Genomic DNA, 144,179 nt, shown 5'->3' with positions numbered 1-144,179 from the left:
TCCACACCTTTAGTATTGCCCGTACTTTTAACTGTAGTCTATCTGGTGTGTAGGAAGTGGTATGTTATTGTTTTTTTTAAACTAGCTCATTGAGATATAACATATATATATAATAAACCGCATATATTTAAAGTATACAAATTGATTTTTTTTTTTTTTTTTTTTTGAGACGGAGTCTCACACTCTAGCCCAGCCTGGAGTGCAGTGGCACTTGGCTCACTGCAAGCTCTGCCTCCCGGGTTTACGCCGTCCTCCTGCCTCAGCCTCCTGAGTAGCTGGGACTACAGGTGCCCGCCACCACGGCTGGCTAATTTTTTGTACTTTTAATAGAGATGGGGTTTCACCGTGTTAGCCAGGATGGTCTCGATCTCCTGACCTTGTGATTGCCCGCCTCGGCCTCCCAAAGTGCTGGGATTACAAGCATGAGCCACCACGCCCGGCCACAAATTGATGTTTTAAAATATGTATACACACCTGAAATGATTACCACCAAAACAATGAACATACCCATTATCTCCAAAAGTTTTCTGTGCCCCTTTGTAATTCCTCCCTTTCTTTAGCCTCACTCCCCCATTTCCAAGCAGCCACTGATATGCTTTCCATGATGATAGTTTGCATTTTCTAGTTTTAAATAAACAGAATCACATAGTATCTACTCTTTGTTGTCTAGCTTAACTCTGCATAATTATTTTAAGATTCACCCATGTCATCGCATGTATCAAAAGTCCATTTTTTTGCTGAGTACTATTCCATTGTACAGCTATACTACAATTTGTTATTCCAGTCATCTGTTGATGGACATTTGGTTTGTTTCCATTTTGGGGCTATTACAAATAAAGCTGTTACAAACATTCATGTCTCAAGTCTTTGTAGGGACATCTATTTTCTTTCTCTTGGGTAAATACCTAGGAGTAGAATGTCTGGATCACATAGTAGGTATATGTTTAACTTTTTAAGAAACTGTTAAACTGTTTCCCAAAGGTTTTACCATTTTATAATCATATGTGTCTCATATGTAAAACTAGCATATGAGAGTTCAGGTTCCACCATATCCTTGCCAACACATGATATGGTCAGTCTTTTTAATTTAGTCATTCTAACAGGTATGCAATAGTATCTCATTTTGCTTTTAATTTGCATTTCACCAATGACTAATGATGTTGAACATTTTTTTCATGGGCTCATTTGCCATCTATATATGTTACTTGGTAAAATGTTTGTTGAAATATTTTGCCCATAAAAAACATTGTTTTCTTATGACTGAGTTTTAAGAGTTCTTTGTATATTCTAGATACAAATTCTTTTTTTTTCTCTCTTTTTTTGAGACAGTCTCGCTCTGTCTCCCAGGCTGGAGTGCAGTGGCACAATCTCGACTCACTACAACCTCCGCCTCCCCAGTTCAAGCAATTCTCCTGCCTCAGCCTCCCCAGTAGCTGGGATTACAGGTGCCCACCACCACGCCCAGCTAATTTTTGTATTTTTAGTAGAGACAGGGTTTCACCATGTTGGCCAGGCTGTTCTTGAACTCCTGACCTCAGGTGATCCACCCACCTCAGCCTCCCAAAGTGCTGGGGTTACAGGCGTAAGCCACCACGCCCAGACTAAATACAAATTCTTTATCAAATATTTGCTTTGTAAATATTTTCTCATAGTCTGTGACCTGTGGGTTGTCTTTCAGTCTCTTAACATTGTCTTTTGAAGAATAGCAGTTTTCAATTTTGATGAAGACCAATTTATTGATTTGTTTTTATGGGTTGTGCTTTTGGTGCTGTATCTAAGAAATTTTTGCCCAACCCAAGGTCCAAAGATTTTCTACTATGTTTGTTTTAAGAAGTTTTATAGATTTATGTTTCACATTTAGGTTTATGATCCATTTTGAGTTAATTTTTATGTATGGTGAAATGGTGCAATGTCTAGATCCAAGTTCTTTTTTTTTTTGCATATGGATATATACACACACACACATATATATGCATACATGCAAACACACAATTTACATTTAGTAAATAAAACTGTAATCTCAAAAAAAAAATTTCTTTCTTGATGGTGATCTCCATTAAAGACCATCTCCAGATCCATTTCCTCTTCTGTGTCAGGCTATTGGCATGGAACTAAGTCTATCTGATGTGTAGTTGAGCTGTGTTTGACTGTGTTGTGGATTTAGTTAGTTTCTGTTCACCACTGACTTCAAGTGTTGTGGAGTGGAATGAGGGCCTCTCTTCAGCAGAGCCTGGGATCTGAGAACTAACAACATCCTAGAGATCCACCTGTGCTTCCCAGCCATGTCACCTGGGGGAATCTCTTCCTGCTTTACAGCCAAGCTGTCAGGTTACGGGTTACTGGGAGTTTTCTTTGTTCTTCAGTCTAGTCTCCTGTTTGTGTGTGTAGAGGTCTCTTGAAGCCTTGCTGCTCACCCTCTGGCCTTTGGAGGACAACTTCTCTGCTCTCCATGAAGGTCCAGAATGTTTCAGAGGAGTTTCTTAGGTTGCCTACTGAGTCTTTAGGCTTTGGTAGTTGAAAGTCTGCATTGCTTGTGAGGATTCCTGACCTATCTCAACTTTTACAGTTGGACATTAGAGTACCTCTGATGGATTTCTCTCCACTCATCTTCCCTGTTCCCTTGTCTCCAGAAAGAGCTATGAACTTGCAGAAGACTCCACACACCCCAACAGGGGATCTCTCTTAACTTTTCTTCTCTCCTTCTAACTTTTTACCTACTACTGTTGTATAATGACCCATGGGAAAAAGTGAATGAGTGGATGCAGACTTGCTCTGTGGCTGGGTATCCTTGGGATTTAATCTGTTTCACTAGCCCATTATTATATATTGGTGAAAAACTAGCTAATTTCTCATTATTCCCATCCATGGTGTTTTTTTTTTCCCTAACCTGTTCTTGCTCCAGTGATGAGAGCAGCTGTGGGTCTTATCTTTCCTAGATAAGGGCTACTTTCTGGAGTTTGTGTTTCTTTTCTTTCTAGATTCCTTTGTGTCTTTAGTCCCTTCTTTATTTTCTTTCTCTCTTTCTTTCTTATAGAGGTAAGAGTCTCGCTATCTTGCTCAGGCTGGTCTGGAACTCCTGGCCTCAGCTGCCCTAGTAGCCACCTGGACCTTCAGTTCTCTGAAGCATTTAAAAAAATTATGTCTGGCTTGTTTTGATTTTTAGCATGAGATTGACACCGTTTTGTGATTTTCTATAATAGAATCAGAAGCAGAACTGAGATTTGGTCTTAATAATTTGAGAATTGTACCTTTACAAATAAAACTGTTTATGGTTATATAAGTAACTAACGTTCAGAAAGAAGTGATTGGCCAAGGTATAGAAATGAGGTAGGGGCTATCTTAGTCAACTCAGGGCTGTCATATCAAAATACCACAGACTGGGTGGCTTAAACAACAGAAATTAATTTTCTTACAGTTTTAGAGGCTGGAAGTCTGAGATCGGGACTAGCATCATTAGGTTCTTGTGAGGGCTCTCTTCCTGACTTTGCAGACTGCCACCTTCTCCCTGTATTTTCCTATGGTGAAGAAAGAGTTCTGATATCTCTTCTTCTTATAAGGGTAGCAGTTCTATTAAATCAGAGCTCCACTCTTATGACCTCATTTAACCTTAATCACCTACTTAAAGACTCCATCTCGAATATAGTCTCATAGGGGGTTAAGACTTTGACATATGAATTTGGGGGTGTAGTGAAGGGGGACAAAATTCAGTCCATAGCAGGGTCCTAGATGAATTATAATCCAACACTTTTGATTTCTAGTCCCTCCAGGGTGAGGACTTAACAGGGCAAATGCGGGGTCAAGGGACTCAGTGTCGTGTTGTAATTTAAAAAGCATAGGCTGTAAAGTCCAAAAAACCCGAGCTTAAATTTTGGCTCTGCACTAAAACTGTAGGAGCTTGTGAAGGGTCTTCACTGAGCCTCAGTTTCCTAGAAGATGTGAGAGTTTGATGGGATTACATATGTAAAGTGCCTATGTGTCTTGATTGTACTTGTAGGATTTTCACTTTTGGAGATGACTGAGCGATTGCAGAGAGAGGCTAATGTCATTGAAAGAAGATTTCATTGTAATTCAGTTATCTAGAGGAGGGGACATGCCATTCCACTCAGGACCACATGTGGAAGCACCTGGGTCAGTTACAAGGCCTAGGAGCAGGAGGAAAGCATGGCTCAAAGACTTTATTGTGATTTCCATGAGAAGGAAGGAGCAAGACAGAGTAAATAGTTTAAAATTTGGTAGTTTGAATAATTTCCACAGACTCTGGACTATAGGGATGGGCTCTAGTTGTTAGGTACCTGGCCCAGGGGTGATTTAGGACAGGACAAATATTGGCTTGGTGTGTGATAGTTAGATAGATACAGCCATGACCCCCAAAGGTTTGGGGGTGTGGCTTTGGATTTGTTGTGTTGCAAATGAAAGGTGTTTTCCCAGGCAAGTTATTTACTGTGTCTAGGAATTAACTAGCCCTGGAAGGAGCAGTCCCTCCCCTGCCAGTAGGGCTCCTAAGATGTCAAACCAGACATCTTACAGAAATACAGAAAGTCATTATTAATACATTATCTCAGTTTCTGGCATATTAGTACATGCTTCATGAGTGGTGGTCTTTTCCATAATCCCTCCTGTCTTTCTCTCACCTCAGCAGCTTCTGGAAGATTTTTCTCTCAGTAGTTCTGTCTGGATAACCCAGGCCTTGGTTTTTCCCTGTCATAACTACATCTTGATGGACCATGCCTGGGTAAGGCTGAGAGCCCCATTAAGAGGGAGCCCTTCCAGATTCTGTTAGGGCAGGGGCAGGACTAGAAAATAAGAGTCATCTGGAAGGGGCCAGCTTTGTTGGGGGATTGATATCCCTATTTTCAGGCTAAAAGAGAGGGAGTCTCAGTCTGAAGCCCTATGGGTGGTTGATTTGGGGTCACCATGCATCAGCATCCTGGCAACAGAGAAGAAAACTAGAAAATCTATTCCCTCTGACTGGGCTGCCCATATTTAGCTACATGCTTTGGCAGCAACTGTGTCCAGGCTGGCGAAAGGGCAGTATTGGCCTCTCCTCAAGAAAGACTGAGGTCAGGCCAGGCATGGTGGCTCATGCCTGTAATCCCAGCACTTTGGGAGGCCTAGGTGGGCAGATCACAAGCTCAGGAGTTCGAGACCAGCCTGACCAATATGGTAAAACCCCGTCTCTACTAAAAATACAAAAATTAGCCAGGTGTGGTGGTGGGCACTTGTAGTCCTAGCTACTTGGGAGGCTGAGGCAGGAGAATCCCTTGAACCCAGGAGGCAGAAGTTGCAGTGAGCCAAGATCACGCCATTGCACTCCAGCCTGGGTGACAGAGTGAGACTCCTTCTAAAAAAAAAAAAAAAAAAAAAAGACTGAGGTTAGCAACAATTGCAACAGTTATAATGAACAGTTCATTTTTCTGAGTTGTCTGGGCTGTCCAGCTTCAGTATGCAGTAAGAGTAAACAAGATTGATACTCTGGACTGAGTAAGCACCATTGGAATCTTTGAACATCAAAGAAAAAGGTACTTGTAGAGGAAAAAACATAATTTTCTGTTAACATGGCCAAATGAGGCCTTAATTAATTAAGCACCTCTGAATGGCAAAGCGGGACACAAAGACAGGGCACCATTCAGAATACAGAATTATGAAACCCATGGAAACTGCATAAATATCTTTTCTTTCCAAAGTCATCCTACCATAAAGAGATTATCCATGGCTGAATTCGCACCATCAGAGTTCACAGTTCCTGCAAGTGATATGAACTTGGGTCCAGATGCCTCACGGATATTTGCCCAAGCAACCCCTCCAAAATAAAGGTTAAGAAGCTGCACTAATCTCTATGATTCTGGCCAGTTATTCATACACTATGAAACTCAACTTCCTCTTACAGAAGATAAGGATATTAATGTCTACTTTGTGGCTTTGTTGAAATCACACCATGATGACTATGGCACATTCACATTTAAACAATAAATGATAGCTCCTCCTCTTCCCATCCCCAGTTTGCTCTCCTTTCTAAACAAGAAACAAGTTATTATCTCAAAACCATACAGTTACATGGAAATTAAACAACCTGCTCCTGCATGACTTTGGGTAAACAATGAAATTAAGGCAGAAATCAATACATTATTTGAAACTAATGAGAACAAAGATACAACATACCAGAATCTCTAGGACACAGCTGAAACAGTGTTCAGAGGAAAGTTTATAGTACTAAACACCCATATAAAAAAGTTAAAAAGATCTCAAATTAACAATCTAACATCCCACCTAGAGGAACTAGAGAAACAAGAGCAAACCAACCCCAAAGCTAGCAGAAGACAAGAAATAACCAAAATCAGAGCTGAACTGAAAAAAAGATGAGACTCAAAAGCCGTTAAAAGGATCAACAAATCCAGGCATTTTTTTTTCTGAAAGAATCAACAAGATTGATAGACCACTAGCTAGACTAATGAAGAAAAAAAGAAAATATCCAAATAAAGAGAATCAGAATGACAAATGGGACATTACTACCAACCCCACAGAAATACAAAAAACCCTCAGAGACTGCTATGAACACCTCTATGCACACAAACTAGAAAACCTAGGAGAAATGGTTGATAAATTCCTGGAAACACACAAACTAGAAAACCCAGAAGAAAGGTTGATACATTCCTGGAAACATATAACCTCCCAAGATTTAACCAGGAAGAAGTTGAATCCCTGAACAGACCAATATTGAGTTCCAAAATTGAACCAGTAATAAAAAGCCTACCAACCAGAAAAGACCCAGGACCGGATGATTCACAGTTGAATTCTACCAGATGCATAAAGAAATGGTACCATTCCTAATGAAACTACTCCAAAAACTTGAGGAGGAGGACACATTCCTAACTCACTGTATGAAGACAGCATCATCCTGATACCAAAACTTGGCAGAGACACAACAAAAGAAGAAAACTTCATGCTAATATCCTTGATGAACACAGATGCAAAAATTCTCAACAAAATACTAGCAAACTGAATCCAGCAGCACATTAAAAAGCTAACCCACCATGATCAAGTAGGCTTTATCCCTGGGATGCAAGGTTGGTTCAACATACACAAATTAATAAATGTGATACACTATATAAACAGAACTAAAAACCACATGATCATTTCAATAGATGCAGAAAAGGCTTTTGATAAAATTCAACATTCATTCGTGTTAAAAATCCTCCACAAACTAGGCATTGAAAGAACAATATAATAAGATATTGTTCTCCAAATAATGAGCCATCTATGATACACCCATAGCCAAAATCATACTGTATAGGCAAAAGCTAGAAGCATTCCCTCTGAGAATCACAGCAAGCCAAGGATGCCCACTCTTACCACCTCTATTCACATAGTACTGAAAGTCCTAGCCGGAGCAATCAGGCAAGAGAAAGAAATAAAAGGCATCTAAATAGGAAGAGAAGAAGTCAAACTATCTCTGCAGACAATATGATCTATACCTAAAAAACCCCATAGTCTCTGCCCAAAAGCTCCTAGATCTGATAACTTCGGCAAAGTTTCAGGATACAAAATCAATGTACAAAAATCAGTAGCCTTTCTACACACCAACAACATCCAAGCAGAGAACCAAATCAAGAACATAACACCATTCACAATAGCCACAAAAAGAATAAAATACATAGGAATACAGCTAACCAGGGAGGTGAAAGAGCTTTAAAATGAGAATTACAAAACACTGCTCAAAGAAATCAGAGATGACACAAATAAATGAAAAAACATTCCATGCTCATGGATAGGAAGAATCAGTATTGTTAAGATGGTCATACTGCTCAAAGCAATTTACAGATTGAATGTTATTTGTATCAAGCTACCAATAACACTCATCACAGAGCGAGGAAAAAACATTTAAAAATTCATATGGAACCAAAAAGGGGCCTGAATAGCCAAGGCAATCCTAAGCAAAAAGAAGAAACCTAGGAGCCAGGTGTTGTGGTTCATACCTGTAATTTCAGCACTTTGGGAGGCCAAGGTAGGCAGATCATGTGAGCTCAGAAGTTTGAGACCAGCCTGGGCAAAATGGTGGAACTCCAACTCTACAAAAAATACAAAAATCAGCTGGGCATGGTGGCACACACCTGTAGTCTCAGCTACTCAAGAGGCTGAGGTGGGTGGATCACTTGAACCTGGGAGGTGGAGGTCGCAATGAGCTAAGATTGCGCTATTGCACTTTAGCTTGGGCAACAGAGTGAAACCCTATCTCAAAAAAAAAAAAAAAAAAAAAAAAGACAAAGCTGGAGGCATCATGTTACCTGACTTAAAACTAACTACAAGGTTGGCCGGGCGTGGTGGCTCACACCTGTAATCCCAGCACTTTGGGAGGCTGAGGCGGGTGGATCGCCTGAGGTCGGGAGTTTGAGACCAACCTGACCAACATGGAGAAACCCCGTCTCTACCAAAAATACAAAAATTAGCTGGGTGTGGTGGCACATGCCTGTAATCCCAGCTACTCAGGATACTGAGGCAGGAGAATTGCTTGAACCTGGGAGGCAGAGGTTGCGATGAGCTGAGATCATGCCATTGCACTCCAACCTGGGCAACAAGAGCAAAACTCCGACTTAAAAAAAAACAACAACAAAAACTATACTACAAGGCTACAGTAACCAACACAGCAACAGCATGGTACTGGTATAAAAACAGACACATAGACCAATGGAACAGAATAGAGAACCCAGAAATAATGTCACACACAACCATCTAATCTTTGACAAACTTGACAAAAACAAACAATGGGGAGAGGACTTCCTATTCAATAAATGGTGCTGAGATAACTGGACAGCCATATGCAGAATACTGAAACTGTACCCATTTCTTACACTATATACAAAAATAGACTCAAGATGGATTAACGACTTAAATTTAAAACCAAAAACTATAAAAGCCCTGGAAGATAACATAGGAAATAACATTCTGGGCACAGGACCTGACAAAGATTTCATGATGAAGACATCAAAAGCAATTGCAACAAAAACAAACATTAACAAATGGGACCTAATTAAACTAAATAGCTTCTACATAGCAAAATAAACTATCAACAAACAGACAACCTACAGCATGAGAGAAAATATTTGCAAGCTACGCATCTGACAAAAGTCTAATATCCAGAGTCTATACAATACTAAAATCTATAAGCAAAAACAACCCCATTGAAAAGTGGGCAAAGAAGGCCAGGTATGGTGGCTCATACCTGTAATCCCAGCACTTTGGAAGGCTGAGGTGGACGGATCACAAGGTCAAGAGATCGAGACCATCCTGGCCAACATGGTGAAACCCCATCTCTACTAAAAATACAAAAAATTAGCTGGGCGTGGTGGCGCACACCTGTAGTCCCAGCTACTCAGGAGGCTGAGGCAGGAGAATCACTTGAGCCCAGGAGGCAGAGGTTGCAGTGAGTTGAGATTGTGCCACTGCACTCCAGCCTGGGCAATGGAGCAAGACTCCATCTCAGACACTTTTCAAAAGAAGACATACATGCATCCAACAAGTATATGAAAAAATGTTCATCACCAGTTATTGAAGAAATGCAAATCAAAACCACAAGGAGATACTATCTCATACCAGTCAGAATGGCTGTTATTAAAAAAGAAAAAATAACAGATGCTGGTGAGATTGCAGAGAAAAGGATATACTTATACACAGCTGGTGGGAATGTAAATTAGCTCAGCCATTGTGGAAAGCAGTGCCGTAATTCCTCAAAGAACTCAAAACAAAATTACCATTCAACCTAGCAATGCAATTATTGGGTATATACCTGATGAGGTTTGGCTGTGTCCCCAGCCAAATAGCATCTTGAATTGTAGCTCCCATCATCTCCACCTGTCTTGGGAAGGACCAAGTGGGAGGCAATTAAATCATGGGGGCAGGTTTTTCCCATGCTGTTCTCATGATAGTGAATAAGTCCCATGAGATCTGATGGTTTTTATAAAGGACAGCTCCCCTGCACATGCTCTTCTGCCTGCCACCATGTAAGATGTGCCTTTGCTCCTCCTTTGCCTTCTGCCACGATTGTGAGGCCTGCCCAGCCATGTGGAACTGTGAGTCCATTAAACTTGTTTCTTTATAAATAACCCAGTCTCAGGTATGTCTTTATTAGCAGCATAATGGACTAATAAGGTAAATTGATACTGGGAGTGGGGTGCTGCTGTAAAGATACCCAAAAATGTGAAAGCAACTTTGGAACTGGGTAACAGGCAAAGGTTGGAACAGTTTGGAGTGGGAAAGTTTGGAACTTCCTAGAGACTTGGATGGCTCAGAAAACAGGAAAATGTGGGAAAGTTTGGAACTTCCTAGAGATTTGTTGAATGGCTTTGACCAAAATGCTGATAGTGATATGGACAATAAAGTTCAAGCTGAGGTGGTCTCAGATGGAGATGATGAAGTTGTTGGGAACTGGAGCAAAGGTGACTCTTGTTATGCTTTAGCAAAGAGACTGGTGACATTTTGCCCCTGCCCTACAGATGTGTGGAACTTTGACCTTGAGAGAGATGATTTAGAGTATCTGGTGGAGGAAATTCTAAGCAGCAAAGCATTCAAGAGGAAGCAGAGCATAAAAGTTTGAAAATTTGCAGCCTGATGATGCAGTACAAAAGAAAGACCTATTTTTGGGGGAAGAAATTCAAGCCTGCTGCAGAAATTTGCATAAATAACAAAGAGCTGAAAGTTAATCACCAAGACAATGGGGAAAATGTCTCCAGGGCATGTCAAAGACATTTGCGGTAGCTCCCTTCTATCACAGGCCTGGAGGCCTAGGAGGAAAAAAATGGCTTCATGGACTTGGCCAGGCCCCCCTGCTGTGTGCAGCCTAGGGACATGGTGCCCTGAGTCCCAGCTGCTTCAGCTACAGCCATGGCTAAAAAGGGCCAACATAAAACTCAGGCCATTGCTTCAGAGGGTGCAAGCTCCAAGGCTTGGTGGCTGACATGTGCTGTTGGGCCTGTGGGTGCAGAGAACGCAAGAATTGAGATTTGGGAACCTCCACCTAGATTTCAGAGGATGTATAGAAATGCCTGGGTGTCCAGGCAGAAGTGTGCTGCAGGGGTGGAACCTTCATGGAGAACCTCTGTGAGGGCAGTGCAGAAGGGAAATGTGGGGCTGGAGCCCCCACACAGCATCCCCACTGGGGCACTCCCTAGTGGAGCTGTGAGAAGAAGGCCATGGTCCCCCAGACCCCAGAATGGTAGATTCACTGGCAGCTTGCACCGTGTGCATGGAAAAGCTGCAGGCACTCAATGCCAGCCTGTGAAAGCAGCAGGGAAGGGAACTATAACTTGTAAAGCCCCAGGGGTGGAGCTGCCCAAGGCCATGGGAGCCCACCTCTTGTATCAGCGTGACCTGGATGTGAGACACAGAGTCAAAGGAGATCATTTTGGAGCTTTAAGATGTGACTGCCCCATTGGATTTCAGACTTGCATGGGGCCTATAGCCCCTTCGTTTTGGCCAATTTCTCCCCTTTGGAATGGGTGCATTTACCCAATGCCTGTACCCCCATTGTATCTAGGAAGTAACTGACTTGCCTTTGACTTTACAGGCTCATAGTTGGAAGGGACTTACCTTGTCTCAGAAAAGACTTTAGACTGTGGCTTTTGAGTTAATGCTGAAATGAATTAAGATGTTGGGGGACTGTTGGGAAGGCATGATTAGTTTTGGAATCTGAGGACATGAGATTTGGGAGGGGCCAGAGGCAGAATGATATGGTTTGGCTGTGTCCCCACCCAAATGCCATCTTGAATTGTAGCTTCCATAATCCCCACATGTCATGGGAGGGACCTGGTGGGAGGTAATTGAATCATGGGGGCAGGTCTTTCCCATGCTGTTCTCATGATAGCGAATAAGTCTCATGAGATCTGATGGTTTTATAAAGGGCAGTTCCCCTGCACATGCCCTCTTGCCTGCCGCCATGTAAGACATGCCTTTGCTCCTGCTTTACCTTCCGCCATGATTGTGAGGCCTCCCCAGCCATGTGGAACTGTGAGTCCATTAAATCTCTTTTTCTTTATTAATTACCCAGCCTCAGTAGGTCTTTATTAGCAGTGTGAGAACAGACTAATACCCAAAGGAATGGAAATCATTCTGCCATAAAGACACATATATGCATATGTTTATTGCAGCAGTATTCACAATAGCAAAGACATGGAATGAACTTATCAATGGTAGATTGGATAAAGAAAATGTGGTACATATACATCATGGAATACTGTGTAGCCACAAAAAAGAATGAGATCATATCCTTTGCAGCAACACGGATGGAGCTGAAGGCCATTATCCTAAGCAAACTAATGCAGGAACAGAAAACCAAATATTTCACATTCTCATTTGTAAGCGGGAGCTAAACAATAAGAACACATGGACACAAAAAGGGTACAATAGATACTGGGGCCTACTTGAGGGTGGAAAGTGGGAGGAGGGAGAAGATAAAAAAACTACCTACCAGGCATTATGCTTATTACTTGAATAAATAATTTGGACCCCAAATCCCTGTGACATGCAGTTTTCCTGTATAACAAACCTACACATGTATCCTTGAACCTAAAATAAAAGTTAAATATATATACATATTTGATATACAGTGTATTTTTATATACTATATTTTAGGTGATATATATTTATATATATTTATCACCTAAAAATACAGCTATTAAAAATTGATCACAGTAATCAAGAGAGTGTGATACTGAAAGAGGGAAAGACAGATCAATGGAACAGAAATACACCCACACAAATATACCCAGTTAATTTTTGATAAGGGAACAAAGGCAATTCAATGTAGGAGGGATAGCCTTTCTCAAGCAACGATGTAGGAGTAAATGGACATTCACTGGGAAAAAAAAAAAAAGAACTTTAACCTTGACCTCACATCTTAGGCAAAAATTAACTTAAAATGGATCATGATCTCAAATGTAAAATGCAAAACTATAAAATTCTATGAAAGAAAACAGCAGCAAATCCTTGAGACCTAGGACTAAGTAAAGAGTTCCTAGATTTGAGACCAAAATTACAATTCACAAGAGGAAAAATAGATAAATTTTACCTCATTAAAATAAAAAACTTCTGCTCTGCAAAAAATTTTTTTTTAAATCCCTGTTGAAAGGATGAAAAGACAAATTACAGACTGACAGAAAATATTTGCAAATCACTTATCAGACAAAAGGCCTCTTACCTAGAATGTATAAACAACTCTGAAAATTCAACATAAAAAATAAACAATCCCACTAGAAAATTGGACACTGACACAGAAAGACATTCACAAACATTTCACCAAGAGGATATACAAGTGGCAAATAAACATGTGAAAAGATGCTCAACATCATTAGCCATTAGAGAAATGCAACTTAAAACTACAATGAAATATTACAGCCACTCTGAATAATATCCCAACATATTATTTTCAGGCTGCTATAACAAAACAGCATAGACTGAGTAAATTATAAACAATGGAAAATTTTTTTTTACAGTTTTGTAGACTGGGAAGTCCAATATCAAGGCACCAGCAGATCTGGTGTCTGGTGAGTTCATAGAGAGTTCATAGATGGTTGCCTTTTCACTGTGTCCTCACATGGCAGAAGGGGCAAATTAGCTCTCTGGGGTCTCTTTTATAAGGGCACTAATCCCATTCATAAAGGCTTTGCCATCATGATCTATCTAATCACCTCCCAAAGGTCCCACCTCCTAATACCATCACCTTGGGAGTAAGGATTTCAGCATATGAATTTGCAGGGGACACAGTTAGACCATACCACCTGGCAACTCCTGTCATATCTCTGGGATACATGTCATAGATAAGTCATATCTTAAACATATGGAAAAAATGGATTTACCAAACAATCCAGCAGTACATTCTTGGTTGTATATCCCAGAGATATGTAATTTCTGCACAAGAACTTTTACACACATGTTCATAACAGCTTTATTTCTAATGGCCCCAAACTATAAACTATCCAAATGTCCTTTAATGAATAAATGATTAAACAAACTGTGGTATGTCCATGTGATGGAATACTACTCAGCAAGATAAAATGAACAAACCATTGATTTCATTGAATTGTCTACTTGTATCTTTTTGCATCTCATCGAGTTTCCTTATAATCATTACTTTGAATTCCTTTCCTGGAAATTTATTGATTTCCTATTCATCGGGGTCTGTTAGTAGAAAGTTATTATGTTCCTTTGGTAGTGTGCCATTTCCTTGTTGTTTCATGCTTCTTTGTTGATGTCGGCGCACCTGGCAGAACAATCACCTCTTCCAAAATTTCTAGAGTGGCTTTCACAGAGAAAGACTTTTACCTGCATTAGGTTTTAGTGTGCCAGTTGGGAAGGGTGTGGTAACTCCGTTTCCAGATAGGTGCAGTGGTATAATCGCCAATCAGCTTCTTCAGCTGCATTCAATGTCAGCAATAACTGTGAATGTCACAGTGGCCTAGGCTATAGAAGTTGGTCGTTATGGTAGTGGCAGTGGCAGTGGCAGTGGTGTAGGTTGTTAATGTCCTTGCTGTCAAGGGCTTTTGGGGTCCTCCTATTCTCATTTTTGCCACAATGGAGACTTAGCCAAGGGGATCCCTCTTGGTGTCAGGACTGATGGCCCCGCAAGCAGCTTCAGTGGCACTGGATTTCAGATGCAGTAGGTCTTGGGCTAGGGTCGTAGGCTCAGGTTCTTGCAAACCTATTATGGCACCTGAATCTTGTGGTGCAGGTTTGCTGTCTGTGACAGGGTTGAATGTAGGTTGCCCACAGTGCTAGGATCTGTGACTCTGAGACACCCCCTAGCAGCTTGGGGCCAGGGGGTTGGGTTGTAGCTGTGATTCTACCCTTGAGGGGCAGGGCACAGCCCTGGCCTGACTCCAAAGAAGGAGTACTCTGGAGTTTGAGCCTAGGCTGTAGGGTCAGCTATAATTCGGGAGCCAGAGTCAATAGGACTCAATAGCAACTTGGGTTCCTGGGGATAAGGCACTATGTAGTGGTGACTGTAGGCCCTGAGATGGTGAGGCTAGGCAGTATCCCAGACTCTGTGACATCAGGTGCAGTGGCAGCAAGTACTTCTGAATGGCTGATTATGGTTGTCATTTGGGCTCTGGGGGGCAGGGAACAGCACATCAATGACTCCACCTCCCCAGGGATAGTAATATCTCAGCAGCTCAGACTCTAGGGGGCTAGTCCAGCTCCAGGAAAGCAGGGTACCAGAGCTGCCTAGCCTGTAGAACTGTAGCGTGGAGTGTCTTAGTTCAGCCACACTGCTTTGCTTCCCTGGGATTCAGGGTACTATATCAGCCCAGTCTTGAGATGCTCTACTGCTCAGCTTGTCCAAGGCTCCAATTCTCCAGCAGAGCACGGTGCCATTCCAGCTGGGGTGGAGCGGGGTTGTGACTATCCCTGGGATGCAGGGCTCCACAGCACTGTTCCCGTAGGAAGCAGTGCACAGTTTCAGCTCAGGCCACATGAGGCAGGGGCAGCCACAACTGAAAGAGGTAGACGGCGTTCTGCCAAAGCATTTCCCCAGGAGGGACTGCAAAACTTTAGCTCTGGCCCAAAGGTTGAGAGGGAAGGGTAAGTGGGGTGATTCCACCTTGACCCCACTGGAGAGTGAGTGCTACGGGCTTCTAATTGGCCATCTTACTGACATCACTCATCTCTGTATCAAAAAAGAAACAAAATTCTGATATATACACCTTGGAAGAACCTCAAAAAAATTATGCTGAGTAAAAACAGCCAAACTCAAAGGGTATATATTGGATGATTCCATTTACTAACCATTCATGAAATAACATAATAATAGAGATGGAGAACAGAATAGTGGTTGCCAGGGGTTAGAATGAGAGAGAGGAGATGGATGTGGCTATAAAGTGGTGACATGCTAGAGTCTTGTGGGGATGGGACAGTTGAATACCTTGATTGTGGTGGTGGTTTTACAAGTTTCTACATGTACTAAAATTGCATAGAGCTACACACACACACACGAGTACATGTATAACTGGTGAAATTTAAATAAGCTCTATAGGGCTGGGTGCAGTGGTTCACGCCTATAATCCCAGCACTTTGGGAGGCTGGGGCAGGATGATCACTTGAGCCCAGAAATGGCATATGTAATCCAACTATATCAATAAGAACACTAAATGTGAATGAATAAAAAAATTAGTAACAATTCTTCACAAACTCTTCCAAAGTACAGAAGACAAGGAAATAGTTCCCAACAGGTCTTATAAGGCCAATATTACCCTGATACCAAAACCAGACAAAGACATTACAAGAAAAGAAATGTACAGACGAATAATTCTTACAAAGATGGATGCAAAAACCTTCAAAAAATACAAGCAAACTGAATGCAGCAACATATAAAAAGAACTATAGACCATGACCTGGTAGGATTCATCCCAGGAAGGCAAGGTTCGTTTAACACCTGAACGTCAATTGATGTAATATAACACATCAATAGAATAAAAAGTAAAAATCACATGATTATCTGAACAGATGCAGCAAAAACATCTGAGAAAACATCCAGCCTCCTTTCATGATGAAAATACTCAACAAACTAGAAATTGAAGAGAACATCTTCAACCTGATAAATGACATCCATAAAAACCCACAGATAACATCATACTTAATCATAAAAAACTAGATGCTTTTCTCCTAAGATTAGGAACAAAACGAGGATGTCCACTCTCGCCGTTTCTATCCAACACTGTATTGGAGGTCCTAACCAGGCCAATTAGGCAAGAGAAAAAAACAAGAGGCTTCCAGATTAGAAAGAAAGTTAAACTATCTCTATTCACAGATGACATGATTTTGTATGTAGAGAATCCTAGGGAATCCACTAAAACCTCTTATAAACTATGAAGCAAGTACAGCAAGGTTGCAGAATACAATATCAATATATAACTTTCAATTCTATTTCTAGATACTTGCAATAAACAACTCAAAAGTGAATATAAGAAAACAATTCCTTTTACAATAGCATAAGAAAGAATAAAATACTTAGGAATAAATGTAACAAACACTGCAAAACTTATACTCTGAAAACTATAAACCACTGTTGAAAGAAGTTGAAGATCTAAATAACGGTAAAAACATCACATGTTCATGGATCAAAAGACTTACCATTGTTAAGACAGCAACACTCTCCAAACTGATCTACAGATTCAATCAAATCTCCATCAGCATCCCAGTTAACTTCTTTGCAAAACTGACAAGCTGATTTTAAAATTGATAAGGAATTGCAAGGTGCCCAGAATAGCAAAAACAATCTTGAAAAAGAACAAAGTAGGAAGACCTACATTCCCTGATTTCAAAATTTACATAAAGCAACAGTATTCAAGACAGTGTGGTACTGGCCAGGATGGCTAGAATTAAAAAGAGGATAAATAAGGAACACTGGCAAGGGTGTGGAAAAACTGGAACCCTCATACACACCTGGTCGAGATAGAATGGTGCAGTTATTTTGAAAAATAGTCTGGCAGTTTCTTACGAAGTTAAACATAGAGTTACCCTATGATCCAGAAATTCTACTCCTAGGTTTCAATTCAAGAGAGAAATGAAAACACACATCATGCAAAAACTCATATACAAATGTTCACAGCAGCATTATTCATAATCGCTAAAAAATCAACTCAAATGTTCATTATCTGATGAATGCATTTAAACAATATTTCTTAAACCTTTTTAAAAAGTAAGCTGGACACAGTGGTGTGTGCCCATAATCCTAACTCCTCAGGAGGCTGAGGTTGGAGGATTGCCTGAGCCCAGACGTTCAAAACCAGCCTGGGGAATGTAGCAAGACTCTCTACCTCAGAAAAATGGTCTCACTTGTTCTTTCAAAATTATTTTCATTTCTGTGATGGTTTTCCTTCTTTTATTTCCTCCTTCAGTCTGTCATTTAGTATTTTATTTCCTTCGATTATCTGACCATCTATATTGTATTCTTGCATTGTGTTCTTTCACAAAAGCAACAATTGCTTCATTGTCTATTGATTTCAATTCATGGTAAAACGTTTGGCAGCCCCAAACATTTGCAGGGCCTGGGGCAAGAGTAAGACAGAAACCCCCAGCCATTTGTCTAAATTTAAAAGGTATAAGTCAAGTTTTGAAACTATTGAATAAAATACATTCTGCTCTCTTATTTTGACCAAAATACCTTTAAAACAACATAAAAATATGCAGATGATCTTTATATGATTGAAATGCAGTCAGTATAAAAGAGAACTAAATTTAATTATTACTGCACGTCTAGGTGTTCTGTTCATGGATAAGCAATAAAAGAAACAAATAAATAAAAGAAACAAATATATTTTATAAATTATATTTATTCCATGAATTTTATGTCTTCATTTTAGCACAATCACAATATCAACAAATGTCATACTGTTTTCACTTAATTTCTGTTCCATTGAAGGTAATAATCTAAAGGATTACAAAAGAAACATTTTATTCAAAGTGTCCCAAATTTCCACAAAGGGGTACACTTTGAACACAAAGAGAAGCAATAAAATCAGTGAGGCACTTAGTGGAAAACAATACTTTATTATGCAAAAATTTTTTGCTTTCATGTTGAGAGGAAAAATATGACAGGTTAATTAGTCATTTCTGTTTCCTGAAACTTCTGACACTCCAATCCTCGCTGATCTGTGCAGCAGTGTCAGTAGCAGTCAACCCATAAATCTGAATAATAGTTGGGCACAGTTACCTATTGTTTTAAAGATATTGGGCAAAGGATTTGGAGAAGCATTTCCCTGGCATTATTCACAAAAAGTTTAGATTAGTTGTGCTGTGCTGACACTGAGCATCAAATCCAAAAGTGACAGAGCTGCCTATGTGTTCTTTAATAAATGTGTGTGCTTGTGATATATGGGTCCCTCTGAAGTGTGGAACCCAGAGCAGAGGCCTCTTTTTTCTGAGTCAATGAGTGATACTAGTATTTGGTACTTTTCATCTTCTCTATACCATGTTTTTCTGGTTAATTTTGTCTCATGCCATGTTTGACTGCTCTTTCTCACATCTTTTTTCTCTAGTATCCTTATCTACCACTGCAATGGCAAATACTTCAGATCATATATCCTCATTGGCTCTTTCCAGGAGCTGCTATGATCCATCCCCAGCCCACTATGCCAACAGTCTATTCACACCACCTGTTGTCAACACTACTTAACTATTTTTACATTTGAGGATCTTCATCTGGTATCCCGTTTTGCTTGGTGTTGTGGGTTGAATCGTGTCCCCGTGTAAGTAAAAAATATGTTGAAGTCCTAACTCCTAGTACTTCAGAATGTGACCTCATCTGGAATTAGGGTCATTGCAGATGTAACTGGTTAATATGAGGTCATACTGGAGTAGAGTAGGCTCCTGATCCAATCTTAATGGTATCCTTATAAGAAGACAGGCATAGGAGGTCAGAGACACACATGAAGAATGCCATGTTATGACTAAGGCAGAGACTGGACTTATGCAACTGCAAACCAAGGCACACCAAAAATTGCCAGTAAACCACCAACAGCTGGGAAGAGGCAAGGAAGGACATCTCTGCAGTTTCAAGAGGAAGCATAGCCCTGCTTACACCTTGATTTTGAACTTCTAGGTCCCAGAACTGAAGAGACAATGAGTATCTATTGTTTTGTTGTACTTTGTTATGACAGCACTAGGAAACTAATACACAGTGTGTTTTACCCATTTCTTGTTGCTCTGGTTCATTTCTAAAAGAGATGAAACTTTGGATCTAAGATGTCATCAAGTTCATAGTGTCAACGATTCTCCACATTTGCAGTAGAGTTATGAGGTTAGAATTATGTACATGATTGCCCTAAAAGCAATGGGTTTCTATTCCATCTACTAACCCACAAAAGATCCTTAATAAATAAATATACATGAGAAGAATTTTCATATATGGAGGCAACTAAACTTCTCCATAGCATAAGTGTGACTGCAATTTGGAAGACGTTTGAAATATTATGAAATCATTTGTTCCTTGCAAAGTTTTTGCCTTCTTAGAAACAGAGGCTCCCTGTAAGTAAACATAACCAACTTGTGCTAAAAGTCCATGATGTCCTCCTAGTCCCATATGGGGACATAGGCTTATGATGTCAGAAAAACATGAAATTCTGTTTTCCACTGAGGACTCTGGAGGCCTCAACATAGTCACTATTCCATACGTTTCTACACTCCCACTACTCTCCACAAACAGTAGCTCATTGGAGGGTGAATATTTTGTAAAAATGTGTAGTTCTTGGGGTTTCAACTTTCTTTTGTTTTTGAGACAGAGTCTTGCTCTGTCGCCCAGGCTGGAGTGTAGTGGCGTGATCTTGGCTCACTGCAAGCTCCACCTCCCAGGTTCACACCATTCTCCTGCCTCAGCCTCCCAAGTAGCTGGGACCACAGGTGCCCGCCGCCACACCTGGCTAATTTTTTGCATTTTTTAGTAGAGATGGGGTTTCACCATGTTAGCCAGGATGGTCTCAATCTCCTGACCTCGTGATCCACCCACCTCGGCCTCCCAAAGTGCTGGGATTACAGGCGCGAGCCAATGCGCCCAGCCAGGGTTTCAACTTTCCACCAGGAAAGGTAAGAAGTGGAAGATGGCCTTTCAAGTGTGGTTTGACCATTCTGAATCTATCATCATGACACTTGGCTTGTGCAAATCCCAAACATCCATTGATTAATAATAACATTCTCTGACAGCTACTTTCCCATTTCTCTCCTCTTCTTTACCTGTTTATTATTTTTAAAAAATTAGATAGAGTCTTGCTATATTGCCCAGGCAGGACTTGAACTCCTAGGCTCAAGCAATCCTTCTGCCTCAGCTTCCTGAGTAGCATGGATTACAGGTGCATGCCACCATGCCCAGCTTCTCTGCTCTTCCTTAGAACAATACTCTTATTACTATTATTATTGTGGTTAAAAAAACACACACTGTTGTATTTACCATTTTTGCACTGGGCCATTCTTTCATTACTATGAAGAAATACCGGGCCGGGCACAGTGGCTCACGCCTGTAATCCCAGCACTTTGGGAGGCCAAGGTGGGTGGATCACGAGGTCAGGAGATCGAGACCATCCTGGCTAACACAATGAAACCCCGTCTCTACTAAGAATACCAAAAAAATTAGCCGGGCATGGTGGCGGGCTCCTGTGGTCCCAGTTACTTCGGGAGGCTGAGGCAGGAGAATGGCGTGAACCCAGGAGGCGGAACTTGCAGTGAGCTGAGATCGTGCCACCGCACTCCAGCCTGGGTGACAGTGCAAGTCTCCATCTCAAAAAAAAAAAAAGAAATACCTGAGACTGGGTAATTTATAAAGAAAAGAGTTTTAATTGGCTCACAGTTTGCAGGCTGTATAAGCATGGTGCTGACATCATCTGGCTTCTGGGGAGGCCTCAGGGAACTTTTATTCATGGTAGAAGGCAAAGTGGGAGCTTGCATGTCATGCAGTGAAAGCAGGGGCAAGATTGTGGGAAGAGGTGACACACACTTTTAAATGACCAGATCTTGTACGAACTCAGATCAAGAGCTCACTTATCACCAAGGGGATGGCCTAAGTCATTCATGAGGGATCTGCCCCCATGACCCAAACACATCCCACCAAGGCCACCTTGAAGATTGGGGATTATATTTCAACATGAGATTTGCGTGGGGATAAATGTCCAAACTATATCATTCCATCTCTGCATCCCCCTTCTCATGTCCTCCTAATATTGCAAAATACGATTATGCTTTCCCAATAGTCTCTTAAAGTCTTAACTGGTTCCAGCATTAGCTCAAAAGTCCAAAATCTCAAATGAGACAAGCCAAGTCTTGTCCACCTATGAGCCAGCCTGTAAAATCAAACAAGTTATTTAGTTTCAAGATACAATGGGAATACCAGCATTGGGTAATCATTTCCACCTCAAAAGGGAGAAATTGGCCAAAAGAAAGGGGCCACAGGCCCCATGGAAGTTAGAAACCCTGCATTAATTCTTAAAGCTTCCAAATAATCTCCTTTGACTCCATGTCCCACATCCAGGGCACACTGATATGAGGGTTGGGCTCCCAAAGCCTTGAGCAGCTCTGCCCCTGTGACTTTGTGGGTTCTGCCCCACAGCTGATCTCACAGGCTGTTGAGTGCATGTAGCTTTTCCAGGCACAGGGTGCAAGCTGCCAGTGGATCTACCACTCTGGGTTCTTGAGGACAGTGGTCCCCCCCACTAGGCAGTGCCCCAGTGAGGACTCTGTGTGTGGGCTCCAACTCCACATTTCCCCTCAGCACTGCCCTAGCAGAGGTTCTTTTTGAGGGCTCTGCCCCTGTAGCAGGCTTCTGCCTGGGCACCCAGGCTTTTTCATATATCCTCTGAAATACAGATGAAGGCTGGCACACCTCATTCACTCTTTCTCCCTACAGGCTTAACACGATGTGGAAGGCACCAAGGCTTACAGTGGCTTTCACTCTCCAGAATGGTGGCATGAGCAGTATCTGGGGTCTTTTGAGCCAAGGCTTGAGCCAGAGTGGCCAGAATGTAGGGAACAGTGTCCTGAGGCTGTGCAGGGCAACGGGGCCCTGGGCCTGGCCCATGAAACCATTCTTCCCTCCTAGGCCTCTGGGCCTGTAATGGGGTGCTACCATGAAGGTCTCTGAAATGGCTTTGAGTTCTTTTTCCCACTCTCTTTGATATCAGCACTTGGCTCCCTTTTAGTTATGCAAATATCTCTAGCAAGATATTGCTCCACAGCCTGCTTCAATTTCTCTCTCGAAAAACCTTTTACTCTCTTTGCCACATGGCTAGGCTGCAAAATTTCCAAATATTCTCTCATCTTCCTGTCTTCTTCTCCGCCCTCCAAACTCTTCCATCCTCTGCCTGTTACCCAGCTCCAAAGTCAATTCCACATCTTCAGGCATCTTTATAGCAATGTTCCACTCCTCAGCACCAATTTTCTGTATTAGGCCATTCTTGCATTGCTATAAAGAAATATCAAAGACTGGGTAATTTATAAAGAGGTTTCACTGGCCCATGGTTGTGCAGGCCATACAAGCATGGCATCAACATTGCTCAGCTTCTGGGGAGGCCTCAGGGAGCTTTTACTTGTGGTAGAAGGTGAAGTGGGAGCTTGCACATCACATGGTGAAAGCAAGAGCAAGAGAGAAAGAGAGAGGTGGGAGAGGTGCCACATACTTTTAAATGGCCAGATCTCATGCAAACTCAGAGCAAGAGCTCACTTATCACCAGGGGGATGGCCCGAGTCATTCATAGGGGATCCACCTGATAATCCAAACACCTCCCACCGGGCCCCACCTCCAACATTTCAACATGAGATTTGGTTAGAGACAAATAACCAAACTATAGGCCAGGTGCAGTGGGTCATGCCTGCAATCCCAGCACTTTGGGAAGCCAAGGCGGGTGGATCATGAGGTCAAGAGATCGAGACCATCCTGGACAACATGGTGAAACCCTGTCTCTACTAAAAATACAAAAATTAGCTGGGCATGGTGGTGCACACCTGTAGTCCCAGCTACTTGGGAGGCTGAGGCAGAAGAATCACTTGAACCTGGGAGGCAGAGGTTGCAGTGAGCTGAGATCGTGCCCTTGCCAGCCTGGTGACAGAGTGAGACTCCATCTCAAATAAAATAAAATAAAATAACCAAGCTACAGCAATCTTAATCATTTTTAACTTAAAAATGATTACATTTCAGTAGTGTTAAATATATTCACATTATTGTGCAACAGATATCTAGGATGCTTTCATCTTGCAAAACTGAAACTTTATACCCCCAAACACTAATTCCTCTTCCCCCGACCTCCAGCCCTTAAAAACTACCTTTCTGCACTCTGTTTCTATAATTTCTGACTACTCTAAATACACCATATGAGTGTAATCACATAGTACTTGTCCTTTTATGAATGGTTTATTTCACTCAACATCATGTCCTTGAGGATCATTCATGTTGTAGCATACGACAGAATTCCTTAAGGCTGCATAGTATTCCATTGTATAAATATACCACACTTTCCTTATCCATTCATCTGTTGATGGACATTTGGGTTGCTTCCACCTCTTGGCTATTATGAATAATGCCACAATAAACATAAGTGTGCAAATATCATTTAGAGACCTTGCTTTCAATTATTCTGCATATACACCCAGAAATGAGATTGCTAGATCACATGGTTTTTCTATATTTAATTTTTTGAGGAACCGCCATATGGTCTTCCACAGTGGCTGTGCCATTTTACATGACCACCACCAATGGAAAAGTGTTCCAACTTCTCCATATCCTCTCCAACATGTGTTATTTTCTGTTTTTTTTTTTTTGATAGTGGCCATACTGGTAGGTGTGAGATAATATCTCATTGTGGTCTTGATTTCCATTTCTTTAATGATTGGTCATGCTGGGCATCGTCCTGTGCATTTATTGGCCATTCACATATCTCTGGAAAAATGTCTATTTGGATCCTTTGCCCATTTTTAACTTGAGTTTTTGTTGTTGAGTTGTAGAAGTTCCTTATATGTTCTGGATATTAACCCCTTATCAGGTACATAATTTGCAATTATTTTCTCCCATTCTATAGGTTTTCTTTTCACTGTTTCCTTTAGTGTGCTAAAGCACTTAAGTTTAATGTAGTCCCATTATCAATTACTGCTTTTCTTGCCTAGTGTTTTTGGTGTCATATCCAAAATATCATCGCCAAATCCAATGTCCTGAAGCCTTCCTCCCATATTTTCTCCAGGAGTTTTATAGTTTTAAGGCTTAGAGTTAGGTCTTTGATCCATCCTTTTTAACTTAATTTTTGTGGGGTAGGGTAAGGATTCAATGTCATGCTTTTGCATCCAGTTATCCCAACACCATTTACTGAAGAGACACCTTTCCCTATTGTGTGGTCTAGGCATACTGCCAAAGTTTATTTGACTATACATACAAAAGCTTATTTCTGGGCTCTCCATTCTGTTCCATTGGTCTATATATCTACTTTTATGCCATTATCACATCATCTTAATTGCAGTTTTTTTGTGGTATGTTTTAAAATCAGTAAGTGTGAGGCCTCCTACTCTGTCCTTTTTTAAGATTGTTTTGACTATTTGGCATCCCTGGAGCTTCCACATACAATTTAGAATTTTTTTTCTCTTTTCTGCAAAGAATGCATTGGGATTTTCATAGATATTGCATAGAATCTGTAGATTACTTTGGGTAGTATGAATATTTTAACAATATTTAGGCTTCCAAGTCATGAACATGTGATGTCTTACATTTATCTGTGTCTTCTTTGATTTCTTTTAGCAATGCTTTGTAGTTTTCAGTGTATAAGTCTTTCATGTCCTAAGTGTTTTACCCTTTCTTATGTTATAGTATATAGTATGTGTTTTTGTAATTTCCTTTTCTGGTCAATGTTAGTGCATAAAAACACAAATGATTTTTATGTGTTGACTTTGTATCCTACAAATTTTTTGAAAGTGTTTATTGTAATTGTTGTGGAATCTGTAGAATTTTCTAAATATGAGATCATATTGTTAGCAAATAGAGATAATTTTACTTCTTTTCCAGTTTGGATGTCTTATATTTCTTTTTCTTGCCAAGTAGCTCTTGCCAGACTTCCCGTGTTAAATATTAGTGGTGAGAGTGCAAATCCTTGCTTTATTCTTAATCTTAGAGGAAAAGCTTTCAGTCTTTCTTCATTGAATGTGATGCTAGTATGGGCTTGTCTTATATGACCTTTATTATATTGAGGTAAGTTCCTTATATACCTATTTTGTTGCATCTATATTCATCAGCAATATCAGTCCATTATTGGTCCATAGTTTTTTCTTTTTCTTTTCTTTTTTTTTTTTGTGTGTGTGTGTGTGTTTTGTTTTGTTTTTGAGAGAGTATCTCATTCCTGTTGCTCAGGCTGCAGTGCAGTGGCACAATCTCAGCTCAGCACACTGCAGCCTCGACTTCTCGGGCTCAGGTGATTCTCCCACCTCAACCTCCTGAGTAGCTCCAAATGCACATCACACCTGGCTGATTTTTTTTTGTTTTAGTAGAGATGGAGTTTCACCATGTTGCCCAGTCTAGTCTTAAACTCCTGGGCTGAAGAGACCCACCTGCTTTGGTCTCCCAAAGTGCTAGAATTATAGATGTGAGCCACCATGCCCAGTCTCTTGTGTTTTATTCTGGTTTTGTTATCAGGTTACTGCTGCCCTCAAAGACTCAGTTTGGGATTGTTCCCTCCTCTTCAATTCTCTGGAAGAGTTTGAAAAGAATTGGTATTAGTTCTTTAAATGTTTGGTGGATTTTTTTTGTGAAACCATCAGGTCCTGGGCTTTTCTTCATTGGGAAGGTTTTGATTATTGCTTCAATTTATTTACTCACATTATGTTTATTCATATTCTTTATTTCTTCATGATTCAGTCTTTGTAGGTGGTATTCCTCTAGGAATTTATCCATTTCTTTTACATGATCCAATTTGTTGGCATAGTTGTTCACAACAGTCTCATAATCCTTATTTCTGTGACAATGGTTATAACGTCCTCTCATTTCTTTTTTTTCTTTTTATTTTTTATTATACTTTAAGTTCTAGGGTACATGTGCACAACATGCAGGTTTGTTACATATGTATACATGCGCCATGTTGGTGTGCTGCACCCATTAACTTGTCATTTACATTATGTATATCTCCTAATGCTATCCCTCCCCGCTCCTCCCACCCCACAACAGGCCCCAGTGTGTGATGTTCCCCTTCCTGTGTCCAAGTGTTCTCATTGTTCAATTCCCACCTATGAGTGAGAACATGCAGTATTTGGTTTTTTGCCCTTGCGATAGTTTGCCGAGAATGATGGTTTCCAGCTTCTCATTCGTTTATAACATTTTTTATTTTACTTCATTTTTAGAGATAGGGTTTCGCTGTGTTGCCCAGGCTGGTCTTGAACTCCTAGGCTCAAGCAATCCTCCCACCTTGGCCTCCCAAAGTGCTGGGATTACTGGTATGAGCCACTGCACCCGGCTTTCTAATTTTACTTATTTCAGTCTTCTCTCTTATTTTCTCAGTTGGTCTAGCTAAGCGTTAGACAATTTCATTGATCTTTTCAACAAAAGCAACTCTTGGTTTCCTTGATGTTTTTCTATGGTATTTCTATTCTCTAATGCATTTACCTATGCTCTAATCCTTCTGATAACTTAGGGTTTAGTTTGTTGTTCTTTTCTAGTTCTTTGAGGTATGAGATTAGGTTGTTGATTTGAGATCTTTCTTCTTTTTTAATGTAGGTGTTTACCACTATAAACCTCTCCCTCACTTCTACTTTCACTGCATTCCATAAGTGTGATATGTTGCATTTTTGCTTTCATTAGTTTCCAGATATTCTCTAAACTCACTTGTGTTTTCTTCTCTGACCCATTCATTAAGAGGGCACTGCTTAGTTCCCACAAATTCGTGGACTTTCTTGTTTTCCTTCTGCTATTGATTTCTTGTTTTATTTCATTGTGATTGGAGAAGATACTTTGTATGATTTCAATCTCCTTAAACTTGTCAAGATTTGTTTTATGGCCTAACATGTGGTCTATCTTGGAGAAGCCTCCATGAGTACTTAAGAATGTGTATTCTGCTGTTGTTGAGTGGACATCAGTTACAGCCAACTGATCTATACTGTGTTCATGTCTTCTGTTTCCTTGTCGATCTTCTGTATGGTTGTTCTGGCCATAAATGAAAGAGAAGTATTATGTCTCCTGCTATTATTGTATTGCTGTTAATTTCTTCTTTCAGTCCTGTCAATGCTTCACCTATTTGGGAGTTCTAACATTAGATGTGCATATATTTATAGTTGTTATATGTTCCTGATGAATGGACCCTTTATCATTACATAACATCCTTTCTTGTCCTCCTGACAGTTTCTACTTAAAGACTATCTTGTCTAGTATTACATATGGCCACCCCTGCTCTCTTGTAGGTTCCCATTTACATGGAATCTTTTTCTGTCCCTTTACTTTTAGACTATGTGTGCCTTAAGTGTAAAGTAAGTCTCTTGTAGAAAGCATATAGCTAGATCTTGTTTTTTAAAATACGTTCAGCCAATCTACGTCTTTTAATTGGTGGGTTTAATGCATTCACATTTAAAGTAATTGCTGATAGGAAAGAACTCACTATTGCCAGTTTGTTAATTGTTTTCTGTTTGTTGTGTAGCTTTTTGTCCCTCCTTTCTTCCCTTGCTGTCTCCTTTTGTTGATTTTTTTGTAGTGACGTATTTTGACTCCCTTCTCATTTCCCTTTGTGTATATTCTGTAGATATTTTCTCTGTGGTTACCATTGCAATTACATAAAACATCTTAACATTGTAACATTCTATTTTATGCTGCTAACAACTTACCTTCTTTCATGTGTAAAACTCTGCTCCTTTACATCCTGCCCCTCTTCATGTTATGTTATTAATAACACAAATTTTCTCTTTTTATAATGAGTATCCAGTAATATACATACATAATTACTTATAATTTTTTTAAATTCAATTTTATTTTATTTCAAGACAGGGTCTCATTGTATCACTCAGGCTGGAGTGCAGTGATGTGATCATGGCTCACCGCGGCCTCAACCTCCTGGGCTCAAGCAATCCTTTTGCCTCACCTACCCAAGTAGCTAGGACTACAGGCATGCACCACCATGCCTGGCTCCTTTTGTTTTTGGAGAGAGATGAGGTCTTGCTATGTTGCCCAGGATGGAAGAGCAAATATAAATTGATTAGAAAAAAAAACCAACAACCCTATGAAAAAAATGAGTAACAAACAGACAACTGACTCAAAAAAGGAAATACATATGGATTTTAAGCATATAAAAAGTTGCTAGGCCTGCCCAGCACTGCCCGCCCCATGTCAGAGTCCCAGCCCCCTTCGCCTGTGTCCAACATTCCATGCAGAAGCACCACCAGCATGTCTGACAAACTGCCCCACACAGTCACTGACATCAGCCTGGACGCTTGGGGACACAAGGCCCTAGACATTGTGGAGGCTGACATGGTGGGCCTGATGTACATGAGGTAGTTGTTCCTGGCTCCAAGCCACTGAAAGGCACTCACTCACATTACTAGCTGCCTGCAAATGACAGCGGAGACCACTGTCCTCATTGAGACCCTCATTACCTCAAGTGCTGAGATGCAATGGTCCAGCTGCAACATCTCCACCTAGAACCATGTGGCAGCTGCCATTGCCGAGGCTGGCATTCCAGTGTGTGCCTGGAAGGGTGAAAGAGATGACAAGTACCTGTGGTGCATCGAGCAGATACTGTATTTCAAAGATAGGCCCCTCAACGTGATTCTGGATGATGCTGGTGACCTCAACCAACCTCATTTACACCAGGTACCCACAGCTTCTGTCAGTCAGCTGAGGCATCTTTGAGGAGACCATGACTGGGTCCACAAGATGATGGCCAATGGGATCATGAGGGCACCTACCATCAATGTCAATGACTCCATCACCAAGAGCAAGTTTAACAACCTCTATGTCTGCCAGGAGTCCCACATAGATAACATCAAGTGGGCCACACACGTGATGATTGCTGGCAAGGTAGCAGTGGTGGTGGGCTGTGGCGATGTGGGCAATGGTTGTGTCCAGGCCCTGAAGGGTTTTGGGGCTTGCATAATCATCACCAAAATCCACCCACTCAACACACTGCAGGCTGCTATTGATGGCTATGAGGTGACTACCATGGAGGAGACCTGCCAGGATGGCAACATCTTTGACACCACCACAGACTTTTTCAATATCATCCTTGGCCGACACATTGAGCAGATGAAGGATGTTGCCATTGTGTATAACACTGGACCCTTTGACACGGAGATCAATGTCAAGTGCCTCAACGAGAATGCTGTGGAGAAGGTGAACATCAAGCCCCAGCTGGATGAGGCAGTGGCTGAAGCACGCCGGGGCAAGCTGAACATGAAGCTGACCAAGCTGACCGCGAAGCAGGCCCAGTACTTGGGCATGACCCATGATGGCCCTTCAAGCCTGATCACTACTCCTACTTAAAGGCAGGCCTGCCCTTCACCTTCCAGTTGCTGTCCTTGCCCAGGCGCCAGCTTTCCTCCCCAAGAGCAAATGATACCAATCCCATTGACTCCCTAAGGCTGATTCCTCAGTTTTTGACCTCTACTGCATCCCTCATATGGTTCCAAGTGTCACAGGGGAAGCTGAGAGGCACCTCCTCAAACCTTGGTCATGAAGGGGGTATGAAGGAGACATGCACTGGGAACCAGCTCAGTGGTCTCGGAACTGCTAAGTCAGTCAGTCCTTCCTTAGCCTGAAGTTGGCAGTGGGGTCACAAAGCCCATGTACTTTACCATCCAGTCTTCATGTGGCCTACAGACTTATGCCCATGGTGCTTGGTTTACAGGTTCACTGGTTCCTCAGCCCATGACAGATGAGAGGGAGCTATATATATTGAAGGGCAAGGGAGAACTGAAGGGCAAGGAAGAACTGTTCCTGAGAGCCTGGCTTAGTGCTGGGCCTTCTCTTAAACCTCCTAACAATGAGGTTGGCACTTTTAGTCCCTATTTTACAGGGGTTAGAATAGTTAAGTGACAACCACGAAAGGACAGAGAAGTGACAGCTTGAGGTTGAGAGAGGCCAGAAAAACATAAAAGCAGGCATAGACCTGCCACCATTTTGTAACAAGAATGGTTCTTATCACAACTCTCAGTCAAAAAGAGAGTAATTTGGTTTATAATGTCTATATAGTGTTTGTAATGTTAAAATAAAGCAGGAGTTTGGTAAATAAAAATTTGGGTGCCTAAAGGAAAAAAAGGTGCTTAATGACCTTCATAATACAAGAAATGTGAATTAAAACTATAATCTGATGCTACTTTTGGCCTATTACATTGGCAAAAATCAAAAGGCTTGACAAAATCCTATGTTCGCAAGGATATAGAGAAACAGACACCTTCATACATTGCTGGGGGAAGAATGTTCAATCTCCTCAAGATCATGTTGGCAATGTTGTTATCTGTCAAAACTACAAATTTACTCAGCCAATTCATTTCTAGGATTTTGTCCACTAGTTTCACATGTGTAAAATGACATGCATAAGGTTTCGCTTCAGCATTATTTATTATTGCAAAACATTGGAAAAAACCTACATGCACTGAAGAGGAAACTGATTATATAAATTATGTCACACATATACACAATGAGATAATATGTAGTCATAAACAAGATTAAGGAAGTTAATTATATACAGATATAGTATGTTTGCAAGATATATTTAAACATTAAAAAGCAACGTACAGGGCTGGGTACAGTGATTCATGCATGTAATCCTAGCACTTTGGGAGGTCAAGGTGGGTGAATCACTTGAGCCCAGGAGTTTGAAACCTGCCTGGGCAACATGGTGAAACCCCATCTGTACAAAAAAATACAAAAATGAGCCGGTCGTAGTGCCTCGTGCCTGTGGTCCCAGTTACTTGAGGCTGAGGCTGGGGGATCACTTGAGCTGGGAAGCGGAGGTTGCAGTGAACCAAGATCGTACCACTGCACTCCAGCCTGGACGACAGAGTGAGGCCCTGTGTCAAAAACAAAAACAAACAACAACAACAACAACAAAACCCAAAAAAAACCCCACCAAAATTACTAAATTCTGATATATGTACTCATCAGTACAAGTACTGATACAGGCTACCACAAGTATAAACCTTGAAAAAAGTATGCTAAGTGAAAGAAGCTAGTCACAGGAGACCATATATTGTATGAGTCCATTCTTGTAAAATGTGCAAAATAGGGAAATTATTATAGAGACAGAAGGTAGATTAGTGGTTGTCTAGGTCTGGGTGGGAGGAGTGTTAGAGGATAGGTGGGTAATAGCTAAAGAGTAAATGGTTTTTTTTCTTTTTCTTTTTTTCCTTTTTTATTGTGGTAAAATATACAAAACATAAAATTTACCATCTTAACAAATTGTAAGTGTACAATACCGTGGCATTAAATACATTCATAATATTGTGCATCCATCACCACCATCTATCTCCAGAACTCTTTATTTTGTAAAACTGAAACTCTACCCACTAAACAGCAACTTTCAATTCTTCCCCAGCCCCACCATTCTACTTCCTATGATTTCGACTACTCTAGGTACCTCACCTCATATAAATGGAATCATAGTTATTCGTCTTTTTGAGATTGACATTTCACTAAGCAGAATGTCCTCAAGATTCTTCCATGTTGTAACACATGTCAGAGTTTCCTTCCTTTTTAAGGCTGGACAGTATTACATTTGCATGTAGATGCTTTACCACATTTTGTGAACCCTTCAACCCTGGATGGATGCTTGGGTTGCTTCCACATTTTGGCTATTGTGCCTAATGCTCTGAATATGAATGTACAAATATAAACATTCTTATTCACTCTATTGATATTCATGGATTTTTAAAAATGTGACAGATTCATCTATGATCAAACCCTTTTGAAAATCTGTGGCAGGATAAGTATACCAATGGTTCACTATGTTGAATCTCGGTTTACCACTTCACTAATTTCTGCTGTTATCTCTACGACTGTCTTTCTTCAATTTTTTAAAAATTTGCTATTCTTTTGATATCTTATTGCAGGAAATGCTTAAATCAGGGGATCAACAAACTTTTTTTGTAAAGGGCCAGATGGTAAATGTTTTAGGCTTTGTGGTGGTAAATATTTTAGGTTACTTACTCTGCTGTCAGAGTACAAAAACACTCATAGAGAATAAACCTTTATTTACAAAAACTAGCAGTGGGCTGGATTTGGCTCATGGGCCACAGTCTGCTGATCCCTGGCTTACATCATTAGATCCCTCATAGACCTGTTTCCATTGTTCATTGTTTCTCTTGGCTTTTATCCATGTTTTGTCTTCTGGTAAATCCAATAATTTTTTATTGAGTGTCAGAATAGCATTTGAAGAACTGTAGGTAGTTTGAAACTGCATGATGTTAACCTTCTCCAGATAACTTACTTTTGCTTTTGGTAGCAGGTAGACCAATGTCACTAGCAGTTCCTCTTAATTCCCATAAACCAACAGGGATTGAGACAATCTGAAACTAAATGAGTCTTTTGGGGTTCCAAATGAAAACTTTTGAGGTGTACACCTTCTCTTAGCAGCCTTCATCTTCAATTTTGTTCCTTCAGCACCGTGCATCTGTTGAAACCCCTATTGAGCTTCTAGACCTCTTGGCCTCCTTCAGAATTGGCAGGAAGAGGTGGCCTCAAATACCAGACTCTTATCTTTGGGCTTCTCTCCTTTCCTAGATATTAACCCCACAATTCCTCATGCATTACTTGCTTTCTGAAGCTTCAGGCAGATATATTTTCTCCAGCTTTTCTGGTTGTCTTCTGTGAGAGAGGAAGCCTAAACCATCTATTTTACCATTGCTTGAAACAGAGCTTTCTTTGTGGCAACCATTCTGGGTCAATATTTCCTATTACAGTGTGCCTTTTCAATGTACACACTTGAGCCTTCAGTTTGCAAAATTACATTTGGGTTTTCTACTAAGAATTTCAATTGTGACTGTTAGATTTCCTTTGCCTACCTTCTTGTATTTCTGTAACTCAGTGGTGCTCAGCTTACTTTTTAAAAAAGGTTTAAGAACTATTGCTTTTTAAAAAGGGATTTAGGACGCTGAGGCGGGAGGATTACATTAGGCCAGAAAATGGAAACCAGCCTGGGGAATGTAGTAAGACTCTCCACCTCAAAAACAAAAAATTGACTCACTTGTTCTTTCAATACTGATTTTAGGCCAGCCATGGTGGTTAACACCTGTAATCTAAGCACTTTGGGAGGCTGAGATGGGCAGATCACTTGAGGCCAGGAGTTTGAGACCACCCAGGCTAACATGGCAAAACCCCATCTCTACTAAAAATAGAAAAAAAATTAGCCAGGCATGGTGGCACACACCTGTAGTTCCAGCCACTTGGGAGGCTGAGGCAGGAGAATCACTTGAACCCAGGAGGTGGAGGTGCAGTGACCCGAGATGGCTCCACTGCGCTCCAGCCTGGGTGACAGAGTGAGACTCTGTCTCAAAAAAAAAAAAATTATTTTCATTTCTACGATGGTTTCCTTTTTTCTTTTATTTCCTCCCTCAGTCTGTCATTTCTTATTTCATCTCCTTCAATTATCAGACCATCTATGTTGTATTTTTGCATTGTGTTCTTTTACAACAGCAATAAGCACCTCATTGTCTACCAATTTCAATTCATAGTAAAAATGTTTGGCAGCCCCACTCTTTACATTTGCAGGGCCTGGGGCAAGAGTAAAAACCCCCAGCCACATGTCTAAATGTAAAGGTTATAAATCAAGCTTTGCAGCTATTAAATAAACCACATCCTGCTCTCTTAATTGGACCAATATACCTTTATGAGATTAAAATATGCAGAGAGATGGTTTTTATATGATTAAATGCAGTCAATATAAAAGAGAACTAAATTTAATTACTACTGCACATGTCTAGGTGTTCTATTCATGCATAAGCAATGTTTGTATAAAAAATAAACACATGTATTTCATAAATTATATTTATTGTTTTTTTTGCCTTCATTTTAGCACAATCACAATATATCACAACAAATGTTATACTGTTTTCACATAATTTCTGTTCCATTCACAGAAATGATCTAAATGATTACAAAAGAAACATTTTATTCAAAGTGTACCAAATTTCCACAAAGGGGTATCAAATGTTTACACTTTGAACACAAATAAAATCAGTAGGGCACTTAGTGAAAAATAATACTGCATTATGCAAAAATCTTTTGCATTTATGTTGAGGAAAAATATGACAGGTTGTCATTTCTGCTTCCTGAAACTTCTGACACTCCAATCCTCGCTGAGGTTGACTGCCAGTAGCAGTCAACCCATAAACCTGAATAATAGTTGGGCAGAGTTACCCATTATTTTAAAGATACTGGGCAAAGGATTTGGAGAAGCATTTCTCTGGGGACTGAATGGCGTTGTTCACAAAAAGTTTAGAACTATTAGTCATGCTATGCTGACTCCGAGCATCGAATCCAAAAGTGACAGAGCTGCCTATGTGTTCTTTAATAAACATCTGTGCTTGTGATATATGGGTCCCTCTGAAGTGTGGAACCCAGAGCAGGGGCTCCGTTTTTCTGGGTTGATGGGTGATACTGGCATTTGGTACTTCCCATCTTCTCTGTACCATGTTTTTCTGGTTAATTTTCTTCGTCTGATGCCATGTTTGACTGCTCTTTTTCACATTTTTTTCTCTAGTATCCTTATGTACCAGTGCAATGGCAGTACCTCAGATCATCTATCCTCATTGGTTCTTTATAGGAGCTGCTACGATCCCTCCCCAGCCCACTATGCCAACAGTCCATTCACACCACCTGTTGTCAACACTACTTAACTATTTTTACATTTGAGGATCTTCATCTGGTATCCAGTTTTGCCTAGTGTTATGGGTTGAATCGTGTCCTCATGTAAGTAAAAGATATGTTGAAGTCTTAACCCTTAGTACTTCAGAATGTGACCTCATCTGGAATTAGGGTCATTGCAGATGTAACTGGTTAATATGAGGTCATACTGGAGTAGAGTAGGCTCCTGATCCAATCTCAATGGTATCCTTATAAGAAGACAGGTACGGGAGGTCAGAGACACACATGGAGAATGCCATGTTATGACTAAGGCAGAGACTGGACTTATGCAACTGCAAACCAAGGCACACCAAAAATTGCCAGTAAACCACCAAAAGCTGGGAAGAGGCAAGGAAGGACATCTCTGCCGTTTCAAGAGGAAGCATAGCCCTGCTTACACCTTGATTTTGAACTTCTAGGTCCCAGAACTGAAGAGATAATGAGTATCTATTGTTTTGTGGTACTTTGTTATGACAGCACTAGGAAACTAATACATGGTGTGTTTTACCTGTCTCTTGTTGCTCTGGTTCATTTCTAAAAGAAGATGAAACTTTGGATCTAAGATGTCATCAAGTTCATGGTGTCAACGATTCTCCACATTTGCAGTAGAGTTATGAGATTAGAATTGTCTACATGATTGCCCTAAAAGGAATGGATTTCTATTCCATCTATTAACCCACAAAAATCCTGAATAAATATATATGAGAAGAATTTTCATATATGGAGGCAACTAAACTTCTCCATAGTGTGTGACTGCAATTTGGAAGGTGTTTGAATTATTGTGAGATCATTTGTGTCCTTGCAAAGTTTTTGCCTTCTTAGAAACAGAGGCTCCCTGTAAGTAAATATAACCAAGTTGTGCTAAAAGTCCATGATGCCCTCTCAGTCTCATATGGGGACATAGACTTATGATGTTAGAGAAACGTGGAATTCTGTTTTCCATTGAAGACTGTGGAGGCCTCAATGTATTCACTGTTCCGTACCTTTCTTACACTCCCACTACTTCCCACAAGGAGTAGCTCATTGGAGGGTGAATATTTTATAAAATTGTGTAGTTCTTGAGGCTTCAACTTTACATAAAGAAAGGCAAGAAGTGGAAGGTGGCCTTTCAAATGTGGCTTGACTGTTCTGAATCATCATGACACTTGGCTTGTGCAAATCCCAAACATTCATTGCTTAATAATAACATTCCCTTCTAGTTACTTTCCCATTTCTCTTCTCAATTTTTAAAAACTAGAGGTGGACATTTGTGTTGCTTCCACCTCTTGGCTATTGTGAATAATGCCACATAAACGTGGGTGTGCAAGTATCATTTAGAGACCTTGCTTTCAATTATTTTGCATGTATACCCAGAGGTGGAATTGCTAGATCATATGGTTTTTCTAATTTTTTGAGAAACCTCCATACTGTTTCCCACAGTGGCTGTACATTACCACCATCAATGCACAAGGGTTACAACTTCTCCACATCCTCTCCAACATATATTATTCCTGTTCTTTTGATAGTGGCCATAATGATATGTATGAGGTAATACCTCGTTGTGGTTTTGATTTCCATTTCTTTAATGATTTGTGATATTGAGCATCATTCTGTGCATTTATTGGCTATTTGCATATCACCTCTGGAGAAATGTCTGTTCAGGTCCTTTATCCAGTTTTAGCTTTATTTATTTTTTTTGTCGCTGAGTTGTAAGTTCTTTATATATTCTGGATACCAACCCCTTATCGGGTACATGATTTGCAATTATTTTCTCCCAATGCACAGGTTGCCTTTCACTGTTTCCTTTAATGTGCTAATAAAGCATTTAAGTTTGATGTAGTTCCATTTATCAATTACTGCTTTTGTTGCCTGTTTTTGGTGTTGTATTCAATAAATACTTGCCAAATCCAATATCCTGAAGGCTTCCTCGCATAATTTTCTTGTTTTTTAGTTTCTAGGAGTTTTATAGTTGTAAGTCTTAGAGTTCAGTCTTCGATCCATCCTTTTTAATTTTTGTGTGTGGTATAGGGTAAGGATCCAACATTATGCTTTTGCAACCAGTTTCCCCAGCGTCATTTAGTGGAGATACTCCTTTCCCTATTGTGGAAAAGTGTGGTCTAGATACACTGTCAAAGTTCATGTGGCCATATGTACAAAAACTTATCTCCGGGCTCTCTAATTTGTTCCATTGGTTTATATATCTATCTTTATGACATCATCACATCATCTTAATTGCAGTTTTTGTGATATGTTTTGAAATCATTTAAGTGTAGGCCTTCCACTCAGTCCTTTTTCAAGATTGTTTTGCCTATTTGAGGTCCCTTGAGGATCCACATACAATTTAGAACTTTTTTTATTTTCTGTAAAAAATGCATTGGGATACTGATAGACATTGCATTGAATCTGTAGATTGCTTTAGGTAGTATGGATATTTTAACAATATTAAGTCTTCCAAGTCATGAGCATGGGCTCTTAATACATTTATCTGTAGCTTCTTTGATTTCTTTACAATGTTTTGTAGTTTTCAGTGTACAAGTCTTTCATGTCCTAAGTATTTTATCCTTTTTCATGTTATAGTATATGGTATGTAATTTCCTTTTGATTGGTCACTGTTAGTGCATAAAAACTCAAATGACTTTTATGTGTTGACTTTTTGTCTTGCAATTTTGCTGAAATTATTAGTTGTAATTTTGTGGTGTCTTTAGAATTTTTCAAATATGAGAGCACACTGTCAGCAAATAGAGGTAATTTTACCTCTTTTCCAATTTGGATGTCTTATATTTCTTTTTCTTGCCTAATAGCTCTTGCCAGAATTCCCACATTAAATATTAGTGGTATTAGTGGTAAGGGCGGACAATCTTGCTTTATTCCTAATCTTAAGAGAAAAAGCTTTCAATCTTTCTCCACTGAGTGTCATATATGACCTAAATATACATATATATAAAGAGACAGGGTCTCGCTATGTTGCCCAGGCTGGAGTACAGTGGCCATTCACAGGCGTGATTCCACTACTGATCAGCACAGGAGTTTTGACCTGCTCCTTTTCCGATCTGGGCCAGTTCACCCCTCCTTAGGCAACCTGGTCGTCCCCCCCTCTGGAAGGTCACCATACTGATGTCCAACTTAGTACAGACACCTGATCAGCATAGCGCACTACAGCCCAGAACTTCTGGCCTCAAGTGATCCTCCTGCTTCAGCCTCCCGAGCAGCCAGGAATACAGGCATGTGCCACCATGCCCAGGGGACCTTTATTATATTGAGGTAAATTCCTTATCTACCTATTTTGTTGCTACTGTATTAATCCAAAATGTTGGTCCATAGTTTTCTTGTTGTGTTTTTGTCTGTTTTCGGTATCAGGGTACTGCTATAAACCTCTCTCTCACTTCTACTTTCACTGCATTCCGTTAAGTGTGATATGTTGCCTTTTTGTTTTGTTTCCAGACAGTTTTTAAATTCACTGGTGTTTTCTTCTCTGACCCATTCATTAAGAGGGCACTGCTTAGTTTCCACAAACTCATGGACTTTCTTTCTGCTATTGAGTTCTTGTTTTACTTCATTGTGATTGGAGAAGATACTTTGTATGATTTTCAATCTCTTTAAATTTGTCAAGATTTGTTTTATGGCCTAACATGTGGTCTATCTTGGAGAAGCCTCCACGAGTACTTAAGAATGTGTATTCTGCTGTTGATGAGTGGACATCAGTTACAGCCAACTGATCTATACTGTGTTCATGTCTTCTGTTTCCTTCGATCTTCTGTATGGTTGTTCTGGCCATAAATGAAAGAGAAGTATTATGTCTCCTGCTATTATTGTGTTGCTGTTAATTTCTTCTTTCAGTCCTGTCAATACTCCACCTATTTGGGAGTTCTAACATTAGATGTGCATATATTTATAGTTATTATATGTTCCTGATGAATGGACCCCTTATCATTACATAACATCCTTTTTTGTCCTCCTGAGTTTCTACTTAACGACTATCTTGGCTAATATTACATATGGCCACCCCTGCTCTCTTTTAGCTTCCCATTTACATGCAACTGTTTTCTATCCCTTCACATTTAGACTTTGTGTGTCCCTAAGTCTAAGGTAAGTCTCTTGTAAAAAGCATATAGTTGGATCTTTTTTTTTTTTTTTTTTTAAATCCACTCAGCCAATCTATGTCTTTTAATTAGTGTTCATCACATCTACCTTTAAAGTAATTGCTGATAGGAAAGAACTATTGTCATTTTGTTGTTTTCTGTATGTCATGTAGCTTTCTTGTCCGTACTTTCTTCCATTGCTGTCTTTTTTGTTTTGTTGTGTTTTTTGTTTTTTGTTTCTTTTTTTTTTTTTTGTAGTGGCATGCTTTGATTCCCTTCTCATTTCCCTTTGTGTATATTTTGTAGCTATTTTCTCTGTGGTTACCACTGCAATTACATAAAACACCTAAACATTGTAACATCCTATTTGAAACAGCTAACAACTTCATTCATGTATAAAAACTCTACTCCTTTACATCTCTGCCCCCCTCCACTTTGTAATTAATAACACAATTTTCTCTTTTTATAATGAGTATCCATTACTCAGATATATAATTACTTTTTACACTTTTGTTTTTTGTATTCAAAACTGGTACCTGGGCATGGTGGTGCACACCTGTAGCCCCAACTACTCAGAGGGTAAGGCAGGAGGATTACTTGAGCCCAAAAGTTCAAGACCAGCTTGGACAACAAAGCTAGACCCCAACTTTAAAAATAATAAATTCTATGCTAGAATTAAATGTAATTTACACACCTACATTACAATATTATAGGACTGTATATATTTCTATGCATTTACCTTATCAGGAACTTCTATACTTTGAATATATCATCCCATTCCCTTCTAGTCTGCAAGGTTTCTGCTGAGAAACCTGCTAATAATTGATCAGGAGCCCTCTTGTACATGATGAGTGCTTTTCTCTTGCTGCTTTCATGATTCTGTTTTTGATAGTTTATTATGATGTGTCTTGGTGTGGTCTCTTGAGATTTATCTTTGCTGGCATTTTCTTAGTTTCTTTTATATGTCAATTTCTCTCATATCTAGGAAATTTTTTGCTGTTATTTCTTCTAATAGGTCTGTGCCTTTTTCTCTATTTTTCTTCTGAAACTCCCATAATGTTGTTCTATTTGATGGTGTCCCATAAACCCCCTAGGCTCTCTTCATATTTTTTCATTCTCCTGTGCCTCGGCAATTTTGAAAGTCCTGTCTTTGAGTTCACTATTTCTTCTGTTCAATCCCTCTAGAGATTTTTTTTTTTTCAATTCAGTTATTATATTCTTCAGTTGCAGAATTTGTTTGGTATTTCTTTACAGTTTCTCTTTGATGATATTCTCCATCAGTTTATGCATGATATTCTTGGTTTTGTTTAGCTATCTATGCTCTATTTTAATTAAGCATTCTTATAATGGTATTTCTTAATTCTCTGGCACCTCATTTACCTCCATTTATTTCAAATTGGTTTCTGGAAATTTAATTGGTTTCTTAAATGTGCCATGTTTCCATTTCTTTGTTATGCCTCATTAATTTTTGTTGGGATTTTAGTACTGAAGAATCAGCCATCTCACCCAGATTTTCTGATCTCGTTTTCTATATCAAAGACTTTCTCCATTCAGCCTGGCTAGAGATTCTGGAGGCTTCTTAAGCCTTTTCTGGGAATGCATCCTCTTTAGGCTTGTGTGTGAATTCTACTTGAAGAGGTTTGCGGGGTTTCTAATCAGAAGTTCCCCTGCAATACTGTGGCGTCTTGGGTGCTATAGCAAGTCATGGTACTGGAGCTTCGCCTAGTGTCTGTCTGTGGTACTGCAGACTCCGGAGTAGTGTGTTCCCACAGCTTACAGCTGGTGCCCCCTTGCTGTGCTCAGATTCAGGCAAAAATACAGAAAGCGGTCCCTCAGCCAGGTCCCTAAAACTTAGAATGTTGGATATATGTTCTAGTCCTTTTCCTCTGCAGATAGAAGTTTGAAGGTTTCCTCCCAATTGCTCCACGTTGTGCAGGGGTTGGGGGCTGGGAGGCTCTGGCAAGCGACAAGTAGTTGAATTTTCCTACCTGGCTTTGATGCCGTTGATTTTAGTCTCACTTGTGGTAAAGCAACCTGTAACCGGTTTCTGGATTTCTCACAGAGGGATTTGGTCTATCATTGTTAAATTCATTTATCCATGACAGAAGAAGGGTCTTGGGCTTCCTGTTCCATCGCCTTGCTGACATACTACAGTACTCTTCTAAAGACCATTTCTGGGATGGGCACAGTGGCTCACACCTGTAATCCTCACACTTTGGGAGGCCAAGGCAGGAGGATAACTTGAGTCCAGGAGTTCAAGACCAGCCTGGGCAACATAGTAAGGACCTCATCTCTACAAAAAATTTTTAAAAATTGCCAGGCTTGGTGGTGAATGCTTTTAGTCTCAACCACTTGGGAGGCTGAGGTGGGAGGATTGCTTGAGCCCAGGAGGTTGAGGCTGCAATGAGCCATAATCACATCACTACACTCCAGCCTCGGTGACAGGGCAAGACCCAATCTCCACAAACAAACAAAAAAACTGTTTTCACTATCTCCCCTCTTATTCCCTCCTCAGTTCACTCAAATCACCCTTTTGTCCTCACCACTCCATTCAAACCATACTGCTCAGCCACTAGTGAACCTAATTGTCAAATCAAATGGTCAATTCGGTCTTCATCTTAGTCAGTCCTTCAGTAGTATGCCAGACACTTAATGTTTCTCCCTCTTTTATGAAACTTTGCTTCAAGGCCCCCCACGCAACTTTAATTTTTTTTTTCTCTTTCTCTCTCAGCTCTCTTACCTCACAGGTTGTCCCCTCAGTCTTCTTTATTGAGTCACTCTAATTTTGTCTATCTTAAATATAGGAGAACCCCAGGGTTCAGCCTGCTGACCTTTTAACTATCATTCTCTCAGTGAGCTCATCTGGTCCCACTGCTTTAAATACTATTTATATACCCATACTTCCCACACTTTTTTTTTTTTTTTTTTTTTTTGAGATGGAGTCTTACTCTGTCGCCCAGGCTGGAGTGCAGTGGCATGATCTCGGCTCACTGCAACCTCCACCTCCTGGGTTCACGCCATTCTCCTGCCTCAGCCTCCCAAGTAGCTGGGACTGCAGGTGTCTGCCACCATGCCTGGCTTATTTTTTGTATTTTTAGTAGAGACGGGGTTTCACCATGTTAGCCAGGATGGTCTCGATCTCCTGACCTCATGATCCGCTTGCCTCGACCTCCCAAAGTGCTGGATTACAGGCTTGGGCCACCACGCCCAGCCCTACACTTCCCATAATTCTATCTCTAGCCCTGATTAAAGAACCTATACCTTTTTCTCTTACCCATATTAAAGCCTTTGCTTTAATTCCAATTGGTCCACCTGCTTCTGGAATTGTTCCCTAACAGCTTATTTTTCAAATAGTAACCAGTGATAAAATGTAGGATTATACCTTATCTGCTCATATGCTTCCAAATTTTGTCATGCCATGAAAAAACCTGAAATCTTTACCATTCCCAATAAAGCCCTACAAAATCATGTCCCCAAATATCTTCTTGAACCCATTTCTGACCATTCTTCTCTTCTCTCATTCTAGCAGCCTTTTGCTGCCTCAATTACACTTAAGGGCACTTGCACTATTACTTCTGCAAGAATGTTTTCTCTGGCTGGGCATCATGGCTCACATCTGTAATCCCAGCCCTTTGGAAGGCCAAGGTTGGTGGATCACCTGAGGTCAAGAGTTCGAGACCAGCCTGGCCAACATGATGAAACTCCATCTCTACTAAAAATACAAAAAAATTAGCCGGCATGGTGGTGGGCACCTGTAATCTCAGCTACTCAGGAGGCTGAGGCAGGAGAATCGCTTGAACCCGGCAGGTGGAGGCTGCAGTTAAGCCGAGGTCGCACCATTGCACTCCAGCCTGGGCAACAAGAGCGAAACTCCATCTTAAAAAAAGAATGGTTTTCTCCCTGATAGCCACATGACTATCACTCCCTCTCTATCTTTTCAGCTCTGTTCAAACCAAATTTCATAAGGATCTTCCTTGACAAACATATATAGTAATACCTTGCTTTATACTGGTTAATAATTTTTAACACAAACTGATATATTTGATCATTGTCTGCCTTTCCTCACTACAAATAATCTTCAAGAGATGAGAGATGTTATGTTACATTCATGGCTATATTCATTGTGGCACCTGGATATGTGACCAGAATATTTGTTAAATGAATCCTACCTGAAGAAAGATACTAACTATATCTTATCTGATTCAGATCCCATAGTGACCTCACATAAACTCTTCTTCTAAGACATAAGACATCCTGAATACTGCAGCACCACCTCTTTTTGGCTAACCCTGAAAAGTGCATATATGTGAAAGCCCAAAAAATGAAATTCCTGAGCTACGTCTTTTCTAAGTTATCTCTATAAGATTCAACAAGATCTCAGACATAGCAGATTGGGAGGCCTACAGATCGAGCAAAATTGCTGGGTACAGTGGCACACACCTGTGGTCCCAGCTACTCAGGAGTCTGAGGCAGGAGGATCACTTGATCCTAGGAGTTCAAGTCTAGCCTGGGCAACATAGTAAGACCCTGTCTCTAAAAAGATTAAAATATCTACTGTTTCATGCAAATATTAGCTAATCTTGAGGTGGAGTTTTTAGTTTGACCCTAGCACAGTGCCTGACATCTAATGGGCAACTCAGTAATTCTGAATGAATGAATACACAGAACCCAATAGTACTTAAGGTTTCTCAAATGTTGGAAGACACTATTCATCACCAAAATTCTGGCTTCCCCAACCCATCTTGGTAAGCTGTCATGTAATGGTAGTTGCTTTCAACAATGCTAAGGTTTAATCTGTCCTGGAACAACTCTGGTTCTGGTAATCTCTACCTTGGCCAGTTTCTCCAGGAAGCAAGCTCCAATTGAGGTCATCATTCTGAGATCTGAGAGCTGTTAGGACTCTGAAAAGTATTTGAAAAAATGAGATACCACACCACCATAAGGGCAGAAATGGTTTGGCACAGGTAGATTACCACCAGGTGCAAACGTGTCAGGAAGATATACAGGCTCACCAGAGTGGCCCCAAGTTGCGTGAAATTCTACAGCAGTCTGCTTCATAAGGGAGGATGACTGTTAAGTCCCCATTCAGGTACATTACTTGTACTAATCACTGTGTCCCAACCAAGACAACAAATAGAGAAACTTTTGTGTGGCATCAACTGCAACTCAATGTTTCAAACTGTTTACCTTGTTGTAGACCTAGAGATACCATAATTGGTAACTGAAGTCCTCCCAACCCCCAGTCCAGTACTTGGTACACTGGTGACCAGGCCCTTGTCTTCCTCCACCTAGTGCTGTATGAAGACTAATTTTATGGCTATCTGGAGAGGAAGTGGTGTTAAGCCTTACAATCTCCTTTGATGTTATTTGAAAGAAAATATATCAAAGCAATAATAGTTTCAGAATATGCTTTTTCAACCTACATGTTCCTCTCTTTCATGTTGAGATTCTCTGATAGAGCAGAAAACTCTTTATAACATTAACTATTTGTTACTTCCATGCCCTCATTGGACTATTATCTCCCATTTCAAGTAAAATGTACTAAAACAAAATTTCAGATAATATAAATAGAAAATTATTTTAAAGTAGTATTTGACATGTTTTTGGAAAAACACCTAAGTATTATTTTAAGTATTTATTACTATCACCTTCTAGGTATAATGGTCACTTAAACGATCTAGAATTCAGCTAGACTTATACAATAGTAAGCATATTTCTATTATTTTATTGATTATAAAATACATCATACTTGTGTATCAAAATATATACTGTCCAAAAAGTAAAAACGCTTGGATGCCAGCCATTCTGGTTCGGTATGGCACATTAGATGCCCTGTGAGACTTCCTCCTTGATTACATCCCTCTACCTTCCTGCCCCTAGAAACCTATGCTGAATTTTATTAATGGTTTCTTACGCTGCTTTTCTAATATGTCTCTAAATGTTAGAATCTCTAATATAAATGGAATACTGTGTGAATTCGTCTGTGACTTGCTTATTCCAGTAAAGATGTTAAGTTTTTTAATTTTTTTTTGAGATGGAGTTTCACTCTGTTGCCCAGGCTGGGGTGCAGTGGTGTGAGCTCGGCTGACTGCAGCCTCCGCCTCCTGGGTTCAAGCAATTCTCTGCCTCAGCCTCCCGAGTAGCTGGGATTATAGGCGCCTGCCACCATGCCCGGCTAATTTTTGTATTTTTAGTAGAGACGAGGTTTCATCATCTTGGCCAGGATGGTCTTGAACTCCTGACCTTGTGATCCATCACACCCTGCCAATGTTAAGATCTTTTTATGTTCATGTGTGTAACTAGTTCTTACATCTTCAGGCTCCATACTATTTTATTGTATGAATGTCCTACTATTTATCTATTCTATTGGTGGATATTTGAGATGTTTCCAGTTTTCTATTACAAATGATGTTGCTATAAACATTCTTGTAAATGTCTTCTAGTGTAAAGATATGAGTTTCTCCTGGGGATACATGCACATTTACTTTACCAAGTAATGTTAAACTAGATTCCAAAATCGTCATATGAATTTATACCCCTTCCAGCAGTATTTTCACTTGCACCGTATACTAGCCAATACTCAGATTACATTTTGAACATTTTTTTTGCCAATATTGTAGGTAAAAAATGGCACCTGTGATTTTAATATGCACTTTCCAGAATAAAATTAAATTTTATTTCATATATTTATAAACTTTCTTCTGTGAAATGTCAGTTCATGTCTGTTGTCCTTTTTTTTTTAATTTTCTTTGGGGCAGATCTGTTTATTACTAACATGGTGCACTGTAGTTTTAGCAAATTTAATTGTTTTAGTTTCTCAGTGACAATAATACAGATGGTCAAAAATAGGCAACAAAATCTCTTCTAGTTCCTCTACCTGGTCACCATTTTAAAAACACAAGTTCTTCATATATATAGATATATTTATATATTACTGTATGAAAACGCATTTTAACAGACTTCACAGCTCATTTAAAGCTTCAGTTTATAATCATTTATGTGAAAGATTTCTACATGGAATGTTCACTTAGAATTCCTCATGGGATTCCAGTGTTCTATGTTAGAAATGCAGAAGTCCTTCTTCAGTGCAATGCTCGACATTTTACCTTTGTTCATCATTTACTTTCATGCAAGGGTTTCCTAACCTCACTTTTGTACCTTCATTTTTGTTTGCTTGACTAATTTCCTTTAGTATATTTTCAGGTAAGGCAGGTTGATATCTGTATAAATAATCACATAGACGACGATGATAAATGAGGTATCCTAACTCATGCATAGTTGTAGAATCAACATAGTGAAAAGAAACTACAAGATCAGAACAGCAACCAGGACCCTCTACAGGAGGATAACAGTTGTAATTCCAGTGCCAAAAGGTTCTGGGTAGATAACCTTTAATTAAATGTTCTGGCATAAAGGGATGAAAAGTTTCTTTTCCAGTGGTATCTCTGGAATCTCCTGCTTCTACATTTATAATTTCCGTGCATTTCCCCAGTGCTGTCTTCAATGGAGGAACTAAATGTATGCTTGTCTGTTTTAAATGCATCAACAAATCTCTTCAAGGCTTCTTTGCTTAGCACATATTCTGCTCCTCCACTGAATGTAGCCCTGCTTTACATATAGGGTTTTAATTTTTCTCTCAAAGTAAATGGGTTCTTCAGGGTAATATTTTGAAAGAAGCCATCTCAAATTGTCTAGTATGACATACGTGTCACCATCTGCTTTCAAAAACCAATCAGCATCTTCTAAATAATGTTCATGGACATACTGAAAAGCTTTGTTTTCCAGTATAGCTGATCTCTGCCTTCTTTGGTTTTCAATCCCACAGTAGGGAAGTCTTTATTTTCCTCTGAACTCATAACACTTTGTGACAATGCTGAGCCCATGTAACTTTGACAAGTTTGGCCTTTTTCTCTAGGTTTTAAGGGCTTGTCATAACCCAGCAAAGAATTTTAACTTTCTGATAGAGGTTTTCAGCGATGTCGGTGTTCTCGTCTTTATGTTGGCTAGAATCTGCATTGAAGTTCATATGTCCTTCTAGATGATTGTGCTATTATCATCTGAATGCCTCGCATGAGGATCATTATGAAGAGTATTAGGTTGGGTGTCACCCTATTCTCCCAACAAAATACTAAATAGCTGAGAACATTAAAAAAAAAAAACAAAAAATCCTATTGCCAATCCACAGAGGAAGGCTAAAAAATTCAGCCAGGATTTAGAGGCCATTTCCCGGAAGTCTATTTCTCACATCAACCGCGGCTCCCTCTCGCTCCTCCTGGGGGCGAAGAGGAAGACGACACGGGATCGACGATCTCTGGTTCTCTGGGCAGCCGCACAAGTGGCTCGCGGCCACAAGCCGAAACCGCCCGCTGTAGCTCAAATCATTCAGCGGCAGCGGCAGCGGCAGCTGCGGCGGCCCGAGTTGACCATTTTTCTATCGGGTTTCTACTGTTCTCATATATGTATGGTTTATTACCTATTCTTGATAAAAGTCCTTTGTCAATTATCTGTGTTCTAATTTCTTCTCCCAGTCTGGGACTTTTCGTTTCACTCTTTTAATAATCAGGAGTTCTTAATTTTATTCAAATTTATCAATCTTTCCCTTTATAATTTGTCCTTTTATGTCTTAAGAACTCCTTCTCCAATCCAAGGTCATACAATTATTTCCTATAATTTATTCTTAAGAATCTGGCTTTGCCTCTTAATCCACCTAGAATTGATATTTATGTATGAGATTCCCATTCTATCATAAATCTAGTTTTCATAATATGTGGCTTCTAGTCTCTGTATATTGTTCCATGGTCTATTCCTGCATCAAGTCTGTATTATCTTACTTACAATACGGCTTAGTATCTGGTAAGGCAAGTCTCACTCCACCTCCCTCTTGGTTATCATTTGCTTTTGAGCTTCCATATAAAATTTAGAACCAGAGAGTCATATTCAGTAACAAAAACAAACTTCTCGGGATATTATTCTGATTTGCATTGATGCTATAGATTTGGGCAGAGCTGTCATATTTAATGATACTGATTCCTCCTACCCAACAACAGGAATATTGATGTCAACGATGCCAGTCTGTAGAACACACTTTCAGGAGCAAACAGATGTCCATTGATTTGGGCCTATCTTAATGTCTTTCAGTAAAGGTTTAAAACTTTCTACAAAGAGAACTTTGCACACCTTTTATTAAATTTAACACTAGCTACATTATATCTGGCTTCTAAATTGACTTTGTATTCATTGATCTTGCTAAATTTTTAAGTCTATTAACGTATCTGTAGATTCTTTCACAATATACATATCACCTCATATCTTCAAATAATGACCTCTAAGAATCAGTTCTACCGTCACATTCTCTGGGTTGGCTTTTCTGACTCCTAACGTGATCATTGCTCTGCTACTGAATCTTACAAAATACCTTACCTCACCTGTAACCAAGGAATCCCAATAGGACTGTTTTTAACACTTACATGAAATAACATATGGGAAAGCACGTATTAGTCTCTTTAGTTCCTTTCTTCTGGACAGCCAATTGTTTTTCCTTTGTATGCTCAAGGTATTTTGCACATTGCAATCACTTTGAGTTACTCACTGAATGGAAATTATTTTATTTCCTGGTTCCTAAAAAAACAGAAGTAATATTCACTGGCTTTGTATCTCCTTCCTGAATACCACACAAATAGACATTCAAATGCTATATATATATATATATATATAAATATATATTTTATATATATAAAATATATATTTATATATATATAAAATATATATTTATATATATAAAATATATTTTATATATATAAAATATATAATATATATATATAGCCTATAATAGACTTTCACCTAGCGCTAAAAACAAAAACAAAAAGCAGCATTACATAGCTAAGTAAAATTAAGACCACTTTCTTACACCTACCATGAGAATTCTATTCAGAATGTGAGGATACTATACATTTCCTAAAAAAAAAAACAAAACAAAACTTAAATGTATTCTCAGGCCAGGTGCAGTGGCTCATGCCTGCAATCCCAGCACTTTTGGGAGGCCGAGGAGGGTGGATCACTTGAGCCCAGGATCCAAGACCAGCCTGGGCAACATGGCAAAATCTGCCTCTACAAAAATACAAAAATCAGCTGGGTGTGGTGGTGCACATCTGTAGTCCCCGCTATGCAGGAGGCTTGAGCCCAAGAGGTTGAGGCTATGACGAACCATGATCATGCCACTGCACTCCAGCCTGGGTGACAGAGTGACACCCTACATAAAAATAAAAGTATTATCTAAGGATTCTCTAAGGTAACAATCTAAATACTAAATAACTTCTTTTTAAATGATTCTCATTGTGTGCACTAAGTAAACTTAGAAACATTTTCAGTATAAGAATGGAAATAAAAAGGGTTTGATTTGATTAGCTGACTCCACCATAATAGTCAGAACATACCAGGTTAATTCTGGCTTGATAGATTAGAAAAGGATCTTTCAGATCTTTCTTGGTTCCTAAATCAGATCTTCAGTTCCTGGGTCTGCCCTTTACTGGTTGTATTACTGAACTGTTTCCTCAATTACTAAAATGGAAATACCAAATCATGATTCACCGATTCATTTCTTATGTACGCCTATCTCTAGATGGAAGCACATAACTAACATTTAAATATATTTAAGCCACTCTAACAATCACGAAATAGTTAAAAATAAGATACCCATTTCCACCACTAAAATAGATTTTTTAAAGCACTAATTACTGAAAAGAATGTGGAGAAATACACATTTTCACATACAGCTGGGGTAAAAGTAAATCGGGGCAATTTAATGTGTCAAAAACTCAAATATTCATACTCTCAATCAAGCACTCCAAGAAATTCATTACTGGAAAACAGATATTTGCACTAAGATTTACCTATAAGGAAATTCATTGCAGCATCCTTTATAATATTCAAAAACCTAGTGAAATAACCTGAACACCCAGTGGCAAGAACTGGTTAAAATTATGTCACAAGTTGAAACACCAGGTAGCCATTAAAAGTAGTTTAAAGGCACAATTTGTCAATCTTTAATGTGCATACAAATTACTGGGGATCTTGCTCAAATGTAGACTTTGATTTCGCATGGTACATTCTGCACTGGTGACCAGTTCCCAGACCAGGTGATGCCAATGTTGATACCCTGTAGACCATACTTCCAGGAGCAAACTTAGAGCATTTAAGAAAATGTCAATATTCTAAAAGCCCTCAGTTGGCCCCACATAACTATACATTCTCTCTATAAAACTGACTTAGTCACACAAAATAGATCATATCCAAGAACTCATGCTACTAGTAATGTTTAGAGTCACCTGTGTTTATTTCTAAACTATGTCAATGGTAATTTTGCCTGTGAGTTCATCTCAATATTATGTAAACCAATGAAACATTGAGTGCAAAAGAGAATTGGTTCAATGAAAACTAAGTTTACTTTGTTTTTTCTTTTTGAGACAGGGTCTCACTGAGGGTCTCACTGTCGCCCAACCTGGGGTGCAGTGGGACAATCTTCACTTGCTGCAGCCTCGACCTACCAGGCTCAGGCGATCCTCCCACATCAGTCTCCTGAGTAGCTGGGCCCACAAGCCTGTGCCACCACACCCAGCTAATTTTTGTATTTTTGTACAGATGGGGTTTCACCACGTTACCCAGGCTAGAACTCCTGAGCTCAAGTGATCCACCTGCCTTGGCCTCCCAAAGCGCTGGGATTACAGACATGAGCCACTGTGCCCGGCAAGTTAAGTACTTTGTAGAGTCTCAATAAAAATGAGCTGCTTTAAAAATTGCCATTGACAATGAAATAACCACTTGTCCCCATTAGGATGATTACTATCAGATAAAAAGAAAAGCACAAGTATTGTTGAGGATGTACAGAAACTACAATCCTCATGCACTGCTGGTGAGAACGTAAAATGGTACAGTAGCTGCGGGAAAGTTTCATGATTCCCCAAAAAGTTAAACATAGAATTACCATTACCCAGCAATTTCACTCCTATATACCCAGAACTGAAAACAGGGACTTAAAGATAGTTGTACATCTATGTTCATAGTAGCATTATTCACAATATTCAAAAGGTAGAAACAAGCTGTCCACTGACAGATGGATAAACACGTGGCATATATGTATATAAAATGGGATGATATTCAGCCACATATTGACACATGCTACAACATGGATGAATCTTAAAAACACACCAAGTGAAATAGCCAGGCGCAGTGGCTCACGCCTGTAATCTCAGCACTTTGGGAGGCCGAGGCAGGCGGATCATGAGGTCAGGAGATCGAGACCATCCTGGCTAACACAGTGAAACCCTGTCTCTACTAAAAATACAAAAAATTAGCCGGGTGTGGTGGCGGACACTGTAGTCCCAGCTACTCGGGAGGCTGAGGCAGGAGAATGGCATGAACGCGGGAGGCGGAGATTGCAGTGAGCCGAGATTGCACCACTGCACTCCAGCCTGGGCGACACAGCGAGACTCCCGTCTCAAAAAACAAAAAGCATACTAAGTGAAATAAACCAGACCCAAAGCACAAATATTGTATGATTCTATTTATATGATGTACCCAGAATAGGCAAATTCAGAGACAGAAGTACAACAGAGATGATCGGGGACTGGGGCTAGGGTGGGAATGGGGAGTTACTGTTTAATGGGTAGAGTTTGTTTGGGATGATGGAAAAGTTCTGGAAATGGATAGTGGTGATGGTTGCAAAACACTGTGAATGTATTTAATGCCACTGAACTGTATGCTTAAAAATTGTTAGAATGTCAACTTCTATATGCTTTACAATTTTAAACATGCTGACGTAGCTCTTACAATAGTTGCTAACAAGACAGTGAGGCAGAACTACAATTCAAGATCGTTCATTCAAATATTAACATTTGCTTGCCACACGCTGATGTAGACACTTGGCATGTTAACAGAAACTACAATAAGATCCTTGCTTTCATGGGACTTTATATTTGAATGAACAAGCAAAATACATAGTGTTAGGTCGTAAATGCTTGGGAAGAGTAAAGAATAAAGCAGTTAAGGGAGGTAGCAGTTTCCATTCAATAGAATGGTAAAAACAAACCTCACTGAGATTCTTCTCAGGCAGCTATCTCCAGCACTCCAGGCAGGGAAAATGGCCCACACAAAGGCTCAGACACAAGACGATACCTAGCCTGTTTGAAAAACAAGGCCAGAGTGGCTAGAATGGAGTGAGCATGGGGAAAGGTATTGGCAGATCTGGTCAGAGGTAAGAGAAGCCAAATTGGTTGGGCGCAGCAGTTCACGCCAGTAATCCCAGCACTTGGGGGGCTGAGGCAGGGGAGCTTGAGTCCAGGAATTCGAGTCCAGCCTTGGCAAGATGGCAAAAAGCCCATCTCTACAAAACTGACAAAAACTAGCCAGGTGTGGTGGTGCGCACCTCCAGCTACTCAGGAGGCTGGGGTGGGAGAATTGCTTGAGATCAGGAGGTGGAGGTTGCAGTGAGCTGAGCTCATGCTACTACACTCCAACCAAGGTGAGAGTGAGACTCTATCTCAAAAAAAAAAAAAAAGAAAAAAAGGTGGGGGGAGTGGGGGAGCAAATCATGGAGAGACTTTTGTCAGGACTGCAGCTTTACTCTGATAGAAATGAAGAGCGGGCTGGGTGAGGTGGCTCAAACCTGTAATCCTAGTGCTCTGGGAGGTTGAGGTGTGAGGATCATTTGAACCCAGGAGTTCAAGGTTGCAGTGAGCTACGGTCACACCATTGCACTCAAACCTGGGTGACAGAGATCCTGTCTCTTAAGTAAAGAAATGGGGAGGCACTGCAGGATTTTTAAGAAACAATATAGATTGACAGCTATACTGACAGCAGACTGCAGTGGCAAAGGCAGAGAGCAACCCCAGCATTAGTAAGAGGTCCCAGGTATTTTCTGGTGGTAGAGACAAAGTACATCCCTGTATATGTAGGGTGTGAGGAGTCAAGAGTGATCTGTTTTGGGCCTACACAATTGAAATGATAGTATTTATATTCGCTGTTGGGTAAGACTGTGGGCTGAGCAGGCAGATAGTAGGGGAGAGGAGGGGCTGAAATATTAGCCCATCTGAATTGGAAATATAAATTTGGAAACTGGCAGCATGTAAATCCTACAGCCATGAGACTGGATAAGAGCACCAAGTGTAGAGACTAGTCCCCTGTAAGTGCCCTCAAAATTAAAAGGTTAGGGGAGAGAAACAGCAAAGGAAACTAAAAAGAATATAAATTTGACTCCCTGTTTTTACCTTTCCTATTAACCGATCAAATAACTAGTATCGGCCAAATCTAATTAGAGGGCACATTCTTGACTCCCTGTTTTTACCTTTCCTATTAACCGATCAAATAACTAGTATCGGCCAAATCTAATTAGAGGGCACATTCTGTCTGCGTGTGTAAGCAGAAGAAACAACTGTCAGAAGATAAATTACTCTAGATAACTTACTGCCCAGGTACACATAATAGAGATAAGAGGAGGTGGGCCATTCGTCTTTTAGTGTTCATTCATAGTTAGATGATTTAGTAAGTCAAGGAAAACATAAAATGGACTGCTATAGAAGTAGGCAGTCTCTCACTGTGCACAAGCATACACAGCATGTGTTTACAATGTGAAATATAAAAGGCTCAAGTTTACACACTTGGAGTAGAATGGGCTGCCAGTATCCTTGGATCAATTTCTGAGTTGTATAAAAATGACTTCATCAGAAAAGTGTTTATAATAGATAACCTAAGATATACTATTGTGAAAAGGCAACCATCACTAAAATCCTTTAATAACTTTTTTTTTTTTTTTTTTTTTTGAGACAGTCTCGCTCTGTTGCCCAGGCTGGAGTCTAGTGGCACGATCTCTGCTCACTGCAAGCTCCGCCTCCCGGGTTCACGTCATTCTCCTGCCTCAGCCTCCCAAGCAGCTGGGACTACAGGCGCCTGCCACCATGCTTGGCTTATTTTTTGTATTTTTAGTAGAGACAGGGTTTCACCGTGTTAGCCAGGATGGTCTCGATCTCCTGACCTCACGATCCGCCCGCCTAGGCCTCCCAAAATGCCGGGATTACAGGCGTGAGCCACCGCGCCCGGCCTACCTTTAATAACTATTAGCTCCAGTTTTCACGTTCCACAAATAACTTTCAACGGTATTCTTAGGTTAGATGCCTAGGTAAGATTCTTGCATTTTGTGTTAAGGTAATTTTTTCCCCTTACTTGAGGAAAGTTGAAGAGGTCATGATGTAAAATGATAACCTATTTCAGGGGGAATAAAGAGCTAAAGTGGTACACAGGACTGGTTTCTATACTTAATGGGGAGGGGTCCAATTTCTAGACTCAGTGCCTACATTTTCTATATGTTATACCCACCTACCTCATATCTGACAGCTATAGTAATTGTGTAGGTAGAACCTGTATTTACATGAAACTACAAGATACCACACTAAAATGCTATGGCCTATCTTACACAAAAGTATCTAACACAGTATCTTGCAGAGTAGGTACTCAACATTTGTGCAAATGAAAATTTTAAAGTAATATGTTCCTAAATGGTTAGAGTATCAGTAAAGCTTAAAACGTTATGGTGGTGGTGGCTCAGTATCACGACAATTCAGTAAATAACTGAAAATTCAGAATCATAAAATCATTCTAACCTCTACTCACTATATTCTGCTAGTCATAACCTTTCAGAGCCCATTACCTCCCTTTTAAAAGTAGAACACTGGCCAGGTGTGGTGGCTCACGCCTATAATCCCAACACTTTGGGAGGCCAAGGCAGGAAGATTGCTTGAGCCCAAGAGTTTGAGACCAGCCTGGACAATATGGCAAAACCCCATGCCTACCAAAAATATAAAAAAGTTAGCCAGGCATGGTGGCATGCATCTGTGATCCCAGCTACTCAGGAGGCCAAGGTAGGAGGACTGCTGGAGCCTGGGGTGGGCTGCAGTGAGCCATGATCACACCACTGCGCTGCAGCCTGAGTGACAGCAAGATCTTGTCTCAAAAAAAGAACAACAAAAAAAGAATACTAACTGTCTTATAGGATAATTAAAAAACTAGTGAAGCAATAGGTCCAAAAACAATTTTTTAAAAATGTTGATGGCTGACCAGGCACAGTGGCTCACGCCTGTAATCCTAGCACTTTGGGAGGCAAAGCCAGACTGATAGCCCAGGAGTTCAAGACCAGCTTGGCCAACATGGTGAAAAGCCGTCTCTACTAAAACTACAAAAAAAAAAAAAAAAAAAAAAAAAAAAAAAAAAAATTGGCCAGGCGTGATGGCTCACACCTATAGTCTCAGCTACTCGGGATGCTGAGGCTCAAGAATCACTTGAACCTGGAAGGCAGAGGTTGCAGTGAGCCAAGAACGCACCACTGCACTCCAGCTTGGGTGAGAGAGCAACACTGTCTCAAAAAATAAAATGTTAATAGCAATCCCCTAAAAAACAACAGGACAGCATCGGTGATTGTGTTCTTCAGCTGGGTTGACAACCGTTAAAGTGAAAACTAATGAAGACAATTACTGCCTTCTCTGTCTCATAGCTTGATCCATCTACCCTCTCCCAGGGGATGAATGTGTAACTAGATGGACTGGCACCATAAAAATGGGAGCCTTATCTTAGATAGCAAATCCTGACAACCTCACAGATAAACACTGTTACTTCTAAACTAAGCCATGCCCACACCACAATGCCCTCAATTTCTATTTCAAAGAAAACATGTCACTAAATATGACATCTTAAAATTTCTACCACACACCTACAGCCCACAAACTTCTATTTTTATCTACCCTTATCTTCTCTCCTGACAGGAAGGGGTGTTTCTCTTTTATCTATTCTTTTATCAATTTAATCTGCAGCCAAGAAGCTTTTTGAAATGCTGATTATGACACTTCACACAATTCAATGATTCCACATGACTCTTGGGACAATCTTTAACGTGACCTACAAGCTCTGGAGAGCCTAGCCTTGCCAACTGCTTGAGCTCCACACATAGGCTATGTTCCTCACTCCCTGCTTCAGCCAAACTGGCATTCTTTCAGTTCCTACTAGCATGCTCCTCTTGCCAAAAGCCCTTTTTGCAAGTCTCTGCCTAGAAGGTACTTCCCTTTCCCATTCACCAAGTCATTTTTTTCCTACAGATCTCAGTATAACATTAAAGTTAAATTTTATTTTTTTAAAGTTTTTCTATAAAATGAATATAGATTTTTGAAAGGTAAAGTATATATCATTTATCTGGAACTGACAATAGTTTATCAGAACGGATGTACCACACGAAAATCCAAGAACCGTTAATGAACTATATAAATGGGAGAAAAAGACCAACAACGGCATTGGAAATCATTTCTAATAATTACTGTTTCATGGTAATGGCTCTGAAACAAAACTAGGAAGACTGGGAAAAATCTGTCCACAAATCTTTTGTAAAAAAAAGCTTCTCTCTTTCACTAAATCAGGTCTTGAACTAAGTCATATGTAGTGTGGCATCTGGCCAAAAAATATTCCTAATGATCTTCTCTTAAAGTTAAATGCCCTCACAGGGTAGGTATGAGAGTCTCAACTAATTCAACACAAATGGGGACTAATCAATGGAAACATATAACAAAGAGTAACAGGAAATCTAACAAAAACCTGAACCACAATTTTAGCAGAGGCATGGAAAGGGATCCCAGTGATGGTAGTATTATTTCTCACGTTCATATTCACTTGTTTAGAACTGTTACCTTTAACATACTCTGAAGCTTGCAGGTAAGAAATCTGAGGCCTGACATTAATACCTGGCACAGAAGTATCTACTGAAATCACTGAAACTGAAGTCTGTTACTGTTTCAAAAGTACCCCATAATGTTTCCAAGCTAACTAGTAAAATACTTTTGCTACAAACATTTTTACTCGATTAAAGTCTAGTGAGGTTAATGATCCTCTAAAACTAGACAAATGCTTTCTGAATCTTCCATTTAAAAACAATGTAACAGCCCGGAAATCTGTCAGGCCTCTTAATCCTAATTTTAGCCCAATTATCAGTCGCTTTAAAGAGCACCAAAATGTCAACACACAAGAAAACCATCACCATCTAGGGGGCTGGCTTAAAGATAAAATACAGACAACAGTCCAATTTCTGCTATACTGCATATTGCCAATAAATATTAACTACTTAAAACCATACACAATGGTTACCAAATTACAAATTAAACAAAAAAGACAAACTGCAAAGTCTTATCAAAAGTCTGTTTTATTTTCAATACAAGATAAATACCATGCTTGTTACTAGTGCAGTTTAAGGCCGACAATGGCCATATATCAAACTGCCGAACAGTCACCTAAATGCTAAAGAAAGGAAAGACAAAGTAAACATTAAACACAAAATTGCAATTACAAACATTTTAATAAAATGGAATGAGCTTTTTAATAGAAGCTAATATGAAGTCTAATTCTCATGGACAGCGAAAAAAAAAAAAAAGTCTATTAGATCAATTATCACCTTACCTTTTTGCACAGAAATCTTATTGTGAAGTCACCATAGAGTCAATAGCTAAAATTTTAAGACTTTCTTTGGCCTTCTGATATTAAACAAATTATTTACAAACTGTGATCAGTAATTCATGGATATTGGTAAAATGATACAATTTTTTTTGTTGTTGTTAAGGGCTTTCCATTAAAAATTGTAAAACAACTTTGTAAGGCTGTACAGGGCTGTAAACTACTTTGCTAATATACCATGGGATGCAGAGGAAGGAAGAATAGACCTTTTTTTTTTAAGGCTAAAGTTATCAATATTATAGATGCATTCCTTAAAATACATTATGATTTATACCCAAAGGATCCTTTCCCATTAAATACCACCTGAGTACTACAATTTTCAAAGTAAAAAAATAAACATGAATTCACCATAGTTATTTTAAAATAATTTAACTTACAGAATGTTGAGAAGTGTTACGCAGTAACAGTGCGACAAAAAGAACACACTTTCAAAACAAAATGTTTTTGCTAAATGCAGGGTCTGTCCAATTATGAAATTAATGTAAAACATTTACACCCATGGCAGAGTTTTAGGATACTCCCACATGAAAAAAACTCTTGGTAGTATTTACTATGCAGTTACCACTTCAAGATGTGTGTGACTTCAATTAAATTCGACCTAGTATTTAAAAGACTCCATTACAATATGTTAATTAATACAGCAGGAAGTCTTTTAAGACATTAAAATCTGTCTGTATATAATCAAGTATTTATACGTCCCATACAAAAACCACAGTAGCTGCATACTCAGTGAATGCCACAACCTGAAATTCTAAAAAAAGAACATTGGTTAAGACAAACCTAAATCAATCTGAACAGTGTTGCCTGAATATTTAGAATATTCACAAAAATTCATATTGCTTCTTTCTAATGCCAAGAAAGAAGAGTATAAGAACCTCCTCCCAGAAGCCTAGACATTTTAATACATTTTCTATTTCAACTTACAATGAAACTTTAATCCTGAATCTTGATTTATCTAAATCAAAAATCTCACATTACGAACACAAGGAATGCCATATGTAAGGCCACATCTTAATAAATTTATAATTTTTGGTTGAATATTTATTGAAAAAAATCAGTCTAAGGCTTCTAAGAGTCAAGTTGCTTAAAAAAATAAAACAAATACACCAGTGTTTAAACTGAAGGTTAAAAAACGCATACGCATACACACACACACACACACACACACACACACACACACACACACACACTGTAAGAACAGAAAAATAGAATGCTTTGCTACAAAAATCCCACTTAATATATTTTAGCACAAACATGTCTAATATACACTGGATAAGCGTGCATTTACGTACATACAACTAGGGGAAACATTTACAGAAGGCTACGGGATGCAAATGAACTTAATGAGTAATAAAAACCAGTTGTTATCTGTAAAACAGAGAGAATCTCAATACTGTATTCTCAGTCAAGAATTAGAACATAAACTTCCTCTTAAGCTGAAGCTTAAAACACAAAATTGGAGCCATTTTAGAAAATACAGAAAATGCAATGATCACTCAGGTATGAAAACCAAAATGTCGAGAGCACTCCAACAGAAAAGTCTTGTAATGCATCTCATTGTATAAAACAGTATGTATTTAGATTGGCACAGTTAAATACATAAGGGAAAGAGAAAGTCTTTACCCTTTCCACAATTTTCCTTCACTATAAAATATTATACAACATTCATTAAAACCTCCATGTTTATTTTAATAACTGACCTGAAACTAGTAAAAAATAAAGCAATATTCTCCACAGGAGAATTAAATGAAAATAGTATCTTAAGCTACAAGTTATCTGTGTATTCCAAATTGTCATTAACTGCTTAAGAACATTCTAGGTAAAAGGACCACTAAATGGGCTAAACTATGATCAAAAGCCACTGCAACTTACTCCAAACCTTATGAAAATTGACAAAAAAAAATACACATCTGCAAATTTAAACTGGAATATGCTTTCCACAACATAGTTCCTTTAACCAAAAGCAGCACTTTCAATCCAAAGTGTTGCCTGAGAAGCAGTACCATTCAGGTACTGTATCACTCATCTGTTTAACTTTACTACTGGCTGAAAGGAATGTGACTATATAGCACTAATAAATGCTATGTTTTAAAATTCAACTTGTTTGTTTTCATATCCACTACAGTTATTAACTAAAGAAAAAACGAAAAGTCTCTGAGACACTGTTTTTGGTGTCTATGCAAGGATTTATCTCTTTGGATTGTTTTTACACATTAAAAAAAGGAAGAGTTTTCAAATAACATCAACCCATAAACAACTGAAGGGGGTATGAAGAACGAAACAAGGCTTGCAATTTTCACCTTTACTGCTATACATTCACGTGTTATCAGGTAGAGAAGGACTTTGCAAAATTACTTGGTCAAACCAAGAAGTTATTTCCTTCTGACAACACTTAAAATAACGGATTAGCAGCAAACAAATTAGTACACTCACACTGTCTGCAACAAGTCATGTAATGAGATCAGCCAAGCAAGGAGAAGAGTGATATAGAAGGAGCAATTAAAAGGTTCCACTGATAAAATATGAAAAGGTAAATAAAGGATTTAATTAGTATAAAATTTCCAGTTTCATTTCAAGTGCAGTTAGATTTTTGTGATTCCATTTTTAAACTGTTCAAAGAAAATTTTATTTTCATGGACATTTTACTTACCTTTTAACCCCTTACTATTAACTAATTTCTCTTGTAATATTTATATATCCATACTTCTTCGCATTAGGGCATTGTAGTCAAAATATTAAAAAGCCAAGAAATGACAAAACAATATACAGAAAACAGGAAAATTTTGATACAACTCTAAAATAATGTTAAAAAAGCAACCGCATTTTCAACAAAATGCTTTAAAAATCATTTCTGAAAGCGAACAGTTCTGATAAACATCAACGATCCCATGCACAGATACTTCAAACACAAAATATTTTAAAATAAAACTGGCAGTGATATGGTTAATTCAAAACAGCTAATTTTGTCAGAAGTGGTTTGATAGCAGACAAGATGAAAGTGAAGAACAGCAGTGGAAATTTCTGGAGGGTTTCTACAGTTGCACATAACATAGTATCTAGGGTATTTTAACACTTTAAGCATTGTCCTAGAATTTGGGTACTCTTTAACAACCAATGTGTATTAACAGAAGATCTCTCAAAGATAATCAGATCTTAAAAATATATTAACGTGCTCAAGAATTTTAACTCAAATTTCTGAAGTAGTGATTTCAAATTACATTCCCATAAAAACACCTAATCAAGTTGACACCCTGCCTCTGCCAATTTTGCAATCAAGAACACATGCTAGTCAGGTGCTTTTAAAGTGGGCCTATATGTAAGGCAGGTTTGAAAAAAATCTTTGATTAAGTAACTATAGCATGAATCAATACGCTGCATGAATATATATAGTATTCCTTAAACTGTGCAGACACGGTTTATCTGTAATTTCCCATTACAAATACTGGGGAATACAACCGAATGTTAATGAACATCACATCCTTCAAAAATTTATACCAATTGGAAAATATAAGGCTCTCTTTACTCACATTTACCTGCTGCAGGGCTGTATTTACACTGACTATGGCTTAAGAAATAAACCATAAGATCAACAAAAACAGCAAGTAATTGCAGCATCAAATCAGAATTGTCAAAATTTCTTCAATGTTAGCGGTTCACAATTAAGTGTTTTGGTACATCTGTGTTGTAATTAACCTGCATTACACATCAAATATGTACGGGTTTTTACTTATGTGTTAAAACCTCTGTTTTTTTGACCTCTTACACATTGACTGGATTGCTATGTCTGTCAAATTTCAATTTTTACAAGTTTACATACCATTCAGCAAAGTCACAAGCTAACTAGGTAAAAACAGCTAGAAAAGCAGAATATAGAAATATTAAATATCCATGTAATCACCTATTCTAATATCAAAATCAAGGGCAAAAGACACTTAATTACTATGTTTAATTCACTGAACGCAAGATTAGATTGAGGCATATCCAAAAACGCTATTGCAATGCTTTAAAGGACAGTAAAAATGTTGTCATAGTAACATTATCTTTAGATATTGCTGAACACAAGACTTTCCCTGAGGTGTAAACATCAAATAACTTGAACAGCTTTACACATCAGCCCCATTAAACAGTTTATTACAACACTACATCTATTGTAATCAAAGTGATGCTGTTTACAGACATTATCATATAAACATTTTTAACAAGAACAAACTACTACAAAAACAAGCATTTACTTGACTTTTTTTCCAATTGCTTGCACATTATAATGGCCAAATGTATATAACCAGTAATAAAGTTGCAAAAGCTATAACTTTTTAAATCACACAGGTTTCCTTCAAATAAAACAGTTAAGCAACATAAAAAATAAAAGTAGAGCTACTGGTTACCATTTATGCAGATTTGCTTTATTCAGATCTATTCCTGTTCATTTTATCCATGAATCCTTACAGGTTCAGTTCAATCACAAGAAGCAAACTGCTGGACAAGCGTCATTTTTCCCCCATGAAGACTGTTTTGTCTTGGAAGGTGATCCTCTTCCTTCAGCTGTAATGTGTCAAAATTTGTGATGTAGATTTTGCTATTCCCCAAAATACACAGAAAAACGCTGGCTTAACTATACATACACAAGTCGTGCATCTACTTCACTGTTATGTATTCTAACACAAAATAAGAATTAACTGAAACAGTAGCTGCCTTTGTGGTGGCGAAATGTTCCAATTTACCTGATGATTAAACTGAGACATTCTGATTTCATTCTTCTTAAATATTATTGCCTTATAAATTTAATGACTGAAGCAGTAATGAAAATATAGCAGCTACTGTTTCTGTGATGATGGAAACATTCATAAGTCATTTTCTAAAATACGCAAACTACAAAAATAAATGGAAAATGCTTGGATGATTTTAATGTAAATATTTTTCATTCACCCACATATCAAGTCTATAAACTCATTTAACAATTAAATGCTGAACTAAATATAAAATGCAAAATTATTTTACAAATTAATTTATTTAACAGCATACAGGAACTTCTGCAAGTATTATAAATCAAATGGTGTTCCATGTTACAAAATTTATAAATAAGATTTATAAATAGAGTATGGACATTTAAATTAATGACATCCACATACAAATCTTTAGACGTAATACAAATTTAAAACATTTACTTTACTTTTACTCTATTCCACCTATATAGAAATACCTAACGTAGTATTATAAACTAACCAAAACAAGCTAAGTGGGAATCTACAATGATAAAGTTCATTTAAAACTCACATAAAAGAAAAAAAATAGAATAAAGTTGATAAACTAAAATTTAAGGAATACATATATATGCAAACTTCAGGTAGAGGTTCACAAGAAACATTCAATTAACTTGGATATAAGTAACCACTGAAACACTAGGTAATGAAAGTATAAATGACAAGAAACCACTTCAATAATAAAGTGATTTAAGAGTCAAGAGGGCAGAAGGTTTTTAAAAATTTTTTTTTCAGTTTGAACATGTTCATAGGGCACAGTTTAGTGATATTTTGAAATAAAAATAACTGAAAAATACTTTTTGCTCTACAATTAAGAGTTACTTCTGCCACTGCTATAAATTTTTCTATTATGTCCTTTCCTAGGCTGTATCTTAAGAGGATCAGTACATATATGCATTCACACTGCCTAGCAGTAATAACTTAAAATTTTAAAACTGCAAAAGAAAAAAAAAAATACAATCCATATCTTTCAGATAACTTCAGCCATTACTATTGTTATCTTTTATTGCATCTTCATCTTATGTTGATGAAGCTATTTAGTGAAACTATTTAATGGGAAAAAATCTAAAATGGCAGCTTTCAAATGTTTTATTTTTATTATCTGCACTACACTATTAAAAAACTGGTTTATGTATTAGAGAGAGACAAGGCATATGTTCTAATCTGAAATAATAATTACTGGGAAATTAATAAATCTAACTGCAAAAGAATGCTATCTCCCTAAATTTTCTGTTGTGCTGGAAGGGATAAAAAGTCATTAAGAGGGAAAAACTATTTAAAGTCATAGCAAAACAAAAATATTCAACTCTTCCATAAAACATATCACATACACTGCATCTTTGTATCATTATCACTCCAGTGGAGAATTATACTATTTATATATAGAGAATCCTGTTTGTAAAATTGCAACACACATCTTTTCCCAGGACTAATGCACTCTTTTGTTTGATTATACTTTATAGATAGATCTTTTCTATTAATAAATCTAATTTTCACCATACAGACATAAAATATGGGGGATAGTCTAGCAGTTTTTATTTCTATTTCTAAACACTTTACATTTTATGCACTTGGAAATACAAATTTTACAGTCTTAAACGAAAGTGAATTTGAAGGCAATACAACCCATTTCCAATAATCCAATTCCATATTATACTCTCAAATGTCTAAGTAGGCAACTACATCAACAAAGATATCAAAAAGAAGCTTAAAAGTGACAAATACATTCAACGTCCATGTTTTCAATGTATCATTTGGTAAAATCTGTAATGTCAAAGCCACACAATTACTTGCTTTAGCTATTAATTATAAAAGAAAGGCCTAAGTAAACAGATGTTAAAATAACTAAGATGATAAATGGAATCTACACCTTTTTAATAAAGTCTGTAAACTAAAGTGAGCACTAAGTAAAATTTCAACACGCACAGAAGTACTTGTATTTTAAGATAATATATCAAGCCGTTATTAACAACTCAAATTATAACTGTTTCTGTTAGAAATTTATCTATGCACATTTGTTAGAATTAGTATTTTAAATTCATGGTAAATTCATCTTTTAAGATTTAAATAAATACTTGATAGGGCACTTTTATAGATTTTCACATTAATATACTGAATTAAAAGGATTATCATAATTTTAGAGATGCACTACTAATTCAACGAAATAAAATTCACTTTTCTCTATCTGAAAATTTCTCCTTAATAAGAGGAAGGGAAATGAGGTGGGCAAGAGAAATAATTATCTACATATGAGTTAACTCTAAAATCAAAATTCCTTCTTGTGTTGACTAGAACATATTACATAAAAACAATTCTAGTTATTGTAGATATTTACAAGAAGTTCTTGCTACCAAAACATTTCATATTTTCATCTCTGTACCTCTGTACATAGTACTTACCTCATTTTAACTAAAGTATTTTATTACTCTATAAAACACATACATAATTGCTCTTACAACCCAGTAAAATAGAAATAAACTTAATCACATTCAAAGAAAAATGAGGTTTGTTCCCAAAGATTTACAAAATGAGCATCTCAAAATAACCTGTTATTTATAATTCATGGAGAGTTAAAACATGCTACCATAAAATAAAAATTCATAAAATTTGGATAGTGTAAATGGCACCCTTACCCCTTTCTGGTTATTAGATTTCTTTAAACAACGTTAACTAAATATTCATTCAAGACAGAATTTATTCAAAACAATCTATTTTACAAACTAAAACAATGGTAGTAAATTTAACACTGAGATGACGGTGAGAGAGCAAGATGACTCACACTGGCATTGAATTTTTTTTTCAACAGGGAACATTAATCATTTGTAAACAAAACTATATTCTTAAACCACAGTGAGCAAAACACACTATACATCCATTCAAGGGATCACTTCCTACTCCCTCTTGTAACTTCAATTAAGTCAGCTGTGTAGTGAGACAGGTTTTGTGAATACTCAAAGTAAGAAAAATCAGAGCTAAAGCAATGAAAGCTAGCATACATATCCAGATGAAGCAGAGCAGTTAGGATACATGGGAAAACATAAGGAAACAGGGCTGGGAGCTATAAGGCAGACCTCACATAATCTAAGAGCTGCAGAAACAATTTTAAAATCTTATTATAACCAGTATCATTCACCAGGTAATTAAGAGAATTTAATTTTCACATAAGCCTCAAAGCAACACTAAGAAGAAAATGAAACATCTTTAACACGTAAGAATTTTTTTTATTCTTTTGGCTTTTTTTTTTTCAAATTAACACAAAGCTAGTAAGCTGAATACATAATGCAAAGCATCCTAAATCTTGGGCAATAACAAAATCTAAGATCCTAAGATCACCATATTTAAGGTAGGAAAAAAGTAATCAGACAAGATTGGGCGCGGCGGCTCACGCCTGTAACCAATCCCAGCACTTTGGGAGGCAGAGGTGGGTGGATCACCTGAGGTCGGGAGTTCGAGACCAGCCTGACCAACATGGAGAAACCCCATCTCTACTAAAACTACAAAATTAGCCGGGCGTGGTGGCACATGCCTGTAATCCTAGCTACTCCGGAGGCTAAGGCAGGAGAATTGCTTGAACCCAGGAGGTGAAGGTTGTGGTGAGCTGAGATTGTGCCACTGCACTCTAGACTGGGCAACAAGAGCGAGACTCCGTCTCAAAAAAAAAAAAAGTAATCAGATAGCAAAGGCAAGTTATTTAATCCAGACCCCATACCCAATGCTTAAAAATTGTCATGGATAATTATTTGAGAATTGTAAAACCTCATAAAATAGGGAAAGGAAAAGCCTGAATAAAGAGTATTTTTAAAAAACATAATTTGGTTTCAGTAAACAAAGAAAAGCTGAATTGTTAACACAAATTTGCTGAGTAGGGATGTTCCAAAGAAGTAACAAGAGGAATGCAACCTTTTAAGTAACTCAAATATGAAACTAAAATTATTTCAGTAAAAATTGTACAATCTTAAAGCACTGAACTACTTTTATTTTGCTCAGAGTGGTCTGAGAATAGAGGTAGAAATTACAGAATATGAAGCACAATGTATTTACATACTGAAATTTACAATATTGGTATTTTCTCATTAAAATATTATCTATTTGAACTTAGATATTAAATACTTTTAGAAAAACCAATACATTTTAAAATGAGAGAATGCAATTAACATTACCAACAGTTCAAACACAAAAAAAAATTAAGATGGGACAGACATTAACAACTTGCCAAGATCATTACGTTTCCAGTTAAAAAATTAAGAACTTGCCCTTTTAGCCATTCATCATCACTTTAATAGATTACATTAGTATTTTATTTGTATACAGCCTTACTAGTGACATTCACTTTCGCTTTCAAATCACTCATTCCATTTAGTCCATTTAAGATTTACATGAAAGCTCAAAAGGACTCATATTTTAAAACTTCTAAAAAGGTCAACAGACCTTATTATGATGGTGATCAAATTTGCAGATAGCTTTTGTTTTAAAAAGTTTTACTTGAATATATTTAATCCCAGTCCCCACCCCTTTATTCAAGTCTACATCCACAATACTGTTTGATATAGCAAATGTACAATAATCCAGGATAACAGAATTTTTTGCACTAGAAATGCTTATGTAAAATTTTACTTGGATGAAGGCACATACAGTATTACAACTCAATTCTGATTAATGTACAAACAAAACATGGAAATTCTGGTATGGTACATCAGTGATTAAGAAAAATGTCAACAATCGTTTGCACATTAGGAATTTGTAGTTAATGTCTGAATGTAATGAAACTCAAGTCATGATATATTTAGGTGTACCCATTACTAGAATGTAATGTTAGCTAACTCAAATAAGATTAACAATGGACTTTGTTTACTTGGTTGACTATGCTAGTTTTACTAAAACCAGTAAGGAAATTGTAATTAGTTAACTTTGGGCTTAAATTGGTTTAGAGGCCCCTTGATGGGCACATCCAATTTTGGAGACGAATTCAAGTTTCATTATCATGCCTTTACTAACAAGAAGCTTGCTGATAACTTATAAAGTCTAAAAAAATAGGTAACTTACAGAACCTGTGCCTTTCTATAATGGAAATGACTGACACAGATAAGCATTTCAACTAATAACCCAGTCACAATCCACTTTAAGCAACTGATGGATATTAAGAATTTTTTCATTAAGATGGGATCAGATGTATTTAACTCAGGGGAAAAAAGTGCTACATCTTTAAAATTTAGTGTTTAGATTTACATAATACAACATTCAATTTTTACATTCAAAAACAATATCAATTTCCATAAGCTTATACTTTTAAAAAAGTATAAGATTTTTTTGCCTCATATTAAAAGAATGTTTTGAGATTTATATTAAATTTTGTAATACATGGAAAACTACAAATTAAAGTTTTGATATTCAATCTGCATATTCAAAATGCAAAGTATCAAAACCAGCCTTTAACTTAAAAAGCCCTTAAAATTGTAAATAGTGTAGGAGCTTATATCTGTGTTCCATAAAAATAGCATGCTTATTTTCTAGGCATTTAAGGACCTCATTTGCGTATCTGTTATGGTTAAAGAAATTGCTATTCTGTCACAGAATTACATACACTTGATAAAACCTTTAATTTTGCCCATAACAATTTAAATACTAACAATTACCATGACTGAATTTTCAGTAAGTTTCCCATGATTACTGAAAATAATCACATAAAGAGTATTTACCTATGAGGGGTTTGTTTAGCCTTGATTTAATTTGAATATGCCAACCAACATATAAAGAAAATATATTTTAATTTACAGAATAACCTATGTCACATGCATAAGCCTTACAGTGCCCTCCCCCAGCTCTTCACATGAATAAATGCTATTAACAAATATAAAAAATAAAATTACATGTGAAAATGAAGCATAAACAGACAACTCTTCCCACTTTATGAAAAATGTACACAAGAAATAGTTTTAAAATACAGAAAAAAAGACAATGATTATGATTTATGAATGAAACATCAAAGAAAATTATTTCAAGTTATTCTAAACTTGGGTATATGGCTTGACACAATTTAAAATTTTTAGATATAGATCAGTGCACCCTGAACCCATTTTAACTGATTAACTTTTACATCTTCTTTGCAAATTAAAGGATACTGTTTCTTTTAAAAACAAAAAGCAGATGTCAGGATAGTGTTTCTTCTAAAAAAAAAAATTATTATTTTTTTTTTTTTAAGGAAAAGTCTCTTCGAATGTTGAGAAAACACCCTCCTGTATTACAAACTATTATTGTGTTAGATTTTCTCATAAATTTTTAGGGACAAATAAAACTAGTTCAAGAATAGTAACTTTCCATTTATTTTTAAAAATCCAAACACATAATATATATGTGAAATAACTCCCTGTGTTTTGTATTTTAAATTGCACACAACCTACGTATGTGATACAAGAATCCCAATTTTTAGATTTTAGAAGTACACAATGAGTCCTCTTGATTATTTCCTTGCTTTGTTAAGACCATTAACTATTAGAAACCTAAAAGTGATAACTCAGCAATAAAATATTCATAAGATAAAGGGTCAAAATTTTTACCTGTCATTACTTACCTATAATTTGTTTCACATGTTTCCAGAAGATTAAATTCACAAGTAGCTGGACCATTTAAAATGTAGGTATATACTGTATAAACAGTAGCCTTGGAGTTATAGTTACTGTTAAGAATACACACACATTTAACAGGAAGAAGGAATACCCACCTTCTAACGATGACGATATTCGCGCTCTCGGTCACGTTCTCGGTCACGGTCTCGGTCACGATCCCGGTGCCTCTCTCGTTCTCTGCTTCTCTCTCTATAATAATCGTCATGACGGTCTCTACTACGGGATTTATGACGTCGACTCTTTTCTCGTGATCTACTATGGTCCCTCTCTCTTGATCGTTCACGTCTTCTAAAAGAAATTACTGGATTAATGCTCTCCATAATTAGATAGCTTAAAAATATTCAATTTTTTGATGTCTAAAAAAACTAAGGCAGCAAAAATTCTTTGTAAATCTGGTTTAAACTTACTATCCTGAGCTGCCAATAACAACTTACCAACTCACCAGTAAGCATGAACCAGAAATTTCATTATTAAAAACATTACCAAAAAAATCAGCAACCAGACACATCACAGAAATGAATCACATCATCTATTTAAACTAGTAGCCTAAAACAGATGTGTAGTATTTACTGAATGCACAAATAGAAAGGTAAAGGGAAAATTTCAAAGCACTCGTGTTTCAAGCTAAAAAACATCTACAATATGGTTTTTTTAGATATAAAAGTCATGAAATCACAACACACGATGGGGCTTAAATACATGAATATGACAACCTACTAACATATGGTTCATGAGCAGCATCCAACACAAAGAAACTTTCTAATACGCATGTTATATTCAGGAGAGGAGAAGAGGCATGGGAGAGGGCTAACAATTATGACCAGTAGCAAGAATTGATATAGTATTCACGTTGTATTTAATAAGTAGAAACGTTTCATGAACTGCCATTTTTTAAAAACAAATAATTTAACCAAAGCTTATTGCCCAAAAGACTTCTATAAATTCTGCTAAATTCACAGTAAGGAAATAATAACTGTCTACGAAATAATATTTATGTCTTGTATTTCTGCACCAGACAGCCAAGCTTAGCAAACATTAGGTGCTAAAATCCTTGATCAAGGCCTAAGTTATTGCTTTGTTTTTTCAAGATAGGGTCTCTCTCTCTCTGTCCCCCAGGCTGGAGCGCAGGGACACGATCACAGTTCATTTCATCCTCGACCTCTGAGGCTCAAGCAACCCTCCCACCACAGCCTCCCAAGTAGCTGGGACTATAGGCATGTACCACCACCAGGCCCAGATATTTTTTAAAATTTTTTGTAGAAAAACTCCCTATGTTGCCAAGGCTGGTCTCAAACTTCTGGGGCTCACATGATACTCCTGCCTTGGTCTCCCAAAGTGTTGGGATTAAAAAATTATTACTTTGGACTTCAAAACTTAAAAAGATGATACAAGATAACTATATCTATGACATATTTGTTCAGACACAAAGATTCTTACACTGGGTCAAAAAGGTAATAATTACAAAACTGGGGACCATGTCAAAGGCAAGCTTTTTTCTCTTAAAGACTACTACCAGATAGAGTACACGAAAGACATATCTAAGAATACCAAGTGAAGATTAAAGGTCTGCCTTTCAAAAATATATACAATTTCAAAGTTAGCAGCAATGCTAAAAAGAAAAAAAAAGGAACTACCTAAAAGACCATTCATTCATTCAGTCACTCCCTCATTCGAGAAATTTTTATTCAGCACTCATTCTGTACCAGACACTCTGTAGGCATTAGAAATATTACAACGAGCATGGCTGAGCACAGTGGCTTATGCCTATCATCCCAACACTTTGGGAGGCCAAGCTGAGAGGATCACTTGAGTCCAGGAGTTCAGGACCAGCCTGGGTAACTTAACAAGACCCATCTCTTAAAAGAAAAGAAATACAGTGAGCAGGATAGATAAATCCCCTACCATCATTCAACATGTGTTCTAATGAGGAAAAATATGCCTTGATAACAAGTAAGAATTGGTTATTAAGTACTATGGAAGAAATAAAAAAAACAATATGGCAGACTAACTTGGGAGAAGCCCCATCCTAAGAAGTTAGAATGAGACGTGAAGAATAAGGAGCCAGCTATGTGAAGAGACAGGGAAAACTGCTCCCAGCAGAAGGAATATAAAGTGAGGTGGTCAAACATTTGATGTATCTAAAGAAAAGGAGAAATATGGAGAAATACTCACTGGAGAACAGTAAGGGGAGAGGTACAAAATGAGGCTAAAAAGATAGGCAGGGGCTTTATCACACAGTCCCTCAATCTTTATAGTCTTGCTTTAAGACTGAGTAGGAGCCTTTAAAGGGTTTTAAGCAAGCAACTAACATTTAGGGTTAAAAAAAAAACACCAAAACTCCAGCTGCTAAATAATCAGTTAAGTAAAAGCAAAGTCCTCTTTTTAAAGTCTCACAGTATTTTTTCCATTTGTAAACTAACAGTTTTTTTAAATGGAAATGAGACAGGAAAGTTTTACCTTGATCCAGAACCATAAGACTTGGACTCAATTCCATGAAGGCAATCTTGCAAAGAACTAATAAGAACTTTGCAACGATCATCAGCGGATACTTTGGATTGTTTAATTAAAGAAATTGCAGTTACCAATGTCTCAATAGCACTCCCATAATCACCTGTGAGGGAAAGGAAAGGGTTTGAAGTCAAACAAGTTTTGTTTTCAAAACACCATCAAACCACTTGGGATAAGAGTGATAAGGCATTTTACAAAAGTACTGTGCTATAAAATAACTATGCAAGACAATGTCTTCTTTCAGTGTTTCGCCATTTGCAAAAGCCTTTCACGCTCATGATATTAACTCAACTTATTACAAGTGTGTGAAGCACATTATCATTTTGCAAATATAAGAATAAATAAGGTGTCATAAGGCTCCTGAACCATTAAATGTCAAGGGTAAGACTTAAATCTATTCCAAATAACTTAAAATTTGGATTTTCCCCACTACACTGTGACACACAGCTTTTTTCAATGCTTTTTAAATAAATCGCAGGTAATGATTTGGGAATATAAAAAGAACTACTACATGTAAATGACCTATCTTCTAGATTGTACTTACATTTTTAGGTCATTCCTAATAACATAAATAAGAAATATTAATACAAGAAATATACAAACCAGCACTGGCATCAGACACAGCTCTCGAAATAGCACTGCTTGAGATTGCCCTATTTCTATTCATGATTTCTTCAAATTCAGCTTCACTCAATGGCGTTCTTGCAGTATCCATTTCCCTGTAAAACAAAAACATAAACCTTAACTCATACTCAACAGATTTCCTCAGTTAGTCACAACAGTGTATAGCAATTCATACTAGCTGCTTCTGACATGTGCTTTAGAGATAGTAGTTACTTTTCCATATTGAAGCATGCTACTTTTCCTACAAAGAGAACACGTCTAAAAATTATCCTATACCAGTATCTTTCAGCTAAAACAGAGTAGCAGCTTAAACACCTCATCTTCTTGGAAAGCAGAAATAACATATTTATATATCTACAATCTAATATTTACAGTCATTGTTCCTATCTTTTATCATCAAGTACTTTCACAGATACACACTAACTTACCTTCCAGGGGGGCCATAGTCACCCCTATCATATGGTGGAGGTCGCCCATATGGATCTGTTGGTGGTGGACCTCGGCTATCTGATGTAGGCATGCCGCTGTTAGTTGGTGGAGGAAAGAAAGCTGGGTTCACATGCGGAGCTGGCGGTGGGGCACCTGGAGGTGGTCCAGGAAGATGCGGAGGAGGAGCTAGTGTAAGGGGTGGCCCAAGTGGACCGGGTGGACGAGGTGGAAAAGGGCCTGGAGGTGGAGGCGGTCCCTGTTGTGGAGGTGGTGGGCCAGGAGGGGGGCCGTAGCCTGGAACTGGAGGTGGAGGGCCAGGAGGAAGTGGACCCAATGGAGGCTGCCCAAAAGGTTGTCCAGGAAAAAGAACTGGTGGTGGAGGGCGATCTCCTCGATTAGGAGGCCCAGCTAGAGGAGGAGGCAGAACCTGACCAGGAGGTGGAGGACCTGCTGGACCAGGTGGGCCTGGAGGACCTAAGGGTGGACGTGGTGGAGTCTGTCCAGCTAAAAAACAAAGGAGAAAGAAAAAAAAAAACACTTCACTAATAAGATATTTTAACTTTTACATGCCAAGATTATACTTTAAACGCATAAAGCATACACCAAGTCTTTGTCTTTAAATAAAACCCGTATGGTAAATGTTACACTACCAACTACAATGAAGTATATCCTTACAAATTTAACTAGCTCAATTTATGCTTAAGAAAAATTATTGAAACGAAAACTTTAATAAAAAAAATTACAATGCCTAGAGATATTTTCCATCTTTCCGTGTACACACACTTCTTACAGTGAAATCACCCACCTTATATTCTACTCTGATGCCAAGCTAGAAAGTGAAACAAGGAAAAATGATCTTGAAAGGATTTTTTTAAGAGGTAAGAAAGTAAGACGGATGTAAATATTCTATATATAAGTCAAGCAAGTTTGGAGAAAAATAAAGACCTTTTAGGCCAAAAATGGGTATTTCCTCTATGCTGTGCCCCATATGCCATGGAATCCTAGTTTCCAGGAACAAAGGCCGAGTTCCTTTAACAAGATGCTTGATCAAATTTCCTGGATTCCAAAAATAGCATAACAAGGAGAGTAAGTCACATTAATAATGCATTACTTGAAAAAGAGAGAAAAGGAAAAGAGGTATTAGGTAGACATGTTTTATCCATGGTAATTTAAGAAAAGTTTTACCTGGAAAAGGTGGGGGTGGCCCTCCTGGTCCTGTTGGCCCAGGAAATCTGTCCCCACCAGGAACAGCCCCTGGAAAACGGCCCCGTCCTCTACCACCTTGTGGAAATGCTGCACGGGAACTGCCTCCTGGAGGACCAGCTTTACCTTCCCCAGACATTTGTCCTGATTGTGTAGCTGCAAATATCCAAATACTCATAAATAGCACTTATTAAAAATAGTTTTCTGAAATGCAACCACTATTATTAAAAACAACTCTATTTCTAATATATTAACTTGCAAATGCCTTGTGCCTATGCAAATTACATGAGAAAGTATGGTTTAGGAAAACATTCACATCTATTTGGATACTTTTAAAGACTCAAAATATCCAGGTTTAAATATATTTTCCATAGGTAATCGTGAGTTACTTTCAAAATACCAGCACTCTGCAGCAGCCAAGACTGAAATTCTTCAATAGGTATCTTAATTTCAGTATTACATCATTTAAATTTTGTAACATACTTCTTCAGTTAAGTCTTAAGTGCTAAAACATTAAAAGAAAAGGAACCACTTGAATTTCTGTTAATTACATAATCATCCATCTCATCTCTTTAAATGATAACGTACTTCAATGTATAATGACAAATCTTTTCTATATTCAGTTTACCAAGTGGTGAAAGGTCTTGTTGCCAAGCAGAAAAATCAATGAACATTTTCTGGTAATCAGTGATCTCTCCCCCACCATAATACACATCCACATAGCTTTCCTTTAATCTAAGAATTAGAATGTAGTTTCTTTCTGTATCTAAGATGGAAACAATAGGACAAGAATGGTAGGGCTATAGAACTCGCACGTTGTTGTATAGTATTGGGTCTGTTACATCTGGAGAAAAATGGAACAGGAGTAGGTTTCTAGTACACAGGCCCACAGTCATAACCAGTGATTAAATCTAATTCAAAGCATGGACTTTGTGAAATGGAGTTTCTAGTGAGCTAGTATTAAGATGACTTCTCTAGTATAACACCTAACAAATGCACTGGTTAAAATGTACATATTTTAATAAAAGCCTCTGAGGATTGCTTACTTTTCCTGGACTGCATTTCAAATTGACTCAGGAACTGTTTATTGCATGGAGTTACAACAGGATTCTGACCATGAAGTTCTCTTTTAGGCAACAGATCCATTAACTTTTTTGAAGATGCTTCAGATCCAACACCAACAAGGGCAAACCTAAAAAGTGTTTAAGGGGTGAGGATACAAAGTAAAAAGAGATCAATATTATTACTGTTATTCTTCTGTAAAAAGGTCTTAATCTGCTTTTATCTAAAACAACAGCTGGGCACAGTGGCTCATGCCTGTAATCCCAGCTGCTTAGAAGGCTGAGGCAGGAGGACTGCTTGAGCCCAGGAGTTTGAGGCTACAGTAAGCTATAATCACACTACTGCACTCCAGCCTGGGCAACAGAGTGAGATCCTGTCTCTAAAAATAAATAAATAATTTTAAAAACTAAAAATATTTCTTAACTATACGAGTACACATTTTTGTTCATCTTCTATAACATACCATAGAATTCAGTCATTCAAAATATATAATTCAGTGGTTTTTAGTATTTCACAGTGTTATAACAACCATCATAATCAATTTTAAAACATTTTCATCACCCCAAAAAGAAACTCCATATCCACTGGCCATCGCTCCCATTTCTTCCCATCCCTGTACCCTATGGAACCACTAAACCTAATTTCTGTCTCTGGACTGGCCTATCCTGGACATTTCATCTAAATGGAATCATACAATAGGAGGTCCCTTATGACCAGCTTTCTTTAACTAGCATGTTTTCAAGGTTCATCCACTGTTACAGCATGCATCACCACTTATTTTTATGGGTGAATAATTTTCCATTATAAATATATAACATTAAAAGAAATGTATCCATCAGTTCATGGACATTTGGGTTGCTTCCACTTTTTGCTACAATAAAAAGATGTACAATATCATTAAGTATTGGGGAAGTGCAAATCAAAACCACAAGATACCACCCCATACCCACTAGGGTGGCTATAATAAAAAAGACAAGTATTAAAGATGTGGAGAGGCCGAGGCAGGCGGATCATGAGGTCAGGAGTTCAAGACCAGCCTGACCAAAATGGTGAAACCCCGTCTCTACTAAAAATTCAAAAATTAGCCGGGCGTGGTGGTGTGCGCCTGTAGTCCATGCTGGGAGGCTGAGACAGGAGAATCATTTGAACCTGGGAGGCAGAAGCTGCAATGAGCCAAGATCCCGCCACTGCACTCCAGCCTGGGTGACAGAGTGAGACTCTGTCTCAATAAATAAATAAATAAATAAATAAAGATGTGGAGAAACTGGAACTATTGCACATTGCTGATGACCATGTATTAATAAAATGGCGCAATGGCTCTGGCAAATAATCTGGTAATTCCTCAAACATTTAAACATAGAGTTACTATATAACCCAGTAATTCCATTCCTAGGTACACATCCAACAGAACTGAAAATACACGTTCACACAATATGGGTACACAAATATTCACAGAGGCATTTTCCTTAATAGCCAAAAGTGGAAATAACCTAGACGTCCATCAACTGATAGATTAAAAGAAAAAAGTGCTATATCCATGTAGTGGAATATTATTCAGCCATAAAAAGAAATGCTGATGCATGCTTCAACATGGATGAACCTTAAAATCATTATGCTAAGGAAAAAAGCCAGTCACATAGGACTACGTATTTTATGATTCCATTTAGATGAAATGTCCAGAACAGGCATATTCAGAGCACGTTAGCGGTTGCCAGCAGATAGGAAGAGAGGAAATGGGAGTGACTGCTAACCGGGTACAAGATTTCTCCTTGGAGTGATGAAACGTTCTGGAATGAGACAGTGGTAATGGTTGCTAAACTTCATAAATATAATAAATATCACTGAATTGTACATTTAAAAGCCTGCATTTTATGGCATATGAATTATACCTCAAAAAGAAAAACAAATTTAAAATAATCAGAATGATTACCAATTCGTATAGTTACAGGATATTCTAAATTATTTGAGGGAGGGAGGGTCTTAGTAGCTTAAGAAACTTAAGCTCTTTTCTCCCTAATGTTCAACATGATCTTTTAAACTATACTTCTTATTCTAGTCAACAAGTTCTGCTGTTTGCACCAGGATTATCTTGGGTCACAACATTTATAAAAAACTAAATTAATTTAACAAATATTTATTAAGCACCACTTCTTATATGCAAGGTACCATTCTAGAGCTGGAGATGTAACAGAGAACAAAACAGAATCTCTGTTCTCATTAAGCTTAAAGGCTTGGAAGAGGAGACAACAAACGAGTAAAATATATCAGAGTGGAAATAAAGAAAACAGGATAGGAAGGTGCTACTTTGCACAAGGTGGTCATGGAAGAAAACTCTTAAAACAGTCTGAGTCCTGAATGAAGTGAAAGAGTAAGCCATGTAGATATTTGAGGGGGAAAAGTAAACCAAGAAGAGAAAACAGCTAAAGGTCCTAGGTAGGAATTGGTCTGGCAAACAGCAAAGAGACTAATGTGGCTGAAAAAGAGTGGTAGGATAGGGTTAGAAAGGTGGTAGGAAAACAGACCAGAAAGTACCTTGTAGACAATGGTAAAGAATGAGACAGACAGGAAGCCATGAGAAGATTGAGCAGAATGTCATTTTTTTAAGAACTTCTATTATGTGGAGTACAGACTGTAGGGGGCAGTCTATACTTCCAGTTAGGAAGCTACTGCCAAAGTTTAAGTGAGAGATGATAGTGGCTTTGACCAAGTGGTATAACTGAAGTTAGCGAGAAGTGTTCAGACTCTGCATACATTTTGAAAATATTCTCAGTTTAGTATAAATTGGTATAACCTTCTAATATAAGTAAGCAATATATGAAATAAGCATATTCTTTATCATTGTGCATCTAACGATTTATCCTTAAAAGAAAATCCAAAATCCGTACCAAAAGACTTATATAAAATGATGTCTGCTGCAACATTATTTACAAAAGGCAAAAGTGGAAACCACCACGATAACCAAAAATAAGAAAGGTAAATTACAGTAGCATACCAGGTATGATGCAAAAGAATTAGACATTAGAGAAGATGTGTATTTATTTTTATTTCTTGTATCAAACATATAAACACATGAATTATAATTCCATTATTTATTTATTTATTTATTTTTAGGAAAAAGCCCAAAAGAATCTTCACTAAAATGTTAAAAGTAAACATCAATGAATTGTAGGATAGTGGCATTTTATTTTCTTACTTTTAAATATCTGTATTTATAATGTTCTCATGCTGATGCTATCTCACTTGTATAGTTTAGCAGTGAAATAAAGCAAAACATCCATGTAACACACATTATTCAGTTGCCTATCTTCTGCCATCTCTTAATCACAGGGAGAGTAATGGTTCTTAAACTGTCATTTCAACAACCATTTCAACCATAGACAGAGAAAATTTGGGAAAAATAGAAAATAAATCTGTCCGCATTTCCACTCTACTGGTTTTAGTGTGTTAGGTAATAGGGTACATAAAATGAAAAGTATCAATCTTTGCCCAAGAACCTCCTTCCAATGTAAACAATCATGTGTTGTTTGTATACATGTGTATACATGTGTAATTAACATTAACTTAAAGGAAAGTTAACTTGTAAAAACTGTATCACTAGCTACTAAATCAAAAAGAAAAAAAAAACTTACCCCTTTGACTGGCCATTTGCCCGATTTTCAAAAAATTTTATCTCCAAAATATCATTTACTCCCAAAGAATGAACTGCTTCAGTTAAGTCTTCATCTGTTGTCCACTGCAAGATATTTTCCCCCTCATTAACCATTAAAATATAACCAAGATTTTTATTATCCCAGTTTAGTTTTTAAGGGGAAATTTGAGACATAAAAGAGAAAATAAATGCTGAGTGCAAATCTAAGTCTAGTTACGGCCAGTCAGGCTCCAATTTTTAAACAGCACAAAAAACATCTGGGAACCTAACTTCATTCCCTGATAAGTATTTCAGAAACTAGAAGGTATATACCCTTGGGGTTACAATAGGATTTGACTCTCAAGAGTTTCTGGTCCCTTACAGCTTTAAACTGCTATGATTTTAAATTGTGAATAAAACCAATTTCACTTCCTCCCATTAAAGGAAAGTATTTTGAATTTCACCTTGTTTTTAAATTAAAATGCAGATAAGAAAAAACTAACATGTATTTAATATCTACCATATACTTTATGTATCAACTATTTAACTCTTATAACAACCATATAAGCCCTATTATTATCCCCATTTTACACGTGATACAATAGATGTTAAAGAGCTTGCCCCAGGTCACAAAACTAATAATAGATGGTGGAGCTAAGATCCAAATATTTACTTAGCAACCATACTTTCATAACTACACTGCTACTGTCTCCAATTTTATAGAATCTCAGACTGGGTGGTGGGAGATCTGTTACATTTAGTTTTAAAAGAAATGTAAATAGGCTCGGCACCATAATCCTAGCACTTTGAGAGCTTGGTTAGGAGGATTACTTGAGGCCAGGAATTTGAGGCCAGCCTGAAGCAATATAGCAAGAAGTCAGCTCTACAAAAGGGTTTTGTTTTGTTTTGTTTTTAATTAGCCAGGCGGAGTGACACATGCCTGTGGTCTTAGCTACTTGGAGGCTGACACAGGAGAATCACTTGAGCCCAGGAGTTTGAGGCTTCAGTGAGCTATGATTACACCACTGCACTCCAGCCTGGGTGACAGTTTTGCAAATTCTGTCTCCCCCCGAAAAAAAGAAATGTAAATAAAACGTTTAAAAATACAGTGTTATTAAGGAAATGCAAGGGTGCCAAGTTTTATTGATTTTTGGATATACGAGTTTTTAGCTTTCAAGCATACATATAACTAAGTAGAAATATAAACATTCTATAGGACTATTTTAATGACACTTAAGATGTAATATTAATAAAAAATAAATATACATATGTGCATTTAATGAAGCTCTAAATCAATAATCTTAGTCTCATGACAACCCAAATTAAAATATAATACATACAGCAGTGCTTCTATAAATCAGATTTCAAATTTAAGGGCAGAAATAAAACTCAAATTTGTAACACAAATTAAATAATGGACACTATTTTTAAACCAGGAGTGATACTATGTCTCTTTCCTTTTACACTTGAATCCTGGTTTGAGACCCCATGTGAGCATTATTTTTAGTGAAACTGGGCTAGCTGAAGCAAGGTAAAGTGGTAGCATAAAAAAGGTAACTGAAGACAAAACTAATTTAACTATATTTAACTAGTATCTCCACCAAGAAAAGTTGAATGACCACAAAACTCAAAACTAGAAGAATTCGAATTAATGATGTTGCAAAGATATTTGTATTTCCCTCCTCATTGGACAAGCAAACACATATAGAAAAACACAGTAACATCAAACTTACAAAAATCTGGAGAAAAACATTAATTACTAGAGCAGTTCAAAATCAATTACCAATAATTTAATTCTTGTATTAACTTCACTTACCCATGTTAGATTTCCAATATATAATGCAATTCTCTTTCCAGTATACGTATAGACAACATTTGGTGCTGCTCCTTTACCCACATCATCACCAACAGTTGGTGGGAGAGTATCCATGTAATCCCGGTCTTCTGGGGCATCTCCATTATTTGCAGATGGAGATATGACATCGTCATACAAATCTATCTGATCATGCCCACCATATTCAGCTTCCTGAGATACAGAAATAATGCTCTAGATTATACAAAAGTCAAAATACTACTAAAATAGATTTGAATACAAATTCAACTTTTTGTTTTAAAAATCTGATAGAAAAAGGCCAAGGATTGCTCTAGATTATACAAAAGTCAAAATACTACTAAAATAGATTTGAATACAAATTCAACTTTTTGTTTTAAAAATCTGATAGAAAAAGGCCAAGGATTTCAGTACAAATCTTTTTCCACTTTATGCAACAGATGTATTCTTGAACAGGCCTAAAAAGTGAATTTCTTGCCGGGAGTGGTGGCTCACACCTGTAATCCCAGCACTTGGGAGGCGGAGGCAGGTGGATCACTTGAGTTCAGGAGTTCGAGACCAGCCCAGCCAACCAACATGGTGAAGCCCTGTCTCTACTAAACATACAAAAATTAGCCAGGCATGGTGGCGCACGCCTGTAATCCCAGTTACTCAGGAGGCTGAGGCAGGAGAATCGCTTGAACCTGGGAGGCAGAGGTTGTAGTGAGCCAAGATCGTGCCATTGTACTCCAGCCCGGGCAACAGAGCGAGACTTCATCTCAAAAAAAAAAAAAAAAAGTGAGTTTCCTTTATTTCTTTTTTTTTTTTTTTTTTTTTGTACAGACCAGGTCTTGCTACATTGTCCACGCTAGTTTTGAACTCCTGAGTTCAAGCAATCCTCCTGCCTCGGCCTCCCAAAGTGTTGGGATTATAGGCTTGAGCCACTGCACCCAGCCTAGTTAATTTCTATATAATGAATCCCACTTTTCCACTGATATTTATTATAATATAAAAAATAAGTTCTTTTGGAAAAAGACATGGAAACAAAATAAGTAACACGAAACTTTCCTTTCCTTGGAAATACTCTTAACCAGAAGTAATAACACACGAATGCAAATAGACAAGTTTTTTTTAAACTGACATTAGAAAAATCACCCCAAAATCAAAAGCCATTATATCTTTAATATACGACCACAGAAAAACAGTTATTATTTTCTACAGTATTCCGATCTTGTTTTCCAACCTTGAGGAAGCTACCAGTATTAAAAAAAAGCGTAGTGAGCTGAGCCATAAAAGAAGAAATATGGGTATGTAAATAATTCAAAATGTCATAATAAATGAACAAGGTAAAGAGAAATAAATGAAATACATGTAGAATGATCCAAATTAATTATCTTGCAAGTTGTATCATTCTCAGTGAACAAAGAGCTAATGCTTACCTGAATTCTTAGTTATCTAGTCAAGCAAATTAGCAAGAGAAAAGCAACAGACAACAAAACAAAGAGTATAGTAAAGCTTTGGCACTGTCACCAGCAGAATTAAAGCAATGCTACTGGGTGTCACTTACATGCCTAAATGATAATCAGGGAAAAGGAAAACTAAAATGAAACAGAAACAGGAGCAGGAAAAAAAATAGAAGAGGGTTCAGTTTGTAACTAAGTACATGAAAAATGAAATGTAGGTAAAAGCAGAACACTCAACACTATTTAATTGCCTTTGATAACCATTACTAGACCATAAGCTTGACTAAGCCTGTAGCACAGGAAAATCTCCATTTTTATCTTCTACTCTCCCTTTCCACAACTAAGTACTTGTATTAGTGTGAACCATTTTATTCTTATGACATAGAACATTCGACATAAGGAAAAAGACAATTATAAGATAACCTGAAAGTTCAGACATAACTTACAGATTCTTCCGTTAATACAATTTACTAAAGAACTATACAAATGGCACATGTGGAGGAGCTAAAGGTTTTAGGGACTATTAGCCAAAACAGTCCCTAAATGGATAGAGAATGACCCAGAGAAAAGCATTTGTTATATGATAAACAGAGCAACAAGATATTATGGGCCCGGGCTACTGTTTTGCTATTTAAAAGGGAGCCAGAATAAGATATTTTATTTATTTTGTATTTTTTTATTTTAATTTTTATTTATTTATTTTTTTTGAGATGGAGTCTTGCTCTGTCACCCAGGCTGGAGAGCAGTGGCGCGATCTTGGCTCACTGCAAGCTCCGCCTCCTGGGTTCACGCCATTCTCCTGCCTCAGCCTCGCGAGTAGCTGGGACTACAGGCGCCCGCTACCACGCCCAGCTAATTTTTTGTATTTTTAGTAGAGACAGGGTTTCACCGTGTTAGCCAGGATGGTCTCAATCTCCTGACCTCGTGATCCGCCCACCTTGGCCTCCCAAAGTGCTGGGATTACAGGTGTGAGCCACCACGCCCGGCCCAGAATAAGATCTTTTTAAAAGAAAAAGAAAAAAGCCTAGAAGGGGAAATATCATTTATATACATAAATAAAGGGACCTCAAGTAATCATCAGGTAACCGTCTATGTAATTAATGACTTATCCAATTTACTAGTTACAGAATCTTTACATACCAATTTTACTTGTTATGAGGTAGAATATCTGTAAGACTTATTTAATAAGGGGTCTGGGATCTCAAGGTTAAATCAGAACAAAGCTAAATTTAACAAAGGGCAGAAACTAAGTCCACAAGTCACCAAATAATGCCATAATTTTATTCTGTTTGTACAGCAATACTAAAATAATCTTTAAGAAATGAGTTTTTGTTAAACAAAGTAACATGCTCAAATTGCAATGACCACAGAAATTAGGAAAAAAGAGGGTAAGTTTTGTTATGAAGTTTCAGTGTAGCTGAAGCTTCAGGCGGTGTGGCTGCAGCAGTAGTTCCATGCACTTAACATACTAAAAAGTTTCCCACAAGGGGTGTTGGGCACTTTAAACTCTCTTGCAATCCGGTTCTGAACATCAAGTAGAATTATTAATATTATTCAAAGGGAGTTGAGTTTCCATCCTCCTCAGCAGAAACTATAATCACAATATATGGTCTGAGGGAAAGTAAAAAAGAATGGAAGGGTTATTAACAGCACGACTAAATGTATTTTTAAATTTACACTTTCACTTACATAAATAGGTGAACAGATTCTTTGTTTTCTTCTATTAGCTACAAACCTGCGAAAATGTTTACGTAAGTAGACAAAAAATTTACAAGCATAATTGCAGCTACACTAACCTGGTACATCACAATCACTTACTATTTTTGTCCATCCATGAATTCCTATGTTGACACAAACCAATTTTCCATATTGATATGATTCTACCAATATTTAGGATCAGCCATTTTGTCTGGTAGTTGTACTGCTTCCAAGTGGTTGTAGTAGGATCCTAATTAAGACCACGGTCCTGGGGTTTGATCTCCATGTGGACTAGTTAGCTTCTCTCTGTTCCAAGGCCACAGCCTGTACACTTAGCCCCAATGGTATACATTTAAACTTTGTGAAAAAACATAATGAATCTGAATACATTTGCTGCCATTACTAAAAATGAAACTCAAAGCACACTCTTTCGTAGTATCAGTAACCTTCCTTTTAATCAGCTTCATATCACATCAATCCTCCAGAGTAAAAAAAATACAGAACACACTGAACTTTGTTCTTACTTCATAAAGTGAGAAAATATGCGTGATGTTTGCATGAGAAATTATGCAAAATGTATATCACACGTCATATATAAAGCTCTGTGAGCCTACTGAACAAACTAAAAAAAAGGTTTCCAGTTTGTCAAAGAAATATTTAACAGTATCATTTTTTATTACATGAAGGGTCTTTTCAATTATTACTTTTAATTTTAATGGCATTCAAAAACAAGAAAATATCAACATCATTCCTCTAATTATCTTTGATACCAAATGCTGCCCAATCTTATCTGCTGTTCATAGTAGCTAGCTATCTACGTTACATAAAGCTTGGAATAAACAACAGCTCTTAGGGTTTGTTTAAGAAAAAAAAAAACTCACTCATTTTTTTCATTCCCTACCATTCTAAATCACTACAATCATTCTTCAGACAAGGTATTCTCTCAACATTTTACACAAGATATGCTCTACATGATATACAAATACCTGTTGCCAAGCCAGAGAAAATGGACGGTAAAATGACCAAAATCCTATTAGTTCCCTTAAAGTAAGGCTTCTCAACCTTTTCATTATCCCTGTCTCCTCCCTCCCTTCAAGAAGTTACTTTTAGACATTTTTTCCCTAATTACCCCTCTTACAATTTTAATATCACAGATATACAATACATACTGTATACCACTATCGGGATGAACTTGTTAGCTGTCAAAATATTCATCATTCTCCCTGACACGCCTGACATTTTTTTGATGGTTCTAAAATTACAGTAATATCATTCGAGGCTAGGCACGGTGGTTCATGCCTGTTAATCCCACCACTTTGGGAGGCCAAGGCAAGAGGATCCCTTGAGCCCAGGAGTCTAAGACCAGCCTGGGCAACTTAGGAAGATCCCATCTCTACCATAAAAATATATAAATATATATAAAATTTGTGCATTATATGATACTATCAGTAAATGCACAGCAAAGGCCACTTGTTTCAAAGCCTATTTTAAATTATTTCCATTTAGAGAAATATATGAAGGGGGAAAGTTACATTTTGCATTTACAAAATATATCCTACACCTAGGAAGAGAAATACTAGTATGCAAAATCCAATAGCAGATAACCTAATGCATATATTTTTAAAGAAAATATATCATTTTCTGGTTTTATCTAATTATGTTCTCAGTAGGTATTAAAACTGGCTAGTAATCCCTGTAAAAATCCCTTCCTTAAATAATGGTAAGGAATTTGGTACTAAAAATATGCCACAGAAACCACAGTGGACAATTCACAGGCAACTAAATTAACTGCACCCATAAATAACAAAATAGAGAAGAGTTCTAGCTTCCCTGAACATTTCTATCCATTTTTCTGAATCAATTCTACCTAGCTCATTCTCAACCTGACAGCTTTATTTCAGATGGTTTTCCAGTAAACATAAATAAATCATAAACAACATTTCTCTGATATTTGTCCAAGAAACTTATATTCATTAACTGGCTCAACAATTGGCTAGAATACATACATAATGACTGAACGTAAAGCAAAATGAGTCACGACATAAAAACTGATTTATTGGATGTCCAGGTCCGTAACTCCTAAGTGAATTCTTTGTTCCAACTACCGCCTCTATACACCTCCATTCTTTTAAAAGTAATTAATCTATTTTTGTGTGTGACAAAGTCTCGCTCTGTCACTCAGGGTGGAGTACAGTGGCCTGATCTCAGCTCACTGCAGTCTCTGCCTCCCAGGTTCAAGCAATTCTCCTGCCTCAGCCTCTGAAGTAGCTGGAATTACAGGTGTGCACTATCATACCTGGCTAAATTTTGTATTTTTAGTAGAGACATGGGTTTCGCCATGTTGGCCAGGCAGGTCTCAAACTCCTGACCTCAAGTGATCCGCCTACTTCAGACTCCCAAACTGCTGGAATTATAGGCATGAGCCACCGCAACTGGCCTACACTTCCATTTTAAAGCTGGGTGGCCAGATTACTAAATTTGTGCTATTGGTGACTGCCTGACAGAGCAGAAACTAAATTCCACATTAAGAGTTTCTGACTCCCAAACAAGCAACAAAATACACTACTTCAATGCACGCAGTGTAAGTTTCCCTAAAGTTCACAGAATCTTTTTGACTTTCCTCTCCAGATCAACAAAACTCTACACGTAAAACATAAAAGAATGGTAACTACAATATAGGACCTGTCAGTGTGCTATAATTATAGTAGTCCCCTCTTATCTGAGAGGGATATGTTCCAAGACCCCCAGTGGATGCCTAAAGCCACGGAAAGCAAGGAACCCTACATATACTATGTTTTTCCTTATACATACCTATGATAAAGTTTAATTTATAAAGTAGGCACTGTAAAAAATAACTAATAAAAAAACAATTTAGTCATGCATGACAATGTTTTGGTCCAGGAGGTCAGATTATAATGCAGCTGAAAAATTACTATTGTTTAGTGATCTTAGCCCAATGCATGCCTCACATGTTTGGGCTGGTAATGCTGGTGTAAACAAACCTACTGTGCTCTCAGTCATATAAAAGAATAGCACATACAATTATGTACAGTACACAATACTTGACAATAAGCAACTGTGTTACTGGTTTATGTATTTATTATACCATACTTTTTTGTTTTTACACTTTTTTTTTTTTTTTTTAAATAGAGACGGAGTTTTGACATGTTGGCCAAGCTGGTCTCGAACTCCTGGCCTCAAGCAATCTGCCGCCTCAGGCTCCCAAAGCACTGGGATTACAGGTGTGAACCACCACACCAAGGCCAACTATACCATACTTTTAATCATTATGTTAGAGTGTACTCTTCCTACTTCAAAAAGTTAACTGTAAAACAGCCTCAGGCAAGTCAGTCCTTCACGAGTATTACAGAAGAAAGCAGTTATCCTAGCAGATGACAGTCCATGCATCTTACTGCCCCCGAAGACCTTTCCAGTGGGACAAGATGCAGAGATGGAAGATAGTCATATTGATAATTCTGACCCTGTGCAGGCCTAGGCTAATGTGTGTGTGTCTTAGTTTTTAACAAAAGCTTAAAAAAAAAAAAAAAAAAAAAAAGACCAGGTGCGGTCGTTCATGCCTGTAATTCCAGCCTCCTTTGGGAGGCTGAGGCAAGAGGATCACATGAGGCCAGGAGTTTGTGAGACCTGTGCAACACAGTAAGACCTTGTTTCTTCTAAAATAAAATTAATTTTAAAAGTTAAAAAAAAAATTTAATAAAAAAAAGTTTAAGCCCGGTGTGGTGGCTCACACCTGTAATCCCAGCGCTTTGGGAAGCCAAGGCAAGAGGATCACTTGAGGTCCAGGAGTTCAAGACCAGCCTGGCCAACATGGTGAAACCTCGTCTTTTACTAAAAATACAATAATTAGGCAGGCATGGTGGGGAGTGCCTGTAATCCCAGCTGAGGCAGGAGAACTGCTTGAACCCAGGAAGCAGAGGTTGCGGTGAGCCAAGATCGTGCCACTGCACTTCAGCCTGGGCGACAGAGCAAGGCTCCATCTCAAAACAAAACAAAAAAAAGAAGTTTATAGAATAAGCATATAAAGAAAATATTTTATATAGTTATACAATGTGTTTGTATTTTAAACTGTTATTATTGAAGAGTCCAAGTTTATAAAGCAAAAACGGGCCAGTCACAGTGGCTCGCGCCTGTAATCCCAACACTTTGGTAGGTCAAAGCAGGAAGACAGCTTGAGCCCAGAAGTTGGAGACTAGCTGGGACCTCATCCCTACAAAAAAATTAGAAATTAGCCAGGCATGGTGGCACATGCCTGTAGTCTCAGCTGCTCTGGAGGCTAAGACAGGAGGACTGCTTGAGCCTGGGAGATAAAGGCTGCAGTGAGCCACAATTGCACCACTGCACTCCAGACTGGATGACAGTGAGAAAATGTCTCAATCAATCAAGTGAAAACATTACAGTAAGCTAAGGTTAATGTATTATTGAAGAAAAAAGTTTAAATAAATTTAGTGTAGCCTGAGTGTACTGTACAATGTTTATGAAGTCTACAGCAGCGTAACGTCCCAGATCTTCGCATTCACCCACCACTCACTTGCTGACTCTCCCAGAGCAACTTCCAGTCATGCAGGTTCCTTTCATGAGTGCCCTACACAAGTGTGCCACTTTTTATCCTTTATGCCAAGATTTTCACTTACCTTTTCTGTTTAGATATATTAGATACACAAATACCACTGTGTTACAACTGCCTACAGTATTCAGTACAGTAATATGTTGTACAAGTTTGTAGCCTAGGAGCAACAGGCTACACCATATAGCCTACATGTGTAGTAGACTGTACCTTCCAGGTTTGAAATGCAAAAGCACTCTATGATCACAAATGACAAAAGCACCTAAGATGGACTTCTCAGAACATACCGCCATCGTGAAGCGACACATGATTGTAGAAGAGTTTACTGTCATAAAAGTTAGCTAAATATAGTATCTCTCAAACTACCTTACTGTATGTAATATTTTCAGACCTCAGAACCACGAGTAACTGAAACCACAGAAAGTGGAACTGTGGATACGTGTGCACTACTGTATGTAGGTATCTCTCAGCTCCTCTACAGTGTACTCTAAGGGTAGAGACTACCTAAACTTTGTATCCTTGTTGGCACATAACAGACACTCAAGAAATGTATTTTGAACAATTCAATTTTTTTTTTTTGAGACAGGGTCTTGCTGGAGTGCAGTGGCCCGATCTTGGCTCACTGCAACCTCTGCCTCCCAGGTTCAAGCAATTCTCCTGCTTAGCTTACCGATTAGCTGGGATTACAGGCAGGCACCACCATACTCGGTCGATTTCTGTATTTTGATAGAGATGGGGTTTCACCATGTTGGCCAGGCTGGTCTGCAACTTCTGACCTCAAGTGATCTGCCCACCTCGGCCTCCCAAAGTGCTGGTATTACAGGCGTGAGCCACCACACTCGCCCTAAACAATTCAACTTTTAAATTATTTAGTTTTGGCCAGAATTTTAAAATCTACAATTACTAAATATTGGGCTAGTAATTACTACACTTGAGTATAAATCCAGTTTAAACTGAGTTGATACGCTATTGAGTGTGAGACAGAATCACTTTCTTCTCAACTTCAAGTAATAGGGAGGTTTGGAAGATGTTCAAATTCCCCTTCCAACTGTTCTCAACTTGGTGACATCCAAAGATCTCTAAGAACTAAAGAGAACCCATAAGGAGTAGCCAGTCCCTTGTGCCTCCTCCCCCTTCATTCTCCATTCTTAAGTTCACCTGGTGAAGAAAGGAACTCTATTAGAGCTTCACTAACTTATTCTCAATCTATCCCCAAATTAGTTTCTGCTAAGACTGTTCAATGCCTCACTTTTTTCTACTTCAATAGATGCAAAAATCACTTTTTGAAATAATACTGTGCCTTACCAAAATACAAAAAAGCTTCATAAAAGTATGACATTTAAAATAGAAGACTCAGCAGGATACAGACAAAAAATAGTAGAAAATGGAAATAAAGACTATCCCGAATTTCAAAGTATACAAATCCAATTAGAACTGCAGTTTACACTGGAAAACAAAGATTTTTTTTTTAATGTTTACAACAGCTTTGAAGCCAAAGTAAGTCAAAACTGGCTAATACTTAGTATTTTACTCAACGACAATAAAACAAGAGTTCTAGTCTACTATAGCAACTAGTAGAAATAAGGTCACCAGCTAGTAAAGATTCAATCAGTTGTAAATTATTTTGTGGTTGCCTCTAATTCTGGTAAGATTTTGGAAAAATATTTCAATGATAGTAACATATTTTTAAAAACAGGATAAGCTCTGAAAATAACCAACTATCCTTTTGTGACCTTTTTTTTTTTTTGGTACAGAAACTACCACAGCAAGAAGTGGTAATGTAAAAGGATATACAAATCAATCAATCATTGATTGGCCAATGATATGCAAAGTAGCAAAAACAATGCCTCTATTTATCCTCGCCATTAATCTATTCAAACATATAAAGATTTTACTGGTAAAATTATACAACTGTGTTAGACGTAATGCGGTAGGTACCTTACACAAATCATTGAAAAGTTACATTTAAAAGGAGTCCCTCATTGGGTCCACAAAACTAATCTCTTTTTACCTCGTGCCCAGTCAGCACTTGCTACTGCACAGGGATAAGAATCCACCCAGCTATCTAGATAAGGGAGATGTCCCTCTCAAATTAAGTATGCAGAAGCCTAAAAATACTTCATTAAGAGGTACTGAAAAAAGCTTAACTTCTAAAATTGCGACCCAATTCTTCTCTTATTGTGCATAGAAAGGTGAACCAATGTATTATCTTGTAAGTAAAGCTAATAAAGGCAGTCTTGAACACTTAATCGTTGTTCCTTGCAGTTACAACCCTCTTTTAAACGCAATGTTATATTCATTTGATAAATGAAAGGAAAAAAATTTCCTAGAGGTCTTATAAGCGTTAAAATCTGTGTTGCACTCGAGGAATGTATCTGATTTGTAATGGACACAACTCAAGTATTATTATTTAAAACACAAGCACAATTTTAAAAAGACAAAGATTTAAAAACTTAACCTTTGATTACAATGTATTACATTTAAACAAATTCAGTCTTTAACTGAGTAGCAAACATTTAAAGCCAACTGGTATTTTTCTGTTTTCTAATATTTAAACCAAAGGCACAAAGTCATTCCTGAAAAATAAAACAGTAAATATCTCTAGAGTTTCTTTGTTTTTTAAAAAGCCTGAGCAACTAGTCACGAATATGATGGGTAATGGAGGAGGGAAAAAACCACATTAGCCAGTATTATTTTATTAAGCTTCTCGTAAGGACCTGGGAAATACAAAAAAATAAAGCTTTTAGGAACACTGCAGTTAAGCACAATTTAATTGTTTTAAATGTGTTACTACATAAAATGCAGTAGATACGAACAGCAGGTTCAAACCTTAAACGTCACTACTCTAGCAACAAATGACATCTTTTACAAGGATGCCCATTAACAGACATCACAGCTCCGCGTTACCTCTAAGCAACGTCGTTCAGGAAAACCTTGCATTCTCACTTTCGCTCAACCTTTCAAAAGGTAACGCAGGGCCGGGGGGGTGGGGGTGGGTGGATTTAACACTGTTTTCGAAAATAGGGTCTTATCTATAACTCTTTATTTTTAAACCACATCATAAGGATTTGGGGTGAACGTTCTTTCATTTTAATCACTATGAGATCTGTGGGTGAGCTAACATCTTTTTCTTCCATTCAACCATCGCGCTTCCAATTCTTCCTTTTGGTCCCTGGCCACTCATCTTCACAGGTATTTTCATCACAAAGCCCAACAACGACTGGGCTTCAAAGCACTGCAAGCCCTGGATTAATGAGGCAGGACCAGCGCACCGACTTTTATATGTGGCTCCAAAAGTCAAAGGACTTGTTGCAAATGAGCCCGCACCTCAGTCGCCTTCAGAAAGTGTGAGGGGAGGAGGAAGGCGCCACGCCGAAACCTGTCGCAAACCCGAGGAGGGCGGCCCCGGGGACTGGGCGCGCGGGATACAAAGGGCCGTGAAAGCGGCCTTCCATGAGGCGACAGTGCGCGGGCACGGAGACAAAATGGAGCGATGGGAGAAATCGGAGCCCGAGCGGCAGCGGCGGGGAAGGGGCGGCGGCGGCGGGCACGCACCCCGCCAGGGCTTCCTCCTCCGGCCAGCGGCGGGGGAGGGGGCGCGGCGGCGGCCAGTTCTCTCCGCCGCTTACACGCGGCCCCACCGCCCGGGCCTAGCGCGGCGGGAAGCGCCAGCCGGGTGCCGCCAACAATAGGGAGCGAGGCACCGCCGGCGAGGGAGGAGCCGGCGGCAGCTGCACAGCGGCCCGCGTCCGCGCTCCGGACCCCGCGGCGGGTCGCCGCGCCCGCGGCCCGTGAAACGACGCGGTAGAACGAGGGGCGGGGGAGCGCCACGCCAGGGGTCGGCGGCGCGGCCCAGAGGCGGCAAGGGCGCACAGTCTGCAGTCGCTTCGGCTCGCGGCCGCAGCGGGCCCCGGGTCAGCGTCCCGGCCGCAGCGCCGCCCGCGTCGGCGGCGGGGACTTGGGCTCTCACGTACCTGGTTGAATTCTTCGCCGACATCCGCGTAAATGTCTATGTGGTCCACGCCGTCCGCCATCTTCCTTCAGCCTCGGCCGCCGCCGCCGCCGCCGCCGCCGCCTCCTCCTGCAGGTCCGCCCGCCGCGGCAGCAGCAGCGGATCTAGCGGCGGTGGGGGGGCGCTTGCGTCACTTCCGAGGCCCGAGGGATGGAGGCGCGGGCGACAGGGGCCGGCCGGGGGCGGGGACTCTGCAGCCCAGCCGCTCTGCTGGCTGAGGAAAGGCTGCGCCTCTGAGGGGCAGAGGACGTTTCTTTTGTGTCTGGGTGAGGCCCGGGAGTGGGGGGCCAATTTCTTTGTCCTAGTCGCGCATTCAGCTTAGCAGTGGGTCCCACCTGTTTCCACACACCGTCTTTTCACGTGGCCTCTGGCATACTCAAACGTTTTGTTAATATTTTCATTTATTCGTTTTTCTTATCTTTCTCACATCCAGGACTTTTAAAGGTGGAAGTTATCTGTCCGTGCTTAAATGCAAAGTGTAACCCCCGGGCATTCTGTGAGCGGCTTAAGACCAAAAACAATGTCTTGTTTCTGCATCCTCAGAGACCAGCAGAGTTTTATTTGCATCGTAAACGCTAGGTACCAGTCAGTGGTTATCTCTGCATGCTGTTTATGTTGCCATTTCCATCTCTAATCTTCGTGGGCTTCTTTCCCCCCACCTTCCTCTCGCATTCATTGCCATTCATTTTTTCTTCCTTAGATCTACAGTAGGTTGTCTCTGGCATAGTTCAGATGCTTCTAACATGAATGCAGTCATCTTAGAGCACACCCAAGAGAGTGGAGGTATCTTGAGGTCAGGGGGGCTTCTCTCTCAGAATCCTAGAATGTCCCAACGGGAAGGAAACTGGAAAGGTGTCCTTAGGTCCAAACATCTCATTTTACAGAAGAGAAGACTGAGGCCTAATAGAACCTAAGTGATTTAACTAGGTCACATGGCCAATAAAGGTAGGAACATTCAGCCACGATACTTTACTCAAAGATGTCTCTCCAGTTTGAAACCTTCCCCTCCATTCTTCATTTCTTTTTCACTCATTAAAAAATATACTATAGTAGAGCGTGTTTCCTGAGAAACTGGCCAGAAATCATTCATAGAATAACCCAAACAACATCTGTAAGGTTGGGCATCTCTAATCCAAAAATTTGAAATGCTCCAAAATCTGAAACTTTTTGCGCACTGACATGATGCCACAAGTGGAAAATTCCACACCTGATCTTATTTGCCAGGTCGCAGTCAAAAATGCAATCAAAACTTTGTTTCATGCACAAAATAACTAAAAGTATTGTATGAAATAATCTTCAGGCTGTGTGTATAAGGTATATGTGAAACATAAATGAATTTTGTTTAGACTTGGGTCCCATCTCCTAGATAATTTATGTATATGCAAATATTCCAAAATCCCCTCAAATCCAAGCATTTTTGCCTAAAAAAGACTCAATCTGCACTTGGTATGGTGGAAAAAGCATGGTTGCAGTCCTGGAGACCAGTCTGGTGATCTGGGTACCCATTTCTAGTCAGACGTTTTATCAGCTAGATGACCTCAGTCAAGTTTTCAACTCTCATATTCAATCTCAATCTTTAAAATCCAAGCAATAATATCTACCTCACCAAGGTTGAAGGTTGGTGATACTTTAAATTAGTTAATATGAGTTAATATGCAAAGTGCCCTGTCCTGTTCCAAGAATCAGTATTTAAATACTGATTCACTTTCTTTCATGGGGCATTATAGAAGTAAAGAGAAACTGAAGTTTAAAGATGAGAGTATTTTCTAGATTGGTGGTGTGGTAGAATAATGGCCCACCATAGATGTTCATATTCTGATCCCTGAAATCTGTGAATATGTTACCTTTGCAGCTATGATTAAGTTAAGGATCTTGAGGTAGGGATAGGGATACCTTGATTGTCCGGTAGGCTCAAAGTAATTGCAAGGGTCTTTAGAAGTGAAAGAGGGAAGCAATAGAATCAGAGAAGATGCAAGTGTTTCTATTGCAGTTTATTTTCTTTCAATACAATTAAAAACCATTCCAGTCAGCATGGTGGCTCATGCCTGTAATCTCAGAACTTTGGGATGCCGAGGAGGGAAAATTGCTTGAGCCCAGGAGTTTGAGACCAGCCTGGGCAACATAGGGATACCTTGTCTCTACAAAAAAATTAAAAAATTAGCCAGGCATAATGGCATGCACATGTAGTCCCAGCTACTCAGGAGGCTGAGGTGGGAGGATCACTTGAGACTGGGAGGTTGAGTCTGCAGTGAGCCATAATTGCACCACTGCACTCCAGCCTGGGTGACAGAGTGAGACCCTGTCCCTCCAAAAAAAAAAAAAATTATTTCAAGGCTCTGACTTCTATCGTTGTCTGTAAAAAGTCAGCTGTCAATTGACTATTGCCTCTTTGAAGTTAATTGGTCCTTTTTTTTCTGGTTGCTAAGATTTTTCTTAGATTTTAGTTCTCTGTTCTCTTACCATGTGTGCTTGGAAGTGTATTTCTTGTTATTTGTGATGCTTGGGATTCACTGAACCTCTTGAATATATAGATTGATGTGTTTCGTGAGTTCTGGAAAATTCTCAACCATTACCTCTTCCAATATTGTTTCTGCCTCCACTCTCTTCTCTCCTTCCCTGACTCCAATTAAATATATGTGGCTGGGCACAGTGGCTTATGCCTGTAATCTCAGCACTTTGGGAGGCTGAGGCAGGTGGATTGCCTGAGGTCAGGAGTTCAAGACCAGCCTGACCAACATGGTGAAACCCCATCTCTACTAAAAATACAAAATTAGCTGGGCATGGTGGCGCATGCTTGTAATCCCAGCTACTCAGGAGGCTGAGGCAGGAGAATCGCTTGAACCTGAGAGGCAGAGGTTGCAATGAGCCAAGATCACACCATTGCACTCCAGCCTGGGCAATAAGAGCAAAACTCCGTCTCAAAAAAAAAAAAAAAGAAATATATATATATATATATATATGCTACATATATTTTAATATATAATATATATGCCATATATTTTTAATATATAATATATATGCTATATATATTTTAGTATAAAATGTGCCTATACATATATATGTGTGTGTATTTTAGATCTTTTTGTTCTAGCCACTATTTCTCTTACCCTCTTTTTAAAAGTTTTCCATCCTTTCCTCTCTCCATGCTTCATTGTAGGTAGCTTTTTTTCTGATATATTTTCTAGTTTACTAATTCTCCCTCCTATGGTGTTAATCTCATCTACTGAGACATTAATTTTGTGTTTTTTGTAATTTTAGATTCTAGAATTTCTACTTGATTCTTTTAAAAATCTCTTAGGTTTGTTTTTATGGCATCTAATTATTTCCCAAAATTGTCAGTTTTGGCTTTTATCTCTTTGAATATAGTAGGCATCATTGGTTTACAATCTGGGGTCTTTGATAATTCCCATATCTGGAATTCCATTGGGATTGTTATGTGTTATATATTCTGGCTGTGGCCCACTTCCAGCAGTTAAAATAATGTAAACTCAAATATTTAAGACGATCAGGAAAGAGGTTGGAAAGCAGTAATGTTCTAAGGTTCTCTGTATGTCTGCTTTTTCTCTGTACAGAAGAACTTTCTCTCCTTTTCCATGTGCATGGCAATGCAACAATGCAACCTCAATGCAAGTTCCAGGGTTCAAGCAACCACCATTTAAGCAAATATTCAGCAGCCTTAGTTTCAATTACAAAATCTAAGGAATGCCAAAGTAAGGTTTTCTGTGCTGGAAGAAAAAAATCTAAGGAAAAAGGAACTGATTAACCCAATTTTTATGAGATTCTACTCCCATGCCAATCAAGGTTTTTAAAGGGAATGGAGTCCAGAATGAAAACATGGCTGACAAATCCTACCCTGTAAGTCAGGAAATGGTGGAGAATTCTCACTGAAAGATGGTAGCTTTGAGCTAGACAGACATCTCAAAGAATGTCTGACATATTCTACTTATTAGACGACAATATATAAAGTCATCATGCTTAGGGAAGACACATGCAAATCCATAAATATTTTACACTTGCTATCATTCCAATTTATGCCAAATAAGTCAATGCCATAATATCCATAGGAACATGATTTGCATTCCAATATACTATCGGCCATAGTTTAGCCCAGTGGTCCCCAAACTTTAAAAAATACTCACATCTAGTCAGGCACAGTGGTTTGCACCTGTCGTCTCAGCTGCTTGGGAGGCTGAGACAGGAGGATCTCTTGAACCCAGGAGTTTGAGGCTGTAGTGAGCTATGATTACACAATTGCACTCCAGCTTGGGTGACAAAGTGAGACCTCTTCTCTAAAAACAGAAAAGAAAATTAAAAAAAAAATTTAATTGGCCAGGTGCAGTGGCTCACACCTGTAATCCCAGCACTTTGGGAGGCTGAGGCAGGCAGATCACGAGGTCAGGAGTTCGAGACAAGCCTGACCAACATGGTAAAACCCCATCTCTTCTAAAAGTACAAAAATTATCCAGGCGTGGTGGCACGCATCTGTAATCCCAGCTACTCCAGAGGCTGAGGCAGGAGAGTCACTTGAACCTGGGAGGCAGAGGTTGCAGTGAGCCGAGATCGTGCCACTGCACGCCAGCCTGGGTGACAGAGCAAGACTGCATCTCAAAAAAAAAAAGAAAAATATTTAATTAAAATACCTGTATGAGTATAACATTTGAAAACATGCAGCCATAATATATGTAAATTTAAACATTATTTTATTAAAACATATTGCCACTATGAACACAATACAAACATACAATTTTAAACCATGAAATGAGATTTTTTAATATCTTGCCATGCATAAAGGCCTTATATTATTATTAGTGGATTTAATCCATATTTCAAAGTCTTCATTTGGATTTTTTAACATTTTAACATTTTTAATTTTTGTGTGTACATAGTAGGTGTATATATTTATGGGGTACATGAGCTGTTTTGATATAGGCATGCAATATGTGAAATAATCACATCATGGAGAGAATGGGTATCCATTCCTTCAAGTGTTCATCCTGTGTGTTAAAAAAATCTGATTACATTCTTTTAGCTATTTATAAATATACAATTATTATTGACTATATAGTCACCCTAGTCAAATAGTAGGTCTTATTCATTCTTTCTATGTTTTTGTACCCATTAACTTATCCACTTTTGACCCCCAAACTCTCATTACCCTTCCCAGCCTCTGGTTACCATCCTTCTATTCTGTATGTCCATGAGTTCAATTGTTTTGATTTTTAGATCCCATAAATAAATGAGAACATGCAATGTTTATCTTTCATTCTGTACCTGACTTATTTCACTTAACATAATGATCTCCAGTTCCATCCATATTGTTGCAAATGACAGGATCTCATTTTTTTTTTTTTGTAGCTGAATAGTACTTTGTTGTATATATGTATCACATTTTCTTTATCCATTCATCTATTGATGGATACTTAGGTTGCTTCTAAATTTTAGCTATTGTAAATAGTGCTGTAACAAAAATAGGAGTGCAGATACCTCTTTGATAAACTAATTTCCTTTCTTTTGGGTATATACCCAGCAATGGGATTGTTGAATCATATGATAGCTCAATTTTTAGTTTTCTGAGGAACCTCCAAACTGTTGACCACAGTGGTTTTACTAATTTATATTCTTACCAACAGTGTACAAGTGTCCCCTTTCTCTATATCCTTGCCAACATTTGTTATCTCCTGTCTGAGATAAAAGCCATTTTAACAGGGGTGAGATGATGTCTCATTGTAGTTTTGATTTGCATTTTTCTGATGATCAGTGATGTTGAGCAATTTTTCATATACCTGTTTGTCATTTGTATGTCTTGAGAAATGTCTAGTCAGACTTTTCGCCCATTTTTTAATCAGATTATTAGATTTTTTCTATGGTTATTTGAGCTCCTTATGTATTCTGTTTATTAATCCTTGGATAATAAAGATGGGTAGTTTGCAAATATTTTCTCCCATTCTGTGGGTTGTTATATAAGTCCATTCTCACACTGCTATAAAGAAGTACCTGAGATTGGGTAATTTGTGAAAAAAAGAGGTTTAATTGACTCACAGTTCCACAGGCTGTACAGGAGGCATTGCTGGGGAGGCCTCAGGAAACTTACAGTCATGGCAGAAAGGTGAAGGCAAAGCAAGCAGGTCTTCACATGGTGGCAGGAGAGAGCAAGTGCGGGGGGAAGTGCCACATTTTTAAACAACCAGATCTTATGAGAACTCACTCACTATCATGAGAACATCAAGGGGGAAATCTGCCCCCACAAAGATTCAGTCACCTCCCATTAGATCCCTCCCCCAACATTGGGGATTACAATTCAGCATGAGATTTGGGTAAGGACACAGTCACAAACCATATTATTCCACCCCTGGCCCCTCCCAAATCTCATGTCTTTCTCATATTTCACAACCAATCATGCCTTCCCAATAGTCCCCCAGAGTCTTAACTCATTCAAGCATTAACTCAAAATTCAAGTCCAAAGTCTTGTCTGACACAAGGCAACTCCCTTCCACCTATGAGCCTGTAAAATAAAAATAAGTTAATTACTTCCAAGATACAAAGGTGGTACAGGCATTGAGTAAATGCTCCAATTCCAAAAAGGAGAGATTGGCCAAAACAAAGTGGCCCCATGCAAGTCCAAAACCCAGCAGGGCAGTCATTAAATCTTAAAGCTCAAAAATAATCTTGTTTGATTTCATGTTTCACATCCAGGTCACACTGATGCAAGGGGTGGGCTCCCAAGGCCTTGGGCAGCTCTGCCCCTGTGGCTGCTTTCATGGGCTGGTGTTGAGTGCCTACAGCTTTTCCAGGTGTATGGTGCAAGCTGTTGGTGGATCTACCTTTCTGGGGACTGGAGGACAATAGCCCTCTTCTCACAGCTCCACTAGGCAGTGCCCAGTGGGGACTCTGCTTAGGGGCTCCAACCCCACATTTCTCCTCTGCACTGCCCTTGTAGAGGTTCTCCATGAGGGCTCTGCCCCTCCAGCAGACTTCTATCTGGACATCCAGGCATTTCCATACATCCTCTGAAATCTAGGCAGAGGCTCCCAAACCTCAACTCTTGGCATATGCATACCCACAAGCCCAACACCACATGGAAGCTGCCAAGGCTTGGGGCTTGCACCATCTGAAGCAATGGCCTGAGCTATATCTTGACCCCTTTTAGTCATGGCTGGAGATAGAGCAGCTGGGATGCAAGGTGCCATGTCCTGAGGCTGCACAGAGCCGTGGGGCCCTGGGCCTTGCCTGCAAAACCATTTTTCCCTCCTAGGCCTTCAGACCTGTGAAGGGAGGGACTGCTGCAAAGGTCTCTGAAATGCCCTGGAAACATGTCCCCCATTGTCTTGACTATTAAAATTTGGCTTCTCTTTACTTATACAGATTTCTGTAGCCTTGAATTCCTCTCCAGAAAATGTTTTTTTTTTTTTTTTCCTACCATATGGTTAGGCTTCAAGTTTTTCAAACTTTTATGCTCTACTTCCCTTTTAAATATAAGTTCTAATTTCAGACCATCTCTTTGTGAACACATATGAGCATATGCTGTTAGAAGCAGCCAGGTGGAACCTTGAATGCTTTGTTGCTTAGAAATTTCATCCACCAGATACCCTAAATTATCTCTCTCAAGCTCAAAGTTCAACAGATCCCTAGGGCAGGGGCACAATGCCATCCATCTCTTTGCTAAAGCACAGCAAAAGCAACTTTTGCTCCAGTTCCTAATAAGTTATTTATCCCCATCTGAGACATCCTCAGACTGAACTTCACTGTCCATATCACTATCAGTATTTTGGTCGCAGCCATTGAGCAAGTCTCTAGGAAGTTCAAAACTTTCCCTCATCTTCCTGTCTTCTTCTGAGCCCTACAAACTATTCCAACCTCTGCCCATTACCCAATTCCAAAGTTGCTCCCACATTTTCAGGCATCTTTATAGCAATGCCCCACTTATCTGGTACCAATTTTCCATATTAGTCTGTTCTCACACTGTTAGAAAGAACTACCTGGTACTGGGTAATTTATGAAGAAAAGAGGTTTAATTGACTCACAGTTCTTCAGGCTGTGCAGGAGGCATGGCCTGGAAAGCCTCAGGAAACTTACTATCATGGCAGAAAGGCAAAGGAGAAGCAACCGTGTCTTCACATGGAGGCAAGAGACAAAGAGAGTAAAGTGGGAAGTGCTACACACTTTTAAACAACCAGATCTTATGAGAACTCACAACTACAAGAACAGCAAGGGGAAATCTGCCCCCATGATCCAGTCACCTCTGATATGGTTTGGCTCTGTGTCCCCACCCAAATCTCATTCAAATTGTAATCCCCACGTGTCAGGGGAGGGGCCTGGTGGAAGGTGATTGAATCATGGGTGGCATGATTCCTGAAACAGGAGGCATGTCTGGGAAGGCCTCAGGAAACTTATCATTCATGGTGGAAAGATGAAGGGGAAGCAAGAGACATATTACATGGCAGCAGGAGAGAGAAAGAGTGTAAAGGGGGAAGTGCCACACACTTTCAACCAGATCTCATGAGAATTCACTCGCTTGGTAGTATGGACGTTTTAACAATATTGATTCTGCCAATCCATGAACATTAAATATTTTTCCATATTTTTGGTGTCTTCTTTAATTTTTTTATCAGTGTTTTATAGTTTTTATAGTTTTATTTAATTAAATACCCAGGAATTAACTTAACCAAAGAAGTGAAAGATCTATAGAGATCTTTCTATATTTTATGTGTGGCCATTATAAATGGAATTACTTTATTTCTTTTTCAGATTGTTCACTGTTGGCATAAAAAATGCTACTGATTTTTGCATGTTGACTTTGTATCCTGCAAATTACTGAATTTGTTTATCAATTCCAATACTTTTTTTGGTGGGATCTTTAGATTTTTCCAAATATAAGATCACACCATCTGCAAACAAGGATAGTTTGACTTCTTCCTTGCCAATTTGGATGCCCTTTATTTCTTTTGACAGATTGCTCTAGCCAGGACTTCCAGTACTATGTTGAATAACAGTGGCAAAAGTGGGCATCCTTGTTATGTCCCAGATCTTAGAAAAAAGGCTTTCAGATTTTCTCCATTCTATATAATAGTAGCTGTGAGCCTGTTATATATGGCCTTTATTATGTTGAGGTATGTTTCCTGTACACACAGTTTTTTTAGGGTTTTTATTGTAAAGGGATGTTTAATTTTAACAAATGCTTTTCCTGCAATTATTGAAATGATTATGTTTTTTGTCCTTCATTCTGTTGATATGATATATCACATTGATTGATTTGTGTATGTTGAACCGTCTTTGCATCACAGGGATAAATCCCACTTGGTCATGATGAATGATCTTTTTAATGTATTATTGAATTTGGTTTGCTAGTATTCTACTGAGGATTTTTGAATCAATATTCATCAGAGGCTGGGCAAAGTGGCTCAAGCCAGTAATCCCAGCACTTTGGGAGGCTGAGGTAGGCAGATCACTTGAGGTCAGGAGTTTGAGACCAGCCTGGCCAACATGATGAAACCCCTTATCTACTAAAAATACAAAAATTAGCTGGGCTTTGTGGTGGGCACCTGTAATCCCAGCTACTTGGGAGGCTGAGGAAGGAGAATCGCTTGAACTCAGGAGGTGGAGTTTGCAGTAAGCTGAGATTGCACCACTGCACTCCAGCCTGGGCAACAGAGCAAGACTCTGTCTCAAAACAAAACAAACAAAATAAAACAAAAAAATATATATATGTGTATATATGTGTATATATATATTTTTTATATATATGTATTTTATATGTACATATATTTTTATATATACGTATATATATTTTATATGTATATATTATATGTATATATATTATATATGTATATATTTATAAAATATGTACGTGTGTATATATTAAATATATATTATATATAAATATATTATATATATATTTGTATATATATATACTCATCAGAGACATTGGCCTATAGTTTTCTTTTTCTTTTTTTTTTTTTGATGTTTACCTGGTTTTGGTATCAAGGTAATATTGGCCTCATAGAATGAGTATGGAAGCATTTCCTCTTCCTCTATTTTTTGGAATAATTTGAATGAGATTGTTATTAGTTCTTCTTCAGATGTTTGGTGGAATTCAGCAATGAAGCCATCAGGTCTTGGGCTTTTCATTACTGGGAGCTTTTTATTGTAGCTTCAATCTTGTTATTTGTTATTGGTATGTTCTGGTTTTACATTTCTTCCTGGTTCAATCTTGCTAGGTTATATGTATCTAGGAATTTGTCTATTTCTTCTAGATTTTCAAATTTATTGGCATAGAGTTGCTCATAGTAGCCACTGATAATCCTTTGAACTTCTGCAGTATCAGCTCTAATATCTTCTTTTTCACTTTGGATTTTATTTATTTGTATCTTCTTTCTTAATCTAGCTAAAGGTTTGTCAATTTTGTTTAACTTTTGAAATGCCAACTTTTTGTTTCATTGATCTTTTGTATTGTTTTCATTTCAATTTTATTTATGTTCTGATCTTTTTTTCTTACTAGTTTTGGATTTAGCTTGCTCTTGCTTTTCTAGTTCTTCAAGATGCATTGTTAGATTGTTTATTTGAAGGTTTTCCTCCTTCTTGATGTAGGCGCTTATAGCTGTAAACTTCCTTCTTAGTTTGACCTTTTGTATTGTTTTCATTTCAATTTTATTTATTTCTGTTCTGATGTTTCTTTTTTTTCTACTAATTTTGGGTTTAGCTTGCTCTTGCTTTTCTAATTCTTCAAGATGCATTGTTAGATTGTTTATTTGAAGGTTTTCCTCTTTCTTGATGTAGGCGCTTATAGCTGTAAACTTCCTTCTTAGTACTGTTTTGCTGTACCCCATATATTTTGGTATGTTGTTTTTGTTGAAATTTTTTTCAAGAAATTTTTCAATTTCCCTTTTAATTTCTTCATTGACCCACTGGTCATTCAGGAGGATATAGTTTAATTTTTATGTATTTGAATAGTTTCTAAAATTCCTCTTATTAATTTCTAGTTTTATTCCATTATGGTCAGAGAAGGTGCTTGATATTATTTGAATTTTTGTAATGTTTTAATACTTGTTTTGTGACCTAACATATGGTCTATCCTTGAGAATGATCCATATGCTGAGGAAAGGAATATGTATTCTACAGCTATTGGATAAAATGTTCTGGAAGTATCTGTTAGATCCATTTGGTCTCTAGTGCAGATTAAGTCCAATGTTTCTTTGGTGATTTTCTGTCTAGAATATCTGTCCAATGCTGGAAGTGGGGTGTTGAAGTCTCCAACTATTATATTGGGGCCTATCTCTCTCTTTAGCTCTAATAATATTTGCTTTACGTATCTTGGTGCTCCAGTGTTGGATGCATATCCATTTAAAATGAGTACATCCTCTTGCTGAACTTACCCCTTTATATACCCCATTATATAGTGATATGGTTTGGACTTGTATCCCCTGTTTCCTTTCACTCTACTTTCCTCTCTGTCATAAATCCCCTCACGTAGGGTAGATTTGGAGGGGCAGCATCATCTTTTTGGATGTAAGTGGAATTTGAATAAGGGATACATTTACTTTGGGTTTAATAGGAAATATCTGTGTAAGTTATTGTTAGGCATCTTGGTATAGTAATAATTCCCAGAAATATTTTTACTGCCACTGTGCTGACTCACACAGCTTCCATGATATAAAGATACAAGGCCAGGGATTCTATTGTGATCTGAGTATGCCCAACCATGGTAGATTCTAGAAGTATGTGTGCAGTGGAGGAGAAACAGTTTAAAATGTCTAGAGCCAGAAGCTACTAGGTGGAAAAGTAGTTTAATCATGAGACATGCAAAATTGTAAGTGGAAGATATGGTTTTCATTAATGCCCAGTCAAAATGGAAATCTCTAGTGGAGGGAGTACACTAAATAATGGGGCACATAAAATGATCACTTTTTTCTCTTTGTGATAAAATCACATGAAATTTCTGTTTTTTCTTGTTAAATAACTATTTATGTTCATACCTTATTTTGTATTCATTTAAAGAATTCTTTTTCTTTAAGAAAGCCCCCAAAGGATAGAAATATTAGGCCCCATAAAACCTAGATTCATATCTGCCTCATCCCTTAGTGATGTGAAACCATTTGACGTCCGTGAGTGAGGACATCAGTGTCAATTCATATATTAAACTGAATTTTTTAATTTTTAAAATAAAAATATAAAAGTATATAATCGAGTAACTTTCAATATCCTGATGAATAGATTTGTATACCTCACTTCAGAGACAATTGATTAAACCAATTATTTTACTATGGCTAAATTTAAAAAACATTCTAAGCTCAGAGAAGTGTATCACATGTTCTACTGACCCTCCTTGATTCAGTCAATCCCACATTTCAAGCACTATAATTCCTGTTACCAAATTCTGTTAGGTTGAACCATATGAGAGAGCAAGTTTTTTTTGTTTGTTTTGAGACAGAGTCTTACTCTGTCACCCAGGCTGGAGTGCAGTGGCGCTATCTCAGCTCACTGCAAGCTCCACCTCCTGGGTTCACACCATTCTCCTGCCTCAGCCTCCCAAGTAGCTAGGGCTACAGGTGCCCACCACCACACCTGGCTAATTTTGTTTTTGTATTTTTAGTAGAGATGGAGTTTCACCATGTTAGCCAGGATGGTCTTAATCTCCTGACCTTGTGATCCACCTGCCTTGGCTGCCCAAGTGCTGGGATTATAGGCGTGAGCCACTGTACTCAGCTGAGACAGCTGTTTTTATAGCTAAAAATGGTCTAACATTGGCAAATCCAGAAGTTTACACTGATATATTATTTAACATGCATTCAGCTGCAAGTAAAAGAAACAAGACTCAAATTGATATAAACAGTAAGGCAATTTATTGTGAGACTATCAGTGAACTCACAAAATTGACTAAGCAGCTTGAGAACCCAGCTTAGAAAACAGGCAGAAACTAAATGATGCATGATAGAGTCAAGATCATGCCACAGAGATAAACTGCTCAGAAAGCTACTACTTGTATCATGTCACTGGACTCTTGATGTCACTTTATTGTTCTCTACCACTTGTGGTCACTCACTGATAGACTGCTGCAACTTTGACAGCTGTAGCCACTTCATATAACTCTGAATTTGGTTCCTTCACACATTCCCTCCAGATTCTAAGTTGGAGGCTGCACATTAAGCCCATTATCACATGCTCTTGTACATACTACCAGGGTGATCAGATACTGGCCAAAAGAAAAGTTTATCTCATAAAGAAAATATTGAATAAAAATACATCCAAATGTTAGTATTAGTTTTGGGCAGTGTGATTATAGGTATTTTATTTTCTTATTATTTTTATTTTTTAAAAATTCTTTCTAGAGACAAGATCTTGCTCTGTTACCCAGGCTGGAGTGCAGTGGTATGATCATAACTCAGGGCAGCCTCAAACTCCTGGGCTCAAGGGATCCTCCCACCTCAGCCTCCCGAGTAGCTGGAACTACAGGGTCTCGCCACCACACTCAACTAATTTTTTGTAGAGACAGGGTCTCACTATATTGCCCAGGCTGGTCTCCAACTTCTGGCCTCAAGGCATCTCCTGACTCAGCTTCCCAAAGTGCTGGGATTACAGGCATGAGCCACCATATCTGGCCTTATTTTTGTATTTATTTACACATTTCTATGCTTTCAGTATTGTTACAATATATATTTATTGACTTTATAATTTAAACATTTTGTAACTTTATTTTTTAAAATAAAAAAGCATAGACTTGGTATGTTATTATGCATTATAACCATACATTTGGACTCGAGATGGAGTTTAGCATTTAAAACTTGTAATCATAAGTCACACACCCGATTTAAAAAACAAAATCATCTGAAAGCTACTCTGTACTTTACCATAAGATACTTTTTCAGCACTTGTATGAACATGTGTTTGAAAAATAAACAGTTCTTAACATGACTTTAAAGTGTGTTGCTTATTACAAGTGGTCTTTTTTTGTGCTTTGTAAAATTATACTTGTCTTTGTGGTTTTAATGATTTGTTTCTGGAAATTACTGAAGGTGAAATTGAAATGTAAAGTCCAAGTGAAGGGCTGCATATCAGCAAACACAGTAACATCAATAGGAGTGGGACTATTTTTCAACATCACCAATTGACTTTTATGAGCTAATGGGATTCAAAACTAGTAATCATACTGTTTATTTTTTCCCTCAACATATATGGTAACTAAATGTGTAAGTGATGACAATGTATTCATTCCACTATTCAACAAATATTTTTAATGCGCTGCTCTGTGGGGGCCACTGTAGGAGGCAGTGCTGAGGGAAACAAATGTTAATAAGATTCCATCATGATGTGGTGAGAAGTCGTATGATAAGGTTCCATGTGACAGATACTGGTTTCAGATCCAACTCTGTCACTGTTACTGTGCATTTTGGGCAAGTGTTACTTAACCTCAATGGGACCTATTTAAAAAAAAAAAAACAGGGATAATAATACTTACCTCAGCTGGGTGCCGTGGCTCCCACCTGTAATCCCAGCACTTTGGGAGACTGAGGCAGGAGGATCGCTTGAGCCAAGAAATTGGAGACCAGTCTGGGCAACATGGCGAGACCCCATCTCTACAAAAAAATTAAAAATACAAATAAACACCCTAAATTGTATAATAGGTTGGGGATGACAGGAACGGAAAGGAGGTAACAATTATTGAGTATATAGTAATATCTACCAGCCCCTGAGATAAGTGCCTCATAAGCACCTACTCAAATTTACAAACTCTATGTACAGTGTGGGAGATGAGGGAGCTGGTGATCCTTGGAAGCACAGATGCTACTTTGAAATTCCCTGGGAAAATGTATCAGTCAGAGCCTGGCAGGAGCCAGATGGCACACAGAAGAGGGAAAATGGAGAATTTGGTGGAGTAACCATTTATGAGGATGGGGGCAGGATTAAGAGAAAATAATAAGGGAGGATAAGGCTCTGTAGGGTAAGCAACAGCCAGGAGCCTAAAGAGACAAAGGGAGCAATCGGTCACCAAAACCCAGAGGGAGAACTGTAATCGTAGGAGTGGGATGCCTGACTCAACCTCAGCCTTCAGTAGAGCCCCACAGTTGGGAGAACCTGGGGGGTAAATACCTGATATTACTTCCTCTTGACCTTAGATCTCCTGATAGGCATTCCCCTTGGTTGAACCCAAATCAGAAGGGACAAGGTAACCATTGATAGAGTTTATAAAGATCACCCCCTGGGGCAGAGAGTAGGCTGGAGGAGCTCGGGAAATGAATCTGGAGAGGCAGAGCAGAATATCTGGCACAGAAAATAGAAATGAGAAAATGTTACCTCCCATGTATGTTCACTTGTGGGATCAAAGAGCTTTAATCCACTTTTGGAGACTAGGAAGTTCAGAGAAGGTTCCAGACTGGGCTTCACCTCAGTACCTGCCCTGTTCTAAATTCTAACTCAGGAGTGATGAGATTAAAGTGTTTTATTCAACTTTGGTTAAACCTTCAACATGGCCTATTTAGTTATTAAAATGTTCAATAAATAGGGAGCACTTATGCAAGTTTAAACAAAAAGTCTCTTCCTCACTCAGAACCAAGAAATGTTTCATCTCAAGAGCTTGCTTGGTAAGCCATTGTGAAGCATGGGTTCTAACTAACAGGCTATCGCATCCCCTATTCCATTGCATTTTCATGGGCTCTATTAAAATGAAGCCAATCTTGCCACTCCTTTTTTGTATACTGTCTCTCTTCTTCCAAAAAAACTCTTAACCTCAATTACATGGAGGCGGAAATGGAAATAGCTAGGGTCAAATTTAAAAATATCTGTGCACTAGGCTCTAACAATGTTCAGATAGGCTTTGGAAGTGAGCAGGCCTGAACATAGTTAATGATGATGTTGACAAATCTTTAAATCATAATTATTATATTGTAAACTCTTGAGGTCAGAGTACAAATCCTATCCATCTTTATACACCCATAGCATCTAGAAGAATGCCTTAGGTGTATAAAGTATTTCATAAATGTTGGCTGAATTGAATTGTTAAAAAGAATCAACAAACTTCGGAGCTAAAAAGGACATATAATCCCAGCTTCCTTTTTTTTTTTTTTTTTTCACAGAAGAGGAAACTGAATCCTAAAAATGTTGATGGTAAAGCACTGCTGGTTCCACCACACAAATCTTAGAATAAACAGGCAAAAGCAATTGGAACTAAGATATAGGTATTGACTAGGTAGTGTTGCAAAAAATGGAAAGGAAAAGTACAAATTATTGAAAAGCCTGGTCTCACTCAGTTTACGTTGAATTTTCCTTTCAATATTTCTCAAATACGTTCTATTCTGCTATTATTATTCTGATCCAGGCCCTCATTACCATATATCACCAGCAAAGATAATCTAATCCAATGTGTTAATTTTACAAGGGAGGGAGGTGACTTGCTGCAAGACCTTAGAAGGGATGCATTTTGTTCTGTCTTTAGGCACCATTTTCAAGTTTTGCTCAGTGGGAACGGAATTCTAATATACTGGCAAACACTTTCATTGCCTTGCCTTTCCTAGCCTCCTTTGCAGTTAGGGTAGCCATTTGATTCGGTTCTGACCAATGCAACCTAGTTGGAATTCTACTTGTAGCATATAAGGACATTTTTGCTTTCATAATCAATGGGATGGATATAACTTTTATCCTTTCTTCTCCTTTTTTCTGCCTTGAATGTAAACTTGATACCTAAAGGAGTTATGGCCTCCATATTGTAACTGTGAGGCAATAAACATTTAAAAGCGACCATGCTAAAGAAGGTGAAACAAATAGTCTGTGCTAAGGTTCTGTTCTGGAGTATGATAGAACTATCGAATAATGTCAGACATCGTTTAAAAATATAAATATGTTTTTTAAAACTTAAAGGCAACGTGCAAAATCAGAGAGATAATCTATAGCTTTTGACATCAGTGACAAAAAAAGTGGGCTAATAGAAATCTTTTGTTAACCTAACAGGAACCAGGAAAGGAGGAAAAAAGAAAAACAAAAATGTGAATAGAAAACACAAAATAAGATGGTAGTGTGTCAGAAAACATCAGGACATAGCAAATGCATATCAAGCTAAACTCACCAATTAAAAGACAGAGATGATCAGAATCAATGTGATCTTGAAATTACATGACACATACCTAAACAAAGGCTCACAGAGGGGTTAAAAATAAAGGGTGTAGGAAGCAAATATCAGCCAAAATGAAGGTGGTGTAGGCATAGTAATATCATATAAATGAAAATTTAAGGAGTAATTATTAATAATATATTTAAGATAACATTTTTATTAATATTTCTTTTCTTTTTTAAACCATATTTACATTGAAGGACTAAATATATCTCCTTTAAAGAAATATTGGACAGGCACAGTAGCTCACACCTGTAATCTCAGCATTTTGGGAGGCCTAGGTGGGAAGAGCATTCGAGTCCAAGAGTTTGAGATCAGCCTGAGCAGTATGCAAAACCCCATCTCTACAAAATATACAAAAATTAGCCCGGCATGGTGGTGTCCACCTGTAGTCCCAGCTACTTGAGAGGCTGAGGTGGGAGGATCACTTGAGCCCAGGAAGTTGAGCCATGATTGTACCACTGCACTCCAGCCTAGGCAACAGAGCAAGACCCTTCCTCAAAAAGAAAGAAGGAAAGAAATGCTGGCATGAATAATATGAAAGTATAAGGTAAAAGAAAATAAATTACTGTATAGAGGCAACTACTGTTAACATGTTGGGTATTTTGTTTCAATATTTTCTTTTTTTTTCCCTGACTGGAAATAACTATATATTTTTAGAAAACTAATCTATTAATATATGACAATCATGAAGAAGTTTAGACAATGCTGAAAGCAAAAAGAAATGAAAATTAGCCTTATGCCTGGAAATAATCCTATAAATCTTTCATGTATGTCCTTTCAGATATTTTGACGCACATGTATACATATAACTTGTTTTTTAAAAATAGCATCATAGGTAGGGTGCCGTGGCTCCCTCCTGTAATCCCAACAGGTAGATTGGTTGAGCTCAGGAGTTTGAGACCAGCCTGGGCAACATGGCTAAACCCTGTCTCTACTAAAAATACAAAAAATTAGCCAGGTGTGATGGTGTGCATCTGTAGTCCCAGCTACTCAGGAGGCTGAAGTGGGACTCACCTCAGCCTCGTAAGTCAAGGCCACAGTAAGCCACTGCATTCCAGCCTGGGTGACAGGAGTGAGACCCTGTCTCAAAAAAAAAATAGCATCATAATATATGTCCCTTTTTCACTCAATGATGCAATGTAGATATCTTCCTATATCAATATTTATTATAGAAATATTAATACATATATTAATGTATATATATTATCCATTCTGTGATTTACCCTAATATTTCTCAATGTATTTTTTTTAGACACAAGGTCTCAGTTCATCCTGCAAACTGTAGTGCAGTGATGCCATCATAGCTCACTGCAGTCTCGAACTTTTGGCCTCAAGTGATACTCTTGCTGGGATTACAGGCACAAACCACCACGTAGGCTAATTTTTAAATTTTTGTTAGAAACAGGGTCTCTCTACATTGCTCAGACTAGTCTTGAGCTCCTAGCCTCAAGCGAACTTCCCACCTCAGCCTCCTGAGTAGTTGGAATTAACAGGCACAAGCTACAGCGTCTAACTCTCCATGCATAATTTTTCAAAGTTGAGATAATGCTGTGTATCATTTTCCATCTTGCTTTCTTCATTTACTATAAAACACTTTTTAAGTTAAGATTTTTTTTAAAGATAAATTTGAATGATCAAATACTTTATTTTATGTCTATGCAAATTTACTTAGCCATTGTTCTATTGTTGGATATTTAGGTTGTTCACAATTTTTCACTTATAGGTATTGTCTTTGCATTTTGCTGCTGTAACAGAATATCACAGCCTGGGTCCAAAGCATGATGCTGACATCTGGCAAGGGTCATCCCATGGTTGAACCCATTATTTTATCAGGAGCCCCACCACAAAATAACCTACTCACATGGATGCTGGCATTAATTTCTTCATGGGGTCAGAGCCCCTCAAAGGCCCCACCTCCAATTACCTTTACATTGACAAATTTCAACATGAGTTGTGTTGGGGACATTAAACCATAACAGATACTATAACAGTAATTATTTTTGAGAATAACTTTTAATAAAACTTGGGTCCCCTAGATTTTCCTCAAAATTAAATATAAGAAAGCCACCAGCAAAGCATTAATTGAATGTCTAACTAGTAATTAATATTTATATACTTAGCATATTTGCCTTAAGTCAAATTTACGACTTAGTAATGTTGATTATATCCAGCAATGGGTTGATTATATCCTTTTTTTTTTTTTTTTTTTTTTGAGACAGGGTCTTGCTCTGTTGCCTAAGCTGCAGTGTAGTGGTGTGATCATGGCTTATTGCAGCTTCACTCTCCTGGGCTTAAGTGATCCTCCCACCTCAGAGTAGCTGGGACTACAGGTATGTGACACCATGTACAGCTAATTTTTTAATGTATTTGTAGAGATGGAGTCTCATTATATTGCCCAGGTTGGTCTTGAACTCCTGGTCTCAAGCAATCCTCCTGCCTCAGCCTCCCAATGACTGCATTTTTTTTTTGAGACAGTATCTCACGCTGTCACTCAGGCTTGAGTGTAGTGGTGTGATCATGGCTCAACCATAGCCTCAACCTCTAGGGCTCAAGTGATCCTTCTGCCTCAGCCTCCCAAGTAGCTGGAACTACGGGCTCAACATCACCCCAGCTAATTTTTGTAGAGATGGGGTTTCGCCATGTTGCCCAGGCTGGGCTTGAATTTCTGAGCTCAAGCAATCCTCCCATCTCAGCCCCCCAAAATGCTGGGATTACAGGCGTGAGCCACTGTGCCCCTGCCTGACTATATTCTTTATAGTATAGTCAGTCTTAGGAAATCTATGCAGATAGGCATTTATTTATGTTTTATAAGGCTTGAGCAGCATATTACAATTTTTACTTGTCATAGACTTTTACAGTTATTTATGTGCTTTTTGGATATCTCATGGGTCAAATCTATGTTTTCCTGCTAAATCCTTGGTAACACAATCCCCCAATCAGTGCATCATTTTCCCCTGAATTGCTGCTTCCTTTAGTCCTAAGGACCAGCCAGGCTGGTGGGAGTTCTGTAGCACCAAGGCTGGTGAGGGAGAAGGTCTGTTGCCTGAAGCTGTAAATGTCACAGAAATCAAGGGAACATGCCAAACACAGTTATATGGAGAGCTGAGCTGAGTGAGAAGAGAAATCTAGATCTTTGTAGCCTGAGGGCAAATGGCAGCGGCAGATATTACAGTGGCTTACACTTATAATCCCAGTGCTTTGGGAGGCTGAGGTGGGAGGATGGATTAAGGCCAGGAGTTCCAGATCAGCCTGGGCAACATAACAAGACCCTGTCTCTAACAACAACAACAACAACAACAACAACAACAACAAGCCAGGTGCAGTGGTGCACCTGTAGTCCTAGCTACTTAGGAAGCTGAGTTAGGAGTATCAACTGAGCCCAGGAGTTGGAGGCTGCAGTGAGCTGTGGTAGTGGCACTGCACTCCAGCTTGTGCAACAACATGACACTCATCTCTTAAAAAAAAATAAAGTTAGAAATTAGAGAGTTGTTTCAGGAATTTAAAAGCTAGGAATCAGGCTGGGCACAGTAGGTCGTACCTGTAATCCCAGCACTCTGGGAGGCCAAGGCAGGAGGATTGCTTGAGCCCAGGAGTTTAAGACCAGCCCTAGCAACATAGCGAGACACTGTCTTTAAAAAAAAAAAAATTTAGTTGGGCATGGTGGCACACACCTGTAGTCTCAGCTACTCGGGAAGCTGAGGTGAGAGAATCACTTGAGCCTGGGATACCCAAGATTTGGTGAACTGTGTTCATGCTACCGCACTCCAGCCTGGGTGACAGAGTGAGACCCCGTCTCAAAACACACACACACACACGCACGCCAGAGATCTAAAAGTGGAGAAAAATAAATAGATGCAGTGAGGAGTCCAGAGTCTGGGCCTGTCCAAATTGTACCTGGTGGGAGGTTGTTACTGCTGGATTTATTGTGCTTGTCTCTACATGGCACAAGAAGGTATGCTCAAAGAGCCAGGGTGGAGGCCAGGCATGGTGGCTCATACCTATAATCCCAACACTTTGGGAGCCTGAGGAGGAAGATCGTTTGAGCCCAGGAGTTCTAGACCAGCCTAAGCAAAATAGTGAGATCCCATCTCCAAAAATAATTTAAAAATTAGCCTGGCATGGTGGTACACACATGTGGTCCTTGCTACTCAGGAGGCTGAGGTGGGAGAATTGCTTGAACACAGGAGGTTGAGGCTGCAGTGAGCTGTGATCGCACCACTGCACTCAGCCTGGGAGACTGTGTAAGACCAAGCCTCAAAAAAAAAAAAGCCAGGGCAGAACTGTCACAAACATGCCTCTTCTCATCTCTCCACCTCACCTCCTACGGGTTTGGTAGTATCACAGCTCTGTGTGTTAACTAATAGAAGGCTCTTGTATCAGTTTCCTGTAATACTACAAGCCAAATGGGTTTTTTTTTTTTTTAAGATGGGGTCTGTGTTGCTCAGGCTGGAGGGTAGTAGTGTAATCTTGGCTCACTGCAACCTCTGCCTCCCAGGCTCAAGTGATCCTCCTGCCTCAGCCTCCCTAGTAGCTGGGACCACAAGCACGTGCTACTATGCCCAGCTAATTTTTTGTATTTTTGGTAGAGACGGGCCTCTACCATGTTGCTAAGGCTGATGTCAAACTCCTGAGCTCAAGCTATCTACCTGCCTTGGCCTCCCAAAGTACTGGGATTACAGGCATGAGCCACTGCACCCAGCCACCTAATAGCTTAACACAACACAAACTTATTACAGTTCTACAGGTCAGAAGTCTGAAATGGAGCTCACTGGCCTAAAATCGAGGCATTGGCAGGACTGCATTCCTTCAGAGAATCTGTTTCCACGTCTTCTCCATAAAAGATCAGTCTTCTGACTTAAGGAATGTGTAGTATACCTATGTACCCACAAAAATAAATAATGTTAAGAAGTTTTTTAAATGTTTAGGGGAAACCTTTGGCTGTATGATTAGTTGCATGAAGACCCCCAAACCTGTACCACAGAAGCCTCTTTTGAAAACTGGGCAGCCCCAAGTAGGGTATATTCTACAAAGCATACTTCAGATACAGCCATAGAGAAGAATGGAGAAAAGGAACTTCCCATAGGACAAACCTGGGGCCATGAAAAGGAAGAGACAAGGATTCATGAGAGAAGTCTCAGCTTCCCCCATTCACCACCGCCCAGGGAGCAGGAAGAACAAGTGCCAGGTGGGATTATCTAGGGACTTCCTCCACTACCAGGGCAGGAATCTTTGCGATTACTTCTCTGTGGGGTTTGATGATTGCTATGAACCTGAGGCTGCTGTGTGTTTCCCATTCTTCTCTTTTTCAAAGAATTAAAAAAAAAAAAATAGCTATCCCATCCCTACTCCACAATTTATAAAAGTAAGATGTGAGGCAGGTAACTCATGTTTTAGTTTACAGGCTACCAAACCATGAGGAATTGCATACAGACATTAGAAAGAGGATAGAATTAACCAGAGACTGTGAACTTTGAGCTGGATACAGACACTGGATGGTTTGGCAGTTTCTGACCCAAGAGAGGAGATAAATGTGTGGAAAGAAGGTACACATGGATATTTGGGTGACTAAAAGTGCAGAATAGGCCAGAGACTGTTAGTTGCCTCTCAATATCCCTTCTCTTCCTAGTATTAGAAGTCTTTAGCTTGGCATGTATCTACCTAGAAAAACAATATATTTCCCAGCCTTCCTTGCAGCTAGATTATTCACATGATTAAGTTCTGGGCAATAGGATCTGAGTGGAAGTGATGTTTGCAGCTTCTGGGTTGTGCTCTTAAAAAGAGTGGCAGGCCGGGCATGGTGGCTCATGCCTGTAATCCCAGCACTTTGGGAGTCCGAGGTGGGCAGATCACGAGGTCAAAAGATCAAGACCACTCTGGCCAACATGGTGAAACCCCATCTCTGCTAAAAATACAAAAATTAGCTGAGCGTGGTGGCGTGTGTCCGTAGTCCCAACTACTCAGGAGGCTGAGGCAGGAGAATTGCTTGAACCTAGCAGGTGGAGGTTGTGGCGAGCCGAGATCGTGCCATTGCACACCAGCTTGGGCAACAAGAGTGAGACTCCATCTCAAAAAAAAAAAAAAAAAAAAAAAAAGAATGGCATACATGCTTTGTCTTTTCCTTCTTGCTGGTCAAAATGTGATATGATATTGAGTGATGTGGGCCCATGAAGAGCAAAGGAATAGTGGAGCAACAAGATAGAAGGAACTTGGGCCCCTGACCCTGGAGAGTCCTATACTAGACTTTTACATGAGAGAAAAAGATCTTTTCTCTTCTAAAACTATGTTGTATTGTTTTAGGTCTCTTTTCACATGGCTGAATTTGTATCTTTTTTTTTTTTTTTTTTTTTTTTTGAGATGGAATTTTGCTTTTGTTGCCCAGGCTGGAGTACAGTGGCACAATCTTGGCTCACTGCAACCTCCGCCTCCTGGATTTAGGCAATTCTCCTGCCTCAGCCTCCCAAGTCGCTAGAATTACAGGCACCTGCCACCACGTCCAGCAAATTTGTGTTATTTTTAGTAGAGACGGGGTTTCACCATGTTGGCCAGGCTGGTCTCCAACTCCTGACGTCAGGTAATCCACCTGCCTCAGCCTCCCAAAGTGCTGGGATTACAGGTGTGAGCCACCGTGACCGGCTGAATCTATACCTTAACTTTCACAAACATGTTGAGTTCAAAATGGAAAGTGTCAAATATACACAAAAGTGCAAAGAACAGTATAATAACGTCATGTGTACTCACCTTCAGCTTCAACAATTCATCTAATGGTTCAACCATACTTACACCACTCCCTCTCTTCCACTGAAATATTCTGAAGCAAATCCAAAATATATCATTTCTTCTGTAAAGATTTTACCATCTACCTCTAAAAGATAAGGCTTCTTTTTTAAAAAGAATAGTTTGGTGGCTGGATGTGGTGGCTGACGCCTGTAATCCCAACACTTGGGGAGGCCAAGGCAGGCAGATTGTTTGAGCCCAGGAGTTCAAGGCCAGCCTAGAAAACATGGTGAAATCCTGTCTCAACCAAAAAAATACAAAAATTAAGCTGGCATGGTGGCACACGCCTGTAGTCCCAGCTACTCAGGAGGCTGAGGTGGGAGGATCACTTGAGCCCAGGAGGCTGAGGCTGCAGTGAGCCAAAATCGTGCCACTGCACTCCAGTAAGAGTGAGACTCTGTCTTAAAAAGAAAACAAAACCCCACAATAGTTTGAAATGCTTTTGAGAAAAACAAATGTAGATATCTAGTAGATGGTTGAGAACATCTTTTTTTACATTCAGGAGAAAGGTCTAGACTGAAAGGACTTCTTTAAAGAGGCATGTCACATGGATGGTATTTAAGGCCTTGGCAGTAGATGAGATAACCTAGTGAAAGTGGTCCCCTGAGTTAAAAACAGCAAAATTATATCAGTTTAGATGAGCAAGGGTTTCTCAGTTAGAGCAGGGAATTGTGGAAAACGGGATAAATGTACACAGGGTAGGAAGATTTGATAGACATTGTTTCCACTGCCCCTGATTCATTCCTTATCTTGATTTTCTTTGGGGACAACTACCCTCAGCTCCAACCTCATTTCCTAGATACCAGTTATTTGTTTAGGGATGGTCATGTTCAATACAGCTGATGAAGCTCAAGGAAATGTCTGCTTGGGCTTCTAGAAAAGCCTCTCAGTTCTTCAGAAGCTACATGCATCTGTCTGGATGGGGTGCTGTGATGGAATGTGCTGGAACTGCTGCAGCCATTTTGTTATCAAGAAAATTCTAGAACCACCCAAGGGCTGTAGCGTGGAAACGGAGGATGAAGCCAACACTGAGTGGAGAGAGAGAAATCTGGCCCTTGGTGACACGGTTTGTACTGCAGGCTCAAGCCTCTTTTTAGAACCAGTTCTCACTCTTAGCCTGAGTTTCATGAGCCAAAAATTTGCCTTTGTTATTTAAATCATTTAAAGATGGATTTTCTGGCTGGGCGTGGTAGCCCATGCCTGTAATCCCATTACTTTGGGAGGTTGAGGTGGGTGGATCACTTGAGGTCAGGAGTTCTAGACCAGCCTGGCCAACATGGTGAAACCCCGTCTCTACTAAAAACACAAAAATTAGCCAGGTGTGATAGCAGGTGCCTATAATCCCAGCTACTCTGTAAGCTGAGGCATAAGAATTGCTTGAACCCCGGAGATGGAGGTTGCAGTGAGCCGAGATTATGCCACTGTACTCCAGCATGGGTGACAGAATGAGACCCTGTCTTAAAAAAAAAAAAAAAAAGGATTTTCTGTCACTTGCAATACAAAGTGTTCTGACTGACAGAGTAGGCCATGAAGTCAATATTTTTTTAAGACCTTGAAGTACCGCAGTGGCAGTCTCTCAGTTTTATCATGGGTGATTATGTTTGCCTAAGAAAAATAACTAGATGTTTCCCACTTGAATATATTTTCTTAGTGCTCAGTAGCAATTAACACATATTGCTCTTTGCCCAGAGGATTTCCTGCAGGCTTTTTCTAATGACGTATGGCTTCTACGGGTAATGGCCAGTTGTTGAGGTAATAGGGGCGCTTAAAGATATAGAGGAAAAAGCAGATGTGGAACCAGTTTCTATGAAAAAGAGCGTTCCGGTTAAAGAAATGAGTGAGTTGTATATAAAATCTGCTTTGGTTATGGGATAGACCTAATTATTCTCTGTAGAAGCACAGCATGGAGGTTTTGCTCTAAGATTTTCTTAATACCACCAACCGGGAGGACAAGAAGATACGAATTATGTTTTTGAACCATATCCTTCAAAACAGCAGTGAAAGTCATTTAGATAGTTCTTACGGGTGGATATTTATTTGACAAAATGTTAGGGGAAGGGAGGGTGGATGGTATTAATGAAACGCTAGAGCAGATGAAAGGTACTATATTAGAGAGGGATATCCTCAACCTTTGGGGTTGTGTTGAGTCATAGGGCCATCATCACCTGAATGTGGTTTTATTCTGCAGCACTGACACTTCGAGCAATCACTGAGCACAGAATGCTCAGTGGCAGATGATGTGGGTGTGTCAAAGAACAGTTGCTAAAGTCACCTCTAAATGATTTTCCTATATATGAGAAGGGGAAACGCTTTATTTTATGTTACATTTAGAAAAATGATAGCCATGAGGATTATTTGCCAGGAAGAATATTCACACTTCTTGACAAATGATTTGCCAGGGAAATTAGCTGAGGTCACATATCTCTTATTAGGTCAATGGAAGATAGCATATTAATATTTCAAAAAAGCAATGTAGACCTATGTAAATTTAGCTCAGAGTACTATAGTTTATCAAAACTCCATAGACAAGGGCCTATAGAAGGGAAGGCTTATTTGCATTTTTGTTACAAATGCCTGGAACCCAGCATTTAGAGAAGCCAAAAGGGATTTTTTATTTAATTACAAAGTATTTATGAATATTTACATTAGCAAATAAAGCATCTGCTTTGGAATCTAGATTCTAGAATAATGGAATTAATAACCACATTTTCCAAGAATGTTACAGAGTGGGTAAAGAAAAGCTCTCTTAGAAAAAGGGCAAAATATCTTAAGTAACAGGAAGAGCTTTAAAAGACAAGAGTACAGAGCTCAAAGGACAGTAGAAACTTTCACAGAAACACTGTCAGCAATAATGACGTGGGCCAGAACTCCAAGGCTTAAGGTTGACAAGGAAGATTAGATTTATTGTCACCATTGGCAAGAGGAGAAAAAGAGTTCCCAGGTTTGAAGGACACCTTGGTGCGTCCTAAGAGACAGACGTAAAAGTTTACCTAATTGATACAAATGAAGACTATAGAAGGCCTGTGTAGGAATCAAAGAATCAGTATGGAAGTAGAACTAGCAGCCAGGTCACAAACCAGAGAGTTACAAGTGTTAGCCTCACAGAGGATAAACAAATTGGTCAGCGTAGAAGTGGCGATCCAGGTCTAAGGGACAACTTAAACAATTTCTCTAAAACTGGGAGGAATTTTTGAGATAGTAGCCTCTGGAAGTTTCTGGCCAAGAACCTAAAGATCATGTTCATCTAATATCTGCTCCCCACTTCCTTCCCCCAGTTTATTTATGAGAAAGATTAAGAGATCTGTTTTTAGGATGTCTATGGGACCTCAAAGATGTCACCATTTGAAATCATTAGCTGCTGCTACTGAGCGCTAAATGTCTGGACCACCCACAGACATTCTGTCTCCCTGAAAGCAAAAACTGTGCATTAAAAAAAAAAATCTTTTCAGCTGTGACTCTCCCTAATATAATGCCTGATTGAAAGTAGATGCTTAACCCACAATTTTTTTTTTTTTTTTTAGATGGAGTTTTGCTCTTGTTGCTGCCCAGGCTGGAGTGCAGTGGCACAATCTTGACTCACTGCAAGCTCTGCCTCCCGGGTTCAAGTGATTCTCCTGCCTCAGCCTCTTGAGTAGCTGGGATTACAGGCCCCTGACACCATACCCAGCTAATTTTTTGTATTTTTAGTAGAGATGGGGTTTCATCATGTTGGCCAGGCTGGTCTTGAACTCCTGACCTCAGGTGATCCATCTGCCTTGGCCTCCCAAAGTGCTGGGATTACAGGCGTGAGCCATGGCACCCAGCCTTAATCCACATTTAAAAGTAAAGGAATAAATCATTAAACCAGACCTGTGGGAGGCCTATAATTTGCTGAGGTCTTACAAGGGTAATTTACTTATTCCTATCTTCATCCATCTTTCTTTATAATTATTATGGGCCAGCCATGATGGCTCATGCCTGTAACCCCAACACTTTGGGAGGCTGAGGCGGGAAGATCACATGTGCCCAGGAGTTCAAGACCAGCCTGGGCAACATGGGGAGACCCCATCTCTACAGAAAATCAAAAGATTAGCCAGGCATGGTGGCACTTGCCTGTGGTCCCAGCTACATAGGAGGCTGAGGTGGGAGGATTGCTTGAGCCCAAGAGGTCGAGGTTGCGGTGAGCTGTGATCACACCACTGTAATCCAGCCAGGGTAATAACAGTGAGATTCTGTCTTAAAAAAAAATTAGTATTATGTTCTCTTCTACAAGGGATTTGAAAAAACTTACAATACATTTGATTAAACATAAAATATAAATAATAAAGCCAGGATCATGAGAAACATACATTAGGAAAAAACAACAAGTGAATGGAATGAAATGAGATATACAAGCAATAGGGCTCCACATAATTTTCTAAGCTGAGCCACAGATTTGAATTTGAATTTTCTGCTGAAAAAGCAAAAATAAAGGCTAATCATGATTCTCTTGACTATAAAGGCAAAAGGCAAAACATTCAAGTTTCTCAAGCTTTTTTTTTTTTTTTTTTTGAGACAGAGTCTTGCTCTCTCGCCCAGGATAGAGTACAGTGGCACGATCTCAGCTCATTGCAACCTCTGCCTCTTGGGTTCGAGCAATTCTCCTGCCTCAGCCTCCCGAGTAGCTGGGATTACAGGCACTCGCCACCACGTCTGACTAATTTTCATATCTCAGTAGAGATGGGGTTTTGCCCATGTTGGCCAGGCTGGTCTCAAACTCCTGACCTCAGGGGATCCACCTGCCTTGGCCTCCCAATGTGCTGGGATTACAGGGGTGAGCACCACTCCCCGCCTTAGTTTCTCAAGCTTTTATTGGAACTTAGCTCTAAAGAAATTTCTGTTCTGGAGTTTTATATCTGGGACATTGATGGATGTGGTAAACCGTGGCCTCAATGATATTTGTAAGAATATCCTGTAGCAAATGCAACAGAGCTTTCCTAAAGCTGTCTTGTAGCATGAAACCTGCAGCATAACCTACAGCCCAACTCACTGAGCAATTCTATCACAGACCAAGGAAATATGGCTTAAGATGGAAACTTTCTAAAATTGTCATTAAATCAAAGAATACTTCTAGAAAATCCAGAGGAGTACAAGTCCTTCAAACACTTCTCCAGTGAGATCACCTCACTTAATGAGACCTTTGTATTAGTCCCTTCCCATGCTGCTATGAAGAAATACCCGAGACTAGGTAATTTATAAAGGAAAAAGGTTTAATCGACTCAGAGTTCAGCATGGCTGGGGAGACCCCAGGAAACTTACAATTATGGCAGAAGGGGGAGCAAACATGTCCTTCTTTATATGGCAGCAGCAAGAAGAATGAGTGTCCAGTGAAGCGGGGAAGCACCTTATAAAACCATCAGGTCTCGTGAGAACTCACTATCACGAGAACAGGATGTGGGAAATCACCCTTATGATTCAATTATCTCCACCTGGTCCCTCCCACAACCTGTGGGGATTATGGGAACTACAATTCAAGATGAGATTTGGGTGGGGTCACAGCCAAACCATATCAACCTTTGATTAGGGTTCGGAGCAGATCGTTGGAGTTTATACTCTATCAAGGTCTGAAGGGTGGTTGTTCTGTGTTGTTGCTTTAAGGTGGTAGTGTATATCTTAGTTAACAAATGAGATTTTTTACAAGTGATATGGATTGGCTGTGTCCCCACCCAAATCTCATCTCATAGTTCCCATAATTCCCATGTGTTGTGTCGGGGGTACGGGGGTGGGGGGACCCAGTGGGAGATATTTGAATCATGGTGGCGGTTTTCCCCATACTGTTCTCGTGAGATCTGATGGTTATATAAGGGGAAACCCCTTTTGCTTGGCGCTCATTCTCTTTTTGCCTGCTGCCATGTAAGATGTGTCTTTTTGCCTTCCTGCCATGATTATGAGGCCTCCCCAGCCACGTGAACTGTGGGCTCTCTTTGGAAATTACCCAATCTCGGGTATGTCTTTATTAGCAGTGGGAAGACAGACTAATACAACAAGGTTTTATGAAACATAAGTCATCTAACCTTCTTTAGGATAAGTGGATGACTAGATGTCTGTTCCCATTATCTATTGCTGCCTAGGAAACCACCCTAAAACCTAGTGGTTTAAACAACAGTGGTCATTATTATTATCTCTCATGGTTGTGGGGGTTGACAGGGCTCAGCTAGGTAGTTCTTGCTCAGCTTTTCTCATGCAGTTACAGTCAGACAGTGGCTGGGGCTGGCATCATCTGAAGGCTTGCTTACTCACATGTCTGCTGCCGGGCTAGGAAGACTCAATCAGCTGGGGGCTGGAACAACTGGCTCCTTGGACAACTCCATTTCTATGTAGTGTTTGCACGTGGTCTCTCCAGCAGTCTGACTTTAGGATAACTGGACTTCGTACAAGGTGGCTCAGGACTCTAAAGGCGCATGTCCGAGAGAGAGAGAGAGGGAATCAGATAGAAGTTATATTCTCTTTTATGAGCCATCCTTGGAAGTCGTGCATTTATACTACATTCTGTTCATTGAGGCATGCACAAATGTCTGCCCAGGTTCAAGGAAAGGGGATGTAATTCCAAGTGTTGATGGGGAAGTGGCACGGTTAAGAAGAGCATGTAGGGCTAGAAATACCGTTGCAGCCATTTTTGCAAAATACAATCTACCTCATTTCAAAGGTACACTGAAAGAGTTTCTGTAATTAAGGGATGATCATTCTTAAGGGCCTATTCTGGGCCCTGAATAAGTGAACAAATTCAAGTACCCCTAGTTTTTCATTCTAGAGCATGAATGAGGTGACTTAGCATGGAAGATTTTCAAAGAAATTTTTACCAATCACTCACGACAGATAGAAAAACCACAAAATGCTTCTAATTGTGAAAAGTTCAATTTTGAGCAACATTAAAACCATTCCTAGTTCATGCCTCCAGCAGAGGGAAATGAACCCAGGTCACCCAAAAGTTTTCTACCATTCAAAGAGTGGTGAAAAAGAAAGGGTGGGGACATGGACAAAGCTTGAGGACATAGGCTAAGCAAAATGAACTAGGCATAAAAAGACAAATATTATATGATTCCACGCAAGAAGTATCCAAAGTAGTCAAAATCAAGGCCAGGCACAGTGGTTCATGCCTATAATCCCAGCTACTTGAGAGGCTGAGGCAGGATAATCACTTGAACCTGGGAGTTGGAGGTTGCAGTGAGCCAAGATCACACCACTGCAGTCCAGCCTGGGCGACAGAGCAAGACTCTGTCTCAAAACAAAACAAAAAACAAAACAAAGTAGTCAAAATAATAGAAACAGAAAGTAGAAAGGTGGTTACCAAGGGCTGGAGGTGGGGAGGGGGAATTTGTGTCTAATGGGTATCGAGTTTCCGTGTTGCAAGATGAAAACATTCCAGAGATCTGTTGCATAACAATGTGAATATACTTAACACTATTGAACTGTACACTTAAAAATGGTTAAGATGGTAAATTTAATGTTATGTGTTTTTACTATTAAAAAAATCAGAAAAAGTGTGGGAGTCAGACTCACAGTCCTGCTTCAGGGCCCTCAATCTAGCTACCTGGTTTACCAGAAGGCAGATTAGTAAGGATGCAGATATTGACTCTTGCCAAGATGTTAAAATGCAGCTTTTGTATAAGAATCAGGCCAGGTGCAGTGGCTCAAGCCTGTAATCCCAGCACTTTGGGAGGCGGAGGCAAGCGAATCACTTAAGGTCAGGAGTTCAAGACCAGTCTGGCTAACAAGGTGAAACCCCGTCTCTACTAAAAATACAAAAATTAGCTGGGAACAGTGGTGGGCACCTGTAATCCCAGTGACTCTGGAGGCTAAGGCAGGAAAATTGCTCAGAATTGGTTAAACTCAAGAGGTTTGCAGTGAGCCGAGATTGCACCACAGCACTCCAGCTTGGGTGACAGAGCAAGACTCTGTCTCAAAATAAAAAATGAAGAACTAACTGGAAGTTAATACTGCGCTCAGGCAGCTTACCCTAGAGTCATTCTTGTCCAGAGTTAAAGGCAGAAGAGAAGTAAATTAAAAACAGGAAAAACCAAGTCTATAATTCTCTAAGTTTTTTTTTTTTAAGTTAGGCCCATTTAATTTCAAGAAAAAAGTGAGGCAACTAACAATTATTCCTGATAAATTTTTCCATTAGGGAATAATGAAGTATCAGGACTTGCGACTATTGAATCTTGTGTAAAATACTGACCAAGAAATCCTCAATCTGACATATTTTTAGGGAGAAATAGGCATTAAGTTTAAATGAAGTGTTTAACAAACAGATGGGTCTGTATTTTGGAGGAAGTCATTTAGAAGAGGCTTTGAATAATTTTGATAGGAGAAAGTCTTCACCTGCTGCTTTATTTACATTAAGCCTGCTAACCAAATAAAATGCATGAGAAGATATTTCTGGGTTCCAACCAGTGAAGACCTTAGGAACCACATATTTCAACGTAGGCTTAAGATGACCATAGCAGGAAGGAAAGGAGGCCTCCCAGTTGTCAACCGAAATTCTGATTATTTGTGCTTACTGTGGATATTTAAATTTCCAGATCTATCTTCACTATCGGCTCCAGCTGTTAAAAACTCAGGTCTCCCACAGTGCTCATGAAATTGAATTTTAAGTCATAGGTTTAAATTCGAAGAGATCTGTCTGGTCCTTCTGCATTCCTTTTACATGTGGCCGTTCCAATTATTCCAATTCAAGTAGCAATCACAAGAGTCCCACCAGCCTCATGGGTAGATGTCCTGAGAACGTGCTCTGCAGATCCTTCTCCTTCATAGGGTCAGTGGGACAGGCACTGCAGATAGATAGTATAGGAAGACTAAGATCCTGAGTTCTCAGGCCCCCCTGGAGTGGATATCACAAATACTGTTCGTTGCTTACCTAATAAGTTTCTTGTGAATAGAACCATCAGTAATTTTTTTTAATGTTTCTAGAGGGATAATACACATACACCCAAAGCACCAATCCTAATAACTTCATGAATTATTGCATGTGTGTACACTTATGTCATCACCACACAAATCAAGATATAGAAAATTCCCATCACCTAAAAAAGTTTCCTCTTGCTGCTTCTCAGTCTGTATCCTAACCCCACGGGTAAGTAATCGTTATTCCAACTTCTATCATCGAGTAGTTTTACCTATTTTTGAACTATGTATGAGTGAAGTCATATGGTACGTATTCTTTTAAATTTGGCTTCTTTCACTCACTTAATATCTCTGAGAGTCATCCACATTGTTGCTTATTTCAGTAGTTTGTTCTATTGATTGCCATGTAGTATTTCATTTTATGAATATACCATGATGAATGTATCTATTCTGCTGATGGGCATTGGGTTGTTTCCACTTTAGCTAATATGAATAAAACTGATGAACCTGTGTGGCCGACTCCCATGGTTGCTACTTCAGACCATCACAGCAGTTACTACTGTTACTGCTTGAGACTGTCATTACACAACTGAACAAAGGGATGAAAGTAGAAATGATAAACAAAAGTAACTATTTTAAGGAAAGCCTAGCATGGAGAAGACAGCTCCCTGCTTCTAGTGAGCAAAGGCAGCCCCTGAGCTTCTACAGCCCTTTTTATTTATTGGGTAACAAGAGCAAGGAGGTGGTGGTAACGATTGGTCAGCTGCTTAACTGATCACAGGTTCATATTGTTACTGACAGGCTTCAATTATGCCTAATCATAAGAAACATTTGTGCAGCCTCCAACATCTCCTCCTTTTTGTTTTTAAATTAATTGAGCAAGGCAATTGCAGGCTGTGCAGCCTTTAATTGCCAGTTGGCGATCCAGCTTCATTTTCCTTAGGACTTATTCAAAATGGAGTTGCTCGGGTTTGAATGCTTCTTACATATTTCCCCCTTCCCTTTTACAAGAGGACCCTTAATCCTAAGGGTTGCAGAAGGATGAAGGTCCATCTTCTGCAACTTCATGCTGAATAGGAACGATGATATTCCTGCCTAACTATTAGGGTCTCTTGTATTCAGGGTAGAGAGGAGCTCAGTCAAAGCATTAGTCCGTTAAGCATTGATTGTACCTCTGAGTTCCAGCAAAAGGTGAAACCCTGGTGCTCCAGCAGTTTCTCAGCTTTCTGTGTGGTTTTCTTGATCTGTCCCCATGTTATGGGGGTTGATGTCAGTGTGATTCCAGTTGGTCCTCGTTCCGTCTTCGCATTCAGATTCAACTGGCTCGTGGCTCATACTGGGGGAACCAGGTCCATGGTTGGGATCCATGGGTCCCTCCAGTCTCCTGTTCCATAGTCATACACATCTTGAGGGCACTCAAACACTTTGTTCATCTCCTGCAAAAACACAAGCCTACCCTCGACCCCATGTTAGTAAATCTAGCGAAACAGAAGCAAAAGTCTTTTGTGGCTGTAGCCAACAGGCATACCATTGCTGAAGGATTTGTTCTACAAGCTGCAACTCAGCCTCTGCCTCTTTGGTTAATTGCCACGGGGTAAAACGTTCCATTGATAACAAGAAATAGGCTCTTTCTGATTAACAGAAGACACAGAAAAAGCAAATCGAGGCTTATCCTTCTTGTAAACAATCCTCAAGATCTATTACCACTAAAGACCAGTCTCTTGCTCCCATATCCATAAACCCACAAAAGTTTTCTTCAATCTACACTGCACAAGTGGGTCTATGAAATGCTATGGGTTGTGACAAATAAATCTCCCATGTAGTCGGACTTCCAAATCCCTGACCTCGTTTCTTCTTGCATAGAGAAGTGTACAATTTATAAGGAATAAGCAACAACTGAGCAATACACTCTCCTGGTTCAAAAACCCAAAGATCTTATGGCATTACTACTACCTGAATTTCTCCTTCACAATCAAAATCAACAACTCCTGGGCCTGTAAGTTAAGACAGCTTTTACCAAAATCAGTCCCATGTATCTTGTTGGCAAAGATCCCCAAATACCAGTGTGAATCTTAGTGAGCTTGTTTCTTTCAATTAACGTAATTTGTTCTCTAACTAGGAGATCTAATCCTGTGTTTCCAGGTGTCCCTGGGGAGAGGGAATCAATGCGCCTTTGGAAACCTACCCCTGAGACGGAGTTGTGGCCTGGATGGGGAATGTCCTCTTAGTTTGAAGTGCCCGGGTCCAGGCCCCCTTCTCGCTTCCCGACAGCGGGGGGGTGCCGTTTTGATGAAATTTGAGTGGCATTGATTAGCCCAGTGGTTTCCTTTATTGCAAGGAGGGCAAAGTCCTGACACTTTTTCTGGTAAGAGGGGAACTGTGTTATAAGATCTCTTTTTGCCAGAGGTCTGATGGCATTTTCTTTTGAAACGTCCAATTTTTCTACACTTATAACACTTTCCCACTTTACGGCTTGACCCTTGGCTTCTTTTAGATCTGTCAGTTACCAAATTAGTCATTGCCTGAGTCAATACTGCAGAGCAATGAAGCTCAGTTCCCACATCCTGACAAGCTCCGAGAAAACCTCTCAAGTCCTCTGCACATCTCACAGGTGCCAGTGCATGTTTACAATCCATGAAAGCCGAAGCTAAAGTTAGTCCTTCTGTAGCCACAAAAGATGGTACAAGCCAATTTCCATTCTCCCTTTCCTGTTCACCACTTTCAATAGGTGCTGTAGTTGGAGCAAAAAATTCTATTAAACCCCGAAATAATAACAAAAAGATGGTACATACCAAACTCCAAACAAAAAAGAGAAAAGAAATAACCAAATTCTTCCTCATGTTACCCTGATTGAAAAACTTCCTGTTCTTTGTACCTCCAGGGCACTGACCAGTACCTTTTTAGAGCACTGACCTTATGTTGCTGCTGGCAGACTTGTAACGGGGTGTCTAGTTCATCTGGTTGGTTTTAGTTTTTTCTGTTCCAGCAGACCTTCCTCATTCAAGTCCCTATAGGACCCTGTCTGTCCCTGCAAATCTCTGCTAGTCTTTGCTAGTCTCTACTTTTGTACCTCTTTAGGGCACTGACCTTGTATTGCTAGTCTCTGCTAGTCTTTATCCCTATCTGTCCCTATGGCACCTGTTAGTTCCTACAAGTCCCTACCTATCCCCTAGCTGTCCCCTATCTATCTCTTCCTCATCTCCTATCTCTTTCTCATCTGTTCCTCATCTCCTGTCTCTTTCTCATCTCCTGTCTCTTTCTCATCTCTTCCTCGTCTCCTGTCTCTTTCTCATCTCTTCCTCATCTCCTGTCTCTTTCTCATCTCTTCCTCATCTCCTGTCTCTTTCTCATCTCTTCCTCGTCTCCTATCTCTTTCTCATCTCTTCCTCGTCTCCTGTCTCTTTCTCATCTCTTCCTCATCTCCTGTCTCTTTCTCATCTCTTCCTCATCTCCTATCTCTTTCTTATCTCTTATCTCTTTCTTACTTATCTCTACTTATCTCTACTTGTCCTTTTAGGCCTCTTCACGTCCCTTCAGGTCTCTTTAGGTCTCTTTCCCTGATAGTCCCTGTTAGTCCCTGTTAGTCCCTGTTTAGGCACCACTTGTGGCTGACTGCTACTACTACTACTTGAGACAATCATTACAGCAGTTACTACTATTACTGCTTGAGACTGTCATTACAGGACTGAATGAAGGGATGAACACAGAAATGATAATAAAAAACAAAAGTAACTATTTTAAGGAAAGGCTAGCATGGGCAAGAAGAAGAGAGCTCCCTGCTTCTAGTGAGCGAAGGCAGCCCCTGAGCTTCTACAGCCCTTTGTATTCATTGGGTAACAAGAGCAAGGAGGAGGAGGTAACGATTGGTCAGCTGCTTAATTGATCACAGTTTCATATTGTTACTGACAGGCTTCAATTATGCCTAATCATAAGAAACATTTGTGTGGCCTCCAACAAACCGGCTCTTACCTGCCTTATCCATTACATCTTTGGTTGAGGTTTGTCCCTATGGTGTTAATTCTCCCTGTAATTTTGGGCTGTTCTGCATATGGGCTGAGGGAGCTCCTGTGGCTTCAGAAAAAAAAAAAAAAACACAGAGCAGAATAACTGAGAGTTACAAGGCCACAAAGTGTGGGTCACTGGACACTGAGCTTGGGAACTGTTCAATTTAAGCTGAAATTAGAGGTGGGCTGAGGGGCTGTGCCAAAAAGAGTCTTTTACATCCTATCTTTAGAGTGGGAATTTTGTCCTAGCATTATGAGGCTTCACTATGGGTCCTCCAAAGTAGGGATCATAAAAGGATGTATTGTAATCCTGTGTGACAGAACTGCTACCTGCGAACCAAAATCCACGTTCTTCTCTTCCTGGGTATTCAGCTGGCTCATATTTCTCAGCCTCTCTTGCAATTAGGTGTGCCCAATGGACTGAGTTCCAATCAACGCAGTATGAGCAGAAGCAATGTGCAGCACTACCAGGCCTGGTCCACAACAATTCTCCTAGGCATACCTCTTCGTGTTCCTCTCCCTTGTGCTGGCTGGATGTTAATTCTCAGGTGACCTTAACCACATGCTGAAAATGGCAGAGCCTCTGCCACCCTGGGTCCTTGAATGATTGTGTGGAACAGACAATCCTCCCTCTTCCTCTTCCCACTTCTCCAGCCCCATCTCACCCATTTGGAGCTGCCTTGTTCTGAGACCAAGAAATAGACTTCTGTGATATTTGAAACAAAATATATTTTGAGGTTAATTTCTTATAGCAATAGCCTACCTTAACAAATACACCTAGCATAACACCTTACCATTCCTTAGGCACAGACATTAAGCCTTAAGTATCTCTGAGCTGTTTAAGAAAGATTTAAAAGTTTAAAAAGATAATTATAAACAATATGTGCGTATGTAAAAAAAATTAATACCAAAAAGTCTAAAATCAGAGTAAAAGTCCTCTGTCTTCCTTTTTACCCATTTCAAGTACCACTCCCATTGGGTAACCACTTTTGACTATTTCTGTCTTTATTTTCCCCTAATTTTTACCTCTACATAATCTCCATTTCTTTTTTTCTTTTCTTTTCTTTTCTTTTTCTTTTTATTTTTTTGAGACTGAGTCTCACTCTGTTGTCCAGGCTGGAGTGCAGTGGCGCGATCTCAGCTCACTGCAACCTCTGCCTTCCGGATTCAAGCAATTCTTCAGCCTCAGCCTCCCGAGTAGCTGGGACTATGGGTGCCTGCCACCACACCAGGCTGATTTTTGTATTTTTAGTAGAGATGGGGTTTCACCATATTGGCCAGGCTGGTCTCGAACTCCTGACCTCGTGATCCACCCACCTCAGCCTCCCAAAGTGCTGGGATTACAGGCATGAGTCACCGTGCCCAGCCAATTTCCTCTATTTCTAATTTTATCCATGTTAAACAATATTTAATGGGATCCAACTATGAAAAATGAGCAGTTAACAAAGTTTTTTTTATCCTAGTGTCTTAGTCCATTTGGGCTGCTACAATAGAATACTGCGAACTGGGTGGTTTGAACAACCCAGTTTCTCACTGCTCTGGAAACTGAGAAGTTCAAGATCAAGGTGCCAGAAGACTTACTTTGTGTCTGGTGAGGGCCTGCTTCCTGGTTCCTAGATGATATTCTTCTCTTTGTGTCTTCACATGGCAGAAAAAAGATGAGAGAGCTCTCTTGGGTCCATTTTAGAAGGTTACTAATCCCATTCATGAGGGCTTCATTCTAAATGCTTCCCAAGGGCCCCATCATCTCATGCCATCCCATCAAAGATGAGAATTTCAACATATGATTTTAGGTTAATTCAATGGACGGCAACACATTCAGTTCTTTGCACCTAGGAAAATGAAAAAGAGTGTTAGGTGGAAGAAATAATGGTGGTGGTAGAAGGATATCACACTTTATAATTCTATGAAGGAGAACCAGTGTGATGTGGGCAAATAAAATTTTGAATCAACGTTGTGTGGAGTGTGGCTTCTACTACTCGTTTGCCAGGATGAGAGATTGTTGTGAGATGAAATAATGCATCTGCAGGTGTTTTGCTATGGACTCATCCCTAGTGGCATAGTTGGGATATTTGTCCCCTTCAAGTTTCATGTTGAAATGTGATCCCCAGTGTTGGAGGTGAGGCCTACTGGGAGGTGTTTGGGTCACAGTGGAGGATCCCTCATGAATGGCTTGGTACCCTCTCCCTGGCAATGAGCAAGTTCTTACTCTATTAGTTCATGCGAGATCTAGTTGTTAAGAAGAATCTAGCACCACTTCTCTTGCTCTTGCTCCTTTTCTTACCATGTGACACACTGGTTCCCCTTGCCTTCTGCTGCAAGTGAAAGCTTCATGAAGCCTCATCAGAAGCCTGCCAGATGCTGGTGGCATGTTTGTACAGCCTGCAGAAGCATGAGCCAAATAAACCACTTTCTTTATGAATTACCCAGCCTCAAAGTATTCCTTTATAGCAATGCAAGATGGGTTAATACACCTAGAAATATTTGTGTGGGTGCATGAGGGAGCATGAGTGAGGGTAGAGAGGAAGATCAACATTTATTAAGCACTATGTCTCTCCTAGAAACTATGTAAGGTGCTTTGCAAACACTGTTTCATTCCTTTCTGCAATGACCCAGGTAAGCTGAGTAAGGGAAGAGTTAGGGATGATTTTTCACTTGCCCAAGATCATACAGTAACAGGATGTCTGTCTGCAAAGTCTATAGTCTTCACACACCACCATATTATTATACATGATGGATTCCAATTATTCTTACATCTGCTAAAATGTAGATTAAATTTAAGATACTTAAGGTCAAACTGTTCTGGAGGGTAACCTCTAATGAGCGAAGTGTCTTGCACATTTACCACTAGAAACAGATCTTAGGTTACCGATAAAGCAATTCCACCCGAGCCAGCACCTCTTGTTCCAGCCAACAGAGGGCAGTGACAGACGTAGGGTGCATTTAGAGTGAGAGCAAGAAAAGTCTTAGAAACTAATGCCAAAGTCAAATTTGAATTGTTATCAGCTTGTCAAAATGTTGGTCAGAAGCCCAGAAGTATATAAAATTGTCCTTCTCAAATGATAGATCAATCAAAAACAACTTGAAAAAAATCCATCAGAGTCCTTGAAACATAAAATAATATAAATTCCATATTAATTTAGAAATAGTCAGGCTATGCCTTTAGACACTTTGCTCAACCATCAGGTATCAGCCATGAAAAGACTGTGGTCCTGTTGGCACGATGTTCCTATATGGGGAAAACAGCTCATTTTCTTATTCTCTGTATGATGTCCAGACTGATTTTTGTGCTGATTCATGTTACTAAACAAATGACATCATCTAAAATCTAAATCTAAATAATCTAAAACTGAGTGTTATTCTTTAGTAAAAATCTCCTCCTTATAAATACTCCATCATGGAAGTTTTTAGATAGAAAAAAATAACAGACACTCCTAACTTCTCAGTAATGGCAATTCCCAGGAATCCTTAAATTATATGAATAAATCATGGAGGGAGCTTGCCTTAGATTGGATGTGCTACCACAGGCCAAAAGGTCAGTATCAGGTTTTCGGACCTTGAAACATCACTTTTTTCCATTGCTGCTAGGACTAAGCTCTGATTTTTCAAATCTTGCCCAAATTCCTATCTAAGGGCTCTGGGGCATCATGCCCTACAAACCATCAGTTCTCATCAGATGGGTTTTATTTAACCATGTATATCGTGACTTACTTTCCAATCTGACTTGGGCATAACAAGGAAGAAAATCAAAATATTTTACCCCAAAACATGTTTCTCTGCCATATCTTGAAATGGCCCTGCAAAGCCATCTTTTGTAGGGGAAAATCTGCATCTGTAAAGAATCTCTATTAACATAGCTAGATCTTTTTCTTCCAAGCCCTCCCAATCCTGAAAAGATTAACTAAAAGTCTTGCACCTTTTAAAGGTCTGAATAGGAAACACTTGTCATCTATTGTCTCTAAGGGCAGCCACTATAAGACTTCAAAAGAACGTTGGTCTCCATAATCTTTTATCTTAACCTGAACATTTCCTTTCTATCATCCCAGGTCTTTGACAAACTCAACCAACTGTCAATGAGAAAATGTTTAAATTTACCTATAGACTGGAAGCACTGCCCTCCCAGCTTTGATTTGTCTCACCTTTATGAACCAAGCCAATGTATTTCATAAATGTATTTGATTGATGTCTCATGCCTCCCTAAAATATATTAAACCAAGCTGTACCCCAACCACCTTGGGCACATGTTCTCAGGAGCGCTCTTGAGGGCTGTGTTACAGGCCATGGTCACTCATATTTGGCTCAGAATAAATCTCTAAAAATATTTTACAGAGTTTGACTCATTTCGTCAACAGCTACTTGATCATAGAATTTAGATAAATTTTGATTAATTTTGAAATTAATCTCAAATGAGGGGTAATGTGAGGGAGTGAATGGAAAGAAAAATAGAAAATAGGAATATACCAGAACATCATTCTGAGCTTCTTCCTCAAAAGTAAGCTTACCAGGATAGCAATTAGGAACCTCATTTTAAACAGATGTTAACTGCCAGAAAAATAAAATATCTGTAAATCAAAAATAAATTTCTAAGCCCCCTAACCAATTGAATGGACCCCTTCTCTTGGCCAACCGCATAAAGCAAACCTGAGGCCAGGCACGGTGGTGCACGCCTGTCATCCCAGCACTTTGAGAAACCGAGGTGGTTAGATCTCTTGAGCTCAAACTGTCTTGCTAAGATGTATAAAAACCATGCTGCAGCCTGACCACTTTGGGCACATGTTGTTAGGATCTCCTGGAGCCATGTCACGGGCCATTGGTCACTCACATTTTACTCAGAATAAATATCTTCAAATATTTTATAGAGTTTGACTCTTTTTGTTGACATATCTGACATACAAATAAATTTAATATTTAAAGTAAATAATTATTAATATGAATTTATCACTAAATAATAGTAAGAGAAATAGTGCTTATCAGAAATTTTCTTAGTTAAATACATACTTCTGTTTCACTTTTTCTGTATAGTTACCAGAAAAGGGTCCCGATTCAGACCCCAAGAGAGAGTTCTTGGATCTTGCACAAGAAAGAATTCGAGGCAAATCCATATGGTAAAGTGAAAGCAAGTTTACTAAGAAAATAAAGGAATAAAGAATGGCTACTCCACAAACAGAGCAGCCCTGAGGGCTGCTGGTTGCCCATTTTTATGGTTATTTCTTGATTATACGCTAAACAAGGGGTGGATTATTCATGCCTCCCCTTTAGACAGTATAGGGTAACTTCCTGATGTTGCCATGACATTTGTAAACTGTCATGGCACTGGTGGGAGTGTAGCAGTGAAGACAAGCAGAAATCACTTTTGTCACCATCTTGGTTTTGGTGGGTTTTGGCCAGCTTCTTTACTATAATCTATTTCATCAGCAAGGTCTTTATGATCTGTATCTTGTGATGATCTCCTATTTCATTCTGTGACTTAGAATGCCCAATCATCTGGGAATGCAGCCCAGTAGGTCTCAGCCTTATTTAACCCAGTCCCTATTCAAGATTAAGTTGTTCTGGTTCAAGTGCCGCTGACATATATATTGCTGTATATATTTTTATATGTATTGACTTTTTCCTGATTGAGAATCCTTACTGACCCTAGGGGTTTGCATACTTATGAAGCAAAGGATAATGTCAGTTTTCAAATATTCAGAATTTATTTGGCATAAGTGTTAAAAAAAAGTTGCTTTTTTAAGCAAAACCCATCACGAGGCAGTGAGGCAATTACTGAATTGTAAGGTGGTTAACAGACAAGGCCCTGTGTCATACAGACCTGGTCCTACTTCTGCTCTACTACCAATTTGCTAGCTGTGTGACCATGGGCAAGTTACTTACGCTCTCTGTGCCTTAGTTACCTCATCTGAAAAATGAATATTACAATTAAATGCCCAGTTTATAGTGTGGTTTTGCTTGGAATATGGTAAGCACTTAGTAAATACTAAGATTTGGTTTAAGTGTTAAAAATTATTTTTGAGGCCGGGCGCGGTGGCTCACGCCTGTAATCCCAGCACTTTGGGAGTCCGAGGCCGGGGGATCACGAGGTCAGGAGATGGAGACCATCCTGGCTAACATGGTGAAACCCTGTCTCTACTAAAAATACAAAAAATTAACTGGGCGTGGTGGTGGGCGCCTGTAGTGCTAGCCACTCGGGAGGCTGAGGCAGGAGAATGGCGTGAACCCGGGAGGCAGAGCTTGCAGTGAGCAGAGATCGTGCCACTGCACTCCAGCCTGGACAACAGAGTGAGACTCCGTCTCAAAAAAAAAAAAAAATTATTTTTGAGTAAATGCCTAATAAGTGTTAGCTGCCATCATCATTATCTTTGGCCATACTTCAGCAGATTTTATTTATTTATTTATTTATTTATTTATTTATTTATTTATTTATTGAGATGGATTTTCGCTCTTGTTGCCCAGGCTGGAGTACAATGGCACGATCTTGGCTCACCACAACCTCCGCCTCCCGGGTTCAAGCAATTCTCCTGTCTTAGCCTCCCAAGTAGCTGGGATTACAGGCATGTGCCATCTTGCCCAGGTAATTTTGTACTTTTAGTAGAGATGGGGTTTCTCCATGTTGGTCAGGCTGGTCTTAAACTCCCAACTTCAGGTGACCCGCCCACCTTGGCTTCCCAAAGTGCTGGAATTACAGGCGTCGGCCAATGTGCCTGGCCTATATTGTTTTTAACCAGCTATAGCTCCTCTAGTACCTGCATGTGCAAATCTGGGACTATCCACATTCTGATTTTTTATTTGTGTTTTTTATTTTATTATTTATTAATTTTTTTAGATGGAGTCTTGCTCTGTCACCCAGGCTGCAGTGCAGTGGTGGGATCTTGGCTCACTGAAACCTCCGCCTCCCAGGTTCAAGGGATTCTCTGCCTTAGCCTCCGAAGTAGCCGGGATTATAGGCACCTGCCACCACATCTGGCTAATTTCTGTGTTTTTAGTAGAGATGGGGTTTCACCATCTTGGCCAGGCTGGCTTGAACTCCTGACCTCATGATCCATCTGCCTTGGCCTCCCAAAGGGCTGGGATTACAGATGTGACCCACTGCACCTGGCCCACATCCTGATGTTTTTTCCTGCTCTATCTATGTTTTATAGCATCTATCATAATTAGTGGTTTTTGATGGGGACAATCATTGCAAACTGAAGATTATAAGAACATAAGCAGATTCACAGTTAAGACTACAAGTCGGAACGTGGAAACAAGGAAGTAGGATAGCTACTTAAGACTGAATTTGGGACATGGGTGTACATGGGACAAAGAATTTGAATAAGTGGGAAGGGAAAAAAGAGTATGAAAATATCACCACCCAAATATTTATACTGAATCCAGGATCCTTGATTACTAGAACTCTAGAGAGGCAACCAAGGGGACTTAAATCACTTAAATGGAGGGGTCTTTGTATGCAGCTGCCATTCAAAATATTCATCATTCCTAGACAAGATGGCATGGGGGTGAGGGGAAAGAAAAAAAAGATATTCATCAGCTGAGATTAGCATCTCAATCATTACGACAATGGAATTTAGAAGCAAGAAAGACTCTACAGAGAGTGATGAAGGTGTGAACCTGAATATCTGAGACAGGTCTCAGTTATTCTAGAAAGTTTATTTTGCCAAGGTTGAGGACACAAGCCTGTGGCATAGCCTCAGGAGGTCCTGACAACATGTGCCCAAGGTAGTTGGGGCACAGCTTGATTTTATACATTTTAGGGAGACATGAGACCTCCACATATATATATATATATATATATATATATATATATATATATATATATATATATGATATACATTGGTTCTGTCCAGTAATGTGGGACAATTCAAGCAGGGAGGGAGCTTCCACATCATAGGTAAGTGAGAGACAAATGGTTTCATTCTTTTGAGTTTCTGATTATCCTTTCCAAAGGAGGCAATCAGATATGCATTTATCTCAGTGAGCAGAGGGATGACTTTGAATAGAATGGGAGGCAGGTTTGCCCTAATCAGTTCCCAGCTTGACTTTTCCCTTTAGCTTAGTGATTTGGTGACCCCAAGATGAGGCCAGTTTTCCCAAGGGGCTTTTATTGGCTCTGTAAGTCAAGTTTGTTTCTTTAAAGGAAAGCACAGCTGTTTAGTCAAAGCCCTTGTAAAATAACCAGTTTCTCCAGTTGTGTCCTGTTACAAATGAAAACAGATTCTTATTGTACTTATGCAAAAAACTATATTGCTGTAAGTTAAGAATACTTACAAATAGTTTCCAAATTCTGGAGAAATTGGGTAGAGAGAAATAAATGTGCTCCAAATTTTGTTCATAGAAGTACACCTAATTATTAAAAGCTGTCAATAGCTCAAAGAAAATTTCCTTGACTCTGAAAAACAAAACAAAGGATCAGCAATGTTTTAAGCAGAAAGTCAAAAAGATTACTTTAGTCTTCTATTAGTTCAGTCCACATAGTTAATTCCTCTTCTGCTTGATATTCATGAACATTTCAGCTCTCCATGAGTCCTGAAAGTTTTCCTCTATTCTGATGTAACAATCTACAAAGTTATCAGAAAACTGCATTCAAGAGAGCCTGTTAGAGTTCTATAGCTGATTATAAAACTACCTTCTAAAGAGGACCAAAACAAGACAATTGTCCATGGATGACAAAAAGCTTTAAGGTAGCCATAGTCAAAGACACAATTGACAAGGAAATGTGTTACCTCTGTGGCACAAATAATTTCACATAACAATTATAATTATTACTGATAATGTACACAAAGTCATATCAGAATTATAGGAGTTTCCCATAATTTTGGAACACATAACAATAACATATTTATACAAATACAGCCCAAAGAAAACCAAACACCATTTCATATTTAACAATGCTTTCTGTATAATTTTTATGCCAAATAAGCCAAATATGTCATTTTTGGACTTTGGGGAAGCTAATGTTTTGAGGATTAATTAGGTAGGAAAAAGACATAATTTATAATTTGATTTTGGAAAGCTTGTCAAATATCAGAGGTTTAAAACACTTGATATCACAAAATAGGTTTTTGTGATACTTATTTTACAAAATGTAAAACAAGTCATTCATTTAACCAAAGTGATAACTCAAGGATTTCAAGAAAGGCTTCATTCTTCAAGAAAAAACTTTCATTCTTTGAAAGAGGAGACTTAATTTTCTAAACAATAAGTCCTAATAAAAACACCATGAAGCCAATTCAATTTGTTTTCCAAAAGTTTATAAACAATCTATAAAATTTTAATCTTGACCATAAGATGTAACTTCCATAAGCCTTTTATTACCTTTATAACCTTTATTAAGGAGTGGGTTAATACTTCAGGAAAACCTTGTTAATCTGCCACAGGGGGCCTATATGCTGGTCTTGCATCAGTGTGCCTTTGGCGTTAATGTTTAATTTACAGAGAAACAGAACTTATTTTATCTCTAAAAATTTTCCCTTACAATCTCACACACCTACCTCTTCTGTGACAGTCCCTGGGCCTTGAGGAGTTAAATAGCTTTAATGTCTGGCATTGTGCCTCAGGAATGCAGTTTATTTTGACTGGCATCTTCTACTGGGCCTGAAAATGAGGCTTAAATTGCTGTCAGTGTTTAAGATGTAGCAGGACTTGGTGTCCTTTTTAGACCCAGGAGTGAAAGGCCTGTGACTCAATGTCACAAGGACTTTAAAAGCACATACAGAAAGATACATGAATGTACAACCTTAATTTAAGGAAATGTTTTTAATCTCAGTTTTTTTCTAAGCAAACCAAAACTTAATAATAATGGCATAGGAATTATTTTGATAAAATGTATAATCTGTTAGGTCAGTTACCAAAAGACAAAAGAAAAGACCTTCTGAAGTGCACAGAATATTATGTTGGAGGAAAACATTTCCTTCAGACCTTTAAGAAAACATTGTTAGCATCAGGCCACGACAAACAGAACTTGAGGGGAAAAAAAGCTTATATGGGCTTAAAATGAGTTGAAAGAGAGTGTTATTATTTCATGCCTTTTGAAAGGGGAGAGCAAACCAAAAATGGTTTTGATGAAATAAAAGTTGAACTTTGGGTTAAAAAAATTAATATCTCCTGTAATTTATTAAGAGTAAATCAGTCCCTTAAGAAAATTTTATTGTTCTAATCAATTCCTTAGTGTATGCTTTTTTAATGTCCAACCAAATCTCTAGAAAGACCATTATAATTTCCCTTTAATTACAGACAACTTGATCATAGAAAAGTTTTTTTTAAAAAATAAATCCTCTTATAGTGACTTACACAGACCATTCATGACATGCTTGGACTTTCTGTTTTGTCCTGAACATCCCTCTTTCTTAAATAACTGGTCATTTTATTCTAGGACTAAATTTACCATACAAGATTCTTTCTCATATAAAATTATTTTTCTTTAAGCTTTCTTACCAGAAAATACCTCTTTATTTTTATAATGTTCTTTATTCTCTCTTATTTCCTAGTTCCTTTTACCTTGTTTCAATATAACTTTTAAATAAGCTTTGAATTAGACAAAAATTGTTCACCTTTTTAAAAAGAACACTTTTTTTCTTAGAAAGAATGTTTTCACTGGCCGGGTGCAGTGGCTCAAGCTTGTAATCCCAGCACTTTGGGAGGCTGAGACGGGTGGATCAGAAGGTCAGGAGATCGAGACCATCCTGGCTAACATGGTGAAACCCCATCTCTACTAAAAATACAAAAAATTAGCCAAGCATGGTGGCAGGCGCCTGTAGTCCCAGCTACTCGGGAGGCTGAGGCAGGAGAATGGCTTGAACCTGGGAGGTGGAGCTTGCAGTGAGCCGAGACCGCAACGCTGCATTCCAGCCTGGGTAACAGAGCAAGATTCTGTCTCACAAAAAAAAAAAAAAAAAAAAAAAAAAAGAAAGAATGTTTTCCTACAATGTATTTTTATTGGATAATACTCAAGTAATAAAATATCTATTATTTAATTGAATATAACTTTATATTCTAAATTATGACAAGTTTGTCTACATGTATTTATCCCATTACATTTAGCTAATTATTTTAATCATTTACCTAGATTATTTATGAAAACTGTGATAGTCAACATTTAAAGTTATGAAACTCATCATTGCAAAATTATAACTGAGACAGTGAAAAAGATATAACCTGACTCCATCTTGCTTCTAACCCCCAAGTTGTTCTTGTTCATTCCTGGGTGTAGGCCGGACTAACTTTAGGAGTAACTTTGTTTATAGTTTAGCTTTGAAACAAAGACAATAACAGTCCTTTCCCAAAACTACCTCTTTACTGCCTGTGGACTACACTGCCTAAAACCACAAGATTAGAAGTTATGGTAATTTTACTAAATAATTCAAGATACAGCTATTTTCATTAAACCAATATCAATGTCTTATTTATTAAAAATTACACAAGCAAAGATCATTCTGTTTTGGGTTGGGTTTATAGATTTGTAACCTTTATGCCAAATTTTGATACGTTATAGTATTTGGCAGGGATAAGTATGAAATTGCTTGACCAATAAATGCAAACAAAAATGTATGCTGGCAATTCTTAAGACATTTTAAAATATTACTTTACCAATAATTTTAAAGCTAGCTTATTTATTAAAGATTTTACTTAAGTCACATAAACTTGAAAAAGCATTTGACTAGTCTTTTTTCGATAAAGTATTTGTTTTAAGTGCTTTTATTTTTCTTTAAGCCAATTAATTAGAGCTATTTTATATATTTTTAGTAGTGAAGCACTGTGTACACAACACATAAATGCATACTGATAGAAGTACATCTTATAGTTTCCTAAGACCTCCTTTTTTTTCCCTGTCTTAGATTTACAAACTCTTGATAACCTGTTTCATTACCCTGGCAGTTTTCAGCTAAATAGCCTTAAATCTGCATATTGAAGAAACAACCCTTAGATGAAAAATCAGATTGCAAAATGTACATCTCAAGGTACAGAGAGAAAAAGTCTAGTGACGCTAGAGGGAGATTAAAGATGGATGTGAAATCAAACATAAAATTATAGAAATCTGTCATAGGATTGTATGAGAAGAGCAATTTTATTTTATTTTATTTTATTTTTTATAGGAAGTCTTGCTCTGTTGCCCAGGCTGGAGTACAGTGGTGCTATCTCAGCCCACTGCAACCTTCTCCTCCTGGGTTCAAGCGATTCTCCTGCCTTATCCTCCTGAGTAGCTGGGATTACAGGTGCGCCCCACGACACCAGGCTAATTTTTGTATTTTTGGTAGAGACGGGGTTTCACCACGTTGGTCAGGCTGGTCTCAAACTCCTGACCTCATGATCCACCCGCCCTGGCCTCCCAAAGTGCTGGGATTATAGGCATGAGCCATCATGCCTGGCTAGGACCACCTATCTTTTAACTAGATCTCTGAGCACTGGAGAGAGCCCATATGCAATCCTGGGCATCCAAAAAAGGCTAGACCATGTGATGCTTTTACAGTGTACTTTTGCAGTGTACAAAAACATTTCTAAGTGTCTAAATTACACTCTTCCTTAAGAACCCAAGAATAGCAAGGCTGGGTGCAGTGGTTCATGCCTGTAATCCCAGCACTTTGGGAGGCTGAGGCAGGCGGATCACTTGAGTTCAGGAGTTTGAGAGCAGCCTGGCCAACATGGTGAAACCCCATCTCTACTAAAAATACAAAAATTAGCTGGGTGTAGTGGCGTGCACCTGTAATTCCAGCTACTGAGAAGGTTGAGGCAGGAGAATCACTTGAACCCAGGAGGCAGAGGATGCAGTGAGCCAAGATCATGCCACTGCACTCCAGCCTGGGCAACAGAGCAAGACTCCATCTCAAAAAAAAAAAAAAAAAGAACCCAAGATAGCCTCTGTTGCAATAACTATTTTAGCCAGTAAATCAGGTAAGCAAGCAGTTTAAGAGCTGAGACGATCTTTTCTGTTTACACTCTTGGGTTTCCATGAAGAAAAACAGAGGTTTCTCCCTAAAAAGAACCTGACACCTTCTCCAGCTTCTTTAAGTCATCCTTTGCTGACTCTCTTTTCGGACTCAGCCCGCTTGCACCCAGGTTATTAAAAAGCTTTATTGCTCACACAAAGCCTATTTGGTGGTCTCTTCACACGGATGTGCATGACACCTTCCATCATCATGGAAGCAGAAAAATCTTGCCTTCCTTGTGTTGGAAGCAAGTAAAATTTCAAAACAAGGAGTCATACAGCAAAATAAACTTTAGATCTCGACCAAATTTTGGGGGATCAGGGATTCTCTGGAGTGGGTGCTTCCAGGCCTCAGCAAATTGTCTGATTGGCTTGAGCCATAAGCTAGTACCAAGCACCAATAGGAGGGCACCTCCACTCAGAATCCCTTTGTGGTTACCAAAATGTGAACCCCGAATATCTGAGACAGGTCTCAGTTATTCTAGAAAGTTTATTTTGGCAAGGTTGTGGATACACACCCATGACACAGCCTCAGGATGTCCTGAAAACGTGCCCAAGGTGGTTGGGGCATAGCTTGGTTTTATACATTTTAGGGAGACATGAGACATCAATCAATATATGTAAGATGTACATCTCACATAAGGTGGGACAACTGAAGCAGGGAGGGGGCTTCCAGGTCTTAGGTAGGTGAGAGACAAATGATTGCATTCTTTTGAGTTTCTGATTATCCTTTCCAAAGGAGGCAATCAGATATGCATTTATCTTAGTGAGCAGAGGGATGACTTTGAATAGAATGGGAGGCGGGTTTGCCCTAAGCAGTTCCCAGTTTGACTTTTCCCTTTAGCTTAGTGATTTGGAGACCCCAATATTTATTTTCCTTTCACAAAATAAATGAAAATATTTTACCCAAAATACATTTATTTGACATATTTTGAAATGGTCCTGCAAGCCTATTTTTTCATGGGGGAAATTTGCAACTATAGAGAGTCTCCATTAATGTAGCTGGCCTTCCCTTTCTAGGCCTTTCCAGGACCTAGGAGAGATCAGCTGAGAGACCGACACCCTTAAAAGTCTGAAAAGAAACATTCATCATTTATTCTGTCTGAGGGCTACTACTTGTGAGGTTTCATCTACATAAGGAGACCCCCTATGCTAGCCAAGCCTCTTCCTTTCTTCCATTCATAACCTGTCTTGCCACTAAAACCTGATTTACCAACATGACCTGTTTGGGCCCTGCTCTGAGCCTGCATCCTTTCTACAATTTCAAGATGATACATTAGATTCTGTATCTCACTGGAGTGTTGGGTCTTCATTCTGAGGGCTTCTGTGTATACACATGAAATAAACTTGTATGCCTTCTCTCCTATTTAATCAATCTGCTTCATGTCAGTGATTTTCAGTGAACTTCCATGGGGCCAAAAGCCCGGGGAGGTATGAAAAAGCATTTTATTTGGGAGTAATTGGGAAAAGGAGAAACTATAGGAAACTCGGGCAGATACAAGAATTTAAGTGAATGAGTTAAGATTCTCTTGAGCAGGACACCCTTGCATGTATAGTCCCTGTCTATATAAATAATTTGAGTTACCCCAAATCAGTGTCACCACCATTTTGTGGGCTGTATCTCTCAGGGTCCCATGGTGGAAAAAATGCCTGCTGACCAGTGAAGCTAATTGCTCACCAGTCTTCCCTCCTGGAACTGGGGCCATCTATGAGGATGACTCCAATGGTACAGGGCCCAGAGTGCTTTAGGACATCTGGTTGACCCCAGCTAGTTTGATGGGGAGTGTTTGGTGGAGGGTATGATACAGTGTTGAAAATTACCTCCAAAGAGGGAAAACAGGGACAAGGGCCCATGCAGATTCTGGTCCAGACTTAGGTCCCAAGCACCAAATGGGGACTAGAAAATTTTAAAGATCGTTCTCCAGAGGGAAAGGAAATGTGGGGCCCACCTTAGGGCCCTGTTTCCCCATGTCTAAGGGTGGTCCTTACCATAGGTCAGAGTGAAATCAATGGCACTTGTATATTGACTTATTTAAGTAAATCAACTACCTGGAAATGGGACTGGACTAGAAAAGGAATTGAAACTGAGGGCTAACCTGATTAAGCCTGTCAAAATTAACCTGCTTTGCTTGTGTTAAAAGAAAAACTTCAGCCAAATTAAATTTAAAGGAGTTTAGCTGAGCAATGAACAATTTGCAAATCAGGAAGATCCCAGAA

General features: G+C 38.9%; 1 protein-coding gene and 2 pseudogenes across 4 annotated transcripts; 1 reads left to right on the top strand and 2 right to left on the bottom strand.

Moving 5' to 3' along the window:
• The first annotated feature begins 28,861 nt into the window (after window positions 1–28,861).
• Window positions 28,862–30,231, top strand: LOC129010737 (adenosylhomocysteinase-like; annotated as a pseudogene).
• A 16,243-nt stretch (window positions 30,232–46,474) lies between these two features.
• Window positions 46,475–47,712, bottom strand: LOC129010736 (glycoprotein-N-acetylgalactosamine 3-beta-galactosyltransferase 1-like; annotated as a pseudogene).
• A 14,308-nt stretch (window positions 47,713–62,020) lies between these two features.
• Window positions 62,021–92,464, bottom strand: CPSF6 (cleavage and polyadenylation specific factor 6). Of its 4 annotated transcripts, none has more exons than XM_054443243.2 (11): window positions 92,274–92,444; window positions 80,560–80,769; window positions 78,745–78,848; window positions 75,100–75,245; window positions 74,036–74,209; window positions 73,796–73,906; window positions 72,850–73,354; window positions 72,401–72,516; window positions 71,747–71,900; window positions 69,385–69,574; window positions 62,021–62,448 (listed from the first exon to the last, which is right to left on the bottom strand). In XM_054443243.2, the coding sequence occupies exons 1-10, from the start codon at window positions 92,331–92,333 to the stop codon at window positions 69,388–69,390; spliced, it is 1,767 nt and encodes a 588-aa protein (XP_054299218.1). In that variant the 5' UTR covers window positions 92,334–92,444; the 3' UTR covers window positions 62,021–62,448; window positions 69,385–69,387. The 4 variants fall into 4 exon arrangements, with proteins under 4 accessions (XP_054299218.1, XP_054299217.1, XP_054299220.1 ...); XM_054443242.2 differs by having other exon boundaries at window positions 69,385–69,577; window positions 92,274–92,435; XM_054443245.2 differs by lacking the exon at window positions 73,796–73,906 and having other exon boundaries at window positions 92,274–92,464.
• Window positions 92,465–144,179: the final 51,715 nt, after the last annotated feature.

Source organism: Pongo pygmaeus, chromosome 10, assembly GCF_028885625.2.
Source record: "Pongo pygmaeus isolate AG05252 chromosome 10, NHGRI_mPonPyg2-v2.0_pri, whole genome shotgun sequence".
Lineage (NCBI taxonomy): Eukaryota > Metazoa > Chordata > Mammalia > Primates > Hominidae > Pongo > Pongo pygmaeus.
This window is presented reverse-complemented; position numbering and strand designations above follow the sequence as displayed.

Bases quoted from the DNA above. Each gene is read 5' to 3' on its own strand.
- CPSF6 (XM_054443242.2), bottom strand. From the start codon at position 92,333: ATGGCGGACGGCGTGGACCACATAGACATTTACGCGGATGTCGGCGAA. The intron at 73,907-74,035 runs GTAAAACTTTTC...TTTGGAATCCAG, and splicing joins GCCACCCCCACCTTTTCCAG to GAAATTTGATCAAGCATCTT. The intron at 71,901-72,400 runs GTTTGTATATTT...TTTCCCTCACAG, and splicing joins TGTGTCTGATGCCAGTGCTG to GTGATTATGGGAGTGCTATT.